The 144179-nt window shown below is 43.8% G+C and overlaps 1 protein-coding gene across 1 annotated transcript; it reads right to left on the reverse strand.

The window, feature by feature from the left end:
- Positions 1-50021: 50021 nt before the first annotated feature.
- Positions 50022-91848, reverse strand: ggctb (gamma-glutamylcyclotransferase b; the record flags this gene model as incomplete). The annotated part of the gene is given in 7 exon segments (XM_084308319.1): positions 50022-50186; positions 67342-67474; positions 72818-72963; positions 84262-84320; positions 84323-84388; positions 87499-87547; positions 91752-91848. Coding segments are annotated over 5 exon segments (555 nt in total). The 5' UTR covers positions 84375-84388; positions 87499-87547; positions 91752-91848.
- Positions 91849-144179: the final 52331 nt, after the last annotated feature.

Genomic DNA, 144179 nt, shown 5'->3' on the forward strand with positions numbered 1-144179 from the left:
AGACCTGGAATATATAACCATCAAGTGTCGTCCTTTCTTCCTCCCGAGGGAGTTAACGGCGATCATCCTGATCGGAGTGTATATTCCACCGCAAGCCTCCAGTCTCCAGACTCCACAACGAGGTAAATAGAATACAAGTGGCGAATGTTAACGCCGCCATTCTGGTGCTGGGCGATTTCAACAGCGCCAATCTGAGAAAGGTATTACCTGACTTCTATCAGCATGTGACTTGCAACACCAGAGGCGGTAACATCCTAGATCACTGTTACACGCAATTTAAAGGTGGCTACAAGGCTCATTCTGATAGTGGCTTTGGTAAATCAGATCATGCGTCAATCTTTCTTTCACCAAAGTACAAACAGAGAATTAAAAGTACTCCCGTAGTCTCGCGAGAGGTGCAGAAATGGGATTTGACGTCAGAGGAGACGCTCCGGTCTGTGTTTCACTGCACAGACTGGAATGTGTTCCGCGACACAGATAACATTAATGTCTACACGGAGACAGTGCTGGACTATGTTTGTACTAGGGTGGAAGAAACAATCCCCACTACCACAATGAGAGTTTACCCAAATCAAAAACCCTGGGTAGACAAATCCGTCCGTGAAGCTCTGAGAGAGCGCACCAAAGCATACAACGACGGCCTAGTGGCAGGCAACATGAATGACCACAAGGTGGCGCGATACAACGTAAGGAGGACAGTGTCAGAGGCCAAACGGCGCTACAGGGATAAAATTGAACTCCAGTTTGAACAAGCTGACTCTAGAGCTATGTGGCAGGGGCTCAAAACGATGACAGACTACAAAGGCGCCTCCCTCAAACTGAACAGTGACATCTCCTTAGCAAATGACCTCAATACCTTCTATGCGAGGTTTGATGCTGGTAATAACAACACCAGCTCACAAGCCACGGCAATGGGGGGGGGGGGGGGGTCGGCTGCTGATGGAGGCGCAGTGTTCAGGGTAACAGAGCATGAGGTGAGGCGGACCTTTAAAAAAGTGAATATCAGGAAGGCAGCAGGTCCGGACGGCATCCCCGGCCGCGTCCTAAAAGTCTGTGCCGACCAACTGGCCCCAGTATTCACTGACATATTTAACCTGTCCTTAGAACAGGCTGTCATCCCCACCTGCCTGAAGAAGTCCACTATTATCCCTGTACCCAAAAAATCCAAGCCTGCTTGCCTCAACGACTACCGCCCTGTAGCTCTCACCTCCATAGCCATGAAGTGCTTTGAGAAGCTAGTAAAGGGCTACATCTGCTCCTCCCTCCCCATCAACATGGACCCCCTGCAATTTGCATACCGCCCCAACAGGTCCACGGAGGACGCCATAGCCCATGTGCTGCACACAGCAGCATCACACCTGGACAAGAGGCAGGGGAACTATGTGAGAATGCTATTCATCGACTACAGCTCGGCATTCAATACCATAGTCCCCTCCATACTCATAGCCAAGCTCAGGGACCTGGGCTTGGGCTATGACCTCTGCCAGTGGGTCTTGGACTTCCTGACTGGCAGACCCCAGGTGGTGAGAGCAGGCAACTGCACCTCCTCATCCATCACCCTCAACATAGGGGCCCCCCAGGGCTGTGTTCTGAGTCCCCTCCTCTACTCCCTGTACACACACGACTGTGTGGCTCAGCGGAGTAGCAATACAATCATCAAATTTGCTGACGACACAGTGGTGGTGGGCCTGATCTCTGCCAACGACGAGAGGGCCTACCTGGAAGAGGTCAAGGTCCTGGCGGGATGGTGCCAGGAAAACAGCCTCTCCCTGAACGTCAGCAAAACAAAGGAGATGATTGTGGACTTCAGGAGGTCGGGGGTCAAGGACTACAGCCCCCTCAGCATCGACGGGGCACCGGTTGAGAGAGTCAACAGCTTTAAGTACCTCGGAGCCTACATATCCGAGGACTTGACATGGACCACACACATTGACAGTGTTGTGAAGAAGGCACGACAACGCCTCTACTTCCTCAGGCGCCTAAGGAAGTTCCAAGTCAGTCAGAAGATCCTTAAGAACTTCTACTCATGTACAATTGAGAGCATCTTGACCGGCAACATCACCTCCTGGTTTGGGAATAGCACTGCACAAGACCGAAGCAGACTACAAAGAGTGACACGTTCAGCCGAACGCACAATTGGAGGGGGGCTCCCCACCCTCCAGAACATTTACAACAAGCGTTGCACGGGCAAGGCTAAGAGAATCATTAAAGACTCCAGTCACCCGAACAACTGCCTCTTTGAACTGCTGCGGTCAGGCAAGCGATACTGGAGTCTCAAGGCGAGCACAGAAAGACTCAGAAGAAGCTTCTATCCCCAGGCCATCAGGCTGCTAAACGAACAATAAACGAACACTACACAACAACAACCACCAAACGCACATAGTACACACATCCACACGCACACACTCACTTTAAACAAACACACTGTAGCACCCACTCCACACACTTTATAGCACACACCCACTTTAAACAAACACACTGTAGCACCCACTCCCCACACTTTATATTTATTGATGAAGGATTGCACTACAACTCGTACACCTTACTGTAAATTGTACCTAAAATTGTACCTCATCCCATTTCTGCTTTGCACTAGATAGTACTGTACATTAGTACACTGCATAGTATTGTATATTATATGGTAACTCAGAACATTGTACATATGTCTATACCGAACACTGTGACCTCATTTTTCTTCTTCTAAATTACATGCTATATTATGTTATTTGATACTATCTTGTCTAGCACAGTCTCTGGAGCGTAACAGTAAGAAGCATTTTGTATGAAAGTATTTGTACTTCTGTATGACAACTATTAAAGAACTTGAACTTGAACTTGAACTACTGGACTCCTGGACATAACAGTAACTGAAGGCTAAATACACAGACCCCTTTTCAACACAAAGTCAAGTTTAAAACATAGCCCAACAAGGAGCGGTAGAATCTAGATAATAATAATATCAACAAGAATAATATTAACACAAATTGCTAGGAGGGAAAAACTATTTAGTTAAGCATTCAAAACAAATATGACTATTATAGTTGTGATAAAAGGAACACTTTATGATACATTTCCAGAAGATAAATAGTTCAAATGATGTATTTAACCTTTATTTTACCAGGTAGTCACTTGAGATCAACAATCTCTTTTTCTAGCAAGACTTGAAATGTATATGGGTCTGTTATCAGGCTAAAGTACAGCATCAGATATGGGTCTATTATCAGGCTAAAACACAGCATCAGATATGGGTCTGTTATCAGGCTAAAACACAGCATCAGATATGGGTCTATTATCAGGCTAAAACATAGCATCAGATATGGGTCTGTTATCAGGCTAAAACACAGCATCAGATATGGGTCTATTATCAGGCTAAAACACAGCATCAGATATGGGTCTGTTATCAGGCTAAAACACAGCATCAGATATGGGTCTGTTATCAGGCTAAAATACAGCATCAGATATGGGTCTGTTATCAGGCTAAAACACAGCATCATATGGGTTTGTTATCAGGCTAAAACACAGCATCAGATATAAGTCTGTTATCAGGGTATCTATCAGATAATTTCCCTAATGCTAAAATCTGATACCTGATACCATATACCATACCATACCTCTAATGGAGATAAATGTATCATATATCTGCACACACACACACACACTAAAGTAAATATCAAAGTAGTTGTGACTACACACGCACACACACACACACACACACACACACACACACACACACACTAAAGTAAATATCAAAGTAGTTGTGACTACACACACACACACACACACACACACACACACACACACACACACACACACACACACACACACACACACACACACACACACACACACACACACACACACAATGAACTATTCAGACGGCTCCTCTCCTGCTTATCCCTGATTGTAGTGACGTTTGCGTGAAATGCCTGGAGGACGCTGGCCCGTCCCGCCGGTGCAGACAGATGAATACCCTCAGACTCTCTCACTGTCCTGGCGTGGCTGTAGCAGAGCTAAGTGTATTAGTTTATGAACATATGGAATAGAGATGTATCATTGGTTCGTTTAGATTTGGGAGGATAGCTCTGATCGGGCCCCTCTCCCAGGAACATGCTGACCTTGGATGTTGCAAACCTTATCACGCCTGCTCATGATTTTCTGAGTATAATGAATGGCTGCAGTGTTTTGTAGCAAGAGTCTTGTAGCAAGAGTCTTGTAGCAAGCATAAGCATAACTTCATGGGGATAACTTATGAAATTACACTCACAAGTTGACATCATTGACAGTTGACAGGGGGCTGGAAAGTTGATTTAATAAAAAGAAAAAAGACTAATTTAATCAGATTAATCACTTTATTCAAATTGAGGTTTTAGTTTGAGGATATAAAAAATAATTTATAAAAAAAACATGTGAATATTTTACTTTATTTTTATTTTCTAATTAAAAACGAAGGTTCGAACGTCCGTTCGAAAAACCCTAATGAAGTTTGAATCACTATTCCAATTGAGGTTTGAGTTTGAGGGGGAAAAAAAGAAAAAAAGATATAATAAAAATTAAAAATGTTTATATTTTTTATTAAAAGCGAAGGTTCGAACATCCGTTCGAAGAACCCTGACGAAGTTTGAATACAATACTTACCATACATATTATTTATATTATTCAAATGGATTCAAACATGTTCTGTTGTGATGTAACAGTATGATGTCATAATAGGACATTCTAGAACATTTGTGAAGTCACAGTATGATGTCATAATCAAACATTCTAGAACATTTGTGTATCTATGCAAACATTTTCTCAGAAGATCTCATTGTGCATCTTTGAACAGTACTGAACAGTACTGAGATAGACTAAACAACATAGATTGAAGCCTGCATTTCTCAACCAAGGTGCCTTGCCTACCGTTTTGCTGTGGAAAGGTGAGTGTCCACAACGGCTAGCTAGCTGTTCTACTTGAATACTGAATGTTAATATTGAATCAGACAATATTGAATACTGAATGTTAATTCAGGTTGACAGTTGACATCATTTGACAGTTGACAGGGGGCTGGAAAGTTGATTTAATAAAAGAAAAAAGAGTCATTTAATCAGATTAATCATTTTATTCAAATTGAGGATTAATTAAAAACGAAGGTTCCACCACAGCTTGCCCTGTATTCTCCTGCTGCTCTTCGACTACTTCTACACCAGCCAGAACTGGTGGAGTGTTCTCCATGGACGTTGGTGTCAGGTCCACATATGGAATCTTGCCCTGTTGTTTTCTTCTCTGGTAGCTGAAACAATAGTGTATAATATCATACTGATTCTGGTGGGCTAAATGACACACAAACCTAAATTCAAGATATAACAGAAAAGGTCATTTCTAATCCTACTAACATGACAGTTATATATAATATATAATATTCCAGAGAAAGATATACTGCATGTTACCTATAGGTTTTGAATGTATTCAAGTCAAGTCAAGTCAAGTCAAGTCAAGTCAAGTCAAGTCAAGAGTTTTATTTGCCCCGGCATACAAGGCATACAGTGAAATGCGTGTGGTCATGCCTGCAGCGATTGTGCAATAATAAAAGTAATAAGAATAAGACATAACAGGTATAATGTACATAAAGTAAAAAAAAAAAATGCATGGTAAAAGACATGCTAAGGTCCTGCGATAGTGAAATACAGTGTTAGCTACGGATGAGGCACTGGGTCTTATGTACACTACTATACAATACTATACAATATACAGTTATACTATATATCCTTATGTTATCTTGCTATATCCATCTACTCCATTTACTATACAAGAACCACTCCCGTTCTTTTCATTGTGTAAAGTGACCGTTGAGTGTGAGCGTGTGCAGCAGTGGAGGTTATTGCATGACTACTAGTGAGGCAGTGCTTCACTAGTATACAGACAACAAAAAAATATTATTACATCTTTTTATTATTTTTTATTCGAAATGTTTCCTCTGTGAAAAAAACAATGCCAGTGAATTTTCTTTTCTTCAAAAATGTCCAAGTGACAGCTCTCTGACCCTGATCCCATAACACATTGATGCTGGTCAGGCTGTCAGCTGTCAATCAGTCACTGCAAATTTGGTGCACTGGGCAAGGTTTAAGAATCTAATAATCCAATCAAAATAGGGTATTTGAGAAAAAGGGAAAAAAAGGCGGCTAGTGAGGCTTAGCACACTTGATTGATTGCCGTTCACGCCGTGTTACATTGTGTTGACAACCTTGAGATCCAATCAGAGAATGGTGCCAGCTAATGATACGGAACTGCAGCTGGACCCTATTGACTCTGTGTGCAACTTGATTTGAAAGAGACTGACATAACGTTAGAGAAAAGAAGATTAATTTGCCTAATATAATAATTATAATTTTAAGATCTTTATTCAATTGTTCATGAACTTATTGTGCATCATTTGATGATATATATATATATATATATATATATATATATATATATATATATATATATATATATAATATATATATATATATATATATATATATATATATATATATATATATATATATATATATATATATATATTTTTTTTTTTTTTCTCTTTTTTTTTTAAAGAATTTTAGGTGTCAGTGAAACCAAAATTGCAATCTGGTTAGAAGTGGTGGAGAGAATAAACACTAGCATATGAATTGTAGTGCCTGGTTAGGAACGAATGATAATGGATGGATTGTCCAAGTGGGGGTCCGGGGGGGGGGGGGGGGATGTGAGCGAGCGAGAGCATATGTAGGGTATTAGATAGCAAGAATTAGGTATATATCTCGTATACTACATTTATTTAAATGGTGATTTTATTGGATGTTTACTGTTAATGCTTGTGTGTCTAATTTTATGTTATGTTTAAAAAATAATACAAAAAAAATACAAAAAAGAAAAATAATAATAATATATATATATATTTTTTTTTATCTCAGTTGAAGTAGTGTAATAGACCTGTCGCTAAACCACGCCCCAAATAGAATTTGTCCAATCATATCACAGCAAAAATCCTCGCTGGCAGAAAACTCAGACATCAACAGAAAAGCCATTTGTGGGGCGCATCAAACCAAACGTCTGTGATCGAAACCACTGTGAAGAGTTCAGTTTCTATGTTTATTATCTAGTTAATATCTGATGGTGAAACGCTGTGCGTGGGGTACCTGTAATTCAGACACCAGGTACCCTGAAAGACTGGATGGAGGAGTATATTTTGTACCTTTTCCGAAGCCCAAAAGTAAACTCGACAAATGCAAGCGGTCGACCACATACACAACTGAATGTGAAGACCATTTCCAAGGACACTTATGTTTGCTCAAAGGTAAGGTCAATTCATAAAGACATAATATTTGACGGCATGTATTAGAAACTTAGACAAAACTATTAGTTAGCTAACGTTAGCTGCAAGCTAGCTAGCTAGCTGGTGTTATCCTAGCTAGCTAGCTACAGTGTTATCAACATCAACTTGCTGTCATTAATTTGCTGTCTGACTTTTCTTCCTCGCTAGTTAGCTGGTGTTTTTAGCTAACTTAACACTTGCTAACTGTCTTTTCTCCTCAAAGCACTTCTGCCGGCCTGTGGAGCAGCCTCCCCCAAATGGAAGAAGGTGGACAAGAGGAGCGAGATGAACGATTGAGAAATCAACAAGCACAAATCGAATCACTGACGAGTATAAATACTGTTCTGAGACATAATCAAGTACCAAATAGATTAACACCAGAGGTCTTGCAGAACAGCCTATGTACCAGCCTATTTCAAATATGCCACTGGATTCACTTATGAACAATTCAATAATCTATGTACTGTGTTTAGTATACCTAGCAGTGAAACAGCACAGCAAACTTCAGTCCCATTTATAGCAGAAGTGATTGGCAAATTAACACAATGCCCCTGCGTGTGCAGCTCTTGCTTGTTCTTATGAAACTGAGACAAAATCATGATTTAAAAGATTTGGCATTTAGATTTATGATTGATGAACGAAGTGTTGGTACTTTGTTCAATGCATGGGTGGACTGGACTACATGTTCACAGTTCTAGGGGAACTACCCGCATGGCCTCATAGAGACATAATAATGGCACAAATGCCAGGAAAGTACAGAGAGGAATTTCCTACAACAATGGCAATATTAGACTGTACAGAGTTAAAAATTCAAACCCCAACTTCCAAAGCTACTCAACCTACAAGTCTGCAAACACATTGAAATCCCTCATAGCATGTGATCCACGAGGTTCTGTAATATTTTGTTCAACTCTTTTCACTGGATCTATGTCTGACAAAAAAAATTGTTAGGCAGAGCAACTTTATTAAGCCAATGAAAAATCTGCTTAAACATGGCAGGAAGGGGATGGGCTTATGGTAGATAAAGGATTTTTAATTGAAAATGACCTACAAGAAATTGGACTTGAAATAAACATCCCACCCTTCGTCAGAGGAAAAAGGCAGATGCCCTCTACAGATGCCTGCCTGACAAAAAAAAGTGGCTGCACACAGGATACATGTTGAACGTGCTATATCAAAGATAAATACATTTAAAATTGTGTCAGAGAGGATCCCTAACATAAGGTTGACAAACATCAACCAGATCTGGTATGTTGTGAGCATGTTGTCTAACTTCCAGCCAAGAATACCATTACCTGATAGCTCAAGCCACAACCAACAGGGTAGTCCTTTCCACCTACTGCTACCTATAGGGGTCTGGTTAACAATGTAGGTGTGCCTCTCATTCCTCTGTGTCTTATATATTTCCTCACTGATTCCTGACTTTCCTAAAGGCAGAAAGATACATGTTACGGTTAACTGTGTTATGCATAGTATTAACTATTCACTGTAGAAATGTATCGGATGTTGTGCCTAGGCTATTATTCTTTCACATCAAACTGCATGACGGTGCAATAATTTTTTTTCAATAAACTGAATGAGCACCATTTTGCCTTTATTACCAAATGTATCTGTGTTTTTATTGTGCTTTGAAACTACCTGTTAGGAGTGTAGGTGGGGATCACTGGTCTCCGTTTGCGGTTCAGTTTGGCTTTTGCCACCACTGCAGAGGTTATAGGCTGGCCTGCTACCTTCTTCCCTCTGGGTTTATGCCACTGCTGTGGCTGACTTGTACAGGAGGCAGTGTCTTCATTTTATGCACGAGAAATGTCTAAACTGTACATGAGCCCAATGATGTGTGCACAGTACCCTGGTGCCCTATGTGAGAAGGGGAGAAAAGAAATAGGCTACTGTTTGAGAACACTGCTCGTACTAGCTGCTACTTGAATATAGCTCCCCTCTCCACTAAAATGTATCAGCAATGGTAGTAATCATGGATTATCGTCATAGTTCTTGTAATCTTCAATCAAGTCAACTGTAAGTAATGCTTGAGAGTAGCTAGCTAACATTATATATAGCTAATGCTTGCATCGCCATGGAGGTCTAAGGTAAATGTGTATCTCATGAACGTACTTTTCCACTGCATATTGTAACCCTCTCTGTCTGCTTCTAGATTAAATATTTGTGTTATCTTTAAAAAACAGGTCTATTACCTGCTGTGGTAAATCTCCCGCGGCCTAGCCCCTTTCGTGACTGTGAACAGGGTGCGATCCACGGGGGGAGCTAGGTCCGCTATAGCTCCCCTAGATCAGACATCAGCTCCCCTGGGGGTCTCTAAAGCTCCCCTGGGAGCTGTATCATCATCGTGTATAATAATAAACGTATGCTATTTTGGATGTATGATTAATGATTTGCGTGTAGTGGCTACTTACTGGGACATAATTCACGGCATTCTAGCCTTGTGGTGTTTACTACATCTCCCATGACCCTTAGCGGGGGATGACGTAGTTAAAGAGAGACAGTGAAAGTTGAATCGAAGTGTTGTTTGTGCGTAATAAACTAGCGTTTTTGCATCGGAACACGACTCCGTCTATGCTATCATTACTGCATTCCTACATTTGTGACCCTTGGACGTATTTCGGAGATTATATCGAACATGTCAACTGAACAACAGAACGCAGATCGCAGAACTTTGAACGCAGTTTCACTCAAGCTGTGCAGAGTGCCAACGCTTGGTTCGCGCAAGCCGAAGCCCAATTCGCTCTCAGGAATATTACCGCGGATGCCACCAAGTACTACTATGTGGTAGCAGCCCTTACGAATTCAACGGCAGCGAGAGTGGTGAGTTTGCTGGAAAACCCACCTACACATGACAAATATGTGACTATAAAAACACGCTCTGAGTTTTTTTTTTTGCACCCCCCCCCCCCAAGACTTGCATCACAGTCAGGAAAGGGGCTACCTGCGACCATCATCAACAGTCATTCACGGTCGACTTTGTTTGTCCGAGTTTTCAAAGGGCTTAGCGATAGGTCTATTGACGTGAACGTGCCGTCTTGGACTGTAAGCTAACTTGTTGTAGCTAACGTTAGCTAATAGCTAAGTCATCGAAACGTTCACCCAGAGGAAGAAAAAGAAGAAGAAGAGGAAGATGGCATAGGTGAGCCCACAGCTTTGATGAGTGCACTGCTTTGGCAATCGCTTGGGTGACTGTCTGAGTGACCACCTGTCGGAGTCGGAGTCCCGAAAATGGAACGTGTGTCACGCATCAACAGAACAATGTTTAGTGGATTTCGACAGCATCCTCACGCAAATGAAGGATCGATTAGATCACAAAAGACTGCTGTTTGTTGCATTGCCTGATTTGCAACTGTTTGCAAGCAGAGGAGGTCATTGAACGTTTCATCAGAAAATATCAAAGGATGGATTTAATTTACAAGTGATCAGATGGGAGGGACACTTTCCTCATAAAGAAGTACATCAAATGGTGAGTGGATTTAAACTATATATATATATATTGGGCCGCTGCGTCCAGTGTGTCAGTGACGTGTGTGGCCGAATTACCCACGTAATTGTCCTTGTGTTACATAAAACCCATCTGTGGCCTCGTGCAGAGGAAGGTGGTAAATACATGTTAGAGGAGACTGAGAAAGGGGTTCTATCAGTGTCTGTCTGGTCACCAGCTGTTCCAGAAGTCTGGGGCCAGGCGGATGTTTCTCAGGAAGTTTGTCAGAAGGTTATGGAAGCTCCTTCAGATAAAATTGGTTCCTGGGCCCTGTTTCATGTACGTGGTTCAACTAAGTCGATCAAGATGTCCATTATCCAGCTTCAGTTAACCCGATGTTCGAAGCCGGGATTTTCCTGTTTCACAAAGGTGGATTCAGTCTCGTTAACTCAAGCCAGACTTGCGAGTCAGGCTAAATGCGCGCGGCCGTTTTAGGTGAAAAGCCAGCACGTATCGATGGCAGAGACCCTGATTCTCAACGGCATTGATTGATTAATTGATTTAAGACTTTATTGACAGATTGCAATACGGCTCAATCGCCTCGCCGACAAGTTAAATGCGTTATCTATAGGCTAATTCTAAGTCCCTCATTACCTCAATCAATCAGATTATATTTCTTTAAACTTGCCTGCTGGATTGAATAATCAAATGAGATCTTGCTAGCGAAAATAACTAGTTAACTGTTATACAGAATTACGATACGGCCCTCTTGCCCATTGATTGATGTATAGTCAATCTTTAACTTATCTCCAATGTGGTCTAACGGGTTGTTCTTTTGACTTTCACACGGACGACCGGGGTTCAAGACCCTAGTTGTCTCCTTTTTTTTGCAATATAGGAATAATTCAATTTGGTGCACGTTGAGAGCTATATAAATAATGACATCCTCAATGCATGTAGATTTATAATATTTTAACTTAAAACCAGGCTACTTTGGCGTATAATCATTAATATTATATTCAAAAAAATCATATTGGAAACACCAGGATTTGAACCCGGGTCGCAAGGTTGGCAGGCTTGAGCACTACCGCTGGGCCACTGTGCCAGATGGGATAAATTCATTGTTTATACATTAATGAACGAGAGACCCGTGTTTAGAATATTCCTTATTTTGAATGAAGTTTTATTTCTTTATCCTCATTCATTCATGTGACGTCAACGGCTCATTCAATTTCTCAAATCCGTCAAACAGCGCATCTCATCAGACATCTTAATCCCAGTTACAATTAAAATAACCACATTTTTGTGTACATCGCACGAGCGAGCGCCACCGTCGCCACGGTATATATAACGTGCATTATTTAGGACAAAGTGAATTTAATATCAGCATTTTGGGTCTATTTTACATTTCAAAAGCCCCCTCTGGAAGAATGGAGCACAAAAACGTAATTCAGAATGGTATAATGCAGATCGTAGACTGTGGGAATAGTTTCAGGAAACGAGCTGTCACTTCTTTGCGGGGGCGTGGCTCTGCGTGATCGGGCTAACTTGAACTTGAACTCTGCTTTCGAGCAGGCTCAAACTTTTGGATCTGTTGGCATGGTGATCTGGAAAATCCACGTACATGAAACCGGAAAGTCCGGCTAACCCAGTTATCCAGCTAAAGTTATCCGGCTAACTCAGTTATCCAGGTACATGGAACGGGGCCCTGAAGTAATCAGGTGTTGTGGCTGATGTTTGACAGAGAGGCTGAGGTTCAGCAGCTTGTTTTCACCGTGCTGCTCTTATTCACGTTTCCCTCGATATTCCAATGTACAGTTTTGCTTGTAAAGTTGTACAAGCATGTACCATTGACTCAGAATGGTCTGTTTTATTGAAATCGTCACAACAGTATAGTTTGTTTATACTTCAGAAGTATGATATTTAAACATGGTCCCCAAAATGAATGGAAGCGAATGAGGAGCCTGACACCTGGGAGGAATGGGGGTGTTGCAGCCTTGGGGATGTTTTAAAAATATAATTTAATATATAATATAATATAATAATTTGTGCTTCACCAAGTGTGCGTGCGTGCGTGCGTGCGTGTGTGTGTGTGTGTGTGTGTGTGTGTGTGTGTGTGTGTGTGTGTGCGTGCGTGCGTGCGTGCGTGCGTGCGTGCGTGCGTGCGTGCGTGCGTGCGTGCGTGCGTGCGTGCGTGCGTGTGTGTGTGTGTGTGTGTGCGTGTGTGTGTGTGTGCAGTGCCGTCTGGGAGAAATGCGAGGCCATGTGCAAGATTTAAACGAGACGTGGCTCACGCCGGATGTCCCAGACCACGCCATCCAACCGGCCGAACACTTCTTCATTCACTGCAAGGATAGAACAGTAGAATCCGGCAAACAGCGTGGAGGTGGAATAGCCTTCATGTTGAACAACAATTGGAGCGATCCAGCCAACGTGAAGGAACTATCGAGCCACTGCTCCCCCAACCTGGAATATATATCCATCAAGTGTCGACCTTTCTTCCTCCCGAGGGAGCTAACGTCGATCATCCTGGTCGGGGTGTATATTCCACCACAAGTAAACACTGGTGACGCGCTCTCCAAGCTCCACGACGAGGTAAACAAACTCCAGTCAGCGAACCTTGACGCTGCTATTGTGGTTGTGGGTGATTTCAATAGCGCCAATCTGAGAAAGGTATTGCCGGACTTCTATCAGCATGTGACTTGTAACACCAGAGTTGGTAACATTTTAGACCACTGTTACACGCAATTCAAGGGTGGATACAAGGCTCATTCTGCTAGCGGCTTTGGAAAATCTGATCATGCGGCCATTTTTCTTTCACCAAAATATAAACAAAGGATCAAGAGCACTCCGGTAGTCTCACAAGAGGTGCAGAAATGGGATGTGGAGTCAGAGGAGACGCTCCAAGCTGCGCTTGAGTGCACAGACTGGAACGTGTTCCGTGACACAGATAACATCAATGACTACACGGAGACAGTGCTGGACTTTGTTCGTACTTTGGTGGAGGAAACAATCCCCACTACCATAATTAAAGTTTACCCAAATCAAAAGCCCTGGGTAGACAAATCCGTCCGTGAAGCTCTGAAAGCGTGCACCAAAGCATACAACGCCGGCCTGGTGGCAGGCAACATGAATGACCACAAGGTGGCGCGATACAACGTAAGGAGGACAGTAATAGAGGCAAAACGGCGCTACAGGGATAAAATTGAACTTCAGTTTGAACAGGCTGACTCCAGGGCTATGTGGCAGGGCCTCAAAACGATGACAGACTACAAAGGCACCTCCCTCAAACTGAACAGTGACATCTCCTTAGCAAATGATCTCAATACCTTCTATGCGAGGTTTGAGGCTGTTAATAACAACACCAGCCTACAAGCCACGGCAATGGGGGGGGGGGGGGGGTCTGCTGATGGAGACAGAGCATGAGGTGAGGCGGACCTTTAAAAAAGTTAATATCAGGAAGGCAGCAGGACCGGACGGCATCCCCGGCCACGTCATAAAAGGCTGTGCCGACCAACTGGCCCCGGTATTCACTGACATATTTAACCTGTCCTTAGAACAGGCTGTCATCCCCACCTGCCTGAAGAAGTCCACTATCATCCCTGTACCTAAAAAATCCAAGCCTGCTTGCCTCAACGACTACCGCCCTGTAGCTCTCACCTCCATAGCCATGAAGTGCTTTGAGAAGCTAGTAAAGGGCTACATCTGCTCCTCCCTCCCCATCAACCTGGACCCCCTGCAATTTGCATACCGCCCCAACAGGTCCACGGAGGACGCCATAGCCCATGTGCTGCACACAGCAGCATCACACCTGGACAAGAGGAAGGGGAACTATGTGAGAATGCTATTCATCGACTACAGCTCGGCATTCAATACCATAGTCCCCTCCAAACTCAGGGACCTGGGCTTGAACTATGACCTCTGCCAGTGGGTCTTGGACTTCCTGACGGGCAGACCCCAGGTGGTGAGAGCAGGCAACTGCACCTCCTCATCCATCACCCTCAACATAGGGGCCCCCTAGGGCTGTGTTCTGAGTCCCCTCCTCTACTCCCTGTACACACACGACTGTGTGGCTCAGCGGAGTAACAACACAATCATCAAATTTGCTGACGACACAGTAGTGGTGGGCCTGATCTCTGCAAATGACGAGAGGGCCTACCTGGAAGAGGTCAAGGTCCTGGCGGGATGGTGCCAGGAGAACAGCCTCTCCCTGAACGTCAGCAAAACAAAAGAGATGATTGTGGACTTTAGGAGGTCGGGGGTCAAGGACTACAGCCCCCTCAGCATTGACGGGGCACCGGTTGAGAGAGTGAACAGTTTTAAGTACCTCGGAGCCCACATATCCGAGGACTTGACATGGACCACACATATTGACAGTGTTATGAAGAAGGCACGACAACGCCTCTACTTCCTCAGGCGCCTAAGGAAGTTCCAAGTCAGTCAGAAGATCCTTAAGAACTTCTACTCATGTACAATAGAGAGCATCCTGACTGGCAACATCACCTTCTGGTTTGGGAATAGCACTGCACAAGACCGAAGCAGACTACAAAGAGTGACACGTTCAGCCGAACGCACAATTGGAGGGGGGCTCCCCACCCTCCAGAACATTTACAACAAGCGGTGCAGGGGTAAGGCTAAGAGAATCATCAAGGACTCCAGCCACCCGAACAACTGCCTCTTTGAACTGCTGCGGTCAAGCAAGCGATACCGGAGTCTCAAGGCGAGCACAGAAAGACTCAGAAGAAGCTTCTATCCCCAGGCCATCAGGCTGCTCAACGAACAATAAACACTATACAACAACCATCAAATGCACACAGCACACACATCCACACGCACACACTCACTTTAAACAAACAACACACTTTAGATCACCTAAACACACTTTATATTTATTGATAAAGGATTTGCACTACAACTTGTACACCTTACTGTAAATTGTACCTAAATTGTACCTCATCTCATTTCTGCTTTGCACTATAAAGTATTGTATATTAGTACACTGCATAGTATATTGTATATTATATGGTAACTCAGTTACTTCTATTCTGCATCGAACATTGTACATATGTCTATACTGAACACTGTGACCTCTTTTTTTTTACTTCTAATTTACATGCTATACTATTTTATTTCATACTTATCTTGTCTAGCACAGTCTCTGGAGCGTAACAGTAAGAAGCATTTTGTATAAAAGTATTCTGTACTTTTGTATGACAACTATTAAAGAAACTTGAACTTGAACTTGAGCTATGTGATAATGTGGAAGGCCATTCACTGATGGCGAGTATATCAAGGAGGCTTTTCTCTGTAGCTCAGATGTTTTGTTTGAAGGCTTGCCAAACAAAGAGACAATCAAATCAAGGATAAAAGATATCCCCATGTCAGCTCGAAGTGTCGAGCGACGCATCAACGAAATGTCAGAAAATATCAGAGAACAGCAAACAGCTGGATTAAAAGATGCTCCGGTGTGCAGCTTAAAGTGAAATACATTGATACATCATTCAGTAACATTTTCAGAGCCTTATAACAAAAACATTATTACGGTCACCATTGTGACCACTGGGATTAATCAACAAATTGTATTCTTTATTTTTCTATTTCATTTGAACATTGCACATGTTAAAAGGGAGAGGGCAACGCCATTTCTTTTTACTCAAAATGTGAGTATTACCAAGTCAACTTGTGTTATTTTTTTTTATTTTTTTATTTTTTTATTTTTTTTTCCCTCCATTTTCCTCCGATTTTCTCCCATCCCAATGTTAGTCGTATGCCAATTCCCAGTCCCTTCCTGGTCGCTGCGCACTTACCCCCCACAGTCAGATCATCTGGGAGAGTGGAGGCTACCACGTGCTTCCTCCGACACACGTCCAGCCAATCACCGCTTCTTTTCACCTGGCAGCGCGGATTCTCATTGAGAGGGCGTAGCGTGTGGGAGGATCACACTATCCCCCTCAGGTCCTATCCGCGCTTAGCAGGCGCCCCGACCGAACTGTAGGAGTCGCTGTTTACAACGACCCGGACCCACCCGCCAGCTTCTCCCACCCTCTAATACAGCCAATTGTATTAGTGTGAACGGCCAGCCAAGCTGGTGACAACCCCGGAGCTGTGAGCTCACAGCTCCGGGGTTGGTGACGAACGCAATCTCCGCTCGGCCACCTAACCGCCCTGTCAACTTGTGTTCTTAAAACAATGACAATAAACATAGTTTTATTAGGTTGAAATAATGTGGTTGTGTACTTATTTTTCTGTTAACTTATTATGGATTGAAAACTGAAAACCTTAATGCACAGTAACTGAACTCAATCTTTTTAAGTTCTGGTAACTTATTGTTTTTTTTTACAGTGTAGTCTTGCGACCTCACATTCACCCATTCATTCACACATTGTGGTGTTCTCCATTAGGCCTGTAGGTGGAGCTACGACACAGCATTGATTGATTGATTGATTGATTGATTGATTGATTGATTGATTGATTGATTGATTGATTGATTGAAAACTTTATTAACAGATTGCAGAATGGGTAGCCTACAGTACAGTACAGCTCAATACATACAATTGTTAAGGGGATGCAGACCAGAGAAAGACTTTCGTCTTGTTTAACGTACAGTACAGCACACGTACAGTACACACCGATGGTGGAGGCAGCCCACGTGGCATTTTGGATGTATCCAAAAATGAATGGGCAAATATGAGTGAAATGGTCGCACTGTATGCATCTGTTTGTCTGCATCCCCCCCCCCCCAACTCAGATTTAGGGTTGATACAACCATCATAATAATATTGTTAATAATAACAATAACAATAATGATGTAACAATGTAAAAATTATCATTAAAAATACCTGATTACGATGCATGGAATATTGTTGATATGGCACACTAGTTACAACTATATTTCAAACTGGCACTTCATGTCAAAAAGGTTGCTGACCCATGGTATACAGTATTGCTTTGAAGGTAGATTCATGGCCTAGTAATTCAGTTGTTGTGATTGTGATTTATAGACCCACCTCTCCTGAATCTGGAGCTTTTGATAAATTGGCAGATTTTATTTCTCAATATAGTAAATCTGAGAAATCTTGGGTGATTTTAATCTAAATTGGTTGACTATAATGTGTCTGATTATTGGACAGAGGTGTGTGGTAATCTCAACCTAACCCAACTGATTACTGAGCCTACCACTGGCCTAATTTAAAGTGATTTGAAGTCAACTCTAATAGATCTGATCTTATCCAATAGCAGTGATACAATGGTTGCTTCTGGTGTCTTTGACCTTGGAATAAGGGACCTTTGCCCCATAGCCTGCATTAGGGATACGTGACTAAAGAAAGTTAAATCGTGAGTTGTTGTCAAGAGACACTTTGGTCTCCGTATAGTTCTATAGTTAGTTAGTTAGACCTATAGTTTGGTCTATAGGCCTACCTTTCCCCTACATTCCTCACTATAAATCTCTGTTCTCTCCGGTGTGAGCTGTGAGGGGAACAACATGTCACCTGGTGAAGAAAGAGACACAGCTTGAACCTGAAGAGTCATATATGAACAAATATCTGTCTGGATCAAATCGTCAATAACATGATTTTAACATTCTTTTGCTTTTGGTTGTTTCCTTAACAGCTTGGAGACCTTCATTCCATAATGAATCTTGAAGAGGATCACAGGACCACAGAGTCCACTGGGTCTGACTCACTGCAGCAGCAGCAGCTGGAAGAGGCTCACAGGACCACAGAGTCCACTGGGTCTGACTCACTGCAGCAGCAGCAGCAGCAGCAGCAGCAGCAGCAGCAGCTGGAAGAGGCTCACAGGACCACAGAGTCCACTGGGTCTGACTCACTGCAGCAGCAGCAGCAGCAGCTTGAAGAGACTGGGTCCCTCTCTGATGACTTCCTCCACCTTCACCCCGAAGAGGCTGGGTCCCTCTCTGATGACTTCCTCCAGCGTGACCCCGAAGCGGCTCACATGACGTGGCCAGCGTGGCGCAGGGAGCAGGAGGAACAACTAGTTCGAGTAAGTAACCTAACAAGTAGATATGTGTAATATATGTAGTATTTCAGTAAACAATCAGAGATGTGTAATATATAATTATGTAGTATTTCAGTAAACAATCAGAGATGTGTAATATATATGTAGTATTTCAGTAAACAATCAGAGATGTGTAATATATATAGTATTTCAGTAAACAATCAGAGATGTGTAATATATATGTAGTATTTCAGTAAACAATCAGAGATGTGTAATATATATGTAGTATTTCAGTAAACAATCCGATATGTGTAATATATATGTAGTATTTCAGTAAACAATCAGAGATGTGTAATATATATGTAGTATTTCAGTAAACAATCAGCGATGTGTAATATATATGTAGTATTTCAGTAAACAATCAGATATGTGGAATATATATGTAGTATTTCAGTAAACAATCAGAGATGTGGAATATATATGTAGTATTTCAGTAAACAATCAGAGATGTGTAATATATAGTATTTCAGTAAACAATCAGAGATGTGTAATATATATGTAGTATTTCAGTAAACAAGCAGAGATGTGTAATATATATGTAGTATTTCAGTAAACAAGCAGAGATGTGTAATATATATGTAGTATTTCAGTAAACAATCAGAGATGTGTAATATATAGTATTTCAGTAAACAATCAGAGATGTGTAATATATAGTATTTCAGTAAACAATCAGAGATGTGTAATATATATGTAGTATTTCAGTAAACAATCAGAGATGTGTAATATATATGTAGTATTTCAGTAAACAAGCAGAGATGTGTAATATATATGTAGTATTTCAGTAAACAATCAGATGTGTAATATATATGTAGTATTTCAGTAAACAATCAGAGATGTGTAATATATATAGTATTTCAGTAAACAATCAGAGATGTGTAATATATATGTAGTATTTCAGTAAACAATCAGAGATGTGTAATATATATGTAGTATTTCAGTAAACATTCAGATATGTGTAATATATATGTAGTATTTCAGTAAACAATCAGATATGTGTAATATATATGTAGTATTTCAGTAAACAATCAGAGATGTGTAATATATATGTAGTATTTCAGTAAACAAGCAGAGATGTGTAATATATATGTAGTATTTCAGTAAACAATCAGATATGTGTAATATATAGTATTTCAGTAAACAATCAGATGTGTAATATATATATGTAGTATTTCAGTAAACAAGCAGAGATGTGTAATATATATGTAGTATTTCAGTAAACAATCAGAGATGTGTAATATATATGTAGTATTTCAGTAAACAAGCAGAGATGTGTAATATATATGTAGTATTTCAGTAAACAATCAGAGATGTGTAATATATATGTAGTATTTCAGTAAACAAGCAGAGATGTGTAATATATGGAATCTTGCCCTGTTGTTTTCTTCTCTGGTAGCTGAAACAATAGTGTATAATATCATACTGATTCTGGTGGGCTAAATGACACACAAACCTAAGTTAAAGATATAACACAAAAGGTAATTTCTAATCCTACTGACATGACAGTTTTAAATACACCAGAGAAAGATATACTGCATGTTACCTATAGGTTTTGAATGTATTGTTTTGAAGGTAGATTTATGGCCTAGTAATTCAGTTGTTGTGAGTGGGATTTATAGACCCACCTCTGCTGAATCTGGAGCTTTTGATAAATTGGCAGATTAAATCTCAATATGGTAAATCTGAGAAATCTTGGGTGATTTTAATCTGAATCGGTTGAGTCTGATGTGTCTGATTATTGTGTGGTAATCTCAGCCTAACCCAACTGATTACTGAGCCTACCAGGCCTAATTTAAAGTGATTTGAAGTCAACTCTAATAGATCTGATCTTATCCAATAGCAGTGATACAATGGTTGCTTCTGGTGTCTTTGACCTTGGAATAAGGGACCTTTGCCCCATAGCCTGCATTAGGGATAAGTGACTAAAGAAAGTTAAATCGTGAGTTGTTGTCAAGAGACACTGGTCTCCGTATAGTTCTATAGTTAGTTAGTTAGACCTATAGTTTGGTCTATAGGCCTACCTTTCCCCTACATTCCTCACTATAAATCTCTGTTCTCTCCGGTGTGAGCTGTGAGCGGAACAACATGTCACCTGGTGAAGAAAGAGACACAGCTTGAACCTGAAGAGTCCTATATGAACAAATATCTGTCTGGATGAAATTCAGATTCAGATTCAGAGTTTTATTTGCTACATGGAAACAATACAATCAGAGTTTTTCCATACAAAATCATAAACACCATACCATGGACAAAAGGAGCAGGAAGAAGAATAAATCTTATAGTTACCTGCCCCTTATTTCTAAACTAAACAAGTATTACTTGATGGTCGGCGTACAACCTAATTTACACAAAATAATAATTTATACCATATAAAAAGAAACAAACAATCCACAGTTTAAACAAGCAAAAATTCAATGATAATAATAATAATAAAGAATTAAAAAAAATAAATAAAAAATCTCACTATTCAGATCACATTTGACTTTCATACTGACTAAATATTTTGAATTGACAAACACTATTTAAAAGATATTTAGTCAGTCAAAAATCGTCAATAACATGATTTTAACATTATTTTGCTTTTGCTTGTTTCCTTAACAGCTTGGACACCGTTATTCCATAACCAGGCATCTGGAGACAGCTGAGACACAGCTTGACCCTGAAGAGGCTCACAGGACCACAGAGTCCACTGGGTCTGACCTCCTCCGTGTACAGCAGGACCACCGGGTCAGTGTACAGGCTCACCTCTTCTGGTCTGACCTCCTCCACGTACAGTCTGACCCTGAAGAGGGTCACAGGACCACAGAGTCCACTCGGTCTGACTCCCTGCAGCAGCAGCAGCGGCCTGACCTCCTCCGTGTAGAAGACCGTGTAGGGAGGAGGGAGGAGAGAGGAGAGAGGAGGGAGGAGAGAGGAGAGAGGAGAGAGGAGAGAGGAGAGAGGAGGAAGGAGATGGGAGGGAGGAGAGAGAGGAGAGAGGAGAGAGAGGAGAGAGGAGGTAGGAGAGAAGGAGGGGCTGACCTCTTCTCGTCTGACCTCCGTCACAGGTTACTCCCTTCCTTCCCTCACCCTAGAGAGGCTCACAGGACCACAGAGTCCACTCGGTCTGACTCCCTGCAGCAGCAGCAGCAGCGGCCTGACCTCCTCCGTGTGGAAGACCTTGTAGGGAGGAGGGAGGAGAGAGGAGAGAGGAGGGAGGAGAGAGGAGAGAGGAGAGAGGATAGAGGAGAGAGGAGGGAGGAGATGGGAGGGAGGAGAGAGAGGAGAGAGGAGAGAGGAGAGAGAGGAGAGAGGAAGGAGGAGAGAGGAGAGAGGAGAGAGGAGAGAGGAGGGAGGAGGGAGGAGATGGGAGGGAGGAGAGAGAGGAGAGAGGAGAGAGATGAGAGAGGAGGGAGGAGAGGGGGAGGGGCTGACCTCTTCTGGTCTGACCTCCGTCACAGGTTACTCCCTTCCTTCCCTCACCCTAGAGAGGCTCACAGGACCACAGAGGAGGGAGGAGGAAGGAGGGAGGAGGGAGAAACGAGAGAGGAGAGAGGAGAGAGGAGGGAGGAGAGAGGAGGGAGGAGAGAGGAGGGAGGAGAGAGAGGAGAGAGGAGGGAGGAGAGAGGAGGGAGGAGAGAGAGGAGAGAGGAGAGAGGAGAGAGGAGGGAGGAGGGACGAGAGAGGAGGGAGGAGAGAGGAGGGAGGATAGAGGAGAGAGGAGGGAGGAGGGAGGAGAGAGGAGGAAGGAGGGAGGAGAGAGGAGAGAGGAGAGAGGAGAGAGGAGAAAGGAGGGAGGAGGGAGGAGAGAGGAGGGAGGAGAGAGGAGGGAGGAGAGAGGAGAGAGGAGAGAGGAGAGAGGAGGTAGGAGAGAGGAGAGAGGAGAGAGGAGGGAGGAGAGATGGAAGATGGAAGATGATAGGACACATACTGAGGCAAGACCTCTACACTACCCAGCCGCACCTAAGACACTGCACATATGTTTTGAGGGCACACAGGTTAAAGGCACCATTGTGATTGTGTCTGGGTTATTTGATATTTGGGAATGTTGGAATTAAAAGGGGGCGGGAGTTTTATAATGTGAGCTTATTAAAACTGAGTTAATACTAATTAGGAATAGTAAATAAAACATTTTGCTCCCTTGAGTGGTACAGAAATCTGTTCTGGCCCATGGACTATAATGGTAGGAGCAACATTCCATGTCAGCCTTCTGATGAAGCTCAACACAGAGATGTGGGACCTGCTGATGAGCTCCTGCTACCCGGACAGTGTCGGCCATCTGGAGGCAGCACCCTGGCAATCTCCCTGTGGTGTTCATCTATTGATCCTTAGTAGATTTTTGTTTATGCTTATATTATCATTAAAAACATGTATCGTGGTACTTCCGGTTTGCAACGTTCTGGTGAGCAGTCACATGAAAGAGCTCCCGGTCAATGAATATCAAAAGAGGAAGTAATACAACTCAAAACGAATTCAAGGATATAAGAGAAGAGGAAATATGAACACCAGAAAAAGCGAGAGAGAAGCGACCATGCCGCGGTGGGCAGAGGAGCTAATAGCTAGCTTGGAGCGGGGGACAGCTAGCATGCAGGCTAACACATGGGCTAGCGCGTTAGCTACACAAGCTATCCAAGCTAGCACGCAGAACATCCAGGGCGAGATAGCGGAGCTTCAAGCTAGCAACCCAATAGCTAACCAAGAGCTACAAGCTAGCATACAAGCTAACGTAATGGCTAACCAAGCTATACAAGCTAGCGTACAAGCTAACAAGCAGAGCATGCAGGCTAGCGTGTTGGCTAGCATACAGGCTAACGCAATGGCTATCCAATCTAGCATGCGGAACATCCAGGGCAACATCGATGGACTCAGGGAGGAGTTGAAGAAGGGTCTGGGAATACAAGCTAACGTGGCGTTGGACTGCAGCGAGGCCTGGCTGGAGAAGGAGCTGCAAGCTAACATGGAGGTTAACACAATGAATGTAGCGCAGCAGGTGATACAAGCTGGTGAGGCGTTGGACCGCAGCGAGGCATGGCTGGAGAAGGAGCTGCAAGCTAACATGGAGGTTAGCACGATGAATATGAAGCAGCAAGTGATACAAGCTAACGGGATGTTGGACCGCAGCAAGACCTGGCTGGAGAAGGAGCTGCAAGCTAACATGGAAGTTAACACGATGAAAATGGCGCAGGAGGGGATACGGGCGGACGAGACGTTGGACCGCAGCGAGGCCTGGCTGGAGAAGGAGCTGCAAGCTAACATGGCCAACACGCGGACTGGACTTGATGCAGTGCGAAGTGTTCGGAGGAGCATGGAGGCTTGTTTGGGAGAGGTGAAACGGACGGCCCCCGGGGGAGGGACAGGGAGACGCTGGATACAATCGGACCAACCAGGACTCCGCACTGAACATCCGCTAGGAACATCTATGGAACTCAGGCAGTGGCGGACTGGGACACAAATTCAGCCCGGGACATTCAGACGCACCAGCCCACACACCGGCCCACGCACCGGCCCCGAAACCGGCCCACACAACGGCCGTTATGAAACACTTGTCCAGTATTAAACAACCCAAGGCTGTGGCTAAGGAGTCAACATCAGGGAGACAAAATCTACACCCCGCCCCAAGATGTGCACTCGTGCACAGTGCACACACACACACACACACACACACACACACACATACATATACCGTTACTTCCTGTCATTGGCATATTTTTACTAACATCTTAGTGCCTCATTAGCCTAGGGATTAAGGATACATGAAGTATTAACTACACCATAATAATATTGAGGTTTTGATCCATAGAAAGGTCTGTCCTACACAATTTCAGTTAGATTGGATTTATTCTCCTTTAATTTGGCACTCATGACATTAGTTGCTTGCCGTTTAATCAACATCGAAAGACCCCCCACTTCCTCCCAGACACCCATTCCAAGAGCCTGTGTTCTCTCTCTCTCTCTCTCTCTCTCTCTCTCTCTCTCTCTCTCTCTCTCTCTCTCTCTGTGTATGTGTCTCTGTGTGTGTGTCTCTCTCTCTCTCTGTGTGTCTCTGTGTGTCTCTCTCTGTGTCTCACTCTCTCTGTCTCTCTCTCTCTCTCTCTCTCTCTGTGTCTTTCTGTCTGTCTGTCTGTCTGTCTGTCTGTCTGTCTGTCTGTCTGTCTGTCTGTCTGTCTGTCTGTCTGTCTGTCTGTCTGTCTGTCTGTCTGTCTGTCTGTCTGTCTGTCTGTCTGTCTGTCTGTCTGTCTGTCTGCATTCACACTCACACAGTCATATGCTACTGGTGGTGGTGAGCAGCATCAGCAAACACAGCTGCCCTGTGGCAGACTGACGGAATCATGTCTGCTATTCAGCGCCAACCACCATCAACAACCTTCATAAATACATTCAACATTAATGGAATAGGCTAACTACCAACTTAGCTGTAGCAGTTAGCTGTTATATGCAATCACATTTGTTTAACTACGGGGTAGTAGTTGACCTAGTTGTTAGCTTAAGCTAGTTAGCTGTGGTTATTTACAAACATGTAGATGAGACTAATCATATACAGATCGAGAACATGGCTAACAGTTGGGAATTCTAAGGTACATCTTATTTAAGCATGTAAAATGGCAACTAATCAATTCAATCAATTAGATTACCAATATTATATCAACATGAAAATTTGGAAGGGAACATAATAGTATTTTATTTTAGTATTTACTATTATAATATTAGTAGCCGATTAATTTGCAGCCCGTCCTAGGTTCTGCTTGGCTCTCTAGGTTAGCACTTTAGCTTCTGATGCTGTGGTGGGCACTAGTCCTAACATTGCTAACTAAACTTTTAGTCAGAGAAAAAAACTTCACGAGTCACGACTATTTACGTCCACGTGCTGTAAGGAATCAGGAATAGGGAAAGCACATTGTCTTGTAATAGAATGACTGAAATCACTGCAAGAGCTAGTATAGGCTAGCTAGCCCTCATGAACCGGCAGACACCAACAGTAGAATATGCACTAGGCTACTGCACGCACCTGTCATGTTACTGTTGGTTCCTTCCACTTGAACTTCATCATCATTAGCAGCAGCAGCTACTCTAACGCCAGCCCTTCCTCTACTAAACATGTCTGTAATTTTAGAACATTATTCTGCGTCTTTTACTAGCAATTTTAGTTTTTTAATTCTAGCTTTTTCAGCTCCACCCTTTCTTTTTTTGTGTTCTCCATTTCTGCGCTTCTAGGCCTACTCGCGGTTGGGAGGAAACGTGAATCTCATTCACTGATGTCTCATGTCTCATTCAAGACTGGCTAACAAAAGCATGTCTTTCACTTAACACCAAGAAAACAGTGTGTATGATGTTCACAAAGTCACCAGTATAAGTCACTCACTCTAATGTGTTTCTGGGAGAGGCGGAGCTGGACATTGTACATTAATTCAAGTATCTTGGACTCTACATTGACCTTCAAAAAGTCATGTGAAGAAAGTGACAAACACAGTCAAGTTTAACATCAAAAACTTCAGGCAGATCAGGCCCTGCCTGCCAGTTAATGCTGCAAGGATGTTTCTGCATTCAATGATTTTATCACACATCGAGTACTGTTTTATCAACTGTTTCTTTCATATGTCACTACTCTTACACCAATATAATTACTCTACAAAAAAGCCATAAAAGTTTTTGATAGGAAACCAATTTCATTTCATCACTGTAATGTTTTAGAGATTTTCAAAGTTTTCAAATATACTTGCTTCATGTACAAGGTTCTGCATGGACTTGCCCCTCCCCCATTGAATGAGTTCATCCAACAGAAAGCAGACACTGGCATTACCACCAGGGCCATCAGTAGAGGGGACTGTAAGGTGCCTTTTCGGTATACTATACCTTTGCAAAAACTGTTCTCTGTTAAAGGTTATATATATTTTTTTTTTCTTTTTTATATTTTAAAATAGTACACTAATTTGAGTAGTGGAAGAGGGGTAGGATTAAATAAGTGTATACTTCTTCCTACTCCTTTTCGAACATGTAGATTGAGTTGTGTTTTGCTTTTGTTATTGTTTGTTTGTATTCATTGCATGTTCGAAATAAAGATTTCAAATCAAAAGGTGGTAACTACTGGAATAGCCTACCAGTTGTGATTAGAGATTGCCCTACATACTCCATGTTCAAAACTCATCTTAAACTGCATCTTAAGGCAAACCAGAACTGTGATCATTTTTAATCTGATTTAGTTTATGCAACTTGTTTATTGTTTTATTGCCGGCCCACACACTGGCCCACACACCGGCCCACATAATGGCCCACACACCGGCCCACACATTTTTTGTTTTATTTTTTTTAAGCACAGAAATACGCAATTTTAGAGTAATTAGAGATGAATACTGAATAACTAGAATCATTAGAGGTTCTCAAAGTGAGGTCCAGGTCCATGAGAGGGATCTGGGCAGTCCCCATAGAAAATTCAAAGTTAACAGGACCAAATCATCAGTTTCTTATTTATTTATTTATTTATTTATTTAGCCAGATAAAACATTGATCTGGTCCAAGAAGCCCCAACAGGAGTACAAATATACATATATACACATATATATATACATATATATATAATATATATATACATATACTGTACAATGTACATACATACACATATACACCAATAACAAAATAAAAACACAGTTAAGAATCATACACAAGCAAATAAACAAATAAATATATGCACAGCCTATGTACAAAATAAATAAACAGTTCATCTCTAGTCTTTATAGTTTTCTTCAATTGCATAAACACTCAAATCAAAAGTATTACACAATTATCAAAACCTTACACTACACACAAGGAGCAAAATATAGGCCCAGATTTGCACCCCTACAATGTCAGCCTCACTTTTTGCAAAACAATACACAGTGATTTGCAAAACACTAAACACACTTGCATTACATTAGACACAGAATGTCAAATTACCACACATATGAGCCAATTGGTTAAACACAGCCATCAGATGCACAAACACACCATTGCTTAATTGTAGATACACAATCAGGTTTAAGCACTATAAAAATGCAGCAGGTGAGTTCACCTGTCTTCAACCAAAATGGAAGGAGAGTGAAGTACTGTACACAGAGAACGTGAAAATATACAATACATTCACCAAACACTACACAAGACAACCAATGATGCAGACTGATGAAAATATACATTTTCTCCCATTTTCCCAAATCAGTCAACATGTCAACATGGAGAATCACAACAAAAAATTATCTTGCCAGATCCAGCTAGGCAAAGAGATAATGTCTAGTATTTTCTGTTTACATTTAAAAAAAAGAAATTGTGTTACTGTAATTTTAACCTGTACTGGATACAGTATTTTATGTTTGTCTGATATTTGCAGAGCTTACAGTGTTATGCACATAGTAGCATGAAAACTGGGACATGTATTGTTGTGATTCTCCATGTTGAAATGTTGACTGATTTGGTTATATGGAGAGAACATTTATATTTTCATCAGTCTGCATCATTGATTTGGGTATATGGAGAGAAAATGTTATTTTTTTCATCAGTCTGCATCATTGATTTGGGTATATGTAGATAAATAAATTATATTTTCATCAGTCTACAGCATGGGTCTTGTGTAGTGTTTGGTGAATTTATTGTATATTTGCACATTCTCTGCGTACTTCACTTACAGTACTCTAATCACTGAGAAGTAGAATTGCTAAATGTGTTTTAGGTTAAGCCCAGCAGTGTGTGTAACTGGTTCAAACAGAATTAAGTCATTATGTAACGTGTGTTTCATATGGTAACAAAATTAGTGTATGGTTTTGACAAGTGTTTAATTTAGCAAAGGATCTGAGGTGTTCTGATAATTGTGTGTGTGGTTGTGCTAATTGTGTGTTTTGAAACACCGGGCCCCGTTTTCAAAATCATGCTTAGGCAATCGAAAAAAAAACTATTGTGTGTTTCATTATATACATATGTTTCAGTCTTCTCATAAAAAAAAGATTCGATTTTTGGGTCTTTTCCTGCCTTTGGTCCGCTTTGCATTCACATCTCAAATGAACCGCAGCAGGGTTCACTTGCAAGAGTGAATGAGCTTTCACACCACCCCAAACTAACCGGACTATCCGAGGTTCGATTAAAGCTTATTATAGGACACTGGACATGGGTATGGATGGCTCCAGGTGCTGCTGCGTTAAAGTGCACATCTTCAATATCTGTACTATTTAAAAGCACAGTGCAGGACACACTCAAAGGTTATCGTACCTCAGAGATGGCAGTGGACATGTATGATGTTATGGCATTTGGATTGAGGAACATACTACCAGCCAAAGGAGGAAGCAGAAAAGGATGGACGAGTATGTAGTTGAGTCATCTTGTGGCACAAGCTCAGACCTCAGCTCAGGAGATCAGCTGAGACAGAGACTGTTCTATCCAGTCGTCGACAGAATGCTGCAAGAGCTTGAGAGCAGGTTCTCATGAGTTGGATAACAACTTATGAGAGGCATACAGGCATGTTATCCAGCCTCAGACCAGTTTCTCTCAGTGGAATTGCTGCAACCCCTCGCCACACATTACAATATCCAACTATTGCCAGAGGAGATCACAGTTGCAAAGTGTTTCCTGGTCAGGACAGGCAGAGATGCAGTCCCTACTATCCAAAGTGTCTTTTCCCTCCTGGATGATGATAATAATAATAATAATAATAATAATAATAATAATAATAATAATAATAATAATAATAATAATAATAATAATAATAATAATAATAATAATAATAATAATAATAATAATAATAATAATAATAATGCATTTGATTTATAAGGCGCCTTTCAGGACACTAAAAAAAAAGTCCACAAATCGGTGAATGAAAGAATTATAGGATCAAATGAAAACTACTTACTAAAAATGTTTAAAAGTACTAAAAACCAACAAAAAATACCAAACACTAACAAACATTCAGCACAGACAATGGGGATGCTGACATTAGAAAAAAAAGTAAAAAAAAGTAAAAAAAAAAAAATGTAAATTTTTTTTATTTTATTTTATTTTTTTAGATCCGGGGCTAGGAGAAAAACATCCGGGGCTAAAGCCCCGGAAGCCCAGGGCTAAAGCCCCGGAAGCCCAGGGCTAAAGCCCCGGAAGCCCAGGGCTAACGACGCCACTGCCACACACCGACTCACACACTGGCCCACACACCGGCCCACACACTGGCCCACATACTGGCCCACACACCGGCCCACACACCGGCCCACATACTGGCCCACACACTGGCCCACACACCGGCCCACACACTGGCCCACATTAGTGGCCCACACACCGACTCACACACTGGCCCACACACTGGCCCACATTAGTGGCCCACACACTGGCCCACACACTGGCAAAAAAGAAATATATATATATAATTTTTTTTTTTTTTTTTGACGAGCCCACTTTGGTTCCGGCCCATCGGGATTCGTCCCGAACGTCCCGATGGCCAGTCCGCCACTGAACTCAGGGAATGTATTCCCAGTGTTATAAATATTGTGTCTGGTAATATGCTATGAGTAAATTGTGATGAAACAAAGGAGAATATGAATTATGATTTTTCTTTGCATCTTTGACAGTGAATAACACCATGATAATAATGCCCAAACTTAAAAAACTGCCACTGACCTCGTTCAGTACCCTCTTGAGATCATGTGTACAACAAATTAATAAAGGGAAGATGATAAAACCGAAGGTTCTGTAGATACAGTACTGAATTCTCCCATCCGGACCAATGCAATTTGAAATATTATAGAATATAGAATATATGCTTATACATTACCTTATTATAGCCAATTCTCACATTTATATATATATATATACATATAGTATCTTTCAAATGCCCGAGTTCAATTTGGATTTAGTATCACCAGGCGTGCATAATAACAGATACTGATATCTACTGTAATCGACTGTACTTTTTTATTTCCCCCACAGTGCAACCGTTTTGAAACTAATTTCAGATCTAATTGTTCCTACATGCTAACAATAGGGAGGAGAAACTAACTGCGTTTCAATATTTGTCAAAAACGTTACCTTTTGTGGCGTATTGTGAATAATACCAGTTATTGACATATTCATAATTCAACTCTGAACTTTGAACCCCCATAGAACTTGAAGGGAAATGTAGTTCGGACAAATTCCAACGCTGATCCACAGCTATGCATGCCCTCGACAAAATGGCCGCAAAAAAAATACAATTCCCATGGTTTAACATTTTCAAAATGGTCGCCGTCTTGGAATATACTTCAGCAAATCGAGAAGGTAAAACGATATAATGACACTTAACTTATTGCTAAACTAATGATGATTGTAGCTGAGGGGTACAATTCCCTGACTGTATTGTTAGATATGATATTTAATACCACTACCTCATGTACTTTAACTTCTGGCCACCCAGTACAAGATATAAGTATGATGAACACTTTCCCACCTGATGAAACGAACCAACACAAATGGACCAAATCGAATATTTAATACAGCAAAGGGTGTATACAACATTCACTTAATTACATTTATGATTTGAAATGTTAAGTATGCACTTTTATGGCAAATGAGTATTCGTAGGTAAATCAACATTGAATGTCCAATCTCTGGTTGCGCAGGGAGTAAGTATACAACCTGGAATATTTAGGAAACGATAGCGATAGTACTTAAATGATTATAGCTGGATACACTAAGGGGGGGGGGGGGTCCCGCTGGTTGTAAGACAGTAGGAGGGGGGGGTTAGAGAAGTCGCTGGCGGTATCCCATCTGGCCGACGGTGTCTTGGGAGAATCCAAAGTCTTAGACCCAGTGCCCACAGAACCTCGGGCCGTAGACGAACACAGCTGGACCCTCTGTGGAACGGTATCTGCCGGTCCACAACGGAGAGACGTGGTGCGACCTCACGTGTAGAGCGCCGCCTCACCTGTAGTCCTCTCCGGGGGGTAATTCCAACACTCGACAGTGTTGGCCTTTATCCATGGAATAATCAAAGCACATAAAGCATAATCCAAGAGCCGTGGAAGGCTCGCCGTCGTCGGGTAGAGTAATCCAATATACAGGTCCAGTCGCTCTTGACCCGGAGCTCCTCGGATGCAATCACCACTAGGGGTCTGACCAGCCTGGATAAGCGTCCAGATAACGTCAGGAACGATGGGGGTACTGATAACTGTCGAACTCGAACCGAACGATGCACCATACATAAATAGACTATTATTAGCTTAATAGAATACGTCCAACTCGACGGTATGGTGCCAAACTATGACCATTCAACTATTAATCTACACGATATCTCAATGCCTATTCTGGGCCAAGTAGGCCCTACTACACCGCACGTGCTTCGTGGGGAGGCTTTTGCGTCTGTCACTCTGTTGGAGGGTAAAGAACTGGACTAAAAGAAAGTTCTACTTTACGAGCGCCATATATATATGCGCTATGAACAAATAGTACCACACGTATTTCGCCCGGCATATTACTGCGCGGAACCGGGGGTTGCCTCGACATGTTAGGCGGCACGATTGAACTTGAACCTAGGGGTATGGCAACCTGGCGCCAGGTTCTCGTCCAATGGTAGAATGAAACTATTATGGGCTGTTTAGTAGAAACGGGGATATTCAATGCATATTGTACAAGGAATATACAGGGGATATCAAACGATATACAAATACAATTAAATATATATAAATAAATATACATATTCGGTTTAATCTGATCCTTCACAACAGCCGCCCCCTAATTAGTCCCACCTAATTAGCTAAGCAGAGACAGATTAACCGCACTGTCTTCCACTCAAGGTCCGCTGTAAGGTCAGTCAACTCACAAAGTCATAGGGTCATGGTCATCATCGATAGTATCTGGGAGTCGGGGCAGTTCTATGAGCCTCGCCACGGGCCGTGTGTAGGTGCGCCCTTGGACGAGTACTTCAGCTGCTCGGACCTTGCCATCGGCACCGGTGATCACTTTGCTTACGCGGCCAGCCGGCCACATAGCTCTGGGGAGTGACTGGTCAACTATCATGACGACTGTTCCTTCTGTCAAATTGTCTCTCTCTTTTACCCACTTCTGGCGGGTCTGTAGAGACGGTAGGTAGTGAAGTAGGAAGCTGCTCCAAAACTTGTCAGCTAGTACTTGGCTGTACCTCCACATTCTTCGGCCGTTCGCTTCTTCGGGCCTGTACATTGTCTGGGGTAGCGCGGGGTCCAGCCGCCCCATTAGGAGTGTGTTGGGGGTGACTGGGTCGACATCTGCTACATCACTGGAGACGTAACCGAGGGGCTTGGAGTTCAATACTCCCTCGATCTCCGTGAGGACTGTCATTAGGACTTCCTCTGCCACAGTCTGGGCTCCGAGTACGGCATACAGGGCTGTCTTTATAGAACGTACTTCTCATTCCCAGGTTCCACCGAAGTGGGGTGCGTTCGGGGGATTAAACTGGAAGTCAACCTGGGCTGGAGCGAGGTGGGTCTTAAGTTCTGGGCCCATAGCTTGGAAGCTCTCTCTCAGCTCTCTTTCTCCGCCTTTGAAGTTGGTCCCGTGATCAGACAACAATGTAGACGGTTGTCCTTTCCGTGATATGAATCTCCGGAAGGCCATAAGGAATGAGTCTGTGCTCATGGTCGGAAGGAGCTCGATATGTATCGCTCTGGTGGTCATGCATTTGAATACAATACCCCACCGCTTCTCGGTGCCTCTTCCTCTTTTTATATACAACGGGCCAAAACAGTCCATGCCTGTGGAGTGGAATGGCTTGTCGCCGATTCGGAGGCGACAGGGGGGTAGGTCAGCCATCCGTGGTATGCTGGGCTGCGCGCGCCACTTACGGCAGTCTAGACAGGTTCGCTGGAAGCGCCGTACTGCTTCTCTCCCTTGTAATATCCAATAACGACGTCTGATCTCCGCGAAGACTCTCTCTGCTCCGGCGTGGTGTACATCCTCGTCGTATTTCTTTATGATCAGCTCTGTGACCTTGTGTCGGCTGTTCAAGACGATCGGGTGCTTAATGTCATCTGGTAGATCGGGGGCTCTCCGCAGGCGACCACCCACTCTGATGAGATTATGTGCGTCACTCTCTGGTGCCAGGTGAATCAGTCTGCTGTCTGATGGGACGGGGTTTCCTCCCTGTAGACAGTCTAGCTCATCGGGGAACGAGTCTCTCTGGGCTCGTTGTAGTAGAAGAAGTTCTGCTTCTTCGTAGTCAGCTGCTGACATGTCAGTGGTGGACTGAATCTCTGGGTGGTGCCGCAGGAATGTCCTTTGTTGCGCACTCTCTAGGGTAATGCAGTCATCTATGTTCGGGTCTGTGGAGGCGACAGTGCTCAGTCCACAGAACATGGGCTTCTTGTTCTCAGCCTCCTCGCTACTTGCTTCCCTCGGGGTGGGCGTAGGCCAATCTCCTTCCGGGAGCTGGAGGAATGCTGGTCCGTCACTGTAGATGTTGCGACGGGTTAGGTCATCCAGGGACATTCCCCGGGTGATGACGTCAGCTGGGTTGTGTTTGGTATCCACATATCTCCAGCTTGCTTCTTCTGTTAGTTCCTGAATCTCGGTGACTCTGACTCCCACGAAGACTTTGTATCTGCATGAATCAGACTTAATCCATGTGAGTACTGTCGTGGAATCTGACCACAAGATTGTTCTATGCACCGGAATGGTGAGTTCACGTTGGATTAACGTGGCTAGATGCGCTCCTGCGAGGGCTGCGCAGAGCTCTAGACGTGGGATAGATTGTTGCTTACGTGGGGCTATCCTTGAGCGGGCCAGTATGAAAGCAGTGTGTATCTCTCCTCCCATCTCTTGGGCACGCAAATAAGCAACCGATCCGTAGGCTACTTCGGAGGCATCGCTGAAGACGTGTAGCTCAATCTCGCATGTCTCTGGCCTCACTGTGGATGGGAAGTAGCTGCGGCGTATATTGACACCTGGGAGTGAGCGGAGTTCCGTCTCCCACTCTCTCCATGTTGAGGCAAGGTGTGCGGGTATTGGGTCGTCCCAGCCCTGGTCCTTGTCCCATAGTGCTCGTACAATCATCTTTGCCCTGGTGGTGTAAGGTAGAATACATCCCAATGGGTCATATTGTCTGGCGAGTGTTCTGTACACACTCCGTCTGGTGGTCGGTATCGCCGCCGACCTTCCTTGCTCTGGAGCCAAGGGTTTGTGTCTATAGTGGAGCGAGTCTGTTTTGAAGCGCCAGACTAATCCTAGTGTCATTTCTTGGGCTTCTCCTGGGATTGTCGCCATCCAGGTCTCGCTGCTGGCAGCCTTGTCTGCGGAGGAGAGGCTGCGCAATACGTGCGGGTCACTGCTGGCCCACTGCCTGAGATCAAAGCCTCCTTTGATTAGGGAGGCGCGTAACTTGATTAGGAGAGCCTCGGCTTCTTCTTGAGTCGAGACGCTTTGTAGACAGTTGTCTACGTAGAAACTGTTCTTCACACTGTGTTGGACCTCTTCATCTGCTGCTGGGTCCTCTGTGACGTGTTTCTGTAGTGCAAATGTAGCACAGCACGGGCTGCACGTGGTTCCGAAGGGGAGTACTTCCCACTGGTAGATGGATGGGTTCTCATCTCCGATCTTCTCTCTCCATAGGAACCGTAGCAGAGGCTTGTCCTCCTCTACTAGTCTCACTTGCAAGAACATCCCTTTGATATCCCCGCTTATAGCCACCTTGTCCTGGCGGAAGCGCAGTAGCACGCCTAGTAGGGAGGGGCCGAGTGTGGGGCCGGGCAAGAGCTCTTTATTCAGATTTTGGGATCCGATCTGGTAGCTGCAGTTAAACACAATGCGATCCTTGCCATTGTGATGGACCTTGTGATGCGGCACGTACCATGATTTGGTCGTCTGATCGGCCTCTTTAATGTCAATCTTTGTTACGTGTCCCGCTGTGATTAGCTTCTCAATCTCAGCTCGGTACACACTCTGTTGAGCGGGGTCTTTGGCTAGGCGCCGCTCTGTGTTCAGTAGATAGCGCTCCGTGGCGTCTTTCTTTGCGTGAAAGGGGGGCATTCCCTCTCGCCTCAGGAGTGGAGTTGCGTATCTCATCACTCCGCCGACTGTGACTCTCTTTGTCCCCTGCTCGAGTAGGTGGATGGCGTAAATGTCTTCTTTAGAGCGAATGTCTTTCTTTTCGTTCTTAAAGGGCATTGTCTCTAGGGTCCATAGCCTCTCGACGTGCTGCAGGAGAGTGGTGTCTTCTTCTGTCGTTCGGGAGTGGAAGCAGCTAGTGGCTGCGGTTCGGTTGAGAGATTTAGCGAGGGGGCCTTGTAATGTCCATCCTAGGCGGGTCTCGACGGCTGCAGGACAGCCTCGGGGACCGGTATGGACCCGGTCAATCGGGACTATGAGTTCTGCATGGTCGGAGCCTATCAACAGGGTCGGGGTAGCGCCGTTTATGAGCGGGATAGGTAATTGGCGCAGGTGCACATATTTATCCATCAACTTGGTGACAGGGTAGGTGTACTGCGAGAGTCCTATTTCTTGGCTGGTGAAAGCATTTGTGATCTTGTACCGTCGCTCTGGCTGCCCGTTGGCTGCGATAGTGAAGGAGACATTCTCGCCCTTTATCGTCTTTAAATCTCTTCTTATTGTCCGAATCGTCATTTCGTTCTTGCTCCCCCGCAGTCCCAGTTGAGTCGCAGCGGAGGCGAGCAGAAGGGTCTTCTCTGACCCGTCATCAAGGACGGCGTAAGTGTCCATGACTTTATCCTGGTAGCTCAATGTCACACGGACTACCTTTAAGAGCACTTGAGCTCCGTTGCTGCTGGCGGGGTCAATGTACATGACACTTGCCTTGGTGCCGCTCCGTGGTGCAGGTGTAGGCCGTCTTCCGTTACTATCGTGTAGTATATCTAGATGGGCTCCATCGCACCGGCTGCACCTTTTCTTTAGGCGGCATTCGGCTGCCATGTGGGGCCGCGCACATCGATAACAGCGCCGGTTGGACTTTATCCATTGGCTCACTTCTTCTGCATTCATCTTTGTGAATGAGTCACATTGTGACAGCCAGTGTTCTTTCTCACAGTAGGGACACGCTATCTTCCACTTCTCCTTTCTCGAGGGGGTGCTGTGACTCTTACTGCTCGGTACTGACTCTGATTGGTGCATGACAGTCACCGATCTTCTTCCATCACTTATTCTCCTGGGTCCCTCTCTGGAGCTTGGCGTGCTCCGCCCGAAGGTGTCCAGTCGTAAGCTGCTGACCTCTCTCGCCAAGAAGTCGGCCAGATCAAGGAGGGATGGCTCGGGGCCGTCGGGATCTCGGTAGTCCCTCTGCCGCCGAAAGCGCTCCTGTCTTGCGGGTGGCAGCTTCTCCAAAATCCTCTCAACGTTAGAGTTGGCGTACAGCTCATGCCTGCCCTTCTCCCGTTGAGCTCCCAGCATCCCCACCAGGGACTGCACTTTGATTGACAGGTCGTCCAGTGAGCGATTGTCTGTGGCTGGGGGTAGGCGGTCAATATGCCTTATCTCCTGGATTACGTAATCCCATATACGTCCATATCTTTGATCCAGCGCTGCAAGGGCCGCTGTGTATGGGGTCGAGGAGGTAGCGTAGGCTAGCGCTATATTGTGTGCTCGCGGTACTTTCAGGTGCTTCAATAATATTGCATACTTGTGGCGTTCATCAATGACATCCACCAGCATTGTCTCTAAGCACATCCGGAGCTCCGTGTACTGTGCTCGACTCTCATAGGCGAAGTCTGGGATTGACGGCGTGGCGTTGTATGACGCCGTGGATGGCGAATACATCGGCGAGCGTTGGGGGAGAGACCTCCTGGGCGAGTCCCCTCTTGCGCCTCGCTGTGGGCCGGTACTGGCAGGGTACCATGGCCCGCTGGTCCAGGTACTGTTCCTCGGGGCTGGTCGTGCGTCGTGCTCACCCGTAAATAGAGTCGGGGGTCTGTAGCGCAGCGCCGCGGGGGTATAGCCTGGACTGTATGGGACCTCCTGGTCCGGTGGAGTACTGTGCTGTCGTCGGGCTTGGTTCTCCTCTTCTCCCTCTTCTTCTTCTATCAAATCTTCCAGATCTTGTAATCGTTTATTTAGCTTCTCCGCAGTGTAGGCCGCTCCTTCCTTGTAGCTGGGTCTCGCTTGGACCGGTATGGGAAGGGGGTCTGCGGGGGGTCTAGACTCGGTCTGTTGGTCAAGTTCAGGGTCGCTTGCTCGTTGCGGTGACGCTGCTCTTGACTGCTGTCTCGACGAGTTCCTTGAGCCCCTGGCGGAGGGAGAGGGAGTTGTCCTTTTGATCAGCTGCTCTATCAGTTGCGCTTGTAGTCTGTCGCGCTCTGCGTCTCTTTGGGCACCGGCAGCGGTGCGCTGGGCATCGGCGCGGTCTCTTGCCATATTCTCTTCCATCTGGAAGCGTCTCATCTCCAGACTTGTGCGCTGTTCTTCGCTCCGTTGCTGTGCTTGGAGGTGTTCGCGCTCGCTGGTCGCCTGGGCTTGGAGACGTTCGCGCTCGCTAAGCGTCTGTGCTTGGAGCCGATCGCGTTCGGTAGAGGCTGTCAGGCTGACGAGGAACGCCTGTTGTAGTATCCTCTCCGCTTCGCTGGGGGAAGGCGGTAGTGGAGGTGAGCCGCTCCTGCATGAACCGCTCCTGGGGGTACTCGTTGGGGAGTCCTGGAGCTCTAGTTCCTCGGCGCTCTCCTCTTCTTCTTCCGTGCAGAGTTCTCTCTCTGTAGGGTTGTCTTCCTCCCGGGGCGTGTCGGGGACTACTTCTTTAGTAGTGGCGGGGGGTAAAGGCATGTCAATTCCCTCCTGGTCTCCACCGTGGGCTTGGTCAGTTACATTAGGACCTACTAGGGCCTCTGTGGTCGGGGAAACCTGGTCGTTAAGGTCAGACATAATTTTACTTTCTACTTTTACCACGTTTACCGTTTGTCGAAGGCTAGGTAGTTGACTGACAGTGTAAGCCTCTAAGTACTGAGGTGTCTGTCGTCTGCGCCGCGGGCGTTCTAGGTTAGGAGGATCGTTTCGTGGAGTGTTCATCATAGGCCATTTCGATATTAATAACACTATATTAATATTACACTAGTTACCCTCCGGCTCGAAGGACCAATTGTAGCTGAGGGGTACAATTCCCTGACTGTATTGTTAGATATGATATTTAATACCACTACCTCATGTACTTTAACTTCTGGCCACCCAGTACAAGATATAAGTATGATGAACACTTTCCCACCTGATGAAACGAACCAACACAAATGGACCAAATCGAATATTTAATACAGCAAAGGGTGTATACAACATTCACTTAATTACATTTATGATTTGAAATGTTAAGTATGCACTTTTATGGCAAATGAGTATTCGTAGGTAAATCAACATTGAATGTCCAATCTCTGGTTGCGCAGGGAGTAAGTATACAACCTGGAATATTTAGGAAACGATAGCGATAGTACTTAAATGATTATAGCTGGATACACTAAGGGGGGGGGGGGGGGTCCCGCTGGTTGTAAGACAGTAGGAGGGGGGGGTTAGAGAAGTCGCTGGCGGTATCCCATCTGGCCGACGGTGTCTTGGGAGAATCCAAAGTCTTAGACCCAGTGCCCACAGAACCTCGGGCCGTAGACGAACACAGCTGGACCCTCTGTGGAACGGTATCTGCCGGTCCACAACGGAGAGACGTGGTGCGACCTCACGTGTAGAGCGCCGCCTCACCTGTAGTCCTCTCCGGGGGGTAATTCCAACACTCGACAGTGTTGGCCTTTATCCATGGAATAATCAAAGCACATAAAGCATAATCCAAGAGCCGTGGAAGGCTCGCCGTCGTCGGGTAGAGTAATCCAATATACAGGTCCAGTCGCTCTTGACCCGGAGCTCCTCGGATGCAATCACCACTAGGGGTCTGACCAGCCTGGATAAGCGTCCAGATAACGTCAGAACGATGGGGGTACTGATAACTGTCGAACTCGAACCGAACGATGCACCATACATAAATAGACTATTATTAGCTTAATAGAATACGTCCAACTCGACGGTATGGTGCCAAACTATGACCATTCAACTATTAATCTACACGATATCTCAATGCCTATTCTGGGCCAAGTAGGCCCTACTACACCGCACGTGCTTCGTGGGGAGGCTTTTGCGTCTGTCACTCTGTTGGAGGGTAAAGAACTGGACTAAAAGAAAGTTCTACTTTACGAGCGCCATATATATATGCGCTATGAACAAATAGTACCACACGTATTTCGCCCGGCATATTACTGCACGGAACCGGGGGTTGCCTCGACATGTTAGGCGGCACGATTGAACTTGAACCTAGGGGTATGGCAACCTGGCGCCAGGTTCTCGTCCAATGGTAGAATGAAACTATTATGGGCTGTTTAGTAGAAACGGGGATATTCAATGCATATTGTACAAGGAATATACAGGGGATATCAAACGATATACAAATACAATTAAATATATATATATAAATAAATATACATATTCGGTTTAATCTGATCCTTCACAACAATGATAATATACATTCTACATGCTTTTGTGACATGTTAGTGATGTTAATACTTGAAAACGTTTGATTTAAAAATCGCAAATTTTTTGCATCATTCATAAAAATATGGATATATGATCATAATGTCATTTAAGGGTCGGTACCGACCCTGTGTTGATGGAATCACGTCAATATAGAGAGTAGTGACGAATGCATAATTTACACTTGTACCAATTGCGTGCGTTTGTCTAAGTATTATTATTCTAAGTATTATTATTATTATTATTATCTACCGCAGCTGCGGCAAAACCTATTAATATTACCTATGTGTTGATGGAATCACATCAATATAGAGAGTAGTGACGAATGCATAATTTACACATATTCCAATTGCATGCGTTTGTCTAAGTATTATTATTCTAAGTATTATTATTATTATTATTATTATTATTATTATTATTATTATTATTACCTACCACCGCAGCGGCAAAACCTATTAAAACCTGCTTGTGTGTGAGCGTGTGGGGCCCGGGGGTGTGGCGGCAAAAACAAAATGCGCATGCGCGCGTTACCGTCGTAGGGGGGAAACGAGCGTAGAAGATCGCTGGCCAATCAGAGCAATGCGGAAGGGCTTGTTGCTTGCCGGAAGGATACAAGCGCCCGGGCCGGCCAAGATACGAACACGGAGGCCACACACACCAACCGGGATCCGAGCACCGAAATCAACCGGACCAGCCAGAACTCAAATAACGAAGTCTCACACACCAAGCAGGACTCGAGCACTGAGGTCATACACACCGACCAAGATTCATATGCATATAATTAGATCAGTGGCGGCTGGTAAATTCTTCTCCAGGAGGGGCGCTATACCAAACATTTTGCAAACATGTACAAGGCACGCATTGGCGAATATTATCACCATTGCCATCAATCAATATATGATCACAGTCAGTCAAATGCAACCACGTTTCCAATAGCCCTACACAAACACGCACAGCTCTCTCTCTCTCTCTCTCTGATCCATCCAATAATAATAACATATGTATATCTTGTCATTTTAAACAAGTTACCATTCATTGTCCGGGTGATTATGGCCCCCCCGCGGCGAAATTAATTAGTTAGTTCAACAACAACACAGCATCGCTCTAACAGGGGGAGCGAGAGAGCGAGAGAGCGAGAGAGAGAGCGAGAGAGCGAGAGAGCGAGAGAGCGAGAGAGAGAGAGAGAGAGAGAGAGAGAGAGAGAGAGAGAGAAAAAAAAAACGCGACTCACTTAGTTTAGTTGAAGCGCGCCTCTGTCCTGTATATGTCCAGACTGTTGATGTCCACTGCCCAGACTGCATCCAGCCATATAGCTTGTTGTTGTTGTTCTTACCGAACCAGCTAACTACTAGCAGACAACCAGACAACTACTAGCAGAGCGTATTTCCTCGAGGCAATGTCACGTGCCACTCTCAGCCAATAGAGTGACTACTTTGGGCACTAGACCAAGCGCCCTCGGATATCGTATTTGATTGTGTTATGTTGTACGTACGTATTTATTTACACGTACATATGTATTTGCCCTGTGAGTTGCGCACGGACCGTGGAGCTGAGATCGAGCGCCCATGAAAAGGGGTTGGATGGGGCTAGGCCGCTAGGGGCCGGGGGGCGTGAATACATTCCTTTCTTCTTCTTCTTTTAACCAGGGGGGGGCGGCGGTCTAGCGCCATCTATGGACCAGCCGCCACTGAATTAGATAGTGGATGGAGGTTATGATTCGAGACATACTGCAGACAACACACAGACCACTGGGAATACAGACAAGGTAAACACATTCGTTGGGGAAATTGGGACTTGATTCGCAGTGATGGGCAGTAGCTAGCTACAAGTAGCGACGCTACATAGCTTAACTACAATTCTCAGTAGCGTGATGGTAGCGTCGCTACTTTTTAACCAGGTAGCGGTCTCTGTAGCGGAGATATTTATAGAACGAAGTAGTGACGTAGCGACGAGGAAACGCTACACGCTACTGTCGGGAGAAACAGTCTAGACTACAGTATAAAGATTTGTGAGGAGAGAAAAAAAACTCCCCGTAGAAAACCCACTATGATTGGTTGGTTGGTTTAGATATGAGTATGACGACTCACGATTGGGTATGGTAGGCCAAAACATTACGGGTAGGCCAATCAGAGGCAGGATAGGGCCGGACTCCAACCCGCAAATCAGGAAGTGAAAATCGAAATGCAGACCACTGAATGAGAATGAATGAATGCAATTTAACAGATTACATGAACCAGTCCGCGCGAAATAATGGCAGAGGGATTCGATGTCAACAATGCCTCTCCATGGCCCCTATCTGGACACATTTATGAGTTTGACTGAAAAATCGCCTAAAACATATGCTGCTCTCAACTTCCCACACGCCCAGCACTAACTTGAGAACACATTCAGGTGAGCTGATGAAAATCAACTGTTCCCAAACAGCACACAAGTCAGTACACTTTTTGTCAACAGCTTTAACTAACAGATAGCTGCTATCATGATGATGTTTCACTGTAGGCAGAAAATGAACAATATTATGGGGGTGGAGAAAAGAAAAAAATAGGGAAAAGATCACCTAGGCAGTGGTTCTCAACCTGTGGGTCAGGTCCCCACATGATTTTGGGGCCATGGAATGTTTTGTGAGTTACATATTTAAATACATTTGGTCATTTAGCTGACGCTTTCATTCAAAGCAACTTACAAATTGTGTACAACAAGTCAGCAGGAGTGGTACATATCTAGCAGCCAAGGATAAGTAGTATTGTTTGTCAGTATCAAGCTTGAGTGTTATACTCTGAGTACATACTGTAGTAGTATAGACATATTAGCATAGTTGGTACTGGTAGTAGTATATACATGGTAGCATACTACTAGTAAAATGAAGTAAAACAGTTACAATTCAGATATTGAAGAAGTGTGTTTTTGGTTGATAAAGTAGGCAGGTTTCAGAAGATGCAGAGTTTAGGGATAAATAATACATAAAGATAGAATAGAAAAGAAAAATACCATTACTGCATCAAAAGTAATCAACAAACTATACTATAAAAACTGATCAAACCAAATGGTCTCTTTATTTTCTTTTGTAGAGGCTGCACCCAGCTAAACTTGCCTTCCTGGATTTTGTACATAATACAAGTTCATGTTAAAAGGATGACACAAAAAGCCAGACCGAGGGCTTATAATAAACAATCAAACTGAGCATTTTTTTTGTCTGCCTATTTGTTTGGTGGAAACTTGATCATGAAGTAAAAAAAAAAAAAAAAAGTAGTGCCGATGTAGCTAGCTATTTTTGCCATGTTCTTGTAGTGTAGCTTGCTACATTTATCTGGGGATAGCTTCCATTGTAGTTGAGCTATATTTAATCGAGAGTAACTTGTAGTGTAGCTTGCTACATTTCCCAAGTAGCTTGCTGTTGATTCGAGACATATAATACAAATAACACGTACTGGACTAAACTGTAGACACTAACACACAGGACGCACAACTAAGCATATTATTTGATAGTGAATGGAGGTTATGGTTCGAGACACACTGCGGATAACACACAGACCACTGGGAGTACAGACAAGGTAAACACATTAGTTGGGGAAATTGGGACTTGATTCGGGACATATAATACAAATAATACGTGCTAGACTAAACTGTTGAAACTAGCACACATGACACACAACTAAGATGACGGGGAACATGGGGAATCACATCCGGAGACCTGACCGAGAGCTCGGGAAATGTACTATGAAAGATAAAAATTCAAATAAACTGTTGGACAATAATAGGGACATTGGAGAATCCCCACTGGGAATATCTCCGTCTTTATAGGAGGGGCCCTCTCCAGGAGAGCCTTACCCCTCCAACCCGCCAACGGGATCCTCGGCCGCCATGGCCTGGCCGGTCTGGTCAGCGGGCCGGGGGGGGGGGCACCAGGCTTGGGGTCGTGGGGGTTTGGGGGGCCATTGAGGCGTGGTGCTTTGGCCTTCTGCGGGCCTGGGCTTGGGGTTCTCGTGGGCCGGGCGCCTGGCGGTCGGGCGGGGGCGGGTGGGGGCTCTGGGTGCTCGGCTCCTTGCATGGTGGACCAGGATATGGGGGTGTTCTGTTTCTCGTGGAGGAGGGCGGGAGGGAGGGGTTTATCTCAGGGGGATCAGAGCGGCTGGGCTTTGCCCGGCGGGGCCCTGTGTGTTGGGGGGTCGGTGGGCGTGGGGTGGGGCTCTCGGTGGCATGGGAAATAGCGGGCTTGGCTCGGTGGGGGGGAGTCCCCTATCCTTTCCTCTACTGGGCCTGGTCCAATTGATTCAAGGTACCCGTGTCGCTGGGGGCCCGGCTGCGAGCGCAGTGGCCTGGGATATGGGGGGCTCCAATGGGCTTAACTCAGGGGAGGGGATGTCGGGGGAGGCGGACCATCGTTTCCGCGGTTTGGCCCGGGGGGGGGGGGGGGGGGGGGGGGTGCTTGGTGACATGGGAGGTAGCGGGCTTGGCTCGGTGGGGGGGAGTGCCACCCCTCGAACCTCTGCTGGGCCTGGCCCAATCAAATTCAAGCTACCCATGTCGCTGAGTACTCGGCCCCGTGTGTGACGGCCCTGGGATGTGGGGGAGCCCTGTTTCTGGGGGTGGATGGCAGGAGGGGGGGGTCCGTCTCATGGAGGTCTATAAAGCTGAGGGGCCCGTGTGGATGTACTGTTGTGTTGTTGAAGTCATTGTAGGTATTGTGTAAGTGTTGTTTGTCTATAAATGTTAATAAAAAAAAATTGTAAAAAAAAAATAAAACATGTATTGTATTGTAACATAGTTTATGAATCTGTTTCCACAGAGATCAGTTTATAATCAGACATACACACGAGCGTCTGACCAGAAAGTGACCGTGATCAGTTTATCATCAGAGACACACGAGCGTCTGACCAGAAAGTGACAAAGAGTTCTGGTCAGAACTTAGATTAAATATAGGGATGCTCGATATTGGCTTTTTACCGATACCGATATACCGATATTGTCCAACTCTTAATTTCCGATACCAATATCAACCGATATCAACCGATACCGATATATGCACGGTTCCCCCCCCCCCCAAAAAACTGAATAATTTCAGGTAATTAACATTACATATCTCTTGTCATGTAATTAACACAACATTATGCATACTTTGACAATAAATAAAATAATAATTTGTTCTTACTTGAAAAAGAAAAGAATATTCGATTATTATCGGTAGGCCGATAATATCGGACATCCCTAATTAAATACATAATCGAAATTACTTACATGAGATACCAGATATGACAGAAAAGGTAAACAAAATATGCCATAGTGAGAGAATGAATAACAAGATTGGCTCTTATGGTTTGATAGGAATAAGTTGTCTCTTAATGAAAACAAAACAATGTATAGTCTTCCTGGGGTCCTAGACAAAAAAAATACAATACAAATGTACAACAAAGAATACGAATAAAAATTTAAACAAAACACAAATAAAAAATTAATACAAATATACAAATTCACATTATAAAATGTAACATTCCAGTCAAACAAAAAAAAAGATAAAATACACAGATAACAGTTACATACTTGACAAAACACAAATTAAAAATGTATACAAATATACAAATTCACATTATAAAATCTAACATTCCCGTCAAACTAAAAGATATATGTATATATAATACACAGATAACAGTTACATACTTGACATGTTTGCAAGATATCTCTTAATATTTGTTTTGAAAGTAATTTTATTATGTATTGTGGATGAGATGTTTTTCGGCAGAGCATTCCAGAGTGCTATTAACCTATATATGCCAGTGAGTTTGAGAAAATTTGATTTTGGTGCTGATTTTGTTCTGATGTTGCCAGAAGCGGCCCCTCTAGTGTTGTAACCATGCTCAGAAGTCATTTCTAACTGCTGAGCCAAGCTAGATGGCTTACCAGTGCTAATAATGTTCCGCAGCAGCATTAGAAGACTCATCGATACTTTATCTTCAACCATCAGCCATGCCAGATGTTCATGCATAAAACCAATACTTGTCCTGTATGAACAGCCTAGTACCAGGCGAGCCGCTTTATTCTGAGCAACCTGCAACTTTTTTAAATTCGAGTTTGTAGCTGACGACCAGATAACAGGGCAGTATTCTAAATGAGACAAAACCAAAGAATGAATAACAGATTTCATTGTGGAGGGAGTGATAAAAGCAGAACATTTCCTAGTCATAAAAATTCCTCTACCCATTTTAAAGACAATATTATTTATATGTTTAGACCAAGATAATGAGCTATCAATAGTAACTCCGAGAAGTTTTATTGTGTTCACTTGTTCAATTTGTGTGGTGCCAATTGACAGTTTTAATTGAGGATGCATGCCCAACATGTGTCTAGATCCAAGCACAATGGCCTTTGTCAATGGCATTACTATTTATTTGAAACACTTGATTGCAGAGCACCACGGGTTATTCAAGCATGTTTCTCAACAGGAGGCTACTACCAAAGCATCATTTTATGGTGCACTATCCTACATGTATTCGTAAAATTGGACCACTTTTGCATGTCTGGTGCATGCGCTATGAAGCGAAGCATAATTTCTTTAAAAAACAACTAAAAAGCTTCAAAAATATAACTAAAACGTTGGCAAAGAAACACCAAGTAGCATACAATTGGCAGACATTTGATCCCAACAGACTGGTGCTTGGTCCAAGTAAAATGGTAGCATTAAATGTGATGGACAGAGGCTGTGAGATAGCGGAGACTCTTCAGGTACCAAGTGACACCAAGGTGTTAAATGTTAGATGGGCCAAACACCATGGAAATATGTATCGTCCAGGTTTAGTTGTTTGTCTTAAAGTTCTTAGTGATGTTCCAGTTTTTCACAAAATCCACTGTGTTGTTCTTAAAGATGAGAGGTTACTGTTGTTTACATTTGCACTACAAACCGTGTCTCTGGATGACAATTTTTATGCATTTAAAGTTGTGTGTACTACAGATGGACCTCATGTAGTTGATGTCAAAGAGCTTTTGTTTTACAAAGCATTCGATATACAGATGTCATACAGTGATGACGATTCAAGCTCATTTATTGTTCCATACTGTTTCCTGTGATTTAAAAAAGGAAAAGAGAAGCTCTTGAACTATTGCACTGGGGATGAACACTATTAGTTTTCTTTTATTTCTTTGGGGTGAACAGATGCTGCTGTCACTTTACAGAGGCCAAAATGTAATTGATCGATTACTCTCCCCATGAAGCCTTAATTGAAGTCATGGTGATTTCTTTTTGTTGCATTCCTGAGCCAATAATTTGATGACTGGCTTGAATTATTGGCTCAGGAATGCGACAAACAAACAAATCTCCATGAATTCAAGGATTCATGGGGTGTGTAATTGATAGATTTCTTTTTTGGGTGAGCTATCCCTAACAGATGCTGCTGTCACTTTACAGAGGCCAAAATGTAATTGTCTTTTATTTATGACCTTTTTTCTATCGATTACTCTCCCCATGAAGCCTTGAAGTCATGGTGATTTTTGTATATAATGGAGTTGTTTGCAGAGGGGCTCACTGAATCTAACAATCACGTAGACATATACCAAGTGTGATTAGCAAGAGAGGAATGTTTGTGACAAGTGTAGTGTAAAAAAATCACATTAGATTAGGAAGGATCCACACCAAGCAAGTTCTTCCTCAGCCGCATTCTTTTTATTTTTTTTTACTATGTTACATTACATTGGGCGTATAGAAACAAAGATCATTTCAAAGTACAAACATATACAGTACCTGTGTGACATTTTGGATGAGGCTATGGGCTCCATGTTAATAAGCAACTTGGGGTGAACAAATCTCCAACACACCCATGTCTGGTTTCTTTATAACTAACTGAAACGCCTCCTTGTCGACTTCGGTGTTTTAAGTCATCATAGACCTTTAAGTCCAAGGTACTAGGAATTTCAAATTTCTTGGCAACTGAAGACAAAACAAGATTGCACAAGCTTATTGATACATCTTATTTTATTTATGACCTTCTTTTCTATCGATCGCCCCTTGAAGTCATGATTCTTGTTCACACGCTGTTGTAAAAGTGTTTGCATCCCAAAGGATATGCCTGTTGCAAATAAAAGTGCATTGTTAAATACTGATTTCTGCTTTGACCCTGTTTATTTTAAATGTATTATTCCAGAGTAAATTATAATTTAATTCTATATTGAGTGAAATATGATATTCTATATTGAGTGAAATCTATTCTATATTGAGTGAACTACAACTCCATATTGAGGGAATTACAACTCTATATTGATTAAAATACCACTCTATATTGAGTGAAATATGATATTCTATATTGAGTGAAATCTATTCTATATTGAGTGAAATATAACTCTATTGAGTGAAATATAACTCTATATTGATTAAAATACCACTCTAATATTAAGGGAATTATAACTATATTGAGTGAAAAATAACTCTATAGATTAAAATAACACTCCATTGTGAGGAATTATAACTCTATATTGAGGCAATTACTACTCTTATACAGAGTCAAATACAACTCTATTGATGGAATCACAACTCTACGGAGTAAAATACAACTCTGTGTTGAGTGAAATGATGTTAGACTTGTTTTTACTTTATGCTAAATGGAGCAAATTGGCATTTTGTAGAGTTAAATGTTAACACTAAATGGAGTAGAAATAACTCTGAAGAATGAACTCTGTGACAAGAGTCAATTTGACTCTATTTGGACTAGAAGCCAATACTGTCTTTTTGGGAGTAAAATGTTACTCAATTTGAGTACATACAAAAACGATAATTTCCGATATTACATTTTAATGCCAATATCGGCCGATAATATCGGTAGGGCGATAATATTGGACATCCCTAATTATATACCTTCTTTCCTGTGGTCGATTAGTACTTTATTTATGTTTTTTGATGAGATCGTGTTTGTATGTATAACAGAACAAAGGCTAGCAATGGCATGAGAGCCAAACCATGGCAATAGTATATAGCTGCAGAGCCGCAGAGCGGTGCTCTCAGGACCGGCGAGCACGAGCGGCGCTCTCAGGGCCGGCGCTGGCAAGCACGAGCGGCGCTCTCAGGACCGCGCGCCACCCACCCAATGGCTGAATTGGAGTATTGCACTGTGCGCTGTATTGCACTGTGCGCTACAAACAGGCCAGAGGACTGTACAAACTAGTTCGAAGTGGTTATGCTTTGGCCCTCTTTCGAAGTGGGTTATGCTTAGAGTTATGGTTAGGGTTAGGTCTTCGAGGGGGAAAGAAATCACGCCTCACAGCAGGGCCGTCAGAGCGCCGGTCCTGAGAGCGCCGGTCCTGAGAGGGCGCGCTCTGCGGCTGCATGCTTCTCAACCATGGAGAGAAACTGAAGAGACCATGTCATGAAGACAGAGGCATCCAGGTATTATCCAGGTATTATCCAGATATTATCCAGATATTATCCAGGTATTATCCAGGTATTATCCAGGTATTATACAGGTATTATTCAGATATTATCCAGATATTATCCAGGTATTATCCAGATATTATCCAGATATTATCCAGGTATTATCCAGGTATTATCCAGGTATTATCCAGGTATTATCCAGATATTATCCAGGTATTATCCAGGTATTATCCAGGTATTATCCAGGTATTATTCAGGTATTATCCAGGTATTATCCAGGTATTATCCAGATATTATCCAGGTATTATCCAGGTATTATCCAGGTATTATCCAGGTATTATCCAGGTATTATCCAGATATTATCCAGATATTATCCAGGTATTATCCAGGTATTATCCAGGTATTATCCAGGTATTATCCAGGTATTATCCAGGTATTATCCAGATATTGTCCAGGTATTATCCAGGGTCAGTTTGGTTTACTGTCAGACATCAGAACAGTGGTCGTCTCTCTCCTTGGCTCTGCTCATCGCCAGCTCTAGCTCAGCCATCACAGGCAGGGGACCTTCGAACTTGTTGGTCTCGATCGCTCTCAGCATCTCCTGGTAGTCGTCTGGTAGGCCGTTCTGCTCCGCCCCCATCACGATCACCTGGGTCAGGAAAGGGTTAACGGTGAGTAAACAATAGGTTGCTTTCTCTTTAACTTAACTTCAAAATTTAAAAAGCACTCAGAGTGATTCTTCCTGTTGTGGATGAAAATTCAGAATGTTTCCTTTCAAAAGAGACCAGACTCATGCATGTGCTTTAAGTATAAAGTATAATAAATTGCAGATTACTTTGGGTATGCAATTTGCAGGCGTTTTCTGAAAGATTTGCCCGTCAGTTAAGTAGTTCCCATACTGAACAAATCAAACACGTTAATGCCCAACAACACACGTTAATGTCCCCATGGGCCGGACACGTCTTCTTTAAACAAGTCAAGAAGAAACATCACAATAAATCAAGAACAAAACAAAAAACACCATGAAATCCAAAATAAAATGTTAAATAAATAAATGCAATACTCTCAGATATACCCCAGCGAAGGTAAGGAAAAACTCACTAAAAACCTAGCAATAGGAAAAAAGCACCACAGGAGGGGTGAAACCTTAGAAGGGCCGTTCAAGGGGGGATCTCCCTTCTTAGATGTCAGTAATAGTAGTGTTGCTAAGGATGATCAATGGGTAGAGAATAAAACAGGCAAAATAGTTGGTATGTATGTACATATACGTGTATTAAAACACAAATATGTACATGCAATAGCAACTACATACATAAGACATTTTTTTTAAAGATTGCAATAGAATAGAATAGAGCTAAGAACAGCAACAACAAAAGAAAAGGCATAGGGAAACTAGCACTAGTATGAAAATAGGATAACAGCTAAATGTCAAGGCTCAGAGCTAAAAATATCAGAGACATATTCCATTTGCACATGAATATTTATTCCGTTCGGTTCCATTTGAGGTATGGGGGCAATGTAGAGAGGATCGTATCCTCTTGGATGATCTCACTTGTGATTTTGAATCTTCGAGAGGTGAATATGCCTACTGGCTGTTGGGAGCCACGGAGTTCAAGAGTTATTGGTATGATCACCCGCTTTTTCCATATCACTAATGGCCCATCAGACTAACCACAATACAATAGTATTGGAAGCATACTAGGACCGTTACTGTTCCTAATTTATGCAAATGACATGTCATCAGCTTGTGACAACTTGTTCCTGTTCGCGGACGACTCAGCCCTGCTGGTCTCTGACAAGAACAAGTTACAGGTTGAAAAAGCCCTCAGCTCTGAACTCGGCAGAGTCTGCACCTGGCTCGCTGATAACAAACTAGCATAACGCCTGAGTCCATTCTCTTTGGATCAAATAACAAACTCAGCAAGGCCAACAGCTTCTCTGTTACAGTGGGTGACAATATCGTCACAAGGAAAGATAAAATTACATACCTGGGTTCCATCCTAGAGGCAAATCTTTCCTGTGACAAAATTGTAACCAATGTCATCACAAAAGTCAAGCAACGTACAAGATTCTTGTACCGGATCTCCTCTCTGGTAAACAAGAATACCCTGAAGACTCTGGCAGGAGCACTCATTCAAGGGTACTACGACTATGCTTGCACCTCATGGTACCAAAGCACCTCAAAGGCGCTAAAAACAAGATTACAAACATCACAAAACAAACTGGTCAGACTACTGCTTGACCTGTGTGTGCTGATCAGGAAATGAGAGAATATATTTTTCAGCCCGCTTCTCTAGCGTGCATAAGTACACATATACTATCGATAATCTAGCGTTTATTTGAAAACGATTCATAAATAGGCCGAAAAATGACAACGTTTTTTGTGTATTCCAGAATATTCCAGTAAATGCCGTTTATCACGGAATCTATATATTTTCCTGAAACTTTCAAGAAAACGAGGGCTTTTCAAAATGCTATAAAACGGAAATGAATCGATTAAAAAACAATCCGTTTCGACAATGTTGACTGCAAACAAGTCATTGATAAGCGACGGGCAGATTAGACACATAGCCATAATTTAAGACATAGATTATGCGTTTAGAGTAGGGATGTCAGATATTATCGGCCTACCAATATTATCGGCCGATATTGGCATTAAAATGTGATATCGAAAGATATCGGTATTATTTATTTTTTTTACATTTCTATAACCTTTATTTACCCAGGGAAGCAAGTAAGAACAAATTCTGATTTTATTTATTGTCAAAAGTATGCATAATGTTATGTTAATTCCACAACAAGACATATGTAATGTTAATTACCTGAAATTATTCAGTTTTTTGGGGGGGGGGGAACCCTACATATATCGGTATCGGAAATTAAGAGTTGGACAATATCGGTATATCGGTATCGGTAAAAAAGCCAATATCGAGCATCCCTAGTTTAGAGCGCTATCATTGAAGTGGGTGGTGGCATTCAACGATAAATAGTGCACGCCACGCTGGCAATCAAAGCGTTAAACAGTACTGTATATGTGTATATCTTCATCTTGTATGTCATAAATATCTGGATGTAACAGTACTGTATTATCTGTATGTCGTGTATGTCATAAATGTCATGATGAATTGAAAATGGGGGACCCTGATGTAAACAAGACGAAAGTCTTTCTCTGGTCTGCATCCACTTAACAATTGTGTGCATTGAGCCGTACTGTATTGTACCCATTCTGCAATCTGTTAATAACGTTTTCAATCAATCAATCAAGTTAAAAACTAACCTGTAAACAACCAATTATTGTCTTTAAAGTCCACATGAAACGGCTAGCAGAATGCTATTTGATTCCACATATTTATGCGTTTCCTGTAAAAACAGGAAGCTAGGGAGGAACTTGTCATGAATATTGATTGTCGTTTACAGTAGCCAATAGTGCTTCATGTGCATTGTGGTCGACCCGTTAGCTGGCAAGCTAAAGTTAGCAAGTTAGCAGCAACGTGACTGCAACTTGTTCCTGTTTGCGGATGACTCAGCCCTGCTTGTCTCTAACAAGAACAAGTTACTGGTTGAAAAAACCCTCAGCTCGGAACTTGGCAGAATCTGCACCTGGCTCGCTGATAACAAACTATCATTACACCTTTGTAAAACAAAGTCCATTCTCTTCGGATCAAATAACAAACTCAGCAAGACCAACGGCTTCTCAGTTACAGTGGGTGACAATATTGTCACAAGGAAAGATGAAATTACATACCTGGGTTCCATCCTAGAGGCAAATCTTTCACAAAATGGCATCCAATGTAATCAAAAAAGTCAACCAACGAACTAGATTCTTGTACCGGATCTCCTCTCTGGTAAACAAGAATACCCTGAAGACTCTGGCAGGAGCACTCATTCAAGGGTACTATGACTATGCTTGCACCTCATGGTACCAAAGCACCTCAAAGGCGCTAAAAACAAGATTACAAACATCACAAAACAAACTGGTCAGACTACTGCTTGACCTTACTCCTAAAACACACCTCACACCTGCCCACTTTGACAACCTAGGATGGCTTAGAGTAGACGACAGAGTACAGCAACTTGCAATGGGCCTAGTCTACAAGATACACTACACCACTCAGGTACCGAAATACTTCCCAAAGGTCAGTGAATACCATGACCACAACACCAGAAGGAGTTCCACAAATCATGTGCAACCCAGATTCGGCACAAACAAAGGACTAAACACGTTTTGCGGAACGCCCTACCCACAGCCGTAGAAAAATGTGAATCCCTACCCACATTCAAAACTGCTCTCAAAGAGCACCTACGGGAGGCTGCCATTCGAAACTGGCCACCGTAAATGTCCAACCCCCCCACCCCCTCCTAATAGACAGTCTCCTCCCCACCGTATGTATATATTTTCTCCCACCCACCCACCCACCCCCTCCTAATGTACAGTCTCCTCCCCATCATATGTATATATTATCTGTTAGGATTCTGGGTAACAGTACTGTATATTTGCATATCGTATATGTCACAAATGTAACAGTACTATATACCTGTATGTCATGTACAGTATGTCCCTATGTCATGATGTCATGTATGTGGAACGCCCTACCCATAGCCGTAAAATAATGTGAATCCCGAGCTCCTTCAAAACCACTCTCAAAGAGCACCTACGGGAGGTTGCAATTCGAAACTGGCCCCGGTAAATGTCCAAACCCCCCATCCACCCCCCTCCAATGTACAGTTTCTTCCCCCTTGAATGTATATATGTATATATTTTCTTTTAGGATCTGTCTCTTAAACAGTACTGTATATTTGTATATCTTCATCTTGTATGTCATAAATGTCTGGATGTACTGTAACAGTACTGTATATGTGTATGTCGTGTATGTCATAAATGTCATTATGAATTGAAAATGGGGGACCCTGATGTAAATAAGACAAACGTCTTTCTCTGGTCTGCATCCCCTTAACAATTGTGTGTATTGAGCCGTACTGTATTGTACCAATTCTGCAATCTGTTAAATAAAGTTTTCATTCATTCATTCAACGTTACGCAACGTTAGCTAGCAAGCTAACATTGAACATTTGTTCAATTTAGTTTTTTTTGTATCCATTTTTTCTCCTTATTTTCTATTTTTCTCCCATCCCAATTTCGTGGTTCCAATTCTCCCCTCCCCTGTCTTGAACGTTGCTCGCATATGCCTCCCACTGGTCGGTTGTAGGGAGGATAGAATCCTTGCATCACGTGTCCCCTCCGGTACACGAGGAGGCAGCCTGTCACATCTTTTCACCTGCCAGCGCGGACTCTCATTGGCGAGGTGTAACGTGTAGGAGGCTCACACTACCCCCGCCATTTCCTGTCTCTGCTGTGCAGGCGTCCCCAACCGACCTGTAGGAGTCGCTGTCCACAACGTCCAGATTACCACCCATCGACTTCCACCCACTACCTCTGCCAATTGAGATAGTATGACGACTGGCCCAAGCCGGAGGCAACGCTGACACTTGGATTCGAGACCGGAGTCTCTTGCATTAGTGATGAGCGCAAACTCCGCTGCGCCACCCAGCCGCCCTTTGTTCAATTTAGTTAAAGAGGCAGAGAGTGCTAGCTCACTGTAGTTACAACATGCTGTAAATGTCATTCTAGAAAGGATTTCATTGGACACAAAAGTAGTATATTCCCCTGTGTGCAGGATGACTCATCAACATTTCTTTATCCAGGATTTTTCCAGAAGATTACAAACTCTAAAATACCATTAAGAATACCTACAAAACTACTTTGTCATTTGTCAACTTTGTCATTGTTGGGACAGATACTGGCGTATAAGTGACAATCAGTGCAAGACATAATGTAATAAAAGAACATAAACATCTATTTTGAGTTCAAAGTGTAATTCAATCACCATTATATGTAGTCCAGAAAGAACCAGAATAGAAGGAGCTGAGAAACCAGTACAATGGAAATCCTTTAGTTTTTTTTCAATCTCGTTCTCGTTTTTTAAACAGAAGGCACGTCAATGTAAAGTTACGCTAAATGTTTTTATTGTGGAAATATTACCAAATACCCATAGGACACCACACACACACTACACACACAGACAGGCCCTGCATTAACAGGGAACAATACTTTAGACAGAACAGAGTGAATCTCTCTCACTCTCTCTCACACACACACACACACACACACACACACACACACACACACACACACACACACACACACACACACACACACACACACACACACACACACACACACACACACACACACACACACACACACACACACACACACACACACACACACACACACACACACACACACACACACACAGATAGAACACAAAGCTTCGGTCACAAAGCCATGTTGTCACATCTGCCAGCTATTATTCTCTCAACTCAGTGTTTACTCTGAGCACTCTGATGCAAAAGAACAATCTGGAAATACAGTTCACACAACGTTAGAGCGCCACGGCAACGACGTCAGAACGGCACGAGATAGGTTTGTGTACAGGGCTGCTGTGTACCGGTTGGTTCATCACGTTGATTACATAATACATTGTTTAATAATACACATATAAATAAAATAAAAATAAGAAATTTGATCCACTTTTTCTCCTATTTTTTCTATTTTTCTCCCATCCCAATTCCACTGTGCCAATTCTCCCCTCCCCTGTCTTGAACATTGCTCGACTATGCCCCCCACTGGTCGGTTGTAGGGAGGATAGAAGCCTTGCATCATGTGTCCCCTCCGATACACGAGGAGGCAGCCTGTCACATCTTTTCACCTGCCAGCGCGGACTCTCATTGGCGAGGAGTAACGTGTAGGAGGCTCACACTACCCCCGCCATTTCCTGTCTCTGCTGTGCAGGTGTGATGCCCACTAGAAGTGGTATCACGTTAATATCATTAGATTATGTGTGAAAACGGTGTGAACATACTGGTACAGGATTACCTCCATCAGAAACAAGGTAGAACAGTCATGTCATATTTAATGGACGACATTAATATAATTTGGTCAATAGGTGGCAGTATAGGACTTGTGTTCAGTGGCTTCACCTTCTAGGGAACCGTACTTTGCTGCCTACAGGCACACGAGGCGAGCTGAGCCTCACAACCGAGAGGATTCAGAACCAGTAACAACATGTCTGCACCTCCCTTTGTCCAATGACTAACTACAACCTGTTTCATAGGTGGGTAATACATTACAAAACACACATAAAGGTTAACAAGGATACATGCAATGTCGAGGGCTCAATGAGGTGGTGTTTGAGTCAAGTTTAAGATGACAAGTAAAGTGATTTAGAAGTTGACCGTCTATTGATGGCGCCGTGTCTCGTGGTCAGGGCCGCCTCAGGGTAAGATTGGTGTTACATGTAATACACCTTGCACAGTCACATTCTCGTCTCATTGTCAAATGTGATGATACAGATGTACTGGTTTTGCTTGTGTACTATTCAAGCAAAGGGATGTTTGGATCCTCAACAGTGTTCATGCACTCTGGACATGGCCCAAAGGAAAGATTTGTCCCAGTCTGTTCCATCGCTCAGAAGCTTGGAGCAGCACTTTGCGAGTGTTTACCTGCATGCCACGCCCTCACAGGTTGCGATACCACAAGCAGCTTGTACACCAATTGGGAAGACTGAAGACCCATCTGAGTGAGTTAAAATAAATGGCCAATTTTGGACAGTCTGAAAGCCTAGGAGGCTTTTCCTGTGGCAAGAAAGTAGGCCCTGCTCCTGTATGGCCAAAAAAATGGAGAATGGACTTCCTTGCACCAACCTGGATGAGCTGAGGTACACACTAGCATCTACCACAGATTCATCAGCTGCAAATCTACCCCCAACAGAAGATGCCTTCCAGCAACATGTGTTGAGAGCCTTATACCAAACAGCAGTGTGGCGTCACAGCCATCTGGCCAAGCCTCTTCTATGGAACCCAGTTGGTAGAGGGTGGAGGCTCAGAGAAGATGGGTCCATTGAACCTGTGATGTTCCAGAAAGCACCGGCACCTAAGGAAGTTCGAGACATCACCCACCTGTACTGTAAAGATGGAAACTGCAATGATGCCAGCAAATGCCAATGTCTTTCAGTGGGCTTGACTTGCACTGAGTTTTGCTCTTGCTCTTTCCCTGACTGCCCAAATATGATCCATTTTGTCACTGATGATAATGTGGATGAGTGACCGTGATGTGTTGCTGTAGATTGAAATAAAGGTGTTCTATTTCAATTTCAACCTGATTTAATTGGATCTTTGTTTCCATATGAAGTATCATAAAATGTATCATATGAAATGTATAATTTATTAAATGTATTATAAATATATTAACATAGACCAGAACATTACCTCAAGTGACTTTACTTTGCAGTAACATTGAATTTGTCAACACACTTCTCACCACTGATAATGGGCTTTGGACTGAAGACTTCATTATGTAAATGTTTCATTTTCTTTAATTTAGGACACCTCATACATTTACTGATGTAAGTCCCTGACCATGCATGCTATATTTACACATGTGGTATTGCTGGATTCAGCACAACCACACCTCTCCGAAAAGCCCTCATCTGTGTTTCTATGACAATCCATGGCAGAGGTACTACAAAGTAAATGAGAACATTCTGCAGAGATATTAATCTTTTACATTTCCGCTTATTTTAAGTATGTGTACATAGGTATATATTTCCTACATGCATAAAGATATTCACATCCAGGTTTTTCTATTATGTTAAGCAACTGTCTGACTGCTAGCATGCCAATTTTGAAAGCTCTTGGAGCTTGTATTATTAATCTACATGAGTTTATATGTCTCAACTCCCATACGGCCAGGCTATATTTTGGTTATTTTTTCCTTTGGGGGTGTATAACAATATCTATCAATTTACCTATTTTTGCAGTAAAATATTTTTATACAAGAATCCATTTCATATATGGGAGACCTTAGAGATTAGGAAAAACAATGTTGTGTTTTGTTCTACCTCCGGTAGGGGTATCTCAAAAACTAAAGCCCTTTTTGACAGTTTGTCACAGCACTACTAGGCTACAGCAAAAGGCTGAAAACCAAACCTGGCAGCCTTAGTTTGAACCACGAGGGTAAATTGACCTCAGACAAAAAAGAGGTGGCGGAGGGGCTGAACACCTACTTTACATCAGTGGCAAATAATCTGGTAAAAGATCTCCCACAGCCTTCAGGGCGTTTCGGAGAAACACAAGTTAATGAGTATTACTCACAACTAGGGCTGCAAGAGGACTCCTTTTCTTTTAGTAAAGTGACAGAGAGCGCAGTCCTCAAGAGGCTAAATCAACTTAATCCCAGTAAAGTGACAGGATTAGATCAGATGCCTGCTAGGTTTCTTAACGACGCAGCAGAGTGCATCACCCCTGCTATTACCCACCTAATCAATCTCTCCATAGAGCATGGGAAGGTACCATCAGATCTAAAGAGTGCTAGAGTAATTCCACTCTATAAGAAAGGTAATAAGTCAGACAAGGGTAACTATATGTAACGGATATGTGCCGCGATAGTGTGATTACGGCACATAGAAGTGTGTAAAACTCACTCCCCAGAGGCATACAAACTGAGCGCTTAGGAGGGAATTCCCTTCTTAGCGCATAGGTCTGTGATGTCGCCCCCGGTGCGGGAGACCGGGGTTCAAATCCCACTCAAGGCATGGTCGAAGTGGCAGGTTCAGTGTTGGACTGTTACAGTGGTGCCTTGGGTGGAGTAGAGATCCTCGGAGGAGGCAGGATAGACGTGGTTAGTTAGAGGGGGAATTCCCTTCTTGGCGCAGCGGTTTGCGATGCTGGCCCCGGTGCAGACGCTCGGGGTTCGACTCCCACTCGAGGCACGGTCGAATTTCGTGGCAGGTGCTAGGTGGCACCTGCTACAGTGGTGCCGTTGACCCGGATGCCTTGGGTGGTGTGAGTTTAGGGGGGGTGAATGTAACGGATATGTGCCGCGATAGTGTGACTACGGCACATAGAAGTGTGTAAAACTCACTCCCCAGAGGCATACAAACTGAGCGCTTAGGAGGGAATTCCCTTCTTAGCGCAAAGGTCTGTGATGTCGCCCCCCGTGCGGGAGACCGGGGTTCGAATCCCACTCAAGGCATGGTCGAAGTGGCAGGTTCAGTGTTGGACTGTTACAGTGGTGCCTTGGGTGGAGTAGAGATCCTCGGAGGAGGCAGGATAGACGTGGTTAGTTAGAGGGGGAATTCCCTTCTTGGCGCAGCGGTTTGCGATGCTGGCCCCGGTGCAGGCGCTCGGGGTTCGACTCCCACTCGAGGCACGGTCGAATTTCGTGGCAGGTGCTAGGTGGCACCTGCTACATATAGACCAATTAGCATTTTAAGTGTACTATCAAAAGTCATGGAAAAAATCATTCATGAACAGATCAATACATATTTAGTGAGAAACAGTATCCTATTTGAGCATCAGTCAGGCTTTAGACTTGTCTGGTGTATTTGACTGACTGCATCAGAAAGGAGATTGATGCAAAGACATTCTGTGGAATGATCATGTTGGACCTACAAAAGGCCTTTGATACGGTTGACCATAGTGTCCTTTTATTTAAATTGAAGGCGATTGGGTTTAGTGGGTCAGCGTTGAACTGGGTCACCTCATATTTATCAGGCAGGTCTCAGATGGTAGATGTAAACAGGACTTACTCCTCAGCCAAGGCAATCACCTGCGGGGTGCCTCAAGGGAGTGTCCTGGGGCCTCTCTTCTTTCTCATTTACATAAATGATATGAAGAATGCCTGTTCATCAGACCTTTTTCTTTATGCGGATGACTCAGCCATTCTGGTCTCCCATAAGGACTTGGCAGTAGTGGAGAGGACCCTTAGTGAGGAGCTATCAAATGTGCAGACATGGCTGTCAGATAACAAACTATCTCTTCATCTAGGAAAAACAGAGGCCATCCTGTTCGGATCAAAGAAACAGCTTGGTAAAGAAATTGAAATGAAGGTAAGAGTAGGTGAGAAGCAAATAACAAACAAGGATTCTGTAGTATATCTAGGCTGCATAATGGACAAACATCTTACAAGAGAGGCCATGGCTAAAAAAGCCCACACTAAAATCTGCCAGAAAACGAAATTCCTAGCTAGACAAGGGGAACTACTGGACCAGGCAACACTTAAAATGCTAGCGGGCGCATTAGTACAAAATCACTTTGACTATGCTGCCACCTCCTGGTTTAGTGGCACTCTACAGGTCCTGAAAAACAAACTTTAGACAGCTCAAAACAAATTAATGAGAGTAGTCCTTAAGCTACCTCCACGCACTCACCTAGGGCCAACTTTCTTTAGGCAACTAAACTGGCTTCCGGTCAATAAAAGGGTAATTCACATCAAATTAGATCTCACACACAAGATAATTCAAAATACAGGTACGAAATATCTATCTAATTATTTTAATCGATTCCGTGACAATCATTCATACTCCACTAGAAGGAGCAGTACGGATTTTATTCTGCCAAAATGTAACTCCCTAATGGGCACAAATACTGCACTGGAGTGGAACAAGCTTCCAGTGGCCCTGAAAAACATCGAAGAGCGGGGAAGTTTTAGACGTGCCACAAAGAAATGGCTAGCCAGTGAAGTATAGAATAGCCACGTCTAGGAAGGAGAGGGTAGGGAGTGTTTTTATTTTTATGGGGTTGCTATATGTTTTATTATGATGCTCTGTTTTTTATTATGATGATCTATGTTTTATTATGATGCTCTATGTTTTATTATGATGCTCTGTTTTATTATGTTTTATTCAGGGTTCCCACGCTTGCCTTGAATTTTTTTTCCATACTACCTCCTGATTTTCCAGGTACCATATTAAGTGATGATCTATAGGCCCCTGAAGTTTTCCGCCCCCATCCGCGCCCCCCCTCCCCTCACACACACAACCCCCTAGGACACCTGACTACTTACTTGATTTAAAAGATGTACCAGTCAAGTCTACATTGTAAATGCTTAGAGATTATGTCTTATTGATAATATCAATGCATGAAATAATGCAACAAACTGTAGATGAACAACAATTTATTGAACTGGAACACATGAGCACTGGGATTGATATATGTTCTCTCTTCCACTCCTCTCCTATCTCATCCTGTCCTCCTCTCCACACCTCCACTCGTGTCCGCTCCTGTCTTCTTTTCCTACTCTTCTCAACTCCTCGTAATCATAATAGAAATTAATCGTTGTGAGGTTGCATCGTTTCACCCCTACTACTCTTACTCTGTAAAAGCGTTTGTAAAAGCTTTTGTAAATCAAACTGGTTATCGTTATGAGAGCTAACCAGGGGCGGATTTAGGATTATAGGAGATCCGGAGCTTAGCCCAGATAGGTGCCAGCCTTTTTTTTCCCTTTTTTTTTTTTTTTTTTCTTTTTTTTCTTTTTTTTTTTGCAGGCAAGCGGCAGATTTTTTTTTGAATTTAATTAACCTGTACGTGCAATTTCCTGCAATATAGAGCCTTCAATCTTGACCAATAAAGCTGCTGTTTTCACTATAAAACTCAGTTAACCATAACGTAGTTATGGTTAGATTTATATATTGGGGGGGGTATATCATATTTTTCATATGATCAAAAAGTGGTGGAGCAAGAGCATACCTTTGCTCCCCCAAGTTCAATAGTGGGAGAGCAGAGATGCTCCGAATGCTCTTATGGCCAGGCGTCTATGATTCACTGATACAAAGTAAAATAGTGCAGTGCAATAAAATAGTTAGTAAAATAGAATAAAATAATGCAATAGTGCATTGCAATAAAATAGTTATCATCGTATTTTTTCGGGAGGCCGGTAAGGAGTGCATTACAGTAGTCGAGTTGGCTTGAAATAAAGGCATGGATCTGGTTTTCAGCGTCCTTTTGATTTATAAATGCTATGTTTCTAAGGTGGAAGAATTAAGTTTTTGTCAACTTGTTGATTGTGATTTAAAGCTTAGGTCTGAGTCTACCATGACACCAAGACTTAACTCACTCAAATACAGTTAGCAGCTGGATAGACCACAGATGGAAATTAGCTTCTGCTAAATCTGGTGCAAACATATTTTCATGTAACAATGATGAATTGTCAGAAAAAAAATTAAAAAAAATAAAAATTTTATTTTTTTTAAAATAGATTCGGGGCTTTTCAGAAAACATTCAGGGCTTGAGCCCAAGTAGCCACCCCCTAGCCCCGCCCCTGGAGCTAACGTTGGCTAGCTACTGTACCTGGTGCTGGCTAACTGGCTCGTTATGAGAGCCAACGTTGGCTAGCTACTGTACCTGGCGCTGGCTAACTGGCTCGTTATGAGAGCTAACGTTGGCTAGCTACTGTACCTGGAGCTGGCTAACTGCCTCGTTATGAGAGCTAACGTTGGTAGCTACTGTACCTGGCGCTGGCTAACTGGCTCGTTATGAGAGCTAACGTTGGCTAGCTACTGTACCTGGCGCTGGCTAACTGGCTCGTTATGAGAGCTAACGTTGGCTAGCTACTGTACCTGGCGCTGGCTAACTGGCTCGTTATGAGAGCTAACGTTGGCTAGCTAGTTAGCAAGATTGCACTGCTTACTAACTAACGTTGATAAACCCAGGTTTACCACACAGTTAAAGGATAACTCCACTTTTTTTTTAAATTAGCTTATTTAACATCTTCCCTGGAGTTAGACAAGAAGATGCATACCTTTTTTGTCTCTGTGCGTGCATTTTAGCTTTGGGAATAGACGCTCCGTTAGCATAGCTTAGCTTCATCACTGGAAGTGGGGGAGGACAGTAGCCTTACAGTGCCTTACAGTGTATTGCAAGGTCTGACATTGACCAAACTTTGCAATCAAAAGTTAGGGGGCTAATAACCCTTGCCATAATTTCAGTGCGCCCCTAACTTTTGATTGCAAGGTCTGACATTGACCCCCTTTTCAGGAGTTGACCTAGAGCCCACCAAGGTCATGCATATCAAGTTTGGTCAATGTCAGACCTTGCAATACACTGTAAGGCACTGTAAGGCTACTGTCCTCCCCCACTTCCAGTGATGAAGCTAAGCTATGCTAACGGAGCGTCTATTCCCAAAGCTAAAATGCACGCACAGAGACAAAAAAGGTATGCATCTTCTTGTCTAACTCCAGGGAAGATGTTAAATAAGCTAATTTAAAAAAAAAGTGGAGTTATCCTTTAAAACACAGCTACTTACATTTGAGGATAAACTTGCATAAGAAGTTTCACTCAAGTTTCACTGTAGATGCCAAGGCTCCATTGGCTCACCAAGCTGCCTGCATCAAATTCCAACATCCAATATACCATATAGGATGCCAAGAGCATGCTCTACAACATGGGATCATCCATTTCTATCTACAGTAAAAGCTGTTCACGTGTAAAGGGTTTTTATAAACTCATGTTAATTCTGTGCTCAATAGTTAAATTTTATTACACATCATCCAATAAAATTTTCCAGGACAACTGTTTCTATTTCCATGTAATTTGTCACTTTTGCTCAGTTTCCATGCCTTTCCATACCTGGAAAATGAATCCCATGAATCCCATGTTTTCCATGTTTTCCAGGTCCGTGGGAACCCTGTTATTATGTCTGTCCATGTCCAAAATCAGGGACCATGATGGAAATAAGTGCTTGCACTTTCTCATGTTTTTATCCCTTGGATGCGGTCTTTTACTCCACAATAAAAATCAATCAATCAATCATTCGGAGTTAGTCGGAGGTGTTGGAAGCATCAATGGAAAAAGCTGTTTTTCCTATAGTTCAGAGCAAACTGGAGGAACCCTGAGAACCAAGCAGTCATTTGAACGTGTAGAATAGGTTCCAAGATTCCATTCCAACAGTGTTGTGATGTAAGAGGGAGGTTTACCAATAAGGGCTTTAGAAATAAACACATTTCTAAACCAGAGAAGGCCATCCAATCTTTTCATAAAGGACACAGCGGTGGGTATCATACCTGAGGCTGTCACCAGTAATAAATCAGAGGGCAGAAAGATAGACAGAGTGAATCAAGCAGTGACAATTCCTCCCGTTCTTGTGGATCTGTGTGTGTGTGTGTGTGTGTCTGTGTGTGTGTGTGTGTGTGTGTGTGTGTGTGTGTGTGTGTGTGTGTGTGTGTGTGTGTGTGTGTGTGTGTGGCAGCGTTTCCGTTAGCCGGTAATTACCGGTATTTGACCGGCAAAATCTGTTGAAGTCCGACATATTTAATCTCTCCGGTCTTAATAATGTCTGGTGAAAATAATTCCCTGAGTCTAAGCACAATTTGATTATTTGAATTGTATTAAAATAGGCTAAAATTAAATAGCCTATGCGATGAACGAAACAATCATTACATTTGTTTCATCGTTGCTTCTAATAATGACAACGACGTTGTCAGCGAGAGCTTAGTGCTGGGTGTGCGAACTTTTGTGAAGCTGCAGAGCCGGAGCAGCAGCAGCAGCACAATGCAGTACTCCAGCAGTACTCCAATTCAGCCATTTTCAATTCAATGTTGGGTGGGGGGCGCTGCTGTGCGGTCCCCAGAAAAGAGCCAATAACAGCTGAATGTGCTGCTCTGCATCGACATACTCTCGCAAATAAGTCATTGGGAGGTGGAGAGAGAGAGAGTCGTCACGCAAACCCACGATAATGTTGCCGTCTCTCTCTGTCAAATTTCTCAGTTCTTCGCTTGATATAAGTAATACAAATGTCCAATATAACGGAATTCGTTAGCTCATAAAAATGTGATTATAACAGACTGTTGTTTATTAATGTCGGGCGACTGCCCACAGACACCTATTTGATTTAAAGTCGGCAGCAGCACGAGTCTCGGGACTTATTTTATTTGGAATATAATGACTTTATACGCAAAAGTAGCCTAGTTTTAAGTAAAAATATTATAAATCTACATGCCTTGATGATGTCATTATTTTGTTTTGTTGTCATTCTTTTGCCTATCAATTGTTTTTAAGCTCAATAAACTCTGACCGGAATTTCTCTCATTTGACCAGTAGATTGAAATCTACCGGACACTGAGGCCGGCAACAATTTTTTCTAACGGAAACCCTGGTGTGTGTGTGTGTGTGTGTGTGTGTGCAGTCACAATGAACGTTTTCTTGTGAACCCCAGGAAGAATAGCTACTGCAGAAAGGGCGTTTATTCCAGCTGCTTCCGGGAGGGAATAGTGAGGTGTGAATAGACAAAAGGAAAAAGCCCATGATGCTCTATGCCCCTTTTGTCTTCGCAAAACACACAAAAAAAACAATCGGGGGAACCAGGGCCAACGGCAGAAAAAAACACCACAACAACTGCTCTGTTTGCCCCTGAGGGGAGAGACTCGTTCAGAAGGGTTATGTCGTCATCCATCTGTCGTCCACACTGTCATCCATCACTGTAGTCCACACTGTGTCATCCATCACTGTAGTCCACACTGTCATCCATCACTGTAGTCCACACTGTCATCCATCACTGCCGTCCACACTGTCATCCATCACTGTAGTCCACACTGTCATCCATCACTGTAGTCCACACTGTCATCCATCACTGTCGTCTACACTGTCATCCATCACTGTAGTCCACACTGTCATCCATCACTGTTGTCCACACTGTCATCCATCACTGTTGTCCACACTGTCATCCATCACTGTAGTCCACACTGTCATCCATCACTGTTGTCCACACTGTCATCCATCACTGTTGTCCACACTGTCATCCATCACTGTAGTCCACACTGTCACATCCATCACTGTAGTCCACACTGTCACATCCATCACTGTAGTCCACACTGTCACATCCATCACTGTAGTCCACACTGTCATCCATCACTGTAGTCCACACTGTCACATCCATCACTGTAGTCCACACTGTCATCCATCACTGTAGTCCACACTGTCACATCCATCACTGTAGTCCACACTGTCATCCATCACTGTCGTCCACCGTTGACAAGCGGCCAGTGACATGTCTCCCTCCCTTTCTCCTTAGAGCGAAAGTTTCAGTTTTCTTATCAGTCTTGGACTATGGTGATGTCATTTATAGGCATCAACCCTTAAATCCCTGAACTCTATCATATTTATTGGATTATTGTATATTGGAGCTTGTCTTGTGTGTGTGTGTGTGTGTGTATGTGTGTGTGTGTGTGTGTGTGTGTGTGTGTGTGTGTGTGTGTGTGTGTGTGTGTGTGTGTGTGTGTGTGTGTGTGTGTGTGTGTGTGTGTGTGTGCGCAGTCACAATGAACGTTTTCTTGTGAACCCCAGGAAGAATAGCTACTGCAATGCTGTAGCTAATTGGGGATCCTGATAAACTAAACTGAAACTCTGCCCTCAGATTCATCACTAATGATAGATCTGTGTTGACAATCAATGAGTGTGCTCTCCCATCATCCCGGGGACTGATGGACTGATTAGACACCAGCTGAGTGTGTGTATATCAAGAGCAACCTTTCACAAAATAAAATGGTTGCAATAAAATTAGACCTGAATATAAAAATATGAGAAAAATAACCAGTGTAAACAATATAATTAACTCTGAATATAAAAATATGAGAAAAGAACTGCTGCGTTGCCCGGGAACCAAACACAACCAAGCGACTGGCTGGGATTGAACCGTTGTGAAACAGCGACCAGGAGGAGGCGGATCTTACCACTGTGGGGAGGGCGGGGCTTACCTTGAGGTACTGTGGGAGGGCGGGGCTTACCTTGAGGTACTGTGGGGAGGGCAGGGCTTAACTTGAGGTACTGTGGGGAGGGCGGTGCTTACCTTGATGTACCGTGGGGAGGGCGGGGCTTAACTTGAGGTACTGTGGGGAGGGCGGGGCTTACCTTGAGGTACTGGGGGAAGGGCGGGGCTTACCTCGAGGTACTGGGGGGAGGGCGGGGCTTACCTTGAGGTACTGCGGGGAGGGCGGGGCACAGACACAGCTGTTCATGATGTAGGTGCGACAGTTGAGCTCTGGGCCGATCGTCTTCACGTTCACCTCCACCGGACTGTAGGCCCCTAGTCTCACGTTCTCCTGACTGCACACACACACACACATTCACAAAAAAACACATACACAATGCCCTACGTTTCATGAATAACACTTTGAGTATCACTGTCTACAACTGCCCTGCACTGTAATCTGTGATGGATCACGGTCTATGTGGGTTTGGTTTTAGTGTATTCCTGCATGCTTTGGATGTATTTAGTTTTTTCTCTGGTGAGCCGTCAATCACCAGACAACAGTTAATTGCCATGCGGCATGGCAGGTGTGTGGGCTTGATTGCCACCTGATTGGTGTCAGGTGTGCAGTGCCTTTAAGCTCTTTAGCCCGAGCGGTCCATCGGCGGACCGCAAATGACATCACGTCATAAATCAATCTCTCCAGACTGTATGACATTAACTCTTTAAATGCCATGCCTGGTTTTCCATTTTACCGCTTGAATGCCACCATCCGCGCCAATGTTAACGTTAATATCGCCTAATATATGTTTTAAATTATGGCTATGTGTCTAATCTGCCCATCGCATTATCAAAGACTATTTTCCAGACAGTGCTGTGAAGGCAGATTGTTTTTTTATCGCGTCGTTGCCGTTTCAGAGCAGTTAGAAAAGCCCCCGTTTTGATATAAAAAACAGCCCATTCTGGAGCATTCTATGAAAATCGTCTTTTAGTGGAATATTCCACAACGTTGATATTCGTCGGCCTTTTTATGAATCGTTTTCAAATAAACGCTAGATGATCAATATTATACGTGCACGCACGCACATTACGGCCGCGCGCGGATAATCGCCTCGTTGATTTCCTCTCGGAGTTTTACAATGAAAACGAAAGAAGACATTTCACAAAACAGCTTATAACTTCATCAAACTTACTCCGATTATCCTACCACTGATAACACAGAGTCCTTACCTGACATCAGATGGTATCCAACTGGTATATTCCAATTCCTGATCACCATTCGAAAAAATCGATAAGTGTATGGATCCAACGCGACACAGTAGATCTCTATGATCCGGGGGGATCTGAGGCTCCAGAATGAACTGTGGTAACCCCGGCTGGATCAGTGAACTGGAAAATGTGGAGTACCGGATTTTTTTCCCCATTCATTTTCATTGAGTCCATTCCAAAATCACTTATGTCATCTGGGAGACGACAGGGGGCGCTTTTTTCCACAGTGATCGTCGGCGCCCCTCGGCTATACTCGGGTAGGCTCGGGTGATGCAATAATTTTTCAGATCGCAAAAAAAAAAAAAAAAAAAAAAATCCGAGAAATCTCGTGAGTGGCTAGCAACCACCTATAAAAAAACACGAGAAATCTCGTGAGTGGCACTGAAAGAGTTAAGTAGCTTTTTTTTCCTCCAAATGCATCCAATAATAAAGACCCTAACCATGTCATAGTGTCGTAGTGTCATAGCAGTCATAGTGTATATTTTCAGCAATACGTTTGTTTACCAATAGGTTAAAGTGTTATTAGTGAGATTTTTGTTTATGGAATGTCTTAATAATTTAGCGAATATCCGCCATTGTGAATTAGCGGCACGTTGACAGTTGTAGTCATATGAGGAGAGGGCATCCAGAGCTCTCAACGAGCGTTGAAATTTTGAAAAACTACCTTTCCCAGCCGATTCCAGCTTCCTGCAAGCGAATTACTTTTTTTTTTTTTTATTTCACTTATTTCTCAGGATTCTCTATCACAAAACTGAATGTTATTGGCATAGATTGGAGCGCAGTTAGTGTGTCTACCTTCTGTGAACATTTAGCAACAATCCCCGTTGCAATCAGATCCAAAATGGCGGAGCCATATAGTCAAGTCAAGTCAAGTCAAGAGTTTTATTTGTCACGGCATACGGATATACAATGAAATGCGGGTGGTCTTGCCCGCAACGATGTGCAATTGGTACAACATATAACATATAATAGAATCCAATACAAAAAATTTGTGCAATAAAATTGTGCAATAACAGGTAGCAGGTAACAATAAATTTGTGCATATACATTATAAGAATGGAACTGTACATACAGTAGATTTCATTCATGGTTCTTCAGTGCACGCCTGGAGATACTAAATCCAAATTTAACTCTGCCATTTGAAAGAGGAGATTTGGCCCAATCCATAGCTGTGCAAGTTGGCTATAATAAGGTAATTTATACTTTATAGGCCTGGTATTCTATATTCTATAATAATACTTCAAATTGCATTAGTCCGGATGGCAGAATTCAGTACTGTATCTACAAAACATTATGTTTAATCATCTTCCCTTTATTCATTTACTTAGATTTTGTGTACACATGATCTCAAGAAGGTGCTGAACAAGCTCAGTCATAATTTATATTATCCTTTGTTTCATCACAATTTACTCATGCGTAGTAACAGACACAATATTTCTGACACTGGGAATACATTCCATGAGATCCCTAGATGTCCCTAGATACCAATAACATGCAAATGGACCTTGTAGAAGTGGAGCAATCTTCCATTTACTTAGGTATGTATTTTTAGGTGGGTTTTCAGAAAATAGGGCTCCAGGCTTATCAGGTTAAGTAGGCTTGGTTTCCTGTGTTCAGACCCTTGTTCATTTAATTTACCCTCATTAGTAGAGGAGCGTCCCAAGTTCATGTTTCTAGGTTTATTGGTTGTTTTCAACTGCTAGGTGGTTATTTTGGGGTATTTTCCCCATTTCTTTTATCAGAGTGTTCTATAGCTTTTATTTGTATTTATTTCAGTGTTCTTTTGTTTTTCCCCACCCTATCTCATCGCTCTGCAATTCCAGTGGTTACCCCCAGGGGCATAGCTGTAGATTCTGGGCTCCATGAAAGAATACATTTGTGGGCCCCCAATCCATGCGAGAAAATAAAATTTGGGCCATTTATTTATTGATGAAAACGCATAATATGGTTTTTACCTATACATTCGGATCAGCAGTTCAGCACCTGAACTGTTGGTGGGTGAGCCTAGTAAAGGATGTCGCATTGCGTTAATCTTCAATGAATGGACCAATGCAATAGTCTACCAAAGAACCTTGAGTCGCACTAGGCTGGGAACAACCCTGGGTCAAGTGATAGTAAACTGGACTGGACGGACAACATCGAGGCCCTCTACAGGAAGGGACAGAGCAGACTTTTCTTCCTGAGAGGGCTCAGGTCTTTTAATGTCTGCAGCAAACTGCTCCAGATGTTCTACCAGTCTGTGGTTGCTGGTGCCCTCTTCTTCGCTGTGGTATACAGACAAAATAAACAAACTGGTCAAAAAAGCAAGCTCTGTGGTGGGAGCGGACCTGGACAGTCTGGAGGTGGTGGGGGAGGACGAGGAAGAAGCTGTATGCTATCCTTGAGAACCCCTGCCACCCCCTCCATGATGAGCTGACCGCAATGCGGTCCACGTTTAGCCACAGACTTACCCCCCCCCCCGACATACCACAAAACGCTTCGGGCAGTCCTTTGTGCCGGTGGCAATCAGGCTCCACAACCAGGCAGGGTCAGGACGGGGCTAACTGCTGTGGACTGGAGGAGCTGGGTTGTGGACTGTAACCAATTAATTTAATTATTTAACATCATGATTGGACTTGTTTCTTTTTCTTTTCACCACTTTTAGCTCTTTTTATCCCTATGTATTTGTCCATCTTGTTTTTAACACATACTAATAAGTGTATGTTATGTATTAACTGTTTCCACTAACTGTTTTTACTGTTTTTAAATTGCTGTTATGCTGTAATGGACATCTGAATCTCCCCTCGGGGATAAATAAAGGTTTTCAATTAAATCCAATAGCAGATCTTCTACCTCAGACACCACTACAGGTGGCTCAGTATCTGTGGAATCCTGTGTCGGAGCCTCACTTTGTACCTGACATTGACTGTCCATAGCTGCTTCCTCCTCATCTGTGCTGCTTTCATGGTCCTCAACTTCTTCTTGTACTGGTACTTCTGCCTCTTCACCTCTGCTCTCCTCGTTGGCTGCCTTGCTCGAGGGCCCTGGCTCTAGAGTATCCATAGTGTACATAATTTATAAAAATGCCCTATAATAGTAATAACACAGTACAGCTCGAGCTATCTCTTAATTGTTATAATAATAATAATAATAATTTGTATAGATCTTTTCCAATTGCTCAAATCTAGCTATAGCTACTGTAACTAACAACCTCAATTTAATGTGCCAGTGGTCAATGGTATTGCAATTAATGGAAGAACTAGAGTAACTAAATGTGAATATTACCTAAAGTTGTATTCAATGCATGTTAAGCATATTTAAAATCTGTTTGTTAACCCCAAGCCCTGCTGCTTACCTCCCTCTCCTTCAACCGGGAGCTGGCCTGGGGGAAGGGGTACTGATCCTAAAGTCGCATCTGTGCATTAGAGCAGATGTGATTATCATGTAACATTATACAGGTTAGGTTAGCTAGCCATAGCAAAAGGGCATAGCTGCTGGATACAAATTCACTGGGCTCATCTACACTCATCTAATTTTTTATAGCAACAGGTAGCTAATGTCAGCCACAAAATGTTGGCCAAGCTGTTATGGGCTTCAAAACAAGTTCTGTGAATAAATACCTTTCTTGTGAAAATACTTGGTGACTAGCTGTCGACCTCTGGCTCTTTTATTATTTTCCTCTTGCTGATGTTTTTTCTTTCGTTTCTGATCTCCTGATTCATGAGCTGTGAAGGACATTTTCCTGTCAGTCTGCTCTGTTCAAGCTGCGCGCTGCTGTGTATGGACTGAACCATGCAATGAAAAAAGGGAGGGGTGCTCATTCTGTCAAACAGAGTAACAAGCACCGTCCTGTTTGTTTCCTTTGTGACGTTTTTTTCTAATACAGGCAATTATACTTTTGAGTCAACTACATTAACTTACTTTAGGATAATAATAAAACCATATTAATAAAAAGATAATAATAGTGTGCTCTGGGCCCCCCCCCCCAGTGCTGGGCCCTTGGAATCATCCTAACCTACCCCCCCCCCAGCTACGCCCCTGGTTAAGATTCTCCTCTTTTGTGTGTGGCTGTGTGTGTCCTACACCCCCCCCCCCCAATCCTGACAGTAATCATAATAATCATAACTACCTACCTCACACTACACTGCCCTGCAGAAGCTAACCGCAGTAACTACAATTATTTTCTAAATTGAGTTGTAAGTGAAATCAAACTTCTCAATGTGTTTTATCTTATGACAATGTTTCAGAGTTCAATCTCGCTGTTTTAGAGAAAAGGGGTATCGGTTGATATCGGTATCGTAAAATTAAGAGTTGGACAATATCGGTATATCGGATATTGGTAAAAGAAAAAAGCCAATATCGAACATCCCTAGTTACGGTCCTTTGAATAAAAGTGTCCGCCGAGCGGGGCATATGGAATGAAATGGACCCAACGCCACCCTTCCCTCTACCTGTCGAGAGACTCCAAGTCTGACAGGTTCACCCTCCAGACCACGCCCCACACCTGGTCCCCCAGGCTGTGATCGATGGTGGCCACGCCCCCATGCCAGCGGTCACTGGCCAGACCCTTGTAGTTCCCAAACAGCAGCTTGTAGTCCTGGGGGGGGGAGAGAGAGAGAGAGAGAGAGAGAGAGAGAGAGAGAGAGAGAGAGAGAGAGAGAGAGAGAGAGAGAGAGAGAGAGAGAGAGAGAGAGCGAGAGAGAGAAATAAAGAGAGCATCAGAGATAGAAAAAGAGAGAGAGCATCAGAGAGAGAGAGAGCATCAGCGAGAGAGAGTGAGGGAGAGAGAGGGAGAGAGCATCAGAGAGAGAGAGAGAAAGAGAGAGAGAGAAAGAGAGAGAGAAATAGAGAGAGCATTAGAGAGAGAGAGTGAGGGAGAGAGAGGGAGAGAGCATCAGGGCCCTTTCTCACTCACCCTATTCGTTTTTATTTCGTTCCGTTCTGCCCGTTCCGAGATCTGATGCGAACTCCCCCCCCCCCCTCTCCCCCCTCTAGTTTGTGTACACACTTCAGTCTGGGTGCGCTCTGGGTTTTGTTTACGGTTTGCGTTTTGAGCTTGTAAGCTTGCCGTAGTCGATGATGTCACGCTCGAAATGTAAATACAGGAAGTGTTAACACGGAGACTGGAGAATGGATTCTGATATATAGAAACAAATAACTAATAAATATGAAGTTATATTTGAACCTCTGTTGTCAAGCCTTGTCAATATAACCCACCCCCCTTTTCTCACGAATGGAACTCTGTCCGCTTTTGATCGTTTTGCAGGGTTAACAATAACGCTAAGCTAACGGCTAACGCTAGTTAGCTTAACGTTAGGTTATGGCTATAACCAAGTTCTGTTAGTTAGGGGTGACGCTTGGCATCACCTACTGCACTCCCTCGCGTACGTGCACGCGCACTGAATAACATTCCACAAATATACCTTTAATACCAGTATTAGTCTGACCACACCCCTCATCAGCTTACCTTCATAAGCAGGTGTGTGGTCACCTGCTCTCCTCCTTCCCAAGCTTTCACCACAAGGTGAGGTCAAGGGCTGCAGCGGCCGTCTGATGCCAAGCGTCACCCCTAACTAACAGAACTTGGTTATAGCCATAACCTAACGTTCTGTTTCGTTAAGGGGCTCTGCTTGGCATCACCTACTGCACAAGGGAGGCCAAGCGGAGCCGCTGGCTGACAAATACACCCCGCTGACAGCCCCCCACAACCATCAGAACAGGGAGGGCCGAGCCCCCCCGACCCCCCCTAATGGAGGGCATCCCCCCTATTAGGGGGTTCACGGGAGGGCGACGGACCCGACCGTGCGAAGAGGCACTCAAGCAACCCAACGCACAGGGTGAGCAGACCGTGGCTTGACCCCACGACTACACCCACGCACAACCCGCATGCCACCCGGGAACGAACGTAGGAACAACCTCGTCACTGCCCCCAGAATCACGGGGTCAAGGGCAAACCCAACCCCGTGGCAAGGCCGTAGCAGCGGAGCGCGAAGGAAGACCCAGACCCACCAAAGGACTGGACTCCCTGGAATGGGGGCCCGGAGAAGGCCATGATGCCAGCATCAAGACCCCACCAGGGGGGCACCTAGTGACCCCGCCCCCCACATCGCCAGCGTATTCGGACAAAGGCCCCTCAGCCGAGCGGGCCCTGTCCTCCCCAACAGCACACCGCCTGGAACACAGGCCCTGCAACAGGCAGACAGCATGGTCATAACACACAAGAGTTAACCAACGGAAGCAGGCAGTGCACCGGGGAAAAAGACCAGGCAACAGGCTGTCAACCCAAGCCTGGAAAACTGCGGACGAGGCAGGCGCCAGAAAGGACAGCTGAAAACAGCCGCCCCGGCGGAAGGGGCGTATGCTGGCGTTGTCGCATAACCAAGCTCTTAAACAGCACGTCAGAAGTGGGATCCATAGACCACTCGGCCCCTGACAGCTGCCCACAGAAAAAGCCCATACGATCGGCAGACGTCATGAACGTGCAGGGGCACCCTCAACCGGAGAACCGGGAGTTGACACTGCAGCAACACACCAGAGAAACCAACCACCCAGGCATCACCCCATGCAACGGTTGGTCCCATAACCCCTCAGGAAAGAAACCCCAAAACACACCTGCGGCACCGCCGCAGCCCGCGTTCCGGTTCCCAACAGGGCTATCCCGGGCCTACGGGTCAACGAGCATCACCCCGGACCGGGCCCGGCGATACGGGGAGCACAGGGTCCCCCGAGGAGGTTAACCCACCCAACAGGCCCCTCAGCGCCAAAACGCAAGAGAAGAGCGTAAAAATGGAAGACCAGCCCCAGCACCCCGCACTCGGTATTCCCAGGAGGTCACCCAACCAAGTACCAACCAAGACCAACCCGTACAGCGGCCGAGATCCGACGAGATCGGGCGCGTACAGGTCGGCACGGCCGTAAACCATTACGACAGTGCAGAATACAACGCACCCAGCAAGGGTCCCATAACGCTCAACCCTGTGACACCCGGATCGACCTAGCATTTTTCCCCCTGAAAAAAACCCAAGTCCCTCAGGGTACCAGAACAGCAGATCTGCATCCCCAGCGGACAACGGGTGCAACTGATCTGGACCAGCGCGACCAGAACCAGTCCCGTGCCCTAACCACGCCGACCTGCCAACCCCAGGAGAAGGGGCAGATATGCGTGTTTGATCCCAACACAAAAAAGAAGGCGCCACCCAGACGTGACGGTATGAACCGCGTCCGGTGGCCCACCCCTAGGGTGTGAGACCCTTCCCCATATGTCCAGACCCATTCCGTCATCATCCCCTGACATCAACGGGAACCCATCGACAACACACAGGATGTCGGAAGAGGAAAAACCCCCATCCCAATTGCTCCATAAAAACGCTGTTTCACCCAAGCAAACAAGGCGCGCTAGTCAGCCAATGGCCCAAAAGCACATCCTGAGCCAGCACTATGTGTGCGTTTGGACATACCCACATCAACAATAGGCCGTTTAGACCACCATATTGAATCCCCAAGACGCCCAGGGAAACGACAAGAGGGGCGAGATGCAATCAACTCCATGAATGAATGAATGAAAAAATTTACCCAACAGACTGCAGTACAGGAATACACACAATAGGATAAGGGGAGGCAGACCTGAGAAAGACGTTAGTCTTGTTTCCATCAGGGACGCTCATTTCCAATCCATCAAGACACATTCAACTCTTAAAAAAAAAACTCTTATAAAAATAAAGAAAAGGCATCACCCGTATGACCCAACTGCACAGCTGGGAGTAAAAACCCTGTTTATCACATGATTTTAATCCAGTCACTCCTTTTAATCAGAGTGTAAGACCAGACCCTCCCAGAAACACCTTCCCACATGAGACTACGGTCAAGAAAAAAGATATGTAAACTGTGAGACACGTGACCAATAGACTCAAGTTTGACACATAAACCGGGCGCAGCAGGCCTGTAAGCCCTGCGCCCAACCTCGACATCTTTAAGACACCAGCTCATGGAAGGTGTCGCCATAGCAACAACGCTACAACGGGCGGGGAAAACCCACCGGATCCTGTCATAACAGGAGTCGGTAGAATACCCCTCCCCCCCCCCCCCCCCCCCCCCCCCTGTCAAGCACTGGCTTGGCCCTGACTGGCTCAGCAGAAAAGATCAAAAATCCCCTAAACCAATCAAGTGGGAAAAAGGAGGGGTTTATCCGACACCCCCTCCCGAAAACACACCCTTTATCCCTACACACAGAAACACAACCGTAGCCATCTTGAAAAACCTCCGGTAGAAAGCAATGCATAGCAAAAGCTAATACAATGCCTGCTACCCACAAAAAGTGTAAAAAGGTTTTACAACAAAACAGAAGTTGCCTGTGCGTGAATCCTATACCCGTTGCCTGATGTCATACATAGGAAAAACGCCGAACGAGAGTAACGGCTAGGCCGTGAAAAAGTATGCGTACGAGCATTACTGCAACTAACAACACAGCATTGTGAAAACACATATACTTAGTTAAAGCAATGGAATAACACCAGTTCGACCTAGTGGAGTGCATGTGGAGCATCAAGCTAAATAGAACCTATTACCGAGTGTAAGTTGCAGACCTTGCTTAACCTCGTAACACAACACAACTCACCCCCCAACGTAAACAGGGTAGATCCATATATACACAACCCCACCATATGATTTGTTTGAAGAAACACACAGTTTGTTCGGCCAAAACACAGTCCCCCTTATGTCGGGGAACCTTTTTTTATTAAATACTTAATAAAGGTTAAGGCACAAAATCATAGAGGGGCCGGGAAGGGTGTAGGAGAGGGGATACAGAGGGGAAAAAGTCACTCCTAACGGCGTCTGCCACCTCGCGCCGCTCGAGTCTTGCCACCCCGGGGAGCCCCGGAGGGACGGTAGGTTACAGTCTGCTGGACACGACGTTCCCTACCGTCTCCTCCGGTCTGGGATGGGCCGGCGGTGGCCGAAGCGCCGTTTCGTCCCCTGGCCCTCTTGGCAGGGCCAGCAGCGGCGGCGGAGGCAGTGGTAGCGGCGACGGAGACAGCTCGACGTCGCGGAAGCCTTCTGCCCCCACCGGCAAGGACGGGAGGCGGAAAATGGGGTTGGAGGATGGATCTCTCCTCTGCCATCTCTCTGCATGTTGAGGTCATCAATTGCAGGGCCTTCCCGAACAGGCCAGCGTCGGAGAGGGCGGCCGTCAGAAGAGGGGCTCTCTTCTTCTCTGGCACACGGGCCTGCTCCAGCCAAAGGTGACGCTGGCCCAGGGTGGCCAGGGCGCGCACTTTCCCCATGGCTATGGCCAGCACCTGGGAAAGGTGCAGGACAGCTCCCGCAGCCTGGGTGATCTGATCGCATTTTACCTCGTTCAGATCCGTGCCGCCCGTCATTATCCCCGATACAAATCTAGCCAGGTGGGCGATGTTAGACGCCGCAGCCAGCGATTGTGTACCAGCGATGAATGACTGGTCACCCCAATAAGCCAATCGCCTAGCCGACTTCCCCTGGAGGACCGGCTTGCATAGGGGTTCCCACACCATATCCGGACAGAGGAGCGCGGCCATCGGATTGTCAAGCCGAGGCACGCCCTCCCCCATACCTTTGACTAACCCCGACACCCGCGTAACTGGTACGTAGGCGGGAGTTAGTCCCATGATGTTGGACACCGCCTGACCCCGACGAACATAGGCCCCCATCGATGGGAAAAATGGGTAGACAACGTCCACCCCTCTCACTGGGGGACGCTGCCAGGGATGGCCTATGAGGTCATCAGGGACAGGTGCAGGCAATGGCAGCGGCAGCGGCACACCGTTTGCGGTGGCGGCTACCGCCATGAGCTCGGGAAACAAGGCCCGCAGTTCCCCCTGCGAACCTTCCTCCACCGACCCCGCATCCCTCGCATACAGCAGGCTGCGACTGGTCAAGGAGCCACAATCCGATGCGGCCGACAGTAGGGCATCCTGCTGATGAGGCCAAGGTGGTTCCTCGACATCCTCAAACAAGGCGCCCCATGGAGCCATTTCTCCCCCCTCCGGGGTCTCCGGAGGAGGGATACTCTCCTCCACGGGACCATCATACAAGAATCCGTCCGCCTCTTCCATGAAGTCCTCAGTTTCCATCAGAAATCCAGAGTCGGACGCATCCTCGCTGGTCTCCAGCAGCTCCCCACAACCCAGGCTGTTCGCGTCTGCACGCCACCATCTTGCGACGCGAGCGAGCAGACGCAAAAAGTTTGCGTCGCAAATCCTCCGGCTCTAAAACAATCCCCCGTTCATCAACGGGCGATTCCCCAGAACCAGAGGAACCAGAGTCGAGATCAGGCCATCGCCGGAGCGACGGCACCGAACCCTCGGCTCGTCGGTGAGGAAAACTATCCACCGGCAGTCTCCCGGGCTGGGTCGGCAACCACGAGAGTGGCAACAGCCCAGCACCGAAGCGCACGACGGAGGCGGGAATGGAGAACCGGTGGTGAAGAGTAGGTCTAGCGGGTCTACTCTCCGCGGAATACATTATGACCCAAACCTTTTCTTATACAACAAGTGAGAGAAGAAAAGATTAAGCACAATGTAAACCAGTCACAACTCTTTTCAACTAACAACACGTCAAGTGGGGTACTACCGAGGCACTTCCTTGTGGTGAAAGCGACACCTGCTTATGAAGGTAAGCTGATGAGGGGTGTGGTCAGACTAATACTGGTATTAAAGGTATATTTGTGGAATGTTATTCAGTGCGCGTGCACGTACGCGAGGGAGTGCAGTAGGTGATGCCAAGCAGAGCCCCTTAACGAAACAGAACCTTTTACTAGTAACATTGCTCGCATCGATTATATTGAATGTCATTGATCTACTGGTCGACCGAAAATGTAAACAGGAATGTCTTAACACGACTGCGGACTCTGGATGCTGATATAAAATGAACAAATGGCCAATAAATATGAAGACTACACGACGAGGTAAATAGAATACAAGTGGCGAACGTTAACGCCGCCATTTTAGTGCTGGGAGATTTCAATAGCGCCAATCTGAGAAAGGTATTGCCTGACTTCTATCAGCATGTGACTTGCAACACCAGAGGCGGTAACATCCTAGATCACTGTTACACGCAATTTAAAGGTGGCTACAAGGCTCATTCTGATAGTGGCTTTGGTAAATCAGATCACGCGTCCATTTTTCTTTCACCAAAGTACAAACAGAGAATTAAAAGTACTCCCGTAGTCTCGCGAGAGGTGCAGAAATGGGATTTGACGTCAGAGGAGACGATCCGGTCAGTGTTTCACTACACAGACTGGAATGTGTTCCGCGACACAGATAACATTAATGTCTACACGGAGACAGTGCTGGACTATGTTTGTACTAGGGTGAAAGAAACAATCCCCACTACCAAAATGAAAGTTTACCCAAATCAAAAACCCTGGGTAGACAAATCCGTCCGTGAAGCTCTGAAAGAGCGCACCAAAGCATACAACGACGGCCTAGTGGCAGGCAACATGAATGACCACAAGGTGGCGCGATACAACGTAAGGAGGACAGTGTCAGAGGCCAAACGGCGCTACAGGGATAAAATTGAACTCCAGTTTGAACAAGCTGACTCTAGAGCTATGTGGCAGGGGCTCAAAACGATGACAGACTACAAAGGCGCCTCCCTCAAACTGAACAGTGACATCTCCTTAGCAAATGACCTCAATACCTTCTATGCGAGGTTTGATGCTGGTAATAACAACACCAGCTCACAAGCCTCGGCAATGGGGGGGGGGGGGGTCGGCTGCTGATGGAGGCGCAGTGTTCAGGGGTAACAGAGCATGAGGTGAGGCGGACCTTTAAAAAAGTGAATATCAGGAAGGCAGCAGGTCCGGACGGCATCCCCGGCCGCGTCCTAAAGTCTGTGCCGACCAACTGGCCCCAGTATTCACTGACATATTTAACCTGTCCTTAGAACAGGCTGTCATCCCCACCTGCCTGAAGAAGTCCACTATTATCCCTGTACCCAAAAAATCCAAGCCTGCTTGCCTCAACGACTACCGCCCTGTAGCTCTCACCTCCATAGCCATGAAGTGCTTTGAGAAGCTAGTAAAGGGCTACATCTGCTCCTCCCTCCCCATCAACATGGACCCCCTGCAATTTGCATACCGCCCCAACAGGTCCACGGAGGACGCCATATCCCATGTGCTGCACACAGCAGCATCACACCTGGACAAGAGGCAGGGGAACTATGTGAGAATGCTATTCATCGACTACAGCTCGGCATTCAATACCATAGTCCCCTCCATACTCATAGCCAAGCTCAGGGACCTGGGCTTGGGCTAGCCTATGACCTCTGCCAGTGGGTCTTGGACTTCCTGACTGGCAGACCCCAGGTGGTGAGAGCAGGCAACTGCACCTCCTCATCCATCACCCTCAACATAGGGGCCCCCCAGGGCTGTGTTCTGAGTCCCCTCCTCTACTCCCTGTACACACACGACTGTGTGGCTCAGCGGAGTAGCAATACAATCGTCAAATTTGCTGACGACACAGTGGTGGTGGGCCTGATCTCTGCCAACGACGAGAGGGCCTACCTGGAAGAGGTCAAGGTCCTGGCGGGATGGTGCCAGGAAAACAGCCTCTCCCTGAACGTCAGCAAAACAAAGGAGATGATTGTGGACTTCAGGAGGTCGGGGGTCAAGGACTACAGCCCCCTCAGCATCGACGGGGCACCGGTTGAGAGAGTCAACAGCTTCAAGTACCTCGGAGCCTACATATCCGAGGACTTGACATGGACCACACACATTGACAGTGTTGTGAAGAAGGCACGACAACGCCTCTACTTCCTCAGGCGCCTAAGGAAGTTCCAAGTCAGCCAGAAGATCCTTAAGAACTTCTACTCATGGTACAATAGAGAGCATCTTGACCGGCAACATCACCTCCTGGTTTGGGAATAGCACTGCACAAGACCGAAGCAGACTACAAAGAGTGACACGTTCAGCCGAACAATTGGAGGGGGGCTAGTCATTCAGCGGTCCAGGTTCAGCGCCCCCGGGGACGAATCAGCGGGGGGCGGGGACAGGGGGACAGCGTTCTCACTCAGACAGACACACCCTTTTCTGATGCGATCCGGGTCTGATTCGACACAGAGCAGTGAGTGAGAAAGGGCCCTCAGAGAGAGAGAGAGAAAGAGAGAGATAAATAGAGAGAGCATCAGAGAGAGAGAGGAAAGAGAGAGATAAATAGAGAGAGCATCAGAGAGAGAGAGTGAGGGAGAGAGAGCGTGAGAGAGAGAGCGAGAGCATCAGCGAGAGAGAGAGAGAGAGCGAGAGAGAGAGAGAGAGAGAGATACGAGAGGGGGGGAGAGAGAGGAGAGATCTGTAAAAGCATTCCCGGTAACTGGAGAAAGGTATTCCCGTAACCTATGTGTAACCGAGAATACCTTGAGGGTACCAGGAATACCATGCATAGGTATTCCTGGTTACCTAAATAGGTATTCCCGTTACCTGATATATGTGACCCCCCCCCCCCCTACATGTGCCCCCCCCCCCCCCCTACATGTGACCCCCCCCTACATGTGCCCCGCCCTACATGTGACCCCCCCCCCCCTCCCAGCTCCTGTATCTTGTCTCATCAGGGCAGAGAAAGTGCTGACGAGACAAAACAGAGCAAAGCTGATTGAGATCAAATGAAGATACACTGTGTTATCTCACACACACACATTCTGTACACACACACACATACTGTACACACACATACTGTACACACACATACTGTACACACATACTGTACACACACACATACTGTACACACACATACTGTACACACACATACTGTGCACACACATACTGTACACACATACTGTACACACATACTGTACGCATATACTGTACACACATACTGTACACACATACTGTACACACATACTGCACACATACATACTGTACACACATAATGTACACACATACTGTACACACATACTGTACACACATAATGTACACACATACTGTACACACACATACTGTACACACATACTGTACACACACATACTGTACACACATACTGTACACACACATGCTGTACACACATACTGTACACACACATACAGTACACACAAATATTGTACAAGCGCATACAGTGTACACCCACCCACACACATACAGTACACACACACACTAGGGGCATGGTGGTGTAACCCTAACTCCGGTGACCAGGAATACCTGTTTTTTCCCAAAATTCTGTTAAAATGACATCTTGGAATAACAAAACAACGATTGTGTGCAGACAATTGAAAATGTTGGGTTCCTTTCCACTTTCTTGAAGATAGAAAAAATTAAAATACTTGTTCTAGAAATGTATTTTTTGCACTTGTTTGTTAAGTTACTGGAAATACCCTTTCCCTTGTTTTTGCTCATTTTAACAGACAAAACACAACACATTCTAGTAATTCTGGTTTACATCTAACCCTTATTATTGCTGTTATGATTTCCAAAAATAAAATCTCACCAATCTTTAGTAAAATAGGAGATTTAAGTGTTTATCTGGAATTGTGAGGATAGGTATTCAATATGTGAAACGTAATTATCTCCTAAAATAATTGGCCACAAAAGACGAAACTCATTTTGGTTGTTCATTGGGGGTGCCAAGATCATGCCCAAAACATATCATGCATCTGCCATGAAAATTAAGCCTTTTTTGTTTGAATTTTGAAGGCCATGAACTATGTTGACTCATATCCTTCTACCCGGATTTTTCCTTCAGATTCAGCTAAATTTGAATTATCATGAGATAACTCGGGAAGAACTATGGTTATATGTTACATGATGATGATATCCCTACAAAACAACCAAAACATCATAATTCTCTCTTAAATTGGAGGAGATAAGTGAATTGGTATTCCCGGTAACTTAGGTCAACTTTAGAGGTCCGCCATCCCTCATTACATGATTTTTTTTTTTAAAGGTGAATTATTTGGCATCTATAACAATCATTCTTGACATGAGAAAAGATTGTAATGTTGTTCGTATAACGTCCTGGTTATATGGCTTAGAAATGGAGCAGGTTACCGGGAATACATGCATTACCCATATAGAGAGAGAGAGAGAGAGAGAGAGAGGAGAGAGAGAGAGATGAGAGAGAGAGAGAGAGAGAGAGAGAGAGAGAGAGAGAGAGAGAGAGAGAGAGAGAGAGAGAGAGAGAGAGAGAGAGAGAGAGAGAGAGAGAGAGAGAGAGGAGAGAGAGAGAGAGAGAGAGAGAGATCATGTCTGTGGGTGCGAGTGAGTGTTGTTTTTTTATTTAACCAGGCAGGTCAATGAAGAACAAATTATTATTTACAATGACAACCTGCTGAGAGGAAAACAGGTCCTCTGAAAGAGTAACAAGGAAAGGGGACAAACAAAATAAATGAATGGAAAAGACAGATGGTACAGTACATACATCACAGAGGTCAGGGAAATAAAGTCATATCAAACAAACGTCCAAATAAAATTACAAGGTATAGGTAATACATGAAGTAGAACAGACAGATTACAGTTAAAGGGCTGGGTGACAGTTGCAGGTGTTTGTGTAAACAACTCTGCGATAGAATCCTTAAAAGTCATCGTTCCAACTGCTGGGAGCAGCAAATTGGACGGAGGATTGACCAAAGGAGGTGTTTAAAACGGGGGAACATCTAGCAGGGATATGGTGTTTCAAGTTTCAAGTTTCTTTATTAGTTGTCATAAAAGATACAGAATACTTTTCTATGAAAAGCTTATTTCTGTTATGAGCTCCTGGGAGTGTGCTAGATAAAAATAGATAAAAAGTATAAAATAGAAAGTAAAAAGTACGTAAGCAAAAAAGTGTTCAGTCAATATACATATGTACATTGGTGAGCAGCTCTGATGTTGTGTAGGGAGTAGTAGAGGGACAACTTCAACAACAGGTGCATGAAATAAGGATCGGGATCATACCTTGAGCCTGGCCACGCTGTGTATCGCCGCGGAGGGGTTCCTGAGCTGGAGCCTCTCTTCAGCAGGTTGCTGCCATAGGCAAAGTACAGGAAGGTGTGGTTACTGTCCATCATGCTTCCGTCAATCCCTGCCAGGAGGAGGAGGAGGAGGAGGAGGAGGAGGAGGAGGAGGAGGAGGAGGACGGAGGAGGGGGACAGGGAGGGAGGAAGGAGAAGGAGGGAAAGGAGAGGAGAGGAGGGAGGAGTAAAGAGGAGGAGGGGGAAGAGGAGTAAAGGAGAGGAGGAAGAGGAGGAGGAGGGGGGAGAGGAGTAAAGGGGAGGAGGAGTAAAGGAGAGGAGGAGGAGGAGGATGAGGAGGGAGAGAACAGAGTGGAACCACTGTCAGCAGGGCTCGGAGGTGGAGGAGAGACGCAAGGCGAGAGATCAAGAGGTTCAGTGTCAGAAGGGAAATAGCGCGTCTCTCTCTTTTATACCACCGGCGCGCCTTTCACATGCTAATCCCCCCCCCCCCCCCTCCCCTGTGTGCGCTCACAATAGACCACTGCACTTCCGCGTTACATGGAGCTTGTGAGGGGAAGGGGATGAATGAATGTTGATTATAGTCCCACACAAGCTCCACAACGCACGGTCTGAGAGTTATGGGTTAAGCCAACAACACCAGCCATTCAACAGCGGCTGGAACTCTTTGTGCCTCGTTTACATCACAGATTGATTGATTGATTGATTGAAAACTTTATTAACAGATTGCAGAATGGGTACAGTACAGTACAGCTCAGTACATACAATTGTTAAGGGGATGCAGACCAGAGAAAGACTTTTGTCTTGTTTACATCAGGGTCCCCCATTTTCAATTCATCATAATATTATGACATACATGACATACAGATAGACAGTACTGCTACATCTATACATTTATGACATACCAGATTTGCAAATACAGTACTGTTTGTGATACAAAAAGAGTCCAGAAAAGACAGTATATACATTTGACGTAGAAACTGTACATTGGAGGAGGTTGGGTAGGTGGGGTGGGGTTGGGGGGGGGGACTGTACATTGGTGGTGGTTGGGTGGTGGGGTGGTGGGGGGGGGGGGGGGGGGTTGGGTAGGAGGGGTGGGTGGGGGACACTGTACAACTGTACAAGCAAAACTGTACATTGGAATATTGACAAAAAAACATACTTTGTCATTTACTGTACATTGGAGGGGGTTGGGTTGGGACATTTACAGGGGCCAGTTTCGAATTGCAGTCTCCCGTAGGTGTTCTTTGAGAGTGGTTTTGGAAGTGGGTAGTGATTCACATTCCTTTACAGCTTTAGGTAGGGCGTTCCACATTGATGTGGCATAATTGCGAAACGTGTTTAGTCCCTTGTTTGAGCAGAATCTGGGTTTAACATGATTTGTGGAGCTCCCTCTGGTGTTGTGATCGTGGTATTCACTGACCTTTGTGAAGTATTTTGACATGTACATGGGTACCATGGTCGTGTAGTGTATCTTGTAGACCAGGCCCATTGCAAGTTGCTGTACTCTGTCGTCTACTCTAAGCCATCCTAGGTTGTCAAAGTGGGCAGGGGTGAGGTGGGTTCTAGGAGTAAGGTCAAGCAGTAGTCTGACCAGTTTGTTTTGAGATGTTTGTAATTTTGTTTTTAGTGCCTTTGAGGTGCTTTGGTACCATGAGGTGCAAGCATAGTCGTAGTACCCTTGAATGAGTGCTCCTGCCAGAGTCTTCAGGGTATTCTTGTTTACCAGAGAGGAGATCCGGTACAAGAATCGAGTTCGATGGTTGACTTTTTTTATTACATTGGATGCCATTTTGTCACAGGAATGATTTGCCTCTAGGATGGAGCCCAGGTAGGTAATTTCATCTTTCCTTGTGACAATATTGTCACCCACTGTAACTGAGAAGCCGTCGGTCTTGCTGAGTTTGTTATTTGAACCGAAGAGAATGGACTCTGTTTTGCCCATGTGTAATGATAGTTTGTTATCAGCGAGCCATATGCAGATTTTGCCTAGTTCCGAGCTGCAGGTTTTTTCAACCTGTAACTTGTTCCTGTCAGAGACCAGCAGGGCTGAGTCGTCTGCAAACAGGAACAAGTTGCAGTCACAAGCTGACGACATGTAATTTGCATAAATTAGCAACATTAGCGGTCCTAGTATGCTTCCTTGTGGAACACCACAGTTCACTGTGAGGGGGGGGGGGGTAGGGTACCATTTACCTCCACCATCTGTTCTCTCCCCTCCAGGTAGGATTGCATCCAGCTCACTGATAGACTATCAAAACCAATTGCTTTTAGCTTGTCAATCAGAATGGTGTGATTGACAGTGTCGAAGGCCTTTTGTAGATCCAGCATGACCATGCCGCAGTATTTGCCCGCATCCACCTCTTGTTTGATGTGGTCGTTTAAATAGAGAAGGCATGTGTCAGTGGAGTGGGATGTTCTGAAGCCAGATTGGAATTCGTAGATTCGATTTTTTTCCGCAAGGTACTTTTCGACCTGTTCGTATACTCTTTTTTCCATGACTTTCGAGATGGAGGTAAGGATAGAAACAGGGCGGTAGTTGCCTGGGTCTAATTTGCTGTCCTTTTGTGCAGGGGTGTTACTCTCGCAATTGTGAAGTCCTTGGGGACGTGTCCCTGTTTTATGGAGAGGTTTATTATGTGTGTGATGACTGGGGTGATGGCGGCTGCTGAGTCTCTGAGGAATTTGGAGGGGATGTTGTCATGGCCAGTGGCATTGTTCGGTTGGAGGGCGCTCAGTTTTTTGAGTACCTCATCTGTTGTTACCATTTCCAGTTTGAAGTCGTCTTTGTGTTATGCTACTATGTGTTCTACCCCATAATGCCGTGAGTGGGAGGGTAGTTTGTTTACCAGTGTTGTGGCTATGTTTGTGAAGAAAATGTTTAAGTAATTGGCTACATCCATCTTGTCTGTGATGAGCGTGTTGTCCGTCTTTATGTTTATGTTTGAGAATCTGGTTCCCTCTAGTGGTCAAAGAACACCGTTGTCAGATAGGGTGCATAGAAGAACACAACTGTGGAACAGGGAATGTGTGTGTTGTGTGTGTGTGTGTGTGTGTGTGTGTGTGTGTGTGTGTGTGTGTGTGTGTGTGTGTGTGTGTGTGTGTGTGTGTGTGTGTGTGTGTGTGTGTGTGTGTGTGTGTGTGTGTGTGTGTGTGTGTGTGTGTGTGTGTGTGTGTGCGTGCGTGCGTGCGGCGTGCGTGTGTGTGTGTGTGCACTTACTGTAGTTATGAGAGAGGGTGGGACCTCTGAGTGGGACTCTGATGTGGCTCTGAATAGATTAGATTAAAATGTATTGTCATCATACAGCACAAGTACAGCACAACGTAAAGAAGTTTGGCATCCAACCAGAGTGCAAATGTAACAGTAAAGTGCAATAGTAATATACAATGTACAGGTGATTAAACTGGGTACAAAATATATAAATGAGTACTACTGAGTAACAGTGGTAATCAGATGTATGTACAGAGTTGTAGTAATATGTACAGTGATACAGGTATAAAGACACTATGGTAGTAAGCCATACTGGCCAGCAGCGTAACTAGTAAGAGTAGGTAAGGGATATGTACAGATATAGATATAGTTTGATTGATTGAAAACTTTATTAACAGATTGCAGAATGGGTACAATACAGCACAGCTCAATACAACAACTGCTAAGAGGATGAAGACCAGAAAAGACTTCCGTCTTGTTTACATAGGGGTCCTCTATTTTCAATTCATCAAAACATTTAGAGACCAGCATTGCCTTGGCTTGGGCTGATCGCTATACTAACTCGTTTGGCTGAGTTAGGGGGAGGGAAGCCGTGGGTGGGTCCTGGGCGTTGTGGACAGCGACCCCTACAGTTCGGTCGGGGCGCCTGCACAGCGAGGGTAGGATCTGGAGAGAGGTAGTGCGACCTTCCACACGTTACACTCTCCCGGTGAGAATCTGCGCTGCCAGGCTGGCTGCCGGCTGCCTGCACATGTGTGGGAGGAAAACATGTGACAGTCTCCGGCGTCCCGGACCAACAGTAGGGGGGGGTGCGTAACAACCAGGAAGGGGGTTGGGAATTGGCATAACGACTAACAGTGGGATGGGAGAAAAATCGGGAAAAAGGAGGGGGGAAAAAATTTAAAAAAAAAACATTTAGAGACATACAAATATACAGTACTATGTAAGAAAGAGAGAACATCATAAAAATTGAAAACAAAAAGGAGAAAAGAAATGTACATTAGAGGGGGCTGGGGTTGGGTGGAGTGGGATTTTGACATTTACCGGGGCCATTTTCGAATTGCAGCCACCCGTATGTGCTCTTTGAGAGCGGTTTTGAAGGGGGGGGGGTTCACATTCCTTTACGGCTGTTGGTAGGGCGTTCCACATTATTGTGGCATAGTTGCGAAACGAGTTGAATCCCTTCTTTGAGCCAAATCTGGGTTGAAAATGATTAATGGAACTCCCTCTAGTGTTATGGTCGTGGACTTCACTGACCTTTAGGAAGTATTTAGACAGGTACATGGGGTGTAGTGTATCTTGTAGACCAGGCCCATTGCAAGTTGCTGTACTCTGTCATCTACCCTAAGCCAGCGTAGGTTATCAAAATGGGCAGGGGTAAGGTGGGTTTTAGGAGTAAGACCAAGCAGTAGCCTGACCAGTTTGTTTTGGGATGTTTGGAGCCTTGTTTGTATGGCCTTTGAGGTGCTTTGTTACAATGAGGTGCATGCATAGTCGTAGAAACCTTGAATGAGTGCTCCTGTTAGAGTCTCAGTCTTCAAAGTATTCTTATTTACCAGAGAGGAGATCATATACAAAAATCTTGTTCGTTGGTTGACTTTTTTGATTACATTGGTTGCCATTTTGTCACAGGAAATATTTGCCTCTAGGATGGAACCCAGGTAGGTAATTTCATCTTTCATCGTAACAATATTGTCACCCACTGTAACTCAGAAGCCGTTGGCCTTGCTGAGTTTGTTATTTGATCCAAAGAGAATGGATATAGAGTTCAGAGCTGAGGGCTTTTTCAACCTGCAACTTATCCCTGTCAGAGACCAGCAGGGCAGAGTCATCCGCGAACAGGAACAAGTTGCAGTCACAAGCTGATGTCATGTCGTTTGCATAAATTAAGAACAGTAACGGTCCTAGTATGCTTCCTTGTGGAACACCACAGCTCAGGGGGGGGGGGGGGGCAGTGTTCTGTTCATCTCCACCATTATGTTCTCTCCCCTCCAGGAAGGATTGCATCCAGCTCACTGATGAACTATCAAAACCAATTGCTTTTAGCTTATCAATCAGAATGGAGTGGTTGAGGGTGTCAAAAGCCTTTTGGAGGACCAGCATGACCATGCCGCAGTATTTGCCCGTGTCCACCTCGTGTTTGATGTGGTCGTTTTGGGATTCACCAACCGTCTCAATAAAATATAATTTATATTATATTATAATATATGGTCTATATTCATGTCTTGCCCGAAAAGGTCTCAAATGGCCCTAAGAGAAAGCCCCTTTTGTCGTAAGTCCGTTGGTGAATGATGCCGCGTTCACGTTACGTGGGAAGAAGCGGAAGAACCAGCTTCCGACTGGGAAAAACCATTCACGTCAGCCTCCTAGTGGTAATTCCTACTAGGACATATGGGATTTTTTTATAGACCCCGATATCTCCCACTTCGCGTCACGAATTGCGGAAGTATGGATGTGGGCGTTTCATCGAGTCAACATGTGAAGGCTTCCTAGTTGTAGCAACGAGATGTCCTCTGGTTCTTCCGCTTCTTCCCACGTAACGTGAACGTGGCATGAGACCCAGGGTTATGGTTAGATTAAGATAATATAGTGGTTAGGTTTTTTTATTTGATTTGAAATCTTTATTTCGAACATGTACATACAAACAATATAAAACAAAAACAAATCATTGATCTCTAGCAAAAACTAAATAAATAAAAAACATAACTCAATTTACAAAGGAGTAGGAAGAACTTAGTATACACTTATTTAATCCTACCTCCTTTCCACTACTCAAATTAATGTACTAATTTAAAACATTACAAAACTAAATATATGCTAAACAAAAAAATGATATATGTAAAACATGAAAGAAATTAAATAAAATTTTAAATACCTGTGAATGTCAAATCCCTTCCTCATCCCTGCTGTACCTTGTGAAAATTATTTCTTTATAATTCAGTTTGAATCGTCTCATGTTTGGACATTGCTTTAGCACCACCTAGGATGGCTTAGAGTAGACGACAGAGTACAGCAACTTGCAATGGGCCTGGTCTACAAGATACACTACACCACTCAGGTACCCATGGCATGTACATGTCGAAATACTTCCCAAAGGTCAGTGAATACCACGACCACAACACCAGAGGGAGTTCCAAAAATCATGTTCAACCCAGATTCGGCACAAACAAGGGACTAAACACGTTTCGCAATTATGCCACATCAATGTGGAACGCCCTACCCACAGCAGTAAAATAATGTGAATCCCTACCCACCTTCAAAACCGCTCTCAAAGAGCACCTACGGGAGGCTGCAATTCGAAACTGGCCACCATAAATGTCCAAACCCCCCCCACCCACCCACCCTGATGGACAGTCTCCTCCCCACCGTATGTATATATTTTCTGTTAGGATCTCTGGGTAATAGTACTGTATATTTGCATGAATGAATGAAAACTTTATTTAACAGATTGCAGAATGGGTACAATACAGTACGGCTCAATACACACAATTGCATGCAGACCAGAGAAAGACGTTTGTCTTGTTTACATCAGGGTCCCCCATTTTCAATTCATAGTGACATTTATGACATACACAACATACATGACATCATGACATTTATGGCAACATACTGTACATGACATACAGGTATATAGTAGTTACATTTGTGACATATACAATATGCAAATATACAGTACTGTTACCCATAGATCATAACAGAGATTATATGTCACAAATGAAACAGTACTATATACCTGTATGTCATGTATGTCCCTATGAATTGAAAATGGGGGACCCTGATGTAAACAAGACAAACGTCTTTCTCTGGTCTGCATCCCCTTAACAATTGTGTGTATTGAGCTGTACTGTATTGTACCCATTCTGCAATCTGTTAATAAAGTTTTCAATCAATCAATCAATCAACAAGTGGGTGTATTGAGCCGTACTGTATTGTACCCATTCTGCAATCTGTTAATAAAGTTTTCATTCATTCATTCATCAAGGGGATTAATAAAGGAAAACTTGACTTGATTTCACAGGACGAACAGTATTCTCATATGCTGCACATTTGTTTCAGTTAGGGAGCACCTTGTGAAAAAAATACACCAGAGTAATGCATTCATTTCATTTAACTGTTCACGTTATTTTGTCTTTTTTGTTGCATTATTTTTACACGATTATGAGGCGTGCAATTTTCATTTCTCCTTCCTTGTTCAGATCTGCTTAGTGCTTACATGCTGCTTGTTTCCTAAGTAGGTTAAGCCAGGCTTATACTTCACTCACCTCTCGCTTGAGATCACACGGTGGTTACCGTAGGTTGAAATAGGGGAATGACAAATGCCATTATATTATTTATAACGCTATTATTATTACACTGCAGCCGCATCGCATTGAACGCAGTGAAAACGTTTATTTGTTTTGGTTATCTCAGACCACGCCCACTGCACGATTTGTCTTAGACCACGCCCACTGCACGCTTCAGACCACGCCCACTGCACACTTTGAGCCATAGATATCTATGCTTTGAGCGGCTGCTCACAACGCGCATGCGCTCCCCACGCGCCCGTTGAGTGGAAAAATCCCCAAAAGGACAAACCGCTATCATATTGTCGGCGTATGTTGTTGAGAGACGAATGGATTATGTTTCCCCCCCCCCCAAGTGTAGTATGTTATGTTTTTACAGTTGAACTAAATGTATGTTTGAATGGACTACTTATGTGTTATTTATCTGTTCAACATAAATTAAAGCCAAGGTATAGGTTTTTTTTGTTTATTGTAAACTTATAGTGCATGTTGTAGGATCTCTTTTTTAATCGTCAAGGAACCAGATAAATTTCAGGAACCGGAAGCATATACATAAATATAGGCACTGGTAAGTAGTTTCACCCTTCTGGGTCCGAGATGCTTCCAGCTGCAGCCGTTCAGACCAGCGCTTACAAGCCCCGCACATACAAGCCCCGCACATAGCAACCCCTCGCTTCCATTGGCTGATTTTGGTGACGTGATTTGGGTCCCACCCAATGGCTGAGGTTCTGCAGACGCCTCTCTGATTGGTTGGGCTCCATTTCTGCAGCCCCCTCTTTGATTGGTTGAGCGAAGCCCCTCTCTGATTGGTTTAGCTCGCCATGCGGTAAAATGCGGATGTAATGTTATCATCTCAAGAAGATACAAATAAATATACTACCAGATTCGCGTTTATAACGTTATTTCGCGTGACTTCGCGGTTTATTCATAACGTTATGCACATTTCACAACACAGCCAGCTGTCAGAAACTGTACATTGTAACGTTATATGTTTATTCACGTAACGTTATTTCACGTGACGCGTTCAACTTGTTTACACTCCCCACTTACTGAAACTGTACCATGACGCACTCCCCACTTAACCCAGTTAATGCCTTAACTAGACAGTTAACAATATAACATTTAGATTAATTAACCCAGTTAATGCCTTAACTAGACAGTTAACAATATAACATTTAGATTAACACAGTTAATGCCTAACTAGACAGTTAACAATATAACATTTAGATAGAGAGGCTGGTGGTCAAGTCAAGAGTTTTATTTGTCACAAGTTGTTTATTTGCATACACGTTTATGGGACAGTTTTCTACACCTGACTGAACGGTCTGGGGACAAATGATTAAGGTGGGGTTACAATGATATCAAGGATGAATATGAAAAAGGGGATCTGATCTGATGGTACTTGTACTTTATAATGTGTTATATATGTATGTACATGGATTTTATGTCCGGATGGTATATCTATGGAATGGTCACTGTCTCTATCACACTCTCATATGCGCATGTTTAGCCGCATACAAGTATCTAGGATACACATATTCGTATGTGTACATAATAGGTTTACACACACTCATATGCACAAGGCTAAGTTATACATGTCAGGGGCACACATACATGCACATACTCACTTATAGGAAATAGGCATACACACACCTACATATACACATAGTTGAGGTATAGGCTCTCACTGACACATATGGGGGATATACATGTACATAGGAGACACACACATACGTAGCTGAGACGCACATATATATGCACACCTGAGATATACACTCACATAGGGGGCGGAGGCACACATGGATACGAGACACACACAAGAGATAGGAGTACAGTCGCATACCTGGAAGATGCACACACACACACATGTGAGGCATGTACACATGCTTACGTGATACACGTACCCACATACATATGTTGGAGACACACATGCATGCATGCTATCATGCACACCTACATGTGTCTGGGACGCTTTCTCTCACATGCAATATGGAGAAGGGTGGCATCCCGATAGAGGATGCAGCACATACCTGCTCGCAGGTAGATCGGTCTACATGCAAAGTATATATATCAGGGATGTATACGCACAATGTATAGTATAGTATTTTTCTTTTTTTCGTAAGTCTTTTTTATTTTCCATGTCAGTTGTTAATGTATTTGTATGAGTCCTTTACATGTTTTGTATGTTCTTACAAAAAAGAAAAAGGCAAATCTTGGAAGTTGCATATGGTGATGTGGAAAGAGATGTTTTGAATATTGGAGAGATTTGTGCAAAAAAAAAAAGAAAAAAAAAAAAAAAATTAAATGCGGGTGGTCGTGCCCGCAAAGATGTGCATAATACAATAGTAATAACATATAATAGAATCCAATAGAACGACATTGTGCAATAAAACAAGTAAACAGAGTAGGGCATATCGGTATATGTACATAAGTTATTTACAGAGCATGGTAGGACATGCTAGGTCCTGTGGTAGTGCAATATTAGCTACGGATGAGGCACTGGGTCTTTATGTACATGCTATATTGGTGGTCAATGTCACTTCGGATTGCTACGACACATCTCTACTGCTTGTGACAGGCTGTGGTGCGTTCCAGACTTTACTCCTGTTGGGAAACTATAGCGATGGTCTGTGCTCACCACACTTTTCTTCGGCCTCCCCGCAGCGAGCCGTCGTCGACCCCCGAGCTTCATTTTACGACGGGCAACAGAGGTGGGTTGAGCCGTTATACTTGGCCCAGCACGGTTAGCGACTCGCCTGAGTGCGTGTGCACGTTTTGATGCATGGCTGATACCAGAGCGGCCGAAGGTGTGTAGCGCTGACAGCAGCTTGGAGGGATTCCCCTTCAGCTGATTGAAGGTCTTTATCATGGCTTTATCATCACCACCCTCTGTAGAGCCTCTTGCTCTGCCTTTGTGCAGCTGGATAACCACACAGACTTCACACAGACTGTCTGTACAATACTGCTGTAGGCCTATAATACTTATGTAAATAAGTAAGGCAATTGAAATATATCTGCAGTACAGCTCAATACACACAATTGTTAAGGGGATGCAGACCAGAGAAAGACTTCCGTCTTGTTTACATCAGGGTCCCCCATTTTCAATTCATCATAAATGTACAGTTCCCTCCCCCTTGTATATATTTACTGTATGTCACAAATGTAACAGTACTGCATGGTCTGCATCCCCTTAACAATTGTGTGTATTGAGCTGTACTGCATTCTGCAATCTGTTAATAAAGTTTTCAATCAATCAATCAATAAATCAATCAATCAATCAATCAATCGGTCACTGTACCCATTCTGCAATCTGTTAATAAAGTTTTCAATCAATCAATCAATCAATCAATCAATCGGTCAGGTCACGTGTACCCATTCTACAATCTGTTAATAAAGTTTTCAATCAATCAATCAATCAATCAATCAATCGGTCAGGTCACGTGTACCCATTCTACAATCTGTTAATAAAGTTTTCAATCAATCAATCAGGGCCTGTGGTCACGTGTACCCATTCGGCAATCTGTTAATAAAGTTTTCAATCAATCAATCAATCTGTTAATAAAGTTTTCAATCAATCAATCAATGAATCAATCAATCAATCAATCAATCAATCAATCAATCCCGCAGTGCAACGTGACCCAAATCATACGGCAATCTGTTAATAAAGTTTTCAATCAATCAATCAATCAATCCCGCAGTGCAACGTGCAACGTGACCCAAAATCACGTGACCAAAATCAGCCAATGGAAGCGAGGGGTTGCTATGTGCGGGCTTGTATGTGCGGGGCTTGTAAGCGCTGGTCTGAACGGCTGCAGCTGGGTACTATTGCTGGGTCCTGGGATATTTCAATGTTTTGGCTAATTTTGATTTAAATTGTATAATTTCCATTTTAAAATGTTTTAAAATGTTTTACCATGGTATGTTTTGTATCTTTTTTTCAGCACAGCCTCACATATATGACCTGACAGTTAGTTTTCATATTGTATAATACTGTATATACTGTATACTGCATAATGTACAACACAAAACACAAAATCGGATTGAGAAAATGTGTTCTTTTTAGTATGAACCAATGCAAACATATCAAATCAAGGATATAAAACAGTGGATATGCACCCTCAGGTAGTATATTTACATAAACAAGAGAGAACAGATCAGAATTCAATTTACAAAGCATTATTTTCTCCATACACAGGTAATAAACACAGACGAAATTTTGATTCTCAACTGGAAATTATCACCAGTATGCTTTTTTTTTACAAAAAGTCAGTAAAAGTAATTTTTTTCCAAAAAAAAGTTAAAAAAAAAGTTTTACAGTAGAAAAGTAAAAAATAATTAAATAATTAAATTGTGGGATATTCAATATACATATATACAGTACACATATGACTAGAGTGCAGTCATATAGAGTGCAGGATGCCTGAGGCGTATCCAAAGAAAAGATTGCACCTGTCAAACTGTAACGCCTTTTGACAGGTGTTACCTGTGTATACGTGGCATGGGGGTCTAGCTGCGGTCCTGGGGGTCTGCACGGCATGAACCGGAGGGGCTGAGGGGCTGGATCAGGATCACTGTCGGTCTTCCAGGGCGTCTGATCTCCTGCCTGATCTCCTGCCTGGGCTGGACGTCTTGGCCTGGCCTGGGTTGTCCTGCGTCGGACTGGAGCAGGCTGCTCATCATGTCTGCACATAAATGGCACACACATTGTACATATAAGACACTGCTCATACAACAAAAAAGCACATTATTTTCAACATTCAACAAGGAATCTCTTGATGCACACTTACCATGTACACTTATCATGTACATTCACCATGTACACTTATCATGTACATTTATAATGTACACTTGTCATTTACATTCATCATGTACACTTGTCATGTACATTCATCATGTACATTTATAATGTACACTTGTCATTTACATTCATCATGTACACTTGTAATGTACATTCATCATGTACACTTATCATGTACATTTATCATGTACACTTAGCATTTACACTTGTCATGTACATTCATCATGTACACTTATCATGTACATTTATCATGTACACTTAGCATTTACACTTGTCATGTACATTCATCATGTACACTTATCATGTACATTTATCATGTACACTTAGCATGTACACTTGTCATGTACATTCATCATGTACACTTATCATGTACACTTGTCATGTACACTTATCATGTGCATTCATCATGTACTTGTGCATTCATCATGTGCACTTATCATGTGAAAGCCTTTCTTTGCCTTTCCCAACAAGTTTGACAAAAACAAAAGCAATCAAAGTCCAAAATAAGTGTCTTTACCTTTCATTGTCGTCATGATCAGTGGACCTTTCGTCACCATCACCAACAAACGATGGATCATCAACGTCGTACTACTACTACTACTACTGCTACTACAACTACTACTACTACTACTACTACTACTACTACTACTACTACTACTACTACTACTACTACTACTACTACTACTACTACTACTACTACTACTACTACTACTACTACTACTACTACTACTGCTATACAAGTCGAACTACTAACTATAAACTACAACTACTGAAAAAACGGTGTTGTCCCACAGAAATTATCTTTTAGACAAACTTTTTGCGCACATGGAGACTTCTTCTACTGTTCCTTTCTGGCAGTAAACGTCCGCCTCCTTCGTCACTTCCTCCCAAATGTTTCCGTTTCATTCTAGCTCAAAAAATGACCAAGATATTGATAAAAATGTAACGCATGTAAAATTATATCTGGCACATTTTACGCGTGCGTAAAAGTTTATTTAGCATCGAATTGAAATGATCCTGGTTCATTCATTTATTGGTTTATCAAGACAAAATAAAAAGTAGCGTGTAGTTTCAAGGACACGTCATAATGCCACGCCGAAAAAAACCCGGAAATGGACTAAGTTTTCGATACAGAGAGGCACAAACTGATGACGTCACTTCATCACGTCGCCGTGAGCCGCGACCGGGAACTATTTGATTTGGGTTCCTATATTTATTTAAATGTGATTAATGTCGATAATAGCATAATGTGTTTGCTATTGTTGCTCTGATTAATGACAGCTATATATATATAGTGATCATAAATGGCATAAAGGACTACTGAGAAAGCGACCCAGTCACTTTGTTTACATATCGCTGCTGGTGTGAGTGACGCTCCTCGTGCACGTCACGTGTGAGTACTGAGTACACGTGAGCTGACACTAGAGAGGTGCCATGGTTACCGTGTGTGGCGGCGGGTGATTTAAAGACCTTGTGCGCAACTAACAACAACCTGACAGTCAGACTGAATAACGTTCCGTTTCATTTTTTTTTTAAAAGAACCATGTTATTATTATTATTATTATTATTATTATTATTATTATTATTATTATTATTATTATTATTATTATTATTATTATTATTATTATTATTATTATTATTATTATTATTAGTAGTAGTAGTAGTAGTAGTAGTAGTAGTAGTAGTAGTAGTAGTAGTAGTAGTAGTAGTAGTAAAAAATTAATTGTAAAATTGTACATGACAGAAAATTGGCTATCTTTACAGAAATATATATCCAGCTTTCCCTTGATAGTGTAATAAATACGTGGGTTATACCATTAGCAGGAGAAACTGCTATGTAGCAGGGAAACTGCTATTTGTCAAAATGCCCTTCAATAACCAACTGCACAACCGGGGTACAAAGAGTAACAACTTTATTAGATAAAAGTACCTGTGATAATCAGATCATACAGGGGACACAGGATTAATAATCAAGGGGACTAATCGGGTACCGTAGAGGCTCCAGTTATACAGTATAAGTAACTCAACCCAATCGGGCTAAGTTCAATGACCTAGTATTTGGCCGTTTAGGGCACACCACCACTCTGGCGTGCAATCACCCTCTATAGGAGGCACTGCAATTGTAAACACGGCATGTCTAATCACACATGCTAAAACACCCTCTTTTTGAGGCACTGCACTTGGAACAATGTATATGCCTAGTCAAACCCGACACGCTAATCACCCTCTGTAAGAGGCACTGCACTTTGAACAATGTATGCCTAATCAACCACGGCACGTTAAACACCCTCTCGAAGAGGCACTGTAAATAGACATCAAACCATAACAATAGTTAAATAAGGAATACTCTCCGGGTACTAATTACCCCTCCCTCTCGTTTTCCCATGTCACCCTTCAATCGATCACATCCTATCGGCCTGAGCTATACAATAAGGCATATGAAAGAATAGCTAATATGCAAGTTAAATTAAGAGGCACAGTTGAGCTTATAGGACTAGATATTACAATCCCTTAGATAATCAGCACTTTTTATTGAATGGGGTAGTGGTAAAAGCTTCACTGGGGTCTTCAGGTGGGCACCCTCCTTCATTGGTGTTTCGTTGACAGGCCCACGACACCTCCGAAGGGGTCAACGGCAACACCTGGCGTCCCAGGTGTGCCCCCCTCTGCTTTTACCCCTCGATGGTCATTTTGCAGCCCAGTTGGGGTCCTTTCTCTTAATCCATAGCCATCTGCTGCTTTGTTCGGCAGCCTCTGACAGTGTTTTGACAGCTTGTCGGAACGCCTGTCCTCGCACTCCCATCCCCTTAAGAAGCTTGGTTGTGGACATGGCAACTAATCCTCTAGATCCAACCTCAACCGGAAGCACCTGGGCACGCCAGCCGCGTTGTTCTGCCTCGGCTGCTATGTCGGAGTACTTCAGTCGTTTACGTTCATATGCTTCACCAACTGCAGCCTCCCATGGTACAGTTAGTTCCACAATGAATACAGACTTCTGGGAGGTTGACCACAAGACCAGGGCCCTCATTCATCAACGTGTTCTACGCACAGATCTGTGCTTACCCTGTGCGTACGATCATTTCTAAGCAAAGAGTGGGATTCATCAATTTCGATTTGAACTTGACTCCGTGCTTACGTCTACGCACAGGTCAGAGCACACTTACCTGACGCCCAGTGGTAGAATATATTATTACAACAAGGAAATGAGCTTCTGTGCATAATAACACTGGCATGTTCTGTACGAACCGTAGTTCATTATAGTTCATTGTAAAATAGCAACAGTAGTGTAATTATGGTCAAAACCCTATAAATAGCATTTGGAATGATAGATCTTTCTCTCAGAATGAATGCAGCATGGTTTATATAGCGTTATCGGAATATACGGGGTGTAGGCTACTGACTGACTGCGCTCCGCGTAGCTTGATTGATTGATTGATTGAAAAGTTTATTAACAGATTGCAGAATGGGTACAGTACAGTACAGCTCAGTACATACAATTGTTAATTGGGGATGCAGACCAGAGAAAGACTTTCGTCTTGTTTACATCATGGTCCCCCATTTTCAATTCATCATAAATCATAAAGCTCAACTCGTTATTATTTTGCGCAGACCGCAGAAACACGGGAACGTTTTGATTATATTTAAAAGGCTTTACGTTAAACGAAACAAGTGGAATTTCGAAGCTGTAATCAGAATACAAGTCATATGAATATAGTGTTCTTCCCCCTTTTTACTGTATAAGAAAGAATAGAAAACGCATTGCAATGACACCAGATAGTGGACAGACTATGTATATGATGGGATTCAAGTTCGCGTTTTTGTTGATCATAGGCATGCTGTCAGAGTATGATATCTTAATCAAACATTCTAGAACATTTGTCGTCACAGATCATGTCCTAATAGAACATAGGCTATGGCATGGATCGTGATATTGTGTGGACTGTTATTATTACTGTACCGGTACCACCCATTGTGACAACAGCCTTGTGAGTCCCGCACACAAACATGATGGAATTCAAGTTCATGTATTGAAAGGCAGGCTACATCATACATGCAGTGAGATTCATTGTTCTTGTATATGCTCTCGTATTATTGTTTATATAGGCTACCCAATACTGACATCAAAATAGATTGTAGTATGCCTCTAGAAATCATATGCAGCAGGTAGAAAATTTACGGGAGATCCATCGCGATTTGGAATAAAATTGAGGAGAACTTTAATCCCTGGGTATTAATCAAACAACACGGGAAAAGGCAGTCATATTCCAGCGCGGTATTTATTAGTGTTTGCGCTGCCCAGGCAGCAATGGTTAATAGATATCATATCCGACATCACCGTAAGTGTACACGTCTGTCAGCCTGTCTCATGACACGCTTCCCTCGGCTTAGTCCATTTTTCCACATTTCATGGGTGTATTCCATTACCGTATATGGTTAATCGGGGCGTTTCTGGTATGCAAATACTTAAAACAGTGCACGAGCTCAAACGTAGGATCAAAGTCATATTCATCATGACAGGTGTGCGTAGAGCCTGCGTACGCACGTGTGATGAATCCCGACTTCCCTGTGCGTACACTGGTTCTACATTCTGTGCTTACGTGTGGAAATAGAACATGTTCTACGCACACATTGATGAATGAGGGCCCTGGTCCGGCCTGAGGTTGGTTGTAATGATCTCAGGCGGAAAGATTAGTTTCTGGTCCAAGTCAACCTGCATTCTCCAGTCCCGGGCAGTGTCTAGGAGGGTTTCTTCTACTCTTGCAGATGGCTTTGCTGGGAGCTGTCCTGCTCTTACAAAGGAAGTGGTGTTTGAGTGTCTAGGCATTGGGGAGGGAGGGCATTGTTGGTAGTTCTCCTTCCTTCCAGGGTGATTGCCAGTTGTCTTAGGACCTGGTTGTGTCTCCAGGTGTAGCGCCCTTGGGACAAACTGGTTTTGCAGCCGGTGAGGATGTGCCTCAGTGTTGCGGGGGTTTGGCAAAGCGCACAAGAAGGATCTTCTCCAAACCACTGGTTTAGGTTCTTGGGCGTGGGAAGAACATCATAGGTGGCTCTGATGATGAAGCTGATTTGGCTTCCTTCCATCTCCCAAAGATCCTTCCATGTGAGCTTACGATGCTCCAGGTTTTCCCAGCTAGTTCATTGGCCCTGTTTGGACTGTGAGACTGCCTTTGCGCATCTGTCTGCCTCCTCTTGTTGCCGAACCTGAGCCACCACCAGCTTTCTCCTCTGGGTTGATGTTGCCTTGTGCCATGTGGGTCGACTTGTTCCAAGTCCAAACCCACCTCTTCCATGCTGCACCTGTCCTACAATGTCTCCATGCCTGAGAGCAGATTTTGCTTGCTGTACGGCCTCAGGTGGGATCCATTTCCTCCCAGTTGCCAGTCTGGGAGCAGCCGCTCGGATCACTTCATCTTGAGACTCAGTCAGGGTCATGTTCAGCCTCACTTTGGTGCATTTAAACTCCTCTATGAGGCTAGAGACAGGCAATTCCAGGGCCCCGTGTCCATACAAGCCGATGTTGCTGAGGCAACGCGGGAGGCCAAGCCACTTCTTGATGTATGAACTGACTGTCCTCTCCAGCTTCTCGACTTTAGTCATGGGGATCTCGTAGACCGTTAGAGGCCACATCAGGCGGGGGAGCAATCCAAACTGCAGGCACCAGAGTTTCAACTTTCCAGGGAGCAAGGTATACACAATATATATAATATATATAATATATACAATATACATACAGACAGTATAAGATACACAATATACAATACAGTATATACCAATTACTAGGGATGCCCCAATCGATCGACCACCGATCGTTATCGGCCGATAATCAGTATAAATATGCGATCGGTGATCGGTGATAATGCTTTATTTTCGCTGATCGTGAAAACCGACCGATGACACGGAAAACATGATCCAATTCTCAGCAGAGTTCTCACTCGCTCTTCTCTCACAGCCACACAGAGCTCTGCTGCTGCGCGTCTTGCCCCTCCTCCTCCCAGACCCGTGTCATGTCAACAAACCCTTCTGCAAGAGTCGAGTGGATGAGCACCGCAGAGCTCCTCTTTCAACATAACCAGCATTAACCCATTCTCTGCCACCACTTTGATCATCCTAAACCATCCTCTGCCAGCTCTATTTGTCTATGGAGATGTTCACCTTCTTTGCAGGGCTATAACTTTTTAAATTGTATTGCTAAATTGACATTACTATGGCCCATTCAACATCAATTATCTATCGTTCAGGATGTAGGAACGTTTTACTTTTTCATTCACACATTCATACTAAAATACCGTCTAGAGTATAAATATGTTTTTATCGTTTTCTGCAGTATTTCATAGAACGTGAGATATAGGCATAAATGCATATATTAGATTATCAAATGCAGTTTGATACCGATCCATGCTATATTAAAAATTTCAACTGTACATGGTCCTAAACGCCATGACTGATCATCTGCGGGTGAACGGAGGGGGGGGGGGGGGGGGTGGGGGGTCGTTTATAATTCAATGACCGACGTTAAATGATTTATGTAGTATGGGTGATATATTGATCAGAGCAGTTTGTATCGAAAATGATAAAGAAAAACGCTGAAACTCACGTCAGTCTCCTCGTAGCGTTGGGCGATGAGAGTGGAGCAAACAGATCCCAATTATGTGATGTTGATCGATGCGATCCATTTCCGGTTTGTATATTACTAATACACATCCAAATCATGTTGATTATTGAGTTATGGCAAAGATCCATATCCACGGTATCTGTATTGAGCCCCGGGACGATAAACGAGTGGCCGGACGAAATTAGGGGACGGACCGAGCTCCAACGGGCACTTCCGGTTTGGCAACTCGCCGATCGGCCACCAGGTGGCGGTATTGAAGCGTTGCAGAGTTGTGATGGCTCAGACAGCATCAGACAAGACTCCGTGGGTGAAATCTGAATACCATGACGAAAATATGAAATATTGATCTCAAACACGCCTTACGGCGTGATTGGCAGACAACGCATGGCGGAGAAACCCGCCTTAACATGTGATTGGCGGAGAATGGGTTAAACAAAATGGCCCAGTCATCTATTCACTTTTGTTTAATACACAAGGCGTTGTCTAAGTAATGTTATCTAGCTACTGATAGCTCCTGATATCAACGTGACAGTTTGGCATTCGTTTTAGCAAGTGCTGGGTAGCGTTGGCTAACTAGCTATCGCTCGTGAGCTAACAGCTACCAAGCTAACATTACTGTTTAAACAAAACTACACAGTCAACTATTCACTTTAGTTTAATACATGATGCATTGTCTAACTGGCTAGCTACTGATAGCTCCTGATATCAACAAATGCGCATTTCAGTTTAAGAATGATAAGGATGCGCCAGCATGAGACCTCCATTAGCATAGGTAGCTAACGTTAGCTCACGTTAGATCACAACGAAATGATCCAGTAAACTAAATAGTTCACTTTATTTTAATACATGATGCATTGTCTAACGTCATCTAGCCGGCTAGCAGTAGCTACAGATAGCTCCTGATATCAATGTCTTATAACATAATTGACATTATTCGTTTTTGCAGCTGAACATTAGCTAATTAGCTATCATGCTTCATAACACGTTTCAGACCCTGTTGAACTATCGCTCTGACTCAATAGTATCCATCTGCAGAACGTCAGCCCCAGCACTCTCAGGCCCCACGCTGAATGTGATTTGACCAAAGCAGAGTATACACACAGACAGTGGAGCTGTTTGCAGATAGCGAGCATTTTGACTTGTTGCGTGGTGGCGATGTCTCGCAGACAATACAACTTCAAGTCTAATTATATAATATATATATTTTATAAAAAAATATATATATATTTATCAAAAACGATCAGTATCGGATCGGTATCGGCCGATATGGCTCAAGACGATCGGTGATTGGTATCGGTGGCAAAAAACGTGATTGGGGCATCCCTACCAATTACACAGTATACACAATTATAAAATAGGCCATACTAAATACAATCATTACTAAAATACAATATCCTATAGTAAGTGCAATGTGTAGCAGTGGACTTAACTCGCCCTCGCGGCGCGACCCTCTCCGGGGGTCTGTGCTTTGGACACCATCCAACTCCCCGGGAAAACGGCTTCGTCGAACGGTGTTCCACCATGTTGTAGCTGTAACCTAGGAATTGTACTCGGCGTCCGCAAGGACTTTCCGAGTATAGCGTTTTAGGAGCGAGGTAGCACAGTACTCTCTATACCCGTCCCTATCTATCTCCAGGAGGGTAAGCCTCCCCTTCTCGCTCTACTGGAACCTGTGAACGGCTGGCTGAATATCTTCATCGCCGGCGGATAACTGACCGTGATCGACCCCAGCTTGTAGCGAGGTGCTCCAACCCCGATATCCGAGTCCCACTGGCTTATCAATAGTCTCAGCGTCTCATCCCCGCCCGCAATCAGTAACACCTGAGTTCAATAATGACCGCCGATTGAGTCCCTGCTCCTGACGTCATTACCCGGCCCATTCACATCACACACCCCCCCCCCTTAAAGAAAGCACTCGTCCTCGAGTCCTACGGCGACATGTGGTAATCTAGAGACCAACGTGGCGCCCTCCGCTGGCGTACTGGACGTCCCTCCTCGACAGACCCTGAAGGCCGACATTCCTGCAGCCCTGGACCTGACACAACCACCTCCGACTGGGGCGCAGCTTCCGTCGCAGCGGGAGCCCCTTGTGTTCCTTCTGCATCCTCCGGCCCACGATCACTGGCGGTCTGGTCCACTGGGGCCTCCTGTGTTCCTTCTGCGTCCTCCGGCCCACGGTCACCGCCCGTCTGGTCCTCTGGTGGTGGCCTCACTCCTGCAGAGCCATCCCGGCTGGAAGACCCAACTGGCACTAAATGGGGACCCAGAGGACTGACGTCGGCCAGACAGGTTTGGACCACTCCTCTGATTAGCTCTCCTGGATGCTGGCGCTGGATTTAACGGGGCTGTCAAAGAAGAAGTGAAAGGTTTGAGTCGGTTGAAGTGAACCACACTATCTGGGCCTCCCTCCACTAGCACTAGCCTATACAGCACATCAGTCACCCTCTCCACCACTCTAAAGGGACCTTTGTACCGCCTCTGGAGCTTTGGACACACCCCACGCTTCCTGGCCTTATTCTGAACCCAAACCAATTCCCCATCAGAATAGTATTGAAAATTGGCCCTAAAGTCATAGGACTTTTTCTGCTGTTCTGAGGCCCTGGCCTGGTGCCTTTTAACTGCTTCCACCACCGTGGACAATGTGTCCCGCAACCTAGACACATAATTGTCCACCGAGTCACAGGACTCCCGATTGCCCACCTTCAGCATAATATCCACCGGCAGAACAATTTCCTGTCCAAACAGTACTTTATATGGGGTGAAGGAGGTGCTAGCATGCACACTACTACGATAGGCCAACATAACATAAGGCAACAGTGTGTCCCAGTTTAACTGATTGTCCTCCACAAATAGAGACAACATGGACAAAATCGTTTGATTAAAGCGCTCCACCAGCCCATCTGACTGGGGGTGGTAGGGGGATGTCCTTGTTTTCTGCATGTGCAGAAGCCTACATAATTCTCTGAATAGATTCGACTCAAAGTTATGACCCTGGTCAGAGTGGATACTCTGTGGTGCCCCAAACCGACACACCCACTCCTCGGTCAAGACTTTGGCAATTGTCTGTGCTTCCTGGTTAGGCAATGGAAAATACTCTGTCCACTTGGAAAAATAGTCCCCCACAACCAGAATATACTTATTTTTCCCAGGGGTCTCGGGGAGGGGGCCAAGAATGTCGAGTGCCACGCGTTCAAAAGGCCTAGATACCCTGGATGTCTGTAGGGGTGCACATGGCCGCTTCCTCTGACTCTTCCTTGAACCACAATCGACACATTCTCTAACCCATCTCTTGACATCGCCAAACCAGCCCGGCCAATAGAACTGGTCTTTAACTTTTCCTTGCATCTTCTGCACCCCCAAGTGCCCCCCGGTGGAGACATTGTGCAGCTGCGCTAAAACCCCAGGCACCATTGACTGAGGGAGCACCACCTGTACCCGAGATGCTGCATCGGAATTTGCAGGAGGAATCCGCACCAGCCTAGCCCCCTGCACCTGGAGCTGACTCCACACAGTAGCATAATTCTGCAGGCCAGCGTCTACCGGTATTGGACCAGGACCAACCTGATTTTAAAGTTAATTATTTGTCTCAACTCACTATCGGCCATCTGTGCATCGGATAACTCATCAGTCTCTTTCCCCACTGGACACTACAGAAAGCAGAGCTTCCTGTACTGCGCACATCCTTAGGGTAGCCCTGTCTGTTATTGCCTGAGAGGCCTTCTGGTCAGATAGTTCATTTTCCAGAAAAGCCGGCAGCCTAGAAAGGGCATCAGCATTGCTGTGTAGCTTGCCAGGACGATGAACAATCTTATACTGAAAATTGGCCAATTGTTCAAGCCAACGAGCCAACTGCCCCTCCAAGTCCTGAAAGTTATGAAGCCAACGGAGAGAATTGTGGTCAGTTCACAACACAAACTCCCTACCCAACAAATAGTGCTTGAAGTATTTGGTAAACGCTACCATACTCAAAAGTTCTTTCTTAGTAGTGGCATATTTACGTTCTTGTTTTGTAAGGGCCCTGCTAGCATACGCTATCACTCTCTCGAGTCCTCCCTCCTCCTGAGACAATACTGCCCCAATCCCCACGTCACTTGCATCCGTATCCAGGATAAATGGTTTGCTGGGGTCTGGATAAGCCAAAACAGGGGTGGTAATCAAACTACACTTGAGCTGCTCAAAGGCTCCCTGACAGTCCTCACTCCAGCGAAAGTGCCTCCCCTTTTCTGTCAACTGATGCAGAGGCCGGGCAATGTCAGCAAACCTTTCACAAAGCGCCTATAATATGAGGCTAGTCCCAGAAAGCTCTTAACCTCAGTCTGGCTGGTGGGAACAGACCACTCTCTGACTGCCTCCACTTTAGCAGAATCTGGCATCACTCCCTCACTAGAGATTACATGTCCGAGGTACTGGACTCTTGTTGAAAACAAGTCACACTTGGATGGTTTAACCTTAAGGTTGGCCTGCTGAAGTTTTTCCAGCACACCACCCAGGCGTGTTAGATGTTCATGGAAAGTGCGCCCAAATACAATTATATCATCCAAATACACTGATTGATTGATTGATTGAAAAGTTTATTAACAGATTGCAGAATGGGTACAGTACAGTACAGCTCAATACATACAATTGTTAAGGGGATGCAGACCAGAGAAAGACTTTCGTCTTGTTTACATCAGGGTCCCCCATTTTCAATTCATCATAACATATATGACATACATGACATACAGATAGACAGTACTGCTACATCTATACATTTATGACATATCAGATTTGCAAATACAGTACTGTTTGTGATACAAAAGTGTCCAGCAAAGGAGTGTATATACATTTGGCATATAAACTGTACATTGGAGGAGGTTGGTTGGGTGGGGTTGGGTGGGTTGGGTGAGGGCTGTACATTGGAGGTGGGGGGGGGGGGGGGTTGGGAAGGGTAGTCCACTGCAGTCCACTAAGCAGGTAGTCCACTGCAGATCAGCCAGAATTAGGTCCATCAACCTCTGAAAAGTGCTGGGTGCATTGCAAAGCCCAAAACTCAACACATTGAACTCAAATAGCCCCTGACGGGTGGTAAATGCAGTTTTATGTCGGTCTTTCGGGTCTACTTCCACCTGCCAATAGCCACTCGCTAAATCCAGGGTGGAAAACCAACAAGCATGACAAAGGCTATCCAGGGCATCATCGATCCTAGGGAGGGGGTATGCGTCTTTTCTAGTAACCTCATTGAGTTTCCTATAATCGACACAGAACCGGAGCCCACCCACTTTCTTTTTTACCAGTACAATGGGAGAAGCCCATGGACTACAAGATGGCCGAACTATCTCACTATCAAGCAATTGCTTCAAGTGGCTTGTCACATCTTGCTGTAAATGGAGGGGGACCCTTCTGGGGTGCATCTTTATTGGCCTTGCATCCCCCGTATCAATCTCATGCAGGGTCAGATGAGTCCTGCCTAAGTCAGTCTCCCCCTGACTAAACACAGTGATGTTCTTATGCAGTAACTCCCTGACTGCCTTTAACTCATCAGGGGCAAGACCCCTCTCTGTTTCCCCCCTCATTCCTACCTCCCCTCTCCCATGTTCCCACCCCTTCCCGCCCCCGGAGGTTACCAACAAGCACTTCTGCGATATGCATACACACTGTAGGTAGATAGAAAGATTCTTTGGCATAAATGTTTCTGGGATAGTAAAAACATTAATGAGATCGGTATGGTCTTTTAAAGTAGGCGGGACTAGTGAATAGATTGGCAAATGGTGATTCGGGGTCTGGATCCAGGCACACTGCATTCATGAAAATCCATAGGCATGGGGGCGGGGCTGGTAACATATTAATTTCTTCTTCTCTCCGTCCCTCGTCTCAAGGCACAGTGTGTGGATCTCTGGCACGTGGGAGGAGCTTCTGAAGAACTTTGAAGTCTGACTCACAGTCACAGGTAACATTAGGCCTATGTTAATTGGGGGCGCAATCATAGACAATCTTGAATTAATTTGTAACAAACACATACAGAGGTTAGATTAGATTCAAGTGATTCAACTGGGTATAAAATATATGAATTGGTGCTACTGAATAATAGTGCACTGCTAATCAGATGTATGTACAGAGTTGTAGCATTAATATGTACAGTGATACAGGTATAAAGACAGTAAGTCGTACTGGCCGACAGCATAACTAGTAAGAGTAGGTAAGGGATATGTACAGATATAGATATAGTATCAGATATGTAAAAATAATTATATAGGTATGTACAGACAGCTGTGGATAGATACATATATTGTAAGAATAATATATATATGGTATATACAGCACTACTGTACATTCTATCATACAGAGTTATATGGGTTATACGCAGGTATATAAGTGAAAAGTATCCTAGACATGTGGGCTACTTGCAGGTCTTTCAGCAAACTATAACCGTCTAGATAAGAAAGAGAGAGCATCAGCAAGAGAGAGAGAGAGAGAGAGAGGGAGAGCATCAGAGTGAGGGAGAGAGAGGGAGAGCATCAGAGCGAGAGAGCATCAGAGAGAGAGAGAGAGTGAATGAGAGTGAGGGAGAGAGAGAGAGCATCAGAGAGAGAGAGAGAGAGTGAGGGAGAGAGAGAGATAGCATCAGAGAGAGAGAGAGAGTGAGGGAGAGAGTGAGGGAGAGAGAGAGAGAGCATCAGAGAGAGAGAGAGAGAGAGTGAGGGAGAGAGAGAGCATCAGAGAGAGAGAGAGAGAGAGAGAGAGAGAGAGAGAGAGAGAGAGAGAGTGAATGAGAGTGAGGGAGAGAGAGAGAGCATCAGAGAGAGAGAGAGAGTGAGGGAGAGTGAGGGAGAGAGAGAGAGCATCAGAGTGAGGGAGAGAGAGGGAGAGCATCAGAGAGAGAGAGCATCAGAGAGAGAGAGCGAGAGAGAGAGTGAGGGAGAGAGAGAGAGAGCATCAGAGAGAGAGAGAGAGAGTGAGGGAGAGAGTGAGGGAGAGAGAGAGAGCATCAGCGAGAAATATCTTCAGCCAGGCCAGTCTGCTTTCACCAGAGGTGTCCATTCCTCTTAGAGGACAAAACCTCTCTGCATGTCGTTTACTGTGAAGATATATGAACCTTTTTTTATTTATTTAAAATATTTGTGTCATATTTTGTCATATTCATATATTGTTTAATCATTCATCTCACCTCATCTCTCCCTCCTTTGTTTCACACCTACAGTGCTGTCTTCAGGACCTCCAGGAGTTCTGTCATAGACAGCCTTGGCCTTGAGTTCCCACAGGCCTCTCACGACTTCCATTTCATTTCAAACCTTTATTTAAACTCAAATGGCAACTGAGGTCTCCCTCATTCACAGTCACATTGATTGATTGATTGATTGATTGATTGATTGATTGATTGATTGATTGATTGATTGAAAATTTTATTATCAGATTGCAGAATGGGTACAGTACAGTACAGCTCAATACACACAATTGTTAAGGGGATGCAGACCAGAGAAAGGCTTTCGTCTTGTTTACATCAGGGTCCCCCATTTTCAATTCATCATAACATATATGACATACATGACATACAGGTAGACAGTACTGTTGCATCTAGACATTTATGACATACCAGATCTACAAATATACATCGAGTTTAGATACAGAGTTAAGCAAAACATACAGATTTAAGCAAAAAAAAGGCATATAAAATCACACAGCATACAATCATAACAATTAGACAAGTAAGGATAACAATCAATTAAAACACATACAACTTGATTGACAAAGGTTGGAGATCAAGGTTTTAAACTCTGCAACAGAGGGGAGATTCTCAAGCTTTAAGGACCGTTGGAGTTCATTCCATGAGCTAGAGGGGCATCACAGCTAAATGCAGATTCACCCTGTTCAGAGCAAACTCAGGGGACCTTAACTCATTGACTGCCACGCTGTTTTCCCATCTTTACTCCCTGGTGCCAGCGTTACTGAGCATTTTCACGATGTTTGCGGACCCATCGTATATTCTATATTATAGCTATGGAGACAATAGTATGGCTCATTTGACAGGCACTAAACATCGCCCCGTTTCCAAATAATTCAGTCTTGTTTTCTAGATAGTGAGATATGACGTGTTATATGCATATGCGCAAATCGTTTGGGTTGCTCGCTTGAAACCTATATCATTATGTGTCGTTTTGCGAAGCTGTGATCAATACAAAAGCATGTTTTAGGTTCGGTAAAATAGACCTAAAATAGACCTTACCTTAGTCAGAAGGTACTCCAAAATGAATAATCCCAGTAGTTCCATCGCAATCACCATTATAGTCGTGTGCATTGGGCCTGGCTATAATACGGTCCAATAGGTTTCAAAGTCTTGGTGTTATGGTAGACTCAGACCTAAGCTAAATCACAATCAACAAGTTGACAAAAACATAATTCTTCCACCTTAGAAACATATATAGCTAAAGTACGGCCATTTACAAATCAAAAGGATGCTGAAAACCAGATCCATGCCTTTATCTCAAGCTGACTCGACTAATGCACTCCTTACCGGCCTCCCGAATTTTTTTTTTATTGCAATGCACTATTGCATTATTTTATTCTATTTTACTAACTATTTTATTGCACTGCACTATTTTACTTTGTATCAGTGATAATCAAACCGTAAACCAGTCCTCACTGTTCCTATATTTTGTTTTAATTAGTGACTCATGATTTTATCCAAATTCTTTTATTCTACTTTTTCTATCTGGTTTCACTGTCTTTTTTAACTACTGTCTGTTGTTGTTGTCATTTATTTCTGATTTTGTTTTATTGTGTTTTTATATTAAGCTGTAGTGTAAAGCACCCTGTGCATTCGTGCTGTGAAGGGTGCTATATAAATAAAAGTAATTCATTCATTCACGCCATCGGGACCTTCCACAACTCCTCTCCCTGGGCTACCCTTCACCAGGGACGCGGGAAGTCAGTCAGAGTTGGGGGTGCGGAGATAAGTGATATAATAACGTCATAGGCGGCGGGTGCGCTGAAGGGGAGGCAATGACGCATGCAGCACGATTTTTTTTTCCCTTTTTTGTCAATATACACACACCCACTAGCAGGGAGGCGGCAAGTAGGGGTGCGGCGGGGGCTGCAGCACCCCCTGCTGGCGGGGAGTGTAACTGCAACTGCAAGGTTGTTTTGGCTTTTATTCCATTGTAACCGAGGCTACTCAATGTCACAGAGCAGAGCGGCACTGCAGATTTACCCTACTCTTGGAATTCATTGCCAGATCCTCATAGGGGCGCTGTCTCGATAATGCAGTGTTATTAACAGCGTGTAGCCGACGCATGAACCGGTTGGGATTCGAATAGACGCGGCCTGGAAGCGTCAACGCGGAACTGGAAATCCGTTGGTAAAAAATAGACGCAGCCTGGAATAGTTTTGGGACGCTGAATTCGCAGTAAAGGAATATATCTGCGGTTTCCCTGGCGTGAACAAGCCAGCAGAACTATCCGAGCCCCCGGGAGGGTGGTCGAAGACCTTTTGCATGTCGGCGATCATGTATGCGGGGAACGAATTGCAGAGGGAGGGGCGCAACAGGTGGGTTAAGCTGGGCTGTGATGTGTGCATCAAAACGGTTACATTGTTTGTCTCGCACGCTCCGCAGAGCTGAGCGTGAGAGCGTGGAGTTGGGCCGTGGTCTCCTCTAGTGAACGAGAGTGTTGGTTTACCAGAGTGGTAAACCTATGACGTTATTATTATATCACTTATCTCAGCACCCCCTCATAACACGTTTCAGACCCTGTTGAACTATCGCTCTAGCCTCTGACTCAATAGTATCCATCTGCAGAACGTCAGCCCCAGCACTCTCAGGCCCCACCCACACTGAATGTGATTTGACCAAAGCAGAGTATACACACAGACAGTGGAGCTGTTTGCAGATAGCGAGCATTTTTACGTGTTGCGTGGTGGCGATGTCTCGCAGACAATACAACTACAAGTATAATTATATAATATATATATTTTATAATAAAAAAAAAATTATATTTTTTTTTTATATTTTTTTTTATTATTGCAAAACAAAAAATTATTAAAAGTCAGTACTCAACACACAATGCATAATGAAACTTTCAGTAAAGGTGGTTATAATATATGCAAGTACAGAAACAGGATAAAACAAAAATAGTCTATAATAACATTTTAGCCGTATACAGTGTATCTCCAGCGAAATTACATTTATATAAATGTTAGTATATAATATACCCCTAATACCTATTTTCTAAAACCCTACACACATATGCTCCAGCTCAAACCCCCCCCTCCCGGACCCCCTCTTGGATAGTACCTCCATTATCCCTCACTCCTAACCAGACACTACCATTATAAGCTAGCTTTTATTCTCTCCACCACTTCTAACCACATTGACATTTTGGATTCATTGAGCCCCAGAATTCTTGCTGTAGATATTTCTTGATATATCACATCGAGATATGTAAGAAACCACACTTTTCGGCACATTTTTTCCGGTTGAAACCAACGTGATGCGATCAGTTTTTTAGCTACTGTGATACCCGATAAAACCAATCTTTTTAGTTGTGGATTCACTGCAAACTCAAAAACATCATTCAATAGTAATACCGCGGGGTGTACAGGTATATTCCAAAATACGAGTATTGATAATTGTTGGGACACATCTTTCCAGAATGCCTTAACTGGTGGGCAGTCCCAATACATGTGCATAAATGTTCCTTCATCCCCATTTGTACATTGGGAGCATTTGGAGTCTTGTATAAGCCCCATTTTGCACAGCCTTATAGGAGTCAAGTATGTCCTGTGAATATAGTTCAGATTGATTTGTTGATGATCCGGGTTCCTTGATGTAAGTCGGACATTTGCCCAGGCTCCTTGCCAATCAAAGTCATATTCCAGGTCTGGTATATCCCTCCTCCAGACAGTGTCTATTTGAAGGGTTTCATACGAGGACGTTAGTAATTGATAATAAAAACTTGATACAAAACCTCCCAATGTATCTCTTTCATAGAAAAATTTGTGGTATCTGTGGTGTTCAATTGGTACGAGTAATGGAACACCGTGAGATCTCATACAAAGTCGTAACTGTATGTAAAAAAGCCATGTGGACTCGGTGAGGTTAAACTTTATGCATATTTCGACATAACTACAGAGGCCCTTGTTATTAAAAATATCCCCTAATGAGTGTATGCCTTTCTCTTCCCATATAGGGAATCTTATAGGTCGTTTTCCCATTAAGAGTGCATTGTTATTGAATATGGGAGTGTGATTATGCCATTCTTGAGGGTTAGGATATTTTTTTGTGTTTCCCGCCATGTTCTGATTGCATGGGTAATTATTGGGCCAAATTCTCGCTCACAATGCTTGATTGAAAGTTTAGTGTGTGCTATGTCTTTCAGTCTCTGTGGGGCTACCATGTTTTCTTCTAATTCTCTCCAAGATACAAAGCCTGGGGGTCAAACCATATCTTCAATGGTCTTAATGTGAAGGCCTTAAAATATTGTAAAAAATCTGGGACTGCCATGCCACCGTCTGCTTTATTTCTCTGTGCGGTGGATCTTTTTATGCGAGGTGGTTTGTTATTCCAAATAAATTTGTATGTGGAGGTTTGTAATCTTTTCCAGTAGCCCTCTGGAGGAGGTAACGGAAGCATTGAGCTGAAGAAATTGATTCTTGGTAATACATCCATCTTAACTATTGATACCCTTGCCTGTACTGAGTTTTTAAGTTTTGCCCACCTGTCCAGGTCGTCTTTGATTTTGTTCTGTATTTTTGTGTAATTGTGCTTCACCGTTTGTCTTATGGTGGGAAATATTTCCACACCCAAGCATCTGAAATGTTTGACCATGGGTATCGCACCTGGGAGGGTTGTGTCTTTTTTTGCACTGGTGTTAAGAGGAAGAAAAGCCGACTTAGGCCAATTTATTTTAAATCCCGATAAATCACCAAAGTTTTCTATCAACTTGAGTATATGCGGCAATGTGTTGGGGTTTTGCATGAACAATATTACGTCGTCCGCATATAAACTAATTTTAAGATGTGTGCCCTTGATTACTATTGGTTCTATGTGTTGGGATTGTCTTATAAATTGTGCTAAAGGTTCTAATGATAGATCGAATAGTCCGGGACTAAGAGGGCAACCCTGTCTGGCTGAGCGTGATACCGGAAAGATATCGGAGATGAATGTGCCTGTTGTAATCCTGGCCGATGGGTCCTTGTATAGTACTTTAATCATATCAATGAATCCTTTTCCTAACCCCATCCTTTCTAATACTGCCCATAGAAACGACCATTCCAACCTGTCAAATGCTTTCATAGCATCCAGGGATAGTATCGCCTTAGGTGTGGTGTCCTCTTTGTCTGCATCTAGTACGTGCAGTATTCGCCTTATGTTATCATTGATCAGGCGACCTTTTATGAAGCCTGTTTGGTCCGGATGAACTAAAGACGTCATATGCTTTTGCAATCTGATGGCTAATATCTTAGAGTACAGTTTGACATCGGTTCCGAGGAGGCTTAAAGGACGGTAACTACCGCACTCAGTGGGGTCTTTGTCTTTTTTGTGAAGAACTGAAATGAGTGCGGTATTTTGGTGTTTATGGAAGCTTCCCTCTTTGACTGAGTATAAGATCATATTTAGTAATAAGGGTCCAAATATGTCCCAGCAAGAAATGTACATTTCTGATGGGATACCGTCAATTCCCGGAGCCTTGCCGTTTTTCATTCCGGATATGGCCTTCTTGAGTTCTTCTAATGTGATCGGTACTTCTAACTGTTTAGCGTCGTCCTCCGTAAGTTTAGGGAGAGTAATTTGATTAAGATATGTGTCTAATTTGTCTTGATCAAAGGTCGTTTCTGAATTATATAAATCGGAGTAGAATTCTTTGAATGTATCGTTTATTATTTTGGGTTCTGTTACTAGAGCTTGTTGTTTCCTAATGGCAGTTATATCTGCAAATTTTGCATTAATTCTTAGTCGCATGGCTAATAGGTGACTAGGTTTAGAGCCTTGGAAGTACTGCTGTTGTCTTGTGCTGCGTATTTGCAATTCCGATTTTTGTCTGTATATTGCTTTGATCTCTGTCTTTAGAATGTTAACTTGGTTTTCTAGTCTAGTAGAGTTGTTGTATTTTAAAGAATTAAAAAGCGTTGAGTAAAGCGTTTCCATTTCAGATAGTTTTGTGTTTTGATTTTTGCGCAATATGGAGGAAAATCTATCCGAGAAATCCTTGATCATAGTCTTTACCGACATCCATAATATTCTGGGATCTTGCACCGAGTTAGCATTATCCCGTAGGAATATTGTGAGAGCTTCTTTAATTTGTGTAATGAATTCATTGTTGTTAAGCAGCATAGAATTAAAACGCCATCTTGGGGCCCGGGAAGATAGTGTACCAAATGTTGCTTTCAGGATTAAGTAGCAGTGATCTGATAGCGCATTGGGTGTCATTTCCACTTCATATTTATCAAATATTCTCGGGATGCAAAGACGTAATCAATTCTGGATAGTGTGTTGTGTCTCGACGAACGACAGGAGTACTTGCGGGTCATGGGGTTAAGTGAACGCCATAAATCAGTTACCCCTGTTGATTTCGACCAATCTTTTAATGCTTTAGATGAATTTTTTTGTTCGCTGGAAAAGGTAAGGTAAGTTTTGTCCATCCTTGGGTTCCAAATGGCATTAAAATCCGCACCTATTATATATGAGTACTCGGGATGGTTTAACATTTCTCCGGTTAGTGAAGTGAAGAAACCCACTTCGTACAAATTTGGGGCATATACCGCTGCCAATGCAATTTTCCTGTTATTGTGTATAATCCTAGCTATAGTTATGCGCCCCTCAGCATCCGACCATACCCCTTTCAATTCGATATTTAATTTGCGTCTGACGACTATGGCTACCCCTCTAGTTCTCGTAACAAAAGAAGAGTGACTAATATTATGGTATATGTTATCCGCTAACGTATTTATGTCTTCCTCTAAAATGTGCGTTTCGCTTAATAGAGCCACGTCCACATGTTCTTTTTTCATCAGTGTGAGCACGCTTTTGCGTTTGTGTTGTTTGTTTATCCCACCGGTGTTCCATACCATTATATTCAAACTAGCCATAATCTATGCATGTTTTTGTGTAGTTTTTGGTAATGTTTCTGGAGTGTGAAGCTACAATAGATGTACATCCAATTAATGAGGTCCCGTTGAGAGCTGAGCTTAAAAACATATATATATATACAAATAAAAATCCCCTAATTTCCCCTCACCCAGAAAGTCGTACAGGCCTGTGTTCCAAGAACACATCCTCCGCGATTGACTTTCTCCCATAGTCCACCGGATTGCCCAAACTGAGCATTGTAATCTTAATCTACCTATTCTAATTGCCATAGGATCTAACATTTCCATTCTATTGCAATAGAATGTCGCTTTTGGTCTTGCACCTTCCCTTACTGTAATGAAGTGTTGTGATAAATGACAGAAAAAATAAAATAAAAAATAAAAAAAGAGAATAAACTTTCATCGACATATTCATTTGAACCCTCTACTAACGTGTGGAAAAAAGGAAAAAAGGAAAAGATTGTAGAGCAATATTGACACCTTAATGTGAAGAACATTGGAAAAGAACAATGTAAGTTAAAATATATTTTAAAAAATATAGAGTAATGAGAAGAAAAAATTTAATAAAATAAAAATCAATGGAAAGATATAGATAAGGAATGAGAGATAGAATAATTATCAACGTGGAGAAGCCACTAGAATCGAATTAACAGATTAGATAAGATAGAAAAGCAGCGCCTTTTAGAGCTTCAATGTGCCTTCAATGGAGTGATTACTTAAATTGTTAGAATAACCTTGTAGTGTTCATACGTTTAAATGTGGTTAATTTTTAAAATATTATTAAAGACTGATAGAACTTCATTTAATTTATTATCTGCTATGTGTATACACACCGGATGTTTATTGTTAGAGTTGTAGGCTTCGTTGTCATGGTGCCTTATATTCTAGAAGGTTGTAGAGTATACTAGTGCCTAGATTATTTTATGTTCCAGAATGATCTAAGGCTATGGTTAGACTAGTGTATTCCTGGCGTTTTTTTATACGTTTTTGACGACGTTTCATGTCCTATCTACACAGAAATGCGTTTTTTGGCGTTTTTTTGTGGATACGGCTGAAACGCAAAATTGTGTTTGCGTTTGGAGATACGCAAAAAAAACGCTTCGACAACAGCGTGTAGTCAGCACGCTCCGCAGTTGTTGCGAAAACGCCCATGCGCAGTAGATACCATCTGCGTGCCCTTCCTGTGTACAGTGTGTGTGTTTGGGACAGAGCTCCGTGTCCCAAATAGCTTCAGCTACCATGTGTTGTCAAGTTATTGTTATAAGGACCCCAGTCCAAGCTACAACAGTCTGCATTCCCTTAACAATTGTTTGTATTGAGCCGTATTGTATTGTACCCATATGCAATATGTTAAATAAAGTTTACATCCATTCATTCTGCTAGCATTACCGATTGCATGAGCAGCTGGCTAACGTGAGCTATCAGGATTCAGACCCTGTTAGCTCAGAGTTCCTCTTTCAACTTAAGAAGCATTAAACAAAATGGCCCAGTCATCTATTCACCTTTGTTTAATACACACAGCGTTGTCTCTAATGTTATCTAACTACTGATAGCTCGCGATATCATCAGTTTTGATGCTGGCTAAGTAGCGTGAGCTAACGTTAGCTTCTAGCCACAATGCTATATTGTTATAATGGCATACTCCATTGACGTTAGCATGCAGCTAACAATGCTACAATGCTACCGATAGTTTTTTAGCCTAAACTATCCGCTCTTGGTGGTCACTTGTGTTGATGTTAGTTTTGTTTCATCAACAAATGACAGGCAGAACACACAGTGAATGTATCCGTTTTGTTTATTGCACTTTTATTAGGCTTTGCTGAAAAATTATTGCTGCATTGAGTAAAGCAAGATGGTGGCGCGGCATATGCGCCTGCCTTATTGACATTTTCTTTTGCTGGAGCTTCCACCAGGAAGTGTATTGGCACATTCGTTCTGATTGGTTGAAATTGCCTTCATGTTTGCCACCTACTGCCACCTACTGCTTTGGCAGTGTACTACATCAGTGTGCTTGGCTGACAAAAACGAAAAAAAAACGAAAGTGTGACTCGAGGCGCATGACGTCGCGGCGATACGCGGCGATACGTATAAGAAAACAATACGAAGATGATACGAAAGGTGTAACCTCAGCCTAAGAGACCCAGGGCATTTGAGCGATAAACCCAGAATATTCCAGATAGATCTTTTTGCAATGATATGTATTTGTCTCCTCAGAGACCAGAGTCTGAAATTATAATGTATTATGAATCGTATTATACACAGTACACATTGTTATAGACGGCTTGCATATCGTCTGATACCTTGATGAACACAATAAAGTCATTCTAACACTGGTATACATTGAGAAAGAGGCTTATATGTTTCCGGCATTTTCGTCCTGCCTTGGGTTATTTGCTCCATTTCGATTCAGAAAATCCTCAGCTTCAATAGGTGTGTATATACCTGACCTGCGGCCGTCACTGCCCAAGAATGATAACAGCGCCGGGTATGATAGCCTTGGCTTGTAACCGGCTTTGAACAGCTTTTGCATCACCTCTTTGTATGGTAGACGTCGGATGATGGCATCTTTGCTCAAATCTTCGTAGATAAATATTGGTTTACCACCATAATTCAGATTCCCACGTTGGTTGCGAGCAAATTTGATGATGTCATCCCTTGTTGTAGTCTTCCGCAGGGTGACAATGATGACTCTTGGCCCGTTGATTCTTTGCCCCCGAGAACCGATTCTGTAAACTTGGTCCACTTCTGGCACTTTGTTTGGATCGATGTTACTCAAAATCGTTGATAACACTGTTGGAAAGTTGGGATCTTCGCAGTTTACTGCTTCATCAAGCCCTACAATGCGGATGTTATTCCGCCTGTGGTAGCGTTGGGTTTCTAGTAGCCTCTCCGTCGCTTCGTTTTTAAGCCCTTGTATTTCCCTCCGATATTCTTCTTTCACTCTTTCCATCTCTTTTCCCATCTCTGTCATGCCACCTTCGTTCGCCTTGACTGCCTTTGTGATTTCTGTCACCGTATTCTCCACTGTCGTGATTCGCATGGACTGTAAAGCGCCCGCTCTCATAACCTCTTCGAATTTAGTATCGATGTGTTCAACGTGTGCTTTGAAAGCGACCATCTGTTCTTTTACGTGTGCTTTGAAAGCGACCATCTGTTCTTTTATCAGGATAGTCAGGGAGTTGAAGTCGGGTTGTGTAATTGAACTGCTTGTGTCAGTTGATGTTGTTGGAGCAGTGAGGGATCCGATGGATGTTTTTGCTATTATCTTCTCAAAATCGCCTGCTTTTTCCTTCACTGTACTTTTTTCTGATGTTCCTGTTATGTTGTCATCTATTGTCTCCCTCTCGGGGCCAGTTGTCTTTGGTCCCTGTGTATTCTCCTCTATATTCCCCGCGTCGGGGCTCACCAACGGATCTGCCACAGCGTCGCCTGTCATTTTCTTTGATCGTGTTTCAATCGGCGCCGTTAGAATTGCCGTTTCTTGTTTCTTTCCCGTCCTTTCCTTATCCTTAACCATGTTGTCTTTTGATATAGTTAGTAGAAGGTCTTATCAATACATACGATGTGGTCTAATCTCTTTTGGTATTGTCCAAATAAGGTTTTTAAACGAAATTAACGATAACGGGAGCGGAGCTGTAACCAATTGCGTGCGCTACATATTGCAGCTAAACCGGAAGTTCCAAAAAAAAAATTATATATAAATTTTTTTTTAATCAAAAACGATCTATATCTCAGCACCCCCACTTCCCGCGGACTTCCCCCATCCCTGCCCACTAGGCTATGCGAGGCGAGCCCCACTCTTTTAATATATAGTGCAAATTAAGTGTTCAAATGAAGGCATCCAATAATAGATTAACCATTGTCTTACCTTAATGCAGCAAAATGCGACGTTTCGTCTTGGCATCAATGATCTTTTCTGCCCGGTGCAGCCCGGTACAGCTTCTAAATTACTTTGTTTATATTCCGTGGAAAAATACCGTATATCCATTTTGCTTTGGGGTCATTAAAGAAACCATAATATTCTTTTTTTAGAAATGTTTTGAGACGCAACTAGTAAGTTACCCATTACTGGTGTGTTCAACCTCAACCGTAATCCTTTGCGCCCAATCCACGTCATGCAGTTACAACTCCCTGCCAACAGGTGGGGGTGCTGCAGCACCCTAAGCACCCCCAGTTCCCGCGTCACTGCCCTTCACTCCTGGCTATACTGCTAGCTGAAACTGCGACCCGAGGATGGACGCCTCCTGCCCGGCTTGTGGCTCTGGTAGCTAGCCGGCACTCCTCCGCTACTGTCATGGTAATTCTTGAATACTCCATACCGCAACTTCGCAACCTCTTCTGTCATTCCACACCAAACTGCATCGATGTAATTAAGTCTCTGGGGCTCCTTCGCCGCCCTCGCTACATGCACAGAGCCTCCCGACGCAAGTTTGTTTACTACTCAAACCATCAAATTCCCTCTGTGCTATCGGACTGGCGCTACAACAACGTGCAGCAGCGACGTCATCACAACAAACCCCACGTACGCACCCTGTCCAATCTGCGGCCTCTGGTCTGTGTTGACATCCCTCCAGCACTGTCTGCCCCAGCATCCATCAAAAATGCAACATTCATGCTCCAGAATGTTCGCTCTCTCAACAATAAATCTCTCCTTATCCATGATATAATTACTGACAGAGAAATAGATTTTCTATGTCTTACCGAGACATGGCAATATCAACAGGACTTCATTTCACTCAACCAAGCCACACCCCCAGGCTATGTAGGCCTATATCCAAAAGCCACATACTCAGGGTCGTGGTGGTGGGCTGGCCGTAATACATCGGGCTGACTTCCTAGTCAAAGAGCTCCCAGTACCCACTGTCACCTCCTTTGAGTGCGTGGCTTTCTCATTACCTGGGCCCACACCACTCCAGGTAGTCCTCATCTACCGCCCCCCCCCAAAACCTCCACCTCCTTTATGTCTGACCTGTCTGAACTCCTCACTACTGTCTGCACCATGTGCTCATCCACACTCCTGCTTGGATTATACATTTTTTAAGTTTTAAGTTTAAAGTGACGTCAGGGATCTACGGTTGTACTCGAGGGAATGTGTGTGTGACGTGTGTGAAATTTGTACAGTAGGTCCCAGTGAGAATTGCAATCAGTGTGTACTGTGTATTTACACTATCCTAATGTTGCTTTGTTGGCAAAAAAAAACAATAAGCAATTTAAATCAGAATATGTTCCATTCCATGTCTGACTATTTCTGAATCTATTGACCATTTCAAGGAATGTTTGGTTACTATTGGGCTTCTAGCCTTCTACTGAACTTATTGTGAATCAGCTGATAGGGTTTTGGCTAGACTATACTTAATAAATAGAATTGCATTATTTACAATATAAAAATATAAAATGCCTTTTTTCATTAGCGAAAACTAGACAAAAATCATCAGTTTTCTGCGACTAAATCTAGACAAAAACAAAAAAGACAAAATCGAGACTAACACTGACTAAGACTAAAATGCTCAGACATTTAGTTGACTAAAATTGACTAAACGAAAAATAAATGAAGATGACTAAATATGATGAAAAACGAAAAAGGAGCACTTGACACATGACTAAGACTAAAACTAAAATGAAAATAGCTGCCAAAATGAGCATAGTGTTCACACTAGCATCAGACAGCTGTTACTGTAGAGTCTACACTGCAAGTTTCAAGTTTCTTTAATAGTTGTCATACAGAAGTACAGAATACTTTTATACAAAATGCTTCTTACTGTTACGCTCCAGAGACTGTGCAAGACAAGATAAGTATGAAATAAAATAACATAGTATAGCATGTAAATTAGAAGTAAAAAAATGAGGTCACAGTGTTCAATATAGACATATGTACAATGTTCGATGCAGAGTAGACGTAACTGAGTTACCATATAATATACAATACTGTGTAGTGTACTAATATACAATACTATATAGTGCAAGGCAGAAATAGGATGAGGTGCAATTTAGGTACAATTTACAGTAGGTGTACGAGTTGTAGTGCAAATCCTTTATCAATAAATATAAAGTGTGTTTGTGTGATCTAAAGTGTGGAGAGTGGGTGCTGCAGTGTGTTTGTTTGTTTAAGTGAGTGTGTGCGTGTGGGTGTGTGTGCTGTGAGCATTTGATGGTTGTTGCATAGTGTTTATTGTTCGTTTAGCAGCCTGATGGCCTGGGGATAGAAGCTTCTTCTGAGTCTTTCTGTGCTCGCCTTAAGACTCCGGTATCGCTTGCCTGACCGCAGCAGTTCAAAGAGGCAGTTGTTCGGGTGGCTCGAGTCCTTAATAATTCTCTTAGCCTTCCCCTTGCACCGCTTGTTGTAAATGTTCTGGAGGGTGGGAAGCCCCCCTCCAATTGTGCGTTCGGCTGAACGTGTCACTCTTTGTAGTCTGCTACGGTCTTGTGCAGTGCTATTCCCAAACCAGGAGGTGATGTTGCCAGTCAGGATGCTCTCTATTGTACATGAGTAGAAGTTCCTAAGGATCTTCTGACTGACTTGGAACATCCTTAGGCGCCTGAGGAAGTAGAGGCGTTGTCGTGTCTTCTTCACAACACTGTCAATGTGTGTGGTCCATGTCAAATCCTCGGATATGTGGGCTCCGAGGTACTTGAAACTGTTCACTCTCTCAACCGGTGCCCCGTCGATGCTGAGGGGGCTGTAGTCCTTGACCCCCGACCTCCTGAAGTCCACAATCATCTCTTTTGTTTTGCTGACGTTCAGGGAGAGGCAGTTCTCCTGACACCACTGTGACAGGTTCTCTACCTCTTCCAGGTAGGCCCTTTCGTCGTTGGCAGAGATCAGGCCCACCACTACTGTGTCATCAGCAAATTTGATGATGGTGTTGTTGTTCCGCTGTGCTACGCAGTCATGTGTGTACAGGGAGTAGAGGAGGGGGCTCAGAACACAGCCCTGGGGGGCCCCTATGTTGAGTGTGATGGATGAGGAGGTGCAGTTGCCTGCTCTTACCACCTGGGGTCTGCCCGTCAGGAAGTCCAAGACCCACTGGCAGAGGTCATAGTTCAAGCCCAGGTCCCTGAGCTTGGCTATGAGTTTGGAGGGGACTATGGTGTTGAATGCTGAGCTGTAGTCGATGAACAGCATTCTCACATAGTTCCCCTGCCTCTTGTCCAGGTGTGATGCTGCTGTGTGCAGCACATGGGCTATGGCGTCCTCCGTGGACCTGTTGGGGCGATATGCAAATTGCAGAGGGTCCAGGTTGATGGGGAGGGAGGAACAGATGTAGCCCTTCACTAGCTTCTCAAAGCACTTCATGGCTATGGAGGTGAGGGCTACAGGGCGGTAGTCGTTGAGGCAAGCAGGCGTAGATTTTTTGGGTACAGGGATGATGGTGGACTTCTTCAGACAGGTGGGGATGACAGCCTGTTCCAAGGACAGGTTGAAGATGTCAGTGAATACCGGGGCCAGTTGGTCGGCACAGACTTTTAGGACGCGGCCGGGGATGCCGTCCGGTCCTGCTGCCTTCCTGATATTCACTTTTTTAAAGATCCGTCTCACCTCATGCTCTGTTACCCTGAACACTGAGTCTCCATCAGCAGACCCCCCCCCCCCCATTGCCGTGGTTTGTGGGCTGGTGTTTTTATTCACAGCCTCAAACCTCGCATAGCAGGGGTTCTCAAACTCTTTTAGACCACGACCACATTTTATTTAGGAATGTTTTTGGCGACCCCACACTTACGCCCTATGCCCCCGAACGGGGTAAAGAGGATTAAGTCAAGTCAAGTAAGTCACACTTAATGTATCACGTAATTTCAATGTGGAATTAAGGAATATCAAAATAAAAGCAGACGTTGTTGAACTTGATCATGCATAGTTATTAGACATTTTAATTACAGCACTATTTTATCAATACACATTTATAAAACGAGGCATATTTAGCCAAAATATGTTGCCAGAACATTAAAAAAAGAAAAGAATTATAAAAAAAATTTATACATTTTCTTTTGCCAATGCGCTGTCACCTACCCACGACCCCACTTTGGGTCGCGACCCGTAGTTTGATAACCGCTGCTGTAGACGATGCGGCATCACTCTCACCTGTCTCCGTCTCAGGCTCAAACTCCTGCACAGGAGAGATAAGAGCCAGGCAGGGGCCAGGTAAGGGGCTGGATGTCCATCGTCCAGTCACAGCCTTCAGATCACCAAGGGGTAAAAACATTCCCCCAATGAGTATCCGGGTTCGGCATGTCTGTGTAGTCTGCATAGTAACTGTAAAACACGCTCCTATTTGCAGAGATGTGATCATGGCTATCGGGCTACATTGTAATTTTTTTGTCATTTAGCTGACACTTTTATCCAAAGCGACTTACGAGTTGTGCAACAATGCAACAAGTCAGCAGGAAGGGAAGGGTACACCGGTCCTCTGGCAGCTAAGGGTAAGTAAGATTCAAGAAGTCAAACCGTGTTGAACTTGAGTGCTACAGTCTTGAGTGCATAGTAGACATATCAGCATAGTAGGTACTAGGTAGTATAGGCAAGGTACACTGTAGATTACTTAGTCAAGTCAAGTCAGTTTTATTTATATAGCACATTTTAAACAACAGCCGTTGACAAAGTGCTGAATAATTTACACACATTTCAAGGTACTATACTCAAACCATATCAAACAATACAAAAATGTACTTAGTAGCAAAGTGCTGAATAATAAAAGACAGTAAGGTTAGTAATTTATTTTTAGTTTTCATTTAATTTATTTAAGCTAAAACCTTTGTTAGATTCAACCGTTTCAGGTGTACATTTGGGGGATTTCATTTTTTTTTCTTATTATTAATTCTTTTTTCAGAATTCTATCTTAGAATTCCAAAACTCTTTAGATGGTTATAGTGAAACTGCATTGCTAGGGAACCCAACATTATTTCCCGTCAGCTAGAGACGGTTTCACTGGAATCCTGTCGCTATTGGGAACAGTTTGGACCACAAATGTACTTCCTGTCAACCATTGTGTTAGCAAACATTGCAACAGGAAATATTCTTGGGTTCTCTTAGAACGTTGTGGAAGCCGTCTATATAGCTTCAACAGCCAGCAGACGCTTTTGACATTGTCATTAGGATCATCATCATCATCATAATTTATTTATTTATTCGTACATGGAATTACCACAGTCCAACAGTACATATACATATAATTCACCAAATACCATGGCCGAAAGGAACAGGAAGAAGAAAAAATCGTATATATACCTGCCCCTACACACACACAACACACCGATAGACATATTGTGTAAAACCAAACAGAATATACCCATTTTGCAAAAAAATTTAAACATCAACACAACCAAATTAAATCAACATAAATAAACCCATTTTGTCTATCTATCAGTCAAACTACATATTTAGGTTCATTCATTTACACACACACACACACACACACACACACACACACACACACACACACACTTATATAATGTATTATACTTCTATATACTATCTAATTTCTATTTTATTATAATATAACTAAATCATACTTAGGATACTTAACATTAGGATGAATGTTGACTGTACTCTTGAGAAAGCATAATTCAGACAGAATGTTTATGCTCGTATAGTATCAAATGAAATCAAATGTATTTGTAAAAGCCGAAATCACAAGCTAATGCCCCCATGGGCTGGACAAGTCTTTAAACAAGTCAAAAAGAAACATCACAATAAATCAAGAACAAAATCCACCATAAAATCCAAATATGCAACACTCCCAGACATTCCCCAGCGAAGGTAAGGAAAAACTCACTAAAAACCTAGCTATATGTAGGTTAACATTTGTCCAATTTGGCGTTTTCATGTTTGATAGTTGCAGTATAGCCTTTGCAGAACCTTCCAGTTGTCATAACGACACAATATTTCCGAGGTGTTGAGTTTATTAATATAGATCTAGTCACCTTCTAGACCAGAGTTAGACTACAATGAAAATATTCACTGTGCTTTTTTTCTTTTGACAAATGTCAATAAACATTTTTACATGCTTAAATACGTTAACTGCAGTCATTTCAGAGTGAGATTATGCTGCTTTCTGGGTCATTAACCTTCTCTATTGTCGCAGTGAAAGGGTTAACCCCTTGGTAGTGTGCTCAGACCTCGGAAAGTTTGAAAGCAGAGTAAATGGACTTAGGGAAGCAATGTCGACATTGATGAATTCATGTGAATAGTAATAATAATAATAATAATAATAATAATAATAATAATAATAATAATAATAATAATAATAATAATAATAATAATAATAATAATAATAATAATAATAATAATAATAATAATATTATAATAATAATAATAATAATAATAATAATAATAATAATAATAATAATAATAATAATAATAATAATAATAATAATAATAATAATAATAATAATAATAATAATAATAATAATAATAATAATAATAATAATAATAATAATAATAATAATAAATAAATAAAAACCTCGCCAGTCTTGGTAAACTCTGAATGGTCCATTTTGAGAATCTCACTGTCACTCATCTCCATTTGATATCAGGGTATTAAAAAGTATAACATTCATAATTCTCAATTTAAGGCCTTAAAATGTATTAAAAAGTCTTAAATGTAACTTGTTGAAACCTGCAGATACTCTGGATATATGCAACCGTGATAATTTTCTCAACTATATCAACAGTAGAATCTCCACCAAATATATTTAATTTTTGCCTATCGAATCTTCTGGCTAGGATACGTTGGTTCCAAAGGTAAACTTATACCTGATATTTGATAAATCTCTTCACATACTGAATATCTTGCCACCTGGACGGTTTCTAAAGCAATTTGTTTCCAATGATAAAACTGATGATGTCTTTAGTTTTCGCTACGTGTAAAAACCACACAGTATTGTACTGCACCATGCTGTTCACGTTATCTTTTAAATGTGGCCAATATCAGATTCCAGTGTGGACTGGTCACGCACCTGAACTGACCTGCATGCGCACATGAACAATAAAGAAGATGGACGTAAAAGAAATTGTGACGAATGTCAATCTAGAGTGACGTAAAAGTCACTTGAAAAGCACATGACTGGGGGAGCTCCAGTAGCTCACCGCGTACCTCGAGCGCTATTTCGGCGCCGGGGACAACCGTGCTCGTCACGGATCTGGGGTTTAGCGAGTTCGAATCCCGGACTGCAGCCGTGCCTTTCCCAGAGTGTCTTCCCCCCCATCTGTACCCCTTCAGCCTGTTTCTGTCGGTCATTCTTGACCAGAGTAAATGCAATAAACGCAAAAAAGAGCCAGCGGAATGGCCAAAGTTTTAAAAAAAAAGAAAAGCGCATGACTGTTCAGACTGAGGTCGCATTGCCAAATACCTGTATCTGATTTAGGACCACACGATGAAAGTGGCCCAAATCAGAATGGAAAAGATCAGATTCCATGTGGTTTGTGCTGTTCACACTGTCGTGAAAAAATCTGATCTTATGAGCAAAAAGATTTGGGCCACTTTCACCTGCAGTGTGAAACGTAGCCAAAACACTGTCTACTAAACTTGTACAGCTGGCTTCTTCAAGTGGACAGTAATGCCTCCTCTCCACTAGCCAGGGTTTAGCCGTGCTGTGGCCTCGTCTCCACTAGCCAGGGTTTAGCCGTGCTGTGGCCTCGTCTCCACTAGCCAGGGTTTAGCTGTGGCCTTGTCTCCACTAGCCAGGGTTTAGTCGTGCTGTGGCCTGGTCTCCACTAGCCAGGGTTTAGCCATGCTGTGGCCTTGTCTCCACTAGCCAGGGTTTAGTCGTGCTGTGGCCTTGTCTCCACTAGCCAGGGTTTAGCCGTGCTCTAGCCTCGTGTCCACTAGCCAGGGTTTAGCCATGCTGTGGCCTTGTCTCCACTAGCCAGGGTTTAGCCGTGCTCTAGCCTCGTGTCCACTAACCAGGGTTTAACCATGCTGTGGCCTTGTCTCCACTAGCCAGGGTTTAGCCGTGCTCTAGCCTCGTGTCCACTAGCCAGGGTTTAACCATGCTGTGGCCTCATCTCCACTAGCCAGGGTTTAACCGTGCTGTGGCCTCGTCTCCACTAGCCAGGGTTTAACCGTGCTGTGGCCTCGTCTCCACTAGCCAGGGTTTAACCGTGCTGTGGCCTGTCTGGCACACAGTGAGCGTCTCCATTGTCTTTAGAACATGGACAAACCTGGCTGGACCCCGGCTGAGACGACCACCTTTTACAACCTTTGGAGCGACAATGGCTCAGGAGGTAGAGCAGTCGTCTGGTAATCCAGAGGTTCCCGGTTCAATTCCCGCTACTCCCGGGCAGCATATCAAAGTGTCCTTGGGCAAGACACTTAACCCCTAACTGCTCCCGATGAGCAGGTTGGCAACTTGCGTGGTCGCCTCCGCCGTCGGTGTGTGAGTGAATGGGTACAAATGTGAGGAACAAATGGTAAAGCGCTTTGGATAAAAGCACTCTATGAATGCACCATTTACAACCTGGCTGGGACTGTTTAGCTTGTGCACCACAGTTGTTGGTGTGAATTTTGAAAGGTTGCCTAGCAACCCGAGAGTTTACCCAAGAAACCCAACAGAGATTCAAACCCAACCATATCATACCACGCTAGACCATGGCTATAGCCCCCAGCCAGGCTGGACATCTAATGGAGACCAGACCAGGCATAAGTCAGAACCCGACCTCAAAACACAACGCATTAAAAATGGAATTCACCGTGTCATGGCCGCCACTGGGTCTGAGTGCTTTTCACCAAGCCGGCACCCCCCCCATCCTGGCTTAATATGGCTTTCCCACACGCTCTCAGCCAAAGGAAAACAAACGTTTGTTGAGAGTCCAGCGCTATTCAGATCCCCACACACAGGATCCAGGTGTTTCTCTTTGAGTTTCTTATTATTAATTCTTTTTTCAGAATTCTATCTTAGAATTCCAAAACTCTTTAGATGGTTATAGTGAAACTGCATTGCTAGGGAACCCAACATTATTTCCCGTCAGCTAGAGACGGTTTCACTGGAATCCTGTCGCTATTGGGAACAGTTTGGACCACAAATGTACTTCCTGTCAACCATTGTGTTAGCAAACATTGCAACAGGAAATATTCTTGGGTTCTCTTAGAACGTTGTGGAAGCCGTCTATATAGCTTCAACAGCCAGCAGACGCTTTTGACATTGTCATTAGGATCATCATCATCATCATCATTTATTTATTTATTCGTACATGGAATTACCACAGTCCAACAGTACATATTCATATAATTCACCAAATACCATGGCCGAAAGGAACAGGAAGAAGAAAAAATCGTATATATACCTGCCCCTACACACACACAACACACCGATAGACATATTGTGTAAAACCAAACAGAATATACCCATTTTGCAAAAAAATTTAAACATCAACACAACCAAATTAAATCAACATAAATAAACCCATTTTGTCTATCTATCAGTCAAACTACATATTTAGGTTCATTCATTTACACACACACACACACACACACACACACACACACACACACACACACACACACACACACACACACACTTATATAATGTATTATACTTCTATATACTATCTAATTTCTATTTTATTATAATATAACTAAATCATACTTAGGATACTTAACATTAGGATGAATGTTGACTGTACTCTTGAGAAAGCATAATTCAGACAGAATGTTTATGCTCGTATAGTATCAAATGAAATCAAATGTATTTGTAAAAGCCGAAATCACAAGCTAATGCCCCCATGGGCTGGACAAGTCTTTAAACAAGTCAAAAAGAAACATCACAATAAATCAAGAACAAAATCCACCATAAAATCCAAATATGCAACACTCCCAGACATTCCCCAGCGAAGGTAAGGAAAAACTCACTAAAAACCTAGCTATATGTAGGTTAACATTTGTCCAATTTGGCGTTTTCATGTTTGATAGTTGCAGTATAGCCTTTGCAGAACCTTCCAGTTGTCATAACGACACAATATTTCCGAGGTGTTGAGTTTATTAATATAGATCTAGTCACCTTCTAGACCAGAGTTAGACTACAATGAAAATATTCACTGTGCTTTTTTTCTTTTGACAAATGTCAATAAACATTTTTACATGCTTAAATACGTTAACTGCAGTCATTTCAGAGTGAGATTATGCTGCTTTCTGGGTCATTAACCTTCTCTATTGTCGCAGTGAAAGGGTTAACCCCTTGGTAGTGTGCTCAGACCTCGGAAAGTTTGAAAGCAGAGTAAATGGACTTAGGGAAGCAATGTCGACATTGATGAATTCATGTGAATAGTAATAATAATAATAATAATAATAATAATAATAATAATAATAATAATAATAATAATAATAATAATAATAATAATAATAATAATAATAATAATAATAATAATAATAATATTATAATAATAATAATAATAATAATAATAATAATAATAATAATAATAATAATAATAATAATAATAATAATAATAATAATAATAATAATAATAATAATAATAATAATAATAATAATAATAATAATAAATAAATAAAAACCTCGCCAGTCTTGGTAAACTCTGAATGGTCCATTTTGAGAATCTCACTGTCACTCATCTCCATTTGATATCAGGGTATTAAAAAGTATAACATTCATAATTCTCAATTTAAGGCCTTAAAATGTATTAAAAAGTCTTAAATGTAACTTGTTGAAACCTGCAGATACTCTGGATATATGCAACCGTGATAATTTTCTCAACTATATCAACAGTAGAATCTCCACCAAATATATTTAATTTTTGCCTATCGAATCTTCTGGCTAGGATACGTTGGTTCCAAAGGTAAACTTATACCTGATATTTGATAAATCTCTTCACATACTGAATATCTTGCCACCTGGACGGTTTCTAAAGCAATTTGTTTCCAATGATAAAACTGATGATGTCTTTAGTTTTCGCTACGTGTAAAAACCACACAGTATTGTACTGCACCATGCTGTTCACGTTATCTTTTAAATGTGGCCAATATCAGATTCCAGTGTGGACTGGTCACGCACCTGAACTGACCTGCATGCGCACATGAACAATAAAGAAGATGGACGTAAAAGAAATTGTGACGAATGTCAATCTAGAGTGACGTAAAAGTCACTTGAAAAGCACATGACTGGGGGAGCTCCAGTAGCTCACCGCGTACCTCGAGCGCTATTTCGGCGCCGGGGACAACCGTGCTCGTCACGGATCTGGGGTTTAGCGAGTTCGAATCCCGGACTGCAGCCGTGCCTTTCCCAGAGTGTCTTCCCCCCCATCTGTACCCCTTCAGCCTGTTTCTGTCGGTCATTCTTGACCAGAGTAAATGCAATAAACGCAAAAAAGAGCCAGCGGAATGGCCAAAGTTTAAAAAAAAAAAGAAAAGCGCATGACTGTTCAGACTGAGGTCGCATTGCCAAATACCTGTATCTGATTTAGGACCACACGATGAAAGTGGCCCAAATCAGAATGGAAAAGATCAGATTCCATGTGGTTTGTGCTGTTCACACTGTCGTGAAAAAATCTGATCTTATGAGCAAAAAGATTTGGGCCACTTTCACCTGCAGTGTGAAACGTAGCCAAAACACTGTCTACTAAACTTGTACAGCTGGCTTCTTCAAGTGGACAGTAATGCCTCCTCTCCACTAGCCAGGGTTTAGCCGTGCTGTGGCCTCGTCTCCACTAGCCAGGGTTTAGCCGTGCTGTGGCCTCGTCTCCACTAGCCAGGGTTTAGCTGTGGCCTTGTCTCCACTAGCCAGGGTTTAGTCGTGCTGTGGCCTGGTCTCCACTAGCCAGGGTTTAGCCATGCTGTGGCCTTGTCTCCACTAGCCAGGGTTTAGTCGTGCTGTGGCCTTGTCTCCACTAGCCAGGGTTTAGCCGTGCTCTAGCCTCGTGTCCACTAGCCAGGGTTTAGCCATGCTGTGGCCTTGTCTCCACTAGCCAGGGTTTAGCCGTGCTCTAGCCTCGTGTCCACTAACCAGGGTTTAACCATGCTGTGGCCTTGTCTCCACTAGCCAGGGTTTAGCCGTGCTCTAGCCTCGTGTCCACTAGCCAGGGTTTAACCATGCTGTGGCCTCATCTCCACTAGCCAGGGTTTAACCGTGCTGTGGCCTCGTCTCCACTAGCCAGGGTTTAACCGTGCTGTGGCCTCGTCTCCACTAGCCAGGGTTTAACCGTGCTGTGGCCTGTCTGGCACACAGTGAGCGTCTCCATTGTCTTTAGAACATGGACAAACCTGGCTGGACCCCGGCTGAGACGACCACCTTTTACAACCTTTGGAGCGACAATGGCTCAGGAGGTAGAGCAGTCGTCTGGTAATCCAGAGGTTCCCGGTTCAATTCCCGCTACTCCCGGGCAGCATATCAAAGTGTCCTTGGGCAAGACACTTAACCCCTAACTGCTCCCGATGAGCAGGTTGGCAACTTGCGTGGTCGCCTCCGCCGTCGGTGTGTGAGTGAATGGGTACAAATGTGAGGAACAAATGGTAAAGCGCTTTGGATAAAAGCACTCTATGAATGCACCATTTACAACCTGGCTGGGACTGTTTAGCTTGTGCACCACAGTTGTTGGTGTGAATTTTGAAAGGTTGCCTAGCAACCCGAGAGTTTACCCAAGAAACCCAACAGAGATTCAAACCCAACCATATCATACCACGCTAGACCATGGCTATAGCCCCCAGCCAGGCTGGACATCTAATGGAGACCAGACCAGGCATAAGTCAGAACCCGACCTCAAAACACAACGCATTAAAAATGGAATTCACCGTGTCATGGCCGCCACTGGGTCTGAGTGCTTTTCACCAAGCCGGCACCCCCCCCATCCTGGCTTAATATGGCTTTCCCACACGCTCTCAGCCAAAGGAAAACAAACGTTTGTTGAGAGTCCAGCGCTATTCAGATCCCCACACACAGGATCCAGGTGTTTCTCTTTGAGTCCCGCTTCAGAGCGCCGGTACATCTTGTTTTCTGAATAACAAGTGGCGGCCGAGTCGGGACCATTTGCACTTACACTTGATTAACGTGCGTTCCCCGCTCCCCGCCCCGCCCGCCCCCCTGAGACGCTCATTCACAGCAGTGTCGGTTACAATGAACTACACTGTCCCAGCACTTAATGATGGCCGATGTAAAAGCAGAGAGGGGAAGAGAGAGAGAGGGGGGGGGGGAGAGAGAGGGGGGGGGAGACGGGAAGAGGGAGAGAGGGGGGAGAGAGATAGAGGGGGGGAGAGAGACGGGGAGAGATAGAGGAGGGGGGGGGGGAGAGAGAGGGAGAGAGAGTGAGGAGAGAGAGGGAGACAAGCCCGCCATGTCGACACAGATCAAGACGGCCACGCTGAGAGTCTCGTTATGTAAACGGTGCCGTAACACACGGTGTGGAGCACAATAGCACTTAATTGTTCATTGTTGACAGGGGGGGGGGGGGGGGGGGGTACAGGGGCCACTGAACCTCACAGCGGTCCCTGGCTGCAGGATGTCAGAACCTGTTAAGGCCTCTGCGCCGGAGGACCGGTCTGCAGGCTAGGATTTTCCGGATCGTTCTGGTCTGAGAGCCCGGTTCCCGACTTGTCCCCAGTAATGCTGTCGCTCCCTCCTAAATCAAATCAAATCAAATGTATTTGTAAGGACCGACAACACACGTTAATGTCCCCATGGGCCGTACACGTCTTCTTTGAACAAGTCATCACGATAAATCAAGAACAAAGACAAAAACACCATGAAATCCAAACTAAAATGTCAAATAAATAAATGCAACACTCCCAGACATACCCCACGCGAAGGTAAGGACAAACTCACTAAAAACCTAGCAATAGGAAAAAAGCACCACAGGCCTGTCAGAGGCAGGATGCTAACCTGATAGCTCTTTGAGAGACAGGATGCTAACCTGAGAGCTCTTTTAGAGGCAGGATGCTAACCTGAGAGCTCTTTGAGAGACAGGATGCTAACCTGAGAGCTCTTTGAGAGACAGGATGCTAACCTGAGAGCTCTTTTGGAGGACAGGATGCTAACCTGAGAGCTCTTTCAGAGACAGGATGCTAACCTGAGAGCTCTTTCAGAGGCAGGATGCTAACCTGAGAGCTCTTTTAGAGGCAGGATGCTAACCTGAGAGCTCTTTGAGAAGACAGGATGCTAACCTGAGAGCTCTTTTAGAGACAGGATGCTAACCTGAGAGCTCTTTGAGAGGCAGGATGCTAACCTGAGAGCTCTTTTAGAGACAGGATGCTAACCTGAGAGCTCTTTGAGAGACAGGATGCTAACCTGAGAGCTCTTTTAGAGACAGGATGCTAACCTGAGAGCTCTTTTAGAGGCAGGATGCTAACCTGAGAGCTCTTTGAGAGGCAGGATGCTAACCTGAGAGCTCTTTGAGAGACAGGATGCTAACCTGAGAGCTCTTTCAGAAGACAGGATGCTAACCTGAGAGCTCTTTGAGAGACAGGATGCTAACCTGAGAGCTCTTTGAGAGACAGGATGCTAACCTGAGAGCTCTTTCAGAAGACAGGATGCTAACCTGAGAGCTCTTTCAGAGACAGGATGCTAACCTGAGAGCTCTTTCAGAAGACAGGATGCTAACCTGAGAGCTCTTTCAGAGACAGGATGCTAACCGGAGAGCTCTTTCAGAGACAGGATGCTAACCTGAGAGCTCTTTCAGAGACAGGATGCTAACCTGAGAGCTCTTTCAGAAGACAGGATGCTAACCTGAGAGCTCTTTTGGAGACAGGATGCTAACCTGAGAGCTCTTTGAGAGACAGGATGCTAACCTGAGAGCTCTTTCAGAAGACAGGATGCTAACCTGAGAGCTCTTTTAGAGGCAGGATGCTAACCTGAGAGCTCTTTCAGAGACAGGATGCTAACCTGAGAGCTCTTTGAGAAGACAGGATGCTAACCTGAGAGCTCTTTTAGAGACAGGATGCTAACCTGAGAGCTCTTTTAGAGGCAGGATGCTAACCTCCTTAGAGCTCTTGCTAAATTCCACATCTGTCGACAAAACATGCCCCCCCTGTATCTCCTCCTAACCGAGACGGCTGTTACATCTCTCGCTCTTTCTTCAGAACCTCTTCCTCTCTTAGACTCCTAACGGGCCACACACATCCTGCTGCCCAGAGGAGGCCCAGACTCGCACCGCTGCTACGGCATCGCAATAATAAACAAGGCCGTACGCGTCACGGAGAGAGACGACGTGTCTAGTATCTTCTAGGACAAATAGCTTGATTGATTGAATTGATTGATTGAAAACTTTATTAACAGATTGCAGAATGGGTTCAATACAGTACAGCTCAATACACACAATTGTTAAGGGGATGCAGACCAGAGAAAGACTTTCGTCTTGTTTACACCAGGGTCCCCCATTTTCAATTCATCAGGACATATATGACATACATGACATACAGATAGTCAGTACTGCTACATCTATACATTTATGACATACCAGATTTGCAAATACAGTACTGTTTGTGATACAGAAGGAGTCAAGAAAAGGGAGTATATACATTTGACGTAGAAACTGTACATTGGAGGAGGTTGGGTGGGGGGGGTTGGGTACACTGGGATATTGACAACCATACTGGGTAATTTACATTGGAGGTGGGTGGGGGGGGGGGGGCACATTGTATAAACAAGCAAAACTGTACATTGAGGGGGGGGGGGGGGGGACTCTGTACAAACAAACAAAATTGTACATTGGACTATTGACAAGACCATACTAGGTAAATGACCGTACATTGGAGGGGGTTGGGTTAGGATATTTACAGGGGCCAGTGTTGCATTGCAGTCTCCCGTAGGTGTCTCTTGAGAGAGGTTTTGAAAGTGGGTAGTGATCCACATTCCTTTACAGCTTTGGGTAGGGCGTTCCACATTGATGTGGCATAATTGCGAAACGTGTTTAGTCCCTTATTTGAGCCGAATCTGGGTTTAACATGATTTGTGGAGCTCCCTCTGGTGTTGTGATCGTGGTATTCACTGACCTTTGGGAAGTATTTTGCCATGTACATGGGTACCTTGGTCGTGTAGTGTATCTTGTAGACCAGGCCCATTGCAAGTTGCTGTACTCTGTCATCTACTCTAAGCCATCCTAGGTTGTCAAAGTGGGCAGGGGTGAGGTGGGTTCTAGGAGTAAGGTCAAGCAGTAGTCTGACCAGTTTGTTTTGAGATGTTTGTAATTTTGTTTTTAGCGCCTTTGAGGTGCTTTGGTACCATGAGGTGCAAGCATAGTCGTAGTACCCCTGAATGAGTGCTCCTGCCAGAGTCTTCAGGGTATTCTTGTTTACCAGAGAGGAGATCCGGTACAAGAATCGAGTTCGTTGGTTGACTTTTTTTATTGCATTGGATGCCATTTTGTCACAGGAGAGATTAGCCTCTAGGATGGAACCCAGGTAGGTAATTTCATCTTTCCTTGTGACAATATTGTCACCCACTGTAACTGAGAAGCCGTCGGTCTTGCTGAGTTTGTTATTTGAACCGAAGAGAATGGACTCTGTTTTGCCCATGTGTAATGATAGTTTGTTATCAGCGAGCCATATGCAGATTCTGCCTAGTTCAGAGCTGAGGGTTTTTTCAACCTGTAACTTGTTCTTGTCAGAGACCAGCAGGGCTGAGTCGTCCGCAAACAGGAACAAGTTGCAGTCACAAGCTGACGACATGTCATTTGCATAAATTAGGAACAGTAGCGGTCCTAGTATGCTTCCTTGTGGAACACCACAGCTCACTGTGAGAGGGGGGGATAGGGTACCGTTTACCTCCACCATCTGTTCCCTGCCCTCAAGGTAGGATTGCATCCAGCTCACTGATAGACTATCAAAACCAATTGCTTTTAGCTTGTCAATCAGAATGGAGTGATTGACCGTGTCAAAGGCCTTTTGTAGGTCCAGCATGACCATGCCGCAGTATTTGCCTGCGTCCACCTCTTGTTTGATGTGGTCATTCAAATAGAGAAGGCATGTGTCAGTGGAGTGGGATGTTCTGAAGCCAGATTGGAATTCGTAGATTAGATTTTTTTCCGCTAGGTACTTTTCGACCTGTTCGTAGACTATTTTTTCCATGACTTTCGAGATGGAGGTGAGAATAGAAACAGGGCGGTAGTTGCCTGGGTCTAATTTGCTGCCCTTTTTGTGCAGAGGGGTCACCCTCGCAATTTTGAAGTCCTTGGGGACGTGTCCCTGTTTTATGGAGAGGTTTATTATGTGTGTGATGATTGGGGTGATGGCGGCTGCTGAGTCTCTGAGGAATTTGGAGGGGATGTTGTCATGGCCAGTGGCCTTGTTAGGTTGGAGGGCGCTCAGTTTATTGAGTACCTCATCTGTTGTTACCATTTCTAGCTTGAAGTCGTCCTTGCGGACCCCTAGGTTTTTGTAGTAAGCTACTATGTGTTCTACCCCATAAAGCCCTGAGTGGGAGGGTAGTTTGTTTACCAGTGTTGTGGCTATGTTTGTGAAGAAAATGTTTAAGTAATTGGCTACATCCAGCTTGTCTGTGATGAGCGTGTTGTCCGTTTTTATGTTTATGTTTGAGAATCTGGTTTTAAGTTTTTTACTGCATCCTAGTTGATTATTGAGTAATTTCCAAAGTTCACGTGGTTTGTTTTTGTTTTCCTCAGTTTTGTCATTGATGAAATTCTTTTTTGCAGTTTTGATCATGGAGTTTACGTCGTTTCTTAGTCTGTTTCTTTCTAGTTTGAGTTCAGTCACGTGGGCTTGGAGTTCACTGCTCGTGCTTTTAGTAAGCTTTGACTGCGATGGGTGTTCTGTCTGTGGGGGGGGGGGGGGGGGGCGCTGAGGAAAACATGGCTCTGCTCAATTGTACAGCTGTGCTCCTCACTGTGAGTACGCACCCCACCCCCCCGCCCGCCCCCCCCCCCCCACACACACACACACACCACCTGTCCTGATGTCTACAGCTCGTTCGCCAGACTGCCGTGACCTCTGTGACCTCCGACAACATGGGATCCTGAGCAGGGACATTGGAAGGGGGGTGCGGGGGGGGCTGCAGCACCCCCTCTCAATTATTGCAAAAGAAATATATATATAATTTTTTTTTTTTTTTTTTTATGACAGTATTTATATATTTGTATATACTGTAACTGTATAACTGTAACACTGTATATTATAAGTTTATCCTGCTCAAAGCACTTCACCATTTTAATATTGTGTGTATTGAGCCGTACTGTATTGTAGCCATTCTCCAATCTGTTAAATAAAGTTTTCGTTCATTCATTACACTACTGTATGTACACAATCATACGTGTAAAACCGAGTAGATTTTCGAGTGATGACAGACTGTCACAGACTGATTGAATGACAGGTGAAACAACTAATTGTATTCACCTCCCGTCTCCCGCCCTTCCCACGCGCCACGAACCACTGAGCTACTGTGATACAGTGCTTGCGCAGTCAGTCGATTTGAGCTAGTAGTCAGACTTTGCTAGCACAGAATGTCTCACTTGCAGAAAAGAAAAATATCAGATTTATTTTAGAAACGTCCCGCCGGTCCCAGTGACAGTCCCACTAAATCTGATAAACGTCAGAGAGAGACAGAGACGACAGGTTCAGCCTCAGCATCAGGTATTGAAGAGTTAACTGAGTCTGTTCCCCTATACCCCCCCTCGGGCGCCAGGGGCTTCCACTGAGGGGTGATGCAAATAGGGATGGGGTGTTATGGCAGCTGATGATGGAAAGAGTGCGCACCGAGTCTGATCCCGAGTTGAAGAATTGGCTCCAAAAGAGAGACAACTGGATGTCCAACAACATCCAAAACGAAATCTTACAGCTGTTTGCCCATGATATTCAGCGACAAATTAGAGGCAAAGCATCCAAAAGCCCATTATTTGGCTTGAGCGCTGACGGAACCACTGATGTCACTCACTGGAAAAGAACAATTCTCGTGTAATATACAGTTCGCCGATGACAACTTGGAAGCTCAGAACTTCTTTTTGGGGTTTTTACAATGCCCGGCCCAGACACAACAGCCGAGACGCTGTTTTTGTGTATAAAATACTTTTACGCCTCGACCTGCCCATGGAGAGGCTGATAGGATACTGTTTTGACGGGGCCAGCAACATGTCTGGGGGGTACAGGCTAGACCAGGGGTTCCCAAACTTTTCAGGCCGCGACCCAAAAAAAACTGTGTCAGAGAGCCGCGACCCCCACTATTATAGGAGGTAAAAAAAATTATTTTAAATGGAAATGTATGGTTGAAACATGCAAACGTTCAAACGCACACACACTAATAAGCATTGGAGGCTTTTAACCAGGGCCGGACTGGGGAAATCATTCAGGCCAGGAAATATAGCCCCAGTCAGGCCACTTTCTAAGTAGGGGGTCTGGGGGTCCCCCACCAGGAATCTTTTTGATACAAAGACTTCATTTCCTGCATTCTGGTGCAGGCATTTTTTTTATTTGTACCCTGCCAGTGTTTGTGATGGCATCACAAATTATTGTTAAAAAACAGGCTAGCATATGTATGATTAGCAACAACACTTTGGATTTTCAGTTTTTTATAATTGATAAATACAATATTTTATTCAACTTCAGCCCTGATCATAACACCACATATTCATTTTATAATTCTAACCCTTTAAATGCCAGTGTGTGTGATGGCATATATTTGCAATATATCAAATGCAAAGTAAATTTTTCTGGGGGGGATTATTACAGGCTAGCATGTGTCAATGATTAGCAGTTTTTCGTACGGATCCCGCATCCACCAATCACATGCGGCTCCCTTTGTGTGTGTGTGAGAGCAAGAGAGAGAGAGAGAGAGATAGTTCTCCAACTTGTGTGAGTTGCAGTGATCTCCTGGTTGTTCCCCACCTAGGTTATCTAACTATTGCGCTGGTGCAACTAGAAACACTGGCCTGGCCTGCTTCTAAGTTCAGTGGCCTGACCGCAAAAAAAAAATAAATAAAAAATACATATATAAATTTTTATTTTTTTTTGTATCATCTGGCGACCCCCCAGCACCCCCTGCCGTTTTATAGTTCCAACGTGCCTGATCCTGAGGCTCAGGCTCATCGGGGGCCGTGGGCTGCGCAGGACCGCTCTCCCAACAAGCGTCTTAGTGCGAGAAACTGTTCTTTGTTCCTTTGCGAACAAATAGACTAAAGGATGATCTTAACCCTTTCACTACCACACTACAGAAGGTTAACCCTTTCACGGCCACAATACAGAAGGTTAACCCTTTCACTGCCACACGGCAAAGGGTTAACCATTTCACTACCACACTACAGAAGGTTAACCCTTTCACTACCACACTACAGAAGGGTTAACCTTTTCACTGCCACACGGCAAAGGGTTAACCCTTCCACTACCGCACTACAGAAGGGTTAACCCTTTCACTGCCACACAGCAAAGGGTTAACCATTTCACTACCACACTACAGAAGGTTAACCCTTTCACTACCACACTACAGAAGGGTTAACCCTTTCACTACCACACTACAGAAGGTTAACGCTTTCACTACCACACTACAGACCGTCTGTAGTGTGGTAGTGAAAGGGTTAACATTCTGTATTGTCGCCGTGAAATGGTTAACCCTTTGGCAGTGTGGTAGTGAAAGGGTTAATGCTAAGGTGCCTCAGGGAAACTGTGCTGTTTGCAATTAGCGTTAGATTATATTAAATGGTAAATGGCTGCATTTATATAGCAGCTTTTATCCAAAGCGCTTTACAATTAGTTCCTCACATTTTTACTCACACATTCACACACAGACGGCGGAGGCGACCGTTCAAGGTGCCGAGCTGCTCATCGGGAGCAATTAGGGGATAAGTGTCTTGCTCAAGGACACTTCGACATGCTGCCCGGGAGGAGCGGGAATCAAACCGGGAACCTCTGGATTACCAGACAACTGCTCTACCTCCCGAGCCACAGTCGCCTCCCCCCCCAGATTAGATTACATTTTATTGTCATTATACAGCACAAGTACAGTACAATGAAAAGAAGTTTGGCATCCAATACCATTAATGGTAAAGTGCCTCAGGGAAACTGTGCTGTTTACAATTAGCGTTAGATTAGATTAGATTAGATTCAAGTATATTGTCATCATACAGCACAAGTACAGTACAACGAAAATAAGTTTGGCATCCAACCAGAGTGCAAATGTAACAGGAAAGTGCAATAGTAATATACAATGTACAGGTGATTAAACTGTATATAAGATATATAAATAACAGTAATATACAATGTACAGGTGATTCAACTGGGTATGAATGAATGAAAAGTTTATTTTTGAACATGTATTCTTTACATTTCTCTAAATAAATCATAATATCAAGCTTTGTCAAACTGAATAATCAGAATGAAAAAGAAATTATAAACAAAAAGTCAAGAGCAATGTAGTTAGTTGACATGTTCAAAACAGGAGTAGAGGGAAGCTAAGCTTATTGATCCCTACCCCCTTACATTTAAATTTTTTCTTCCATTAATTTGACTTGATATAACATAATTTAGTATAATACATTATATAATATAAATGTTACTATAGTACAAAAAAATACTTGAGTCGCTTGACAGCAGTAAATACAATACAACACTACATAACACAATATAACATAACTTCGTTTATCAGCATTACTAATTTCTATATTTCTGTGTATTTATTAAGCTGCTTATTCAATTGTGCAATATGTTTACTCATTTTGATGTTTTCAGGTAAGTTATTCCACAACTTCACTCCAAAAACGGATATGCACATGCTTTTCAGCGTAGTGTGTACCATTGGTTGTTTAAGATTCCCTCTCCCTCTTAAGTTATATTCTCCTTCCCTGTCTCTGAACCATCTTCTACTGAGTAATAGTGCTAATTTAGAATATTTTATATCCAGTTTAATCCTTTCACCACCACACTACAAAGGGTTAACACTTTTCACTGCAGAAGGTTGACCCTTTCACTAATTGCTTTCACTACCACACTGCAGAAGGTTAACCCTTTCACTACCACACTAGAGAAGGTTAACCTTTCACTACCACACTAGAGAAGGTTAACCTTTCACTACCACACTACAGACGGTTCTGTGTCGTATGGCTCCTCTCTGCGTCACTACTGCACTGTACCTCGCTCGTGCACTGAATAAAAAATTCCACAATGTACCTTTACATCCCAACATCCGTCTGACCACACCCCTATCAGCTTACCTTCATAAGCAGGTGTGTGGCCACCTACTCGCCTCCTTCTTCGCTTTCACCACAAGGAAGTGCCTTCGGTAGATCCCCACTTGACGAGGTTGCTAGTTGAAGAAAGTTGAGACGAGTTTACATTGTGCTTATTTTTTTCTTCTCTCATACATATTCAAGAGAAAAATCTAAGTCATAATGTCTACTTCGGAGAGTCGTAGAACCACTCTTCACCAGCGGTTCTCCATTCCCGCCTCCGTCGTGCGTTCTGGTGCGGGGCTGTTGCCACGTTCGTGGTCGGCAGCCACGCCCGGTAGGCATCCGATCGGTAGTTTGCCTCTCCGAGGAGCCAGTGCACCGGTGCCGTCGCCTCTGCGATGGCCTGGTCCTGGCTCTGGTTCCTCTGTTTCCGGGGAATCGTCCGTTGTTGAACGGCCGGTTCCGTTGGTTCCGGAGGATTTGAGACGCAAACTTTTTGCGTCTGCTCGGTCCCGTCGCAAGATGGTGTCCTGCAGACGCGAACGGCCTGGGTTTGGGGAATTGCTGGAGACCAGCGAGGATGCGTCGGTCTCTAGCTGCCCAATGGAAACAGAGGATTGCATGGTAGAGGCGGACGGGTTCTTGTTTGAAGGCCCAGTAGAGACAAATATCCCACCCGTCCAGGTAACACTGGAGGGGGGGATATGTCTCCTTGGGGCGCCTTGTTCGAGGATGTCGGGGAAACCCCTCGGCCTCATCGGCAGGATGCCCTACTATCAGCCACATCAGACTGTGGCTCCTTAACCAGTTGAAGCCTGCTGCATGTGAGGGATGCGGGTTCGGTGGAGGAAAGTCTGCAGGGGGAACTGCAGGCTTTGTTCCCCGAGCTTATGGCGGTGG

Source organism: Notolepis coatsorum (genome assembly GCF_963971535.1).
Source record: "Notolepis coatsorum genome assembly, chromosome: 2".
Lineage (NCBI taxonomy): Eukaryota > Metazoa > Chordata > Actinopteri > Aulopiformes > Paralepididae > Notolepis > Notolepis coatsorum.